General features: G+C 41.9%; 3 protein-coding genes across 14 annotated transcripts; all 3 read right to left on the bottom strand.

Moving 5' to 3' along the window:
• Positions 1 to 341: 341 nt before the first annotated feature.
• On the bottom strand, positions 342 to 16,290 carry RGN (regucalcin). 6 transcript variants are annotated; one of them, XM_061988515.1, is made up of 7 exons: positions 16,236 to 16,290; positions 13,123 to 13,287; positions 9,637 to 9,819; positions 8,681 to 8,896; positions 6,658 to 6,789; positions 1,467 to 1,666; positions 342 to 759 (listed from the first exon to the last, which is right to left on the bottom strand). In XM_061988515.1, the coding sequence occupies exons 2-7, from the start codon at positions 13,283 to 13,285 to the stop codon at positions 709 to 711; spliced, it is 945 nt and encodes a 314-aa protein (XP_061844499.1). In that variant the 5' UTR covers positions 13,286 to 13,287; positions 16,236 to 16,290; the 3' UTR covers positions 342 to 708. The 6 variants fall into 6 exon arrangements, with proteins under 6 accessions (XP_061844499.1, XP_061844496.1, XP_061844500.1 ...); XM_061988512.1 differs by lacking the exon at positions 16,236 to 16,290 and adding an exon at positions 13,964 to 14,085; XM_061988516.1 differs by lacking the exon at positions 16,236 to 16,290 and adding an exon at positions 13,964 to 14,085 and having other exon boundaries at positions 1,467 to 1,663.
• A 4,601-nt stretch (positions 16,291 to 20,891) lies between these two features.
• On the bottom strand, positions 20,892 to 90,097 carry JADE3 (jade family PHD finger 3). 6 transcript variants are annotated; one of them, XM_061998288.1, is made up of 12 exons: positions 89,745 to 89,771; positions 71,387 to 71,439; positions 54,148 to 54,207; positions 52,901 to 52,983; positions 42,078 to 42,235; positions 40,018 to 40,208; positions 37,814 to 38,025; positions 34,739 to 34,906; positions 29,162 to 29,278; positions 28,237 to 28,710; positions 25,822 to 25,939; positions 20,892 to 24,329 (listed from the first exon to the last, which is right to left on the bottom strand). In XM_061998288.1, exons 3-12 carry the CDS (start codon positions 54,194 to 54,196, stop codon positions 23,437 to 23,439), a joined length of 2,463 nt encoding a protein of 820 aa, XP_061854272.1. In that variant the 5' UTR covers positions 54,197 to 54,207; positions 71,387 to 71,439; positions 89,745 to 89,771; the 3' UTR covers positions 20,892 to 23,436. The 6 variants fall into 6 exon arrangements, with proteins under 6 accessions (XP_061854272.1, XP_061854280.1, XP_061854303.1 ...); XM_061998296.1 differs by lacking the exon at positions 89,745 to 89,771 and adding an exon at positions 89,230 to 89,246; XM_061998319.1 differs by lacking the exons at positions 71,387 to 71,439; positions 89,745 to 89,771 and adding an exon at positions 89,957 to 90,097.
• A 7,167-nt stretch (positions 90,098 to 97,264) lies between these two features.
• On the bottom strand, positions 97,265 to 115,014 carry RP2 (RP2 activator of ARL3 GTPase). Of its 2 annotated transcripts, XR_009818031.1 has the most exons (6): positions 114,832 to 115,014; positions 106,001 to 106,666; positions 104,305 to 104,419; positions 103,054 to 103,139; positions 99,159 to 99,859; positions 97,265 to 98,293 (listed from the first exon to the last, which is right to left on the bottom strand). XR_009818031.1 is itself a non-coding variant. In XM_061988510.1 (5 exons), exons 1-5 carry the CDS (start codon positions 114,940 to 114,942, stop codon positions 99,776 to 99,778), a joined length of 1,062 nt encoding a protein of 353 aa, XP_061844494.1. In that variant the 5' UTR covers positions 114,943 to 115,014; the 3' UTR covers positions 97,265 to 99,775. The 2 variants fall into 2 exon arrangements, 1 of the variants encoding a protein (XP_061844494.1); XM_061988510.1 differs by having other exon boundaries at positions 97,265 to 99,859.
• Positions 115,015 to 121,896: the final 6,882 nt, after the last annotated feature.

The following is a 121,896-nucleotide window of genomic DNA, read 5'->3' as shown; positions in this document are numbered from 1 at the left end:
GTGTCCTGTCATCACAGGTCTCCCCAGAACAGGCTGAGATCTGCTGAGATCTCCAGAGGATGGACATGGTTCTTGACCCCAAAAGTTGGGTTTATATCTAACAAAAGGAGCAGCATGAGGGAGATGATGATGATCGGCTCCAACCAAAGCCGAGGTCTCACAACTGTCATGTAAAGAGGAAGCTGCAGACACACAGTAAGAGGTATGAATGTTTCAAGTTGCTGAGAACATCTTGGGGCAAATAAATTTCCAATTAAGGCAGTAGTAAGACCACAAATGAATACTTTATCAAGAACTTCACTTCAAAACTATGTAAAAGAGACAGTACAAGTAGTTTAATCAATAAATCAACAGAGCATGTTGCAAATGAAGTGGGAGAATAAACAATAAAAAGAAATTATATTAAAACATTATTTAATCATAAAAGAAAGTTATAATACTCAGTAATTTATCAGGGTGAGAGTCATTTTAGCACAACAGGAAAAGCATCATCAGACATTTCAAGTAGGAGAGTTTAAAGGGGAGGTAGCTAAAAAAAATCAGTTTTAAAATATTCCATGTATCTCAGTAGTTCTTCATCCTTCCCTGATGAGACATTAACAATTGTGTTACAATTTAAAAGCAATAGATGCTGAACACCAGAACAAAGACTTTCTGACTGGTCTGGCCTAGGTCAGTCCTCTCCGAGCCATTCTGAAGAGCAGACGTTTAACCTGCAAATGGAAATGGTGGGACTCCTTTCACCCCCAGGCCTGTTATCTATTAAAACAGAGAGAGGAAAAAAACATGATGAGTGCAGTAATTCACAACTACCAGACACTTGCTTTAATTTAGAACAGGACCGTGTAGTCTAGCTTAACATCTTCTTATATTTTGTACACAGCAGCTCATCACAGCTGGGAACTTCCACCTATGCTTTTTCCCTACAGCTCAGCAACTGCAGGCCAGAGTCCATTCCCCAAAAGCCTCTTCTCATGTACTTCTAAGCCTTAATTCTTCAGTTCATAATGTAACCTTTGGTATAGGCACATATGGAAGAGCAGAGCTTTAAAACAAATCCTAAGGCGACAAATTTGCAAAGAGATAATTTAGCTCTAACTAACTAGAAAGTAAATAAAAGCAGATGCTTCTATCTGCCATTGATTAAGACACAGAATTGTTTACACATTCTTTCCACAAAAGAAAACTCAAACTGTGTTGGGAGGGGGAGAAGTAGAAAGAGTTGATGGCATAGAAAATGTGCAGTATCCTGTACAAATGTTAAACCCAGGAAGTATTTTCAAATCTCTACATACACTTCACTTCCTCATTCTGCAACAGCAATCAAAAATGGCTTAACAGGCACGACTGATGTTCTAACCTCCACCCTTTTTCCTGCTTCCCACCACACCAGCTGGTTTGCTGCCTGAATAATGCAGGAAGGCAAAAACAGCCCTTTAAATGGGACAAGAAAAAGTCTGATTTACCTTGAAAATGCTGCCGGCCTGTGGCTGCCGTGAAAGCCACTCTTTGTCCATCCCATCACTGGCAGAAGTCACATACATCTCCGAATAATCCTTTCCCCCAAAACAGCAGGAAGTTGTCTTGTCAACGGGAAGCTTGACAGTCTGGAGTCTTTTTCCTTGGGGAAAAAAAACCCCCACATATGCTGTTTCCTGTTTGTCTACTTAGGAGAAGAAATTAAGCCAAATTATTGCGAATAAGCAGCGTGGGGTTAGGTGCCCCACAAAGGCACCAGGGCAGCAGGGCAGGGGAGGCCCCATGCTGAGCTCCAGCATGCTTATGAGCACTGTGCCAGGCTGAAACTAGACTTCTGTAAACCATGGATGGTGGTGACGGTGCATTTTCTGACAAGTTTCAGTCTCAGCTATCACAAACAAATCCCACTCCCAATCCCAGCCTGTCCTCTAATTAAATGCTAATATCCCCAGCGCAGACGGCTGTACCTGAGCTCATCAGCTAGGCTGCCCATGCAGCCAATGGAAATGGGATATAATTCCTCCTAAAATAGGTCACAGGAATCACACCCTAGACCTCCTGACTCTTCTGCTTTCAACTACAAAGGAAGCCTGGAGCGAGCAGACCTTGTGCAGCTCTACTGAGGTATACCTCAATGCTACACCTCTACTGCCTGTAGTTATGGAAGATTAATTCCTAGAAGCTTTTCCTGAAATTTTCAAGAGCCTTTCAAATCAAGTTTGCATGAAACAGGGATCATGGGATGTGTTTGAAGTGTACAAGAAACAAGTGCTACCACAAGTAACGCATTTATGATATGACTAAATAGCTACCCTCCTAATGACAGCCGTAAACAGACAGATTGCCTCCAATCTGAACCAGAAGGCTGTCAAGACACCTTACACTACACTCCTAATTCTGGGCAGTTAGTGCTTATACCCATTATGCCTGTTTCTAGAAATCACAGACCCACAGAATGGTAGGGATTAGAAGAGACCTCTAGAGATCATCCAGTCCAACCCCCTGTAAAAGCAGGTTCACCTCAATTAGGTCGCACAGGAACGTGTCCAGGCTGGTTTTAAAAACCTCCAAGGAAGGAGACTCCACACCCTCCCTGGGCAGCCTGTGCCAGGGTTCCCTCACCCTCACAGGAAGGAAGTTTCTCCTCATGTTCAAGTGGAACTTTTTTGTATTCCAGCTTGTGCCTGTTAGCCCTTGTCCTGTTACTGGGCACTACAGAAAAAAGACTCACTCCAACCTCTTGACATCTGCCCTTTAGGTATTTATAAGCATTGGTAAGGTGTCCTCTCAGTCTTCCCTTCTCCAAGCTACACAGGCCTAGGTCTCACAGCCTTTCCTCTTAAGAGAGATGTTCCAGTTCCCTCATCATCTTGGTAGCCCTATAAAAAAATACGCTTAAAGCACACAAATCTCCTTACAAAACATGTCACTTCCCTGGCCCCTCAACTGCACCTGCCAAAGGGTTTGGTCCCCTGACAGTAACTAACTGCTCAGCGATGCGCTCAAACAGCAGGAGAGTAACTCTGATGTTGAGAACCCTACAAGGAGAAAGAAAAAGTGGAAAGTTTGTCCCACTGAACATCTATGAGAAGTTTTTGGTCAACTTTGGAGTGGGGCAACATTTCCCAGGAGGTGTTTACAAAAGCAAGGTCCAGTCTCTAAATCCTTTTGCCTCAGCCAACAAGCTGTGTCTCCATCCCCTGCACTGCAGCGCTGCAACAGACTGACAGAAAATAAGCACAGACCGAATGGTTTCAGCTGGACCACCACACAAAGCTGCTCATCAGCACAGGTAAAAGCGAGGCCACATTGTTATGACATTGTTGCAGTCCTCAAACAATTTTGGCCCACCTGGTTGGGTATGGTGCTCCCCAGAGACAGTTTGGGCTCTTTTTTTGGTGTGGGAAGATGGTCCAGCAGTGCAAAATAAGCCCTGACATGCCATGTGGTGCAGAACTAAACGATGCTACCCGATGCATTTTACTTGTTAGCAGAAATGTAACCAGTAGATGCAGAACACAGGACTGAGAGGGATGAGCAGAACTGTCTTTGCTCCACCAACAACTCTGACACAAGGGCTGGATACATTTAAACATTCTTTTAATCCCCAAATAAAACAGCAAGTGAGAGTACATGACCAAGTGAGAATACAAGAACCTCTTGTATGTAATAGCTTGGCAAGTTTGAGCACTCTGGGATTCCTGGTGCTGTATAGTAAGATTAGTTGGCACACATTTTGACCCAAAATGGCCAAAGTAAAAATCAAGTTCAAAGTGAAAAAAAACAAAATCAACACACGTGGAACAGTGTTTGGGTCATCAAAGATTATTTGCGCATCTGGTTAACAGGTTTTTGTCCTTAACAGGGTTTTTTTTTCCTTAACAGCTTTTTTTCCTTGACAAGAGCAGATTTTTCAAAACATCTACAGAACTCGGAGAGAAGAAGTCCTGACCGTTGCCTGGGAGTGACAAGCACCAATACAAGTCCCAAGACAATGCTCCTGCCAACTTGCTCTGGCAACACTTAGTGGTTATCCATTCAGCTGGCAGTGGAAGGACTACATGGCTAAATGAGTTACACGGCAGCCTATAAAATGCTCCGGAGGCCACCCTAGAAGTTGGCTGACACCAAGTCTGGGAGAAAATGAGTGGGAAGGGCATTCAAAGGGAAAAAATATGCACTGTTGGAGAAGCAAGAGCCCCAAAGACAAGAGGAGAGACCATGACTGCACTTGCAGAGCGGTCTCAGGAGGCAACAGCCTGGAGGACATTGTTTAAAAAGCTCTGAGATGAGCAGTGTCTTCCTGGAGATGCAAGCAAATCTGCACCTGGATGCTCCAAAACCTACCTAAAGTATTCATCTATGCTTCATATCTAGAAAAGAGAGAAACTTAGAAAACCTTTTAGACTGTATTATGATAAAGATTAATTCATTTAATTTAATATTAATATTAAATTTAATATTTAATTTCTAATTAAAAGACACAATTGCATAAAACTATCAGGTCACTAAGCAACTGGAAATTATGACAAGACTCAGAGAGGTTGGACTAGATGATCTCTAAAGGTCCCTTCCAACCCCTATGACTCTATGACTCGGCAATACATGAGTTAGACATCCCTTTCGAGCTCTTTGCAGACTCAGTGGGATCAGTCATCACAGCCTTTCCCTGTAGCACATCTGAATCTAAAGGCAGCAGCCATCAGGCTAAAAAAGCCTAGACCTGAAAAGCCGCTTCACCCTGAACCTCAAAACCTTCACTTAGAAAAGACGCCAAGGAAACAAGTTCCTTCACCCAATCCCTCTAAAAACAATGTCCAAGCTTCACCTTCAGTGAAACCTGAAAACCTCTCAAGGGCTTTAGATGAGCTCTTTATCAGTGGATGTATCTGCAACTGGCTGACAGACATTGAAGCCACACCTCACAGCTATTATGCATGAAAAGAGAGGTTTTCATGGAGTTCTCTTTAAACCTGTCTGGGTTATCTCCCTAAATAGCAACACCTCCAACAGAATTCATCACATTGCAGATCTTAGCTATTACTTTAAAATGATAATGCAGACAGAGCAGATAATCATGAGATAGTCACAAAGAAAGTTGGCTCCCTTTGACATGGACACTTAACCTGTGAAAGTTCTTGCTGCTGTTCACTGTGGGTGCTGGGAGTTTTACCTGGGTGAGGGGAGACAGAGTGGGTTCATGGAAGAGAAATCCACCGGCACTGAGACTGATGCCTCAAAATTACATCCAGAAAGACTCTGACCTGAGCATAGTTAGAGACTGGGAGTGCATTAGTAACATGTATTCTGCTGTCAAAATTCCTAGTCTCCCTATATAACTGCTTATGGACGCTATTCCCTTTAGCCTTGCCTTTAGAAAACACCTCCAAAAGGGAGAAGGAAAGGGAAAACAAGTGGAAAAAAAAAGGAAGCGGGTGAAGACCAGGGAGGAAAAGCACAAACAGGGAACCAGAGAGGAAAAATAGTGGAGTCCACAGCTCCAGGAAAGTACTCAAAGGGCTGGTGGAGGACACCAAGGAGTGCTCTGCCCACCGAAATGGGACCAGAAACAGGTCTCTGAGCTGCTGGGATCTCCCAGCTGGAGCTTCCTCCTCCTAAGGCCAGGGTGTAGACTCTGCAGGACAGAAGGAAGTCCCACAGGTCAGCAAGACCTTGTATGGGTACAAATCAAAAGGTGAGGGGAAAAGCACAGCCTGAACTTCAGGTAAGAGATTCCACTGGAGTCAGAAGAGAGGCTACAGCCTGACCCACCTGATACATGTGTGTTCCAGGATCTGCTGTGCACTGCAGAGGAGGCCCGGATCAAGGCATCCCTGAACTTCAGCCCCACAAAATCCCCAGACTTCTGTTAGAGCTGGACCTGGGTTCAAGAGACCCCTGAAGCAACAACCCAGTGCAGTTGCTCCTGTGCTGCATTACATAAACCTGTGCTGGCTCTGCCTGGGCTCTGTCAAAATCAGGGCCCCACTCACAATCCCTGGCCAAAATTGTGGTTCAGTCTCCCTAAAGTGCTTCACACATGTTTTTTCACCCAGACTAAATTGTACCCGGCACACCAGCAAAGCCCAGATGAGAGCAGTAACGATGGATGGGCTCAGACAATGGGCACACCCAAGACGTGGCTGTGGGAGTGATTAAATGCTGTGGGATTCGCTAAATATTTTGTATCATTTCAATTGCAAAACCTACAGCAGAAACAATTTTCAACAATAGAACAAATGTTGCTGGCATCAGTGTCACGTGGGACTTGTATTAACGTCAGCAGGCTGCCCAAATAAAGACATCATGCTGAAGAAACAAGACTAAAAAACATGGCTAAAGTCGTACTTGCCACCTCATGGCTTATTCCTTTTCTTCCACATCGTCTGTCAAAAAGGTAAACACTGTTCTTAAGTTTGGAGGATGCAATCTCAAAACAATTCACGAGTGTAATGGTCATCTCCTCAGCAACTTTACCCCTTCTAACGCAACAGAGGCTGGGAACAAAAGGAGACTTATTTACAAAGCTAACTTTTGAGAGCAGAGTGTATGTGTACACTGTTTCTGGGAGGGAGACAAAACCCACCTCTCATTCTTTACTTTTGTTCCTTCCTCTTTTTTTTAACTCCTCTCTTTCTTCAAACACAGAATCCCAGTCCACCCTTTGCAAGGACTTACCTGTCTGAGGGTCGAGACGAATCACTCTCCCACCATTGTAACAAGCTACCCAGAGTTTGCCTTCTGTATCAATGCACATCCCATCAGGAATGCTTTCCTCTTTTTCCATTTTGTATATACTCCTACGGCTGCCTGCAGGGTAGAAAAACCACAACAACATCTGATTGAGACAGCTGTTAAAATTTTTATCAGTCACATCCCAGCAGAGTTATTTGTACTATTATTCGCAGAAGCTGTGCTGAAGTCCTGAGTTTTTCTGGTATGAAAAGAAATAGATCATGTCTGCTGCCCTGCTCATTCCCTGAGAAACAGTTGTTTCTCAGCGTGAAAGCCTTTGGATCAGTTTCTATCTGTTAGAAAGTACAATCCTTTCTGCTGGTGTTCTTTTCTAGTGCACCACTCATGCTCCTTACTCATAACACCACATGAATGGCGAAACAAATTGATGTTATATATATGCAGAAAATTAGTTGCTTGTTTTAAAAGCAGTTTGGATCATTTGAAGCATGGGTCACTTCCAGTCAGAACACTGGAGACTTTTCAAAGAGATTGCTGGAACGTGCCAATAATCGCTGTTCCAACACAAAACTAACCTTCAGATATATAAACTGAGAGATTATACAAACACAGAGTCAGGAAAAACATTGACTTCAAAGGCACACTGTCAACCTTAAAAACAAACAACCCTATCTGAACTTTTATCCACTGTTATTAAAGAAAATTAAAACCAACTTTCCAAGATTGTTTATTTTACGCTCTGACAGCTTCAATGTTTCTCATATGTAGCAATAATTTTAATGAGTTTCCTCTGTGCTCCCGGGGATTGACAGATTGCCCACAAAAAGAGAGTGGGGTAGTAGGCGTGGGAGAGAGAGAGAGAGAAAGGGGGGGGGTTGGTGGGAAACACCCTATATCCTACAGAAAAATTCAATTGTAAGCCATGGCAGAGAGACACCAGGACAAGGTGTTCACCTAAAACAATTCACAGTTTTGAAATTAAGTACCACACGGACCAATGTCTTTTAAAGCAAAATACTGCGGTCCGTGTACTCAAAACCAAACTGTTAGTCCAAGCCACTGGAAATTTTCTTTTGCCCAAGCTTGTAAAAGCCCTTAAGGGGTTGTTGGTTTTGTTTTAAATAAACAGAGGAAGTTTTGAGTTACTGTTTCCCAGTCGCTGCTTACCTCTGTCTGCAGAATTTTCATCTAAAAGCTTAATATTTTAAAAACCAAAACAGGGTGAAGAGGTTTTGCACAAGACTACAAAGCTTTCTGTTAATTTGCGTCTGCTGTCGTAAGAAACACTCAGCCACCGTCCTCCAAGAAATGCTTAGCCCTTTTTCACACAGGAAGATCAGCGATGCGCTGTGTTTACTACTCAAACTACTCCATGCAACTTAAATACTTTAGAATATTACCAAAAGATCTCTGTCTAGTTTAAGCTAGGAGTCTAGACAGGCTCAGATATATGTTAATATGGTTTCTATTGTCTTCATAGAATCATAGAATGGTAGGGGTTGGAAGGGACCTTTAGAGATCATCTAGTCCAACCCCCCTGCAGAAGCAGGGTCACCTAGATCAGGTCACACAGGAATGGGTTCAGGCTGGTTTTGAAGACCTGCAGAGAAGGAGACTCCACACCCTCCCTGGGCAGCCTGTGCCAGGGTTCCCTCACCTGAACAGTAAAATAGTTTTTCTTTAAGTTTAAATGGAACTTTTTGTGTTCCAGCTTCATCCCATCAGAAAAAAAAGGGATGCCCCAACCTCCTGACACCCACCATTTAGATATTTGTAAATATTAATGAGACTTCTCCTTCAATCTCCTCTTTTCTAGACTAAACAGCCCCAGTTCCCACAGCCTTTCCTCGTAAGGAAGGTGCTCCATCCCCTCGACTTTGTCCTAAAAGAGGTTTCTGAAGAAGCACTCCCAAAGCTCTGACCATCGCTGCATAATAATCAGAATGGAAACAAACATCACCATCTTTAGGCACAAAGGAGTATTTCAGAATACAACAACTCATACCAATTTTTCCCGTTTGGATGTCATAATCGAAGGCATCCACTGAGTAGGACAAGCTATCAATGTAAAAGAAGGTTTTGTGATCCAGCGACCAGTCCAGCCCATTAGAAATGTCCACCTGATCAAAGTGCTTCACCACTGAGAGGTCAGAGTACAGTGTGTACAGAGAGCCCTGGTGTCTTTCCAGCACAGCAGGTCTAATTTCCTCTGCCATGGTACCTGTGCAGAGATAAAGAGGAAAAAAAGCAGATTCAGAGTTTAGTGTCTCTCTCTCAGGATTGGTGGCAGCTCCTTGCTATGATGATGACTACCAATGCAGATGAAAACAGTGTGGTTGCATCAGAAATTCATGGAAGAAACCGAGTTAAAAGCAAAAGAGAAAGGTAGATTTCAAAAGTGCATCCTTCCAGCAGAAGATGGCAAAATATACTCTTTGGGTTTTTTTGTTGAACTGTGGCACAAATGGTGTGCAGCATGATTTCTGCTAAACATTTTATTCAGTCACTCAAATATTAAGAAAGGTGTGCTCAGAATTTAACCCCCCACAAATCTTAACAACTTGTAGAGCAGCAAGACTGGACAAAAAATGTCCTCCTCCCTCAGAATGAGTCTTACTAAAAACCTAATCTTTGTGTCCCTTAAGCCCAGGGACCCAACTACAGGGCAGACACAGAGAATGGCATTGTAAAAAACAGGAGGACAAGATCACAGGGTGGCTGAAGCTGGGTGAGCCACCATGAGGTAGGGTCAGCCACCACAGGTTGCTCATGGCAGAGTTGCACCTTGCAGATATCCACTTCCCTGCCACTCTGGATAACCTGTTCCGCTCTTTGACATCCTCAGTAAAAGGGTTTTCTTACCTTTAAACAGAATTCACTGAATTTCAGTTTGTGCCCATTGCCCATCTTGTCACCCAAACCCATGGAAGCAGCAGAAAGGAGGAACTACCTGCAGCATACCTGCAAAATACCTCCCTGCAGGGTCCACTTTCCCATCGTTGAATCGGTTGTTAGATTTATCCTGGTCCACTTGAGTAATGGTAGTTACCAACTGCTCTTTCCATTTCAAAGCAGCAAACCTGGTTCCCAGGGTGATGACATAATCCCCAGACTTCCGGAGAGCCACAGAGCTCACTGGAGCATCTAGAAACAGGGTGAAAAAGAAAAGTGGTACATGCTGTGGAGAGACATTTCTTTTCTGCCCACTTTTAGACATGCAAGCAGTCACATCAAACAGACTCTACGAGACCACACGTAAGAGAAACAACCTACTTGTCTACCAACAAAACAAATGTTTAAATCACAGAATGGTAGGGGCTGGAAAGGACCTTTAGAGATCATCTAGTCCAACCCCAATGCTAAAAGCAAGTTGGCCTAGATCAGGTCATACAGGAACACGTTCAGGCTGGTTTTGAAAACCTCCAGAGAAGGTGACTCCACACCCTCCCTGGGCAGCCTGTGCCAGTGCTCCCTCACTCTCACAGGAATGAAGTTTTTCCTTAAGTGGAACTTTTTGTGTTCCAGCTTTTGTCCATTTTCCTGTGTCCTATCACTAGGTGCTAGAGAAAAGTGTTGCCCCATCTCCTTGACATGCACCTTTAAAACACTTGTAGGTTTATAAAACATTATAAAAAATACACAGAAGTAGTTTATTTCACACAAAGAGACCATACTTGATGTGTACAGAAAGTTGCTACTAAGAGAATCGCCAGTTTGGAACATAGAAACTCAATGACTTTATAGTATGACCATTGATCCCAGAAGTGATAATCATCACCAGCACCTGGTTCTGCTAAGGGCTTTAAAAAACAAACAAAAAACCCCTCTCAAACATAAAAAGGGGGATAGATACAGGCATGTAAGCTTTTTACAACAGGTTACTACACAGGTCCTTCCCCCTGCCAAGAAGGGTAAAAATCGATTGCCTCAGAGGTCTGGTGCAACCATTTATTTGGCACAGCTCCTGGGTAAATTAGCCTTACACTCAAGGAGACAGAGAGTATCTCTGCACTGGGACAGGTCACGCTGGACAGGAGAGACTCCTCCCTGCACCATACTCTGTTGTGCAGCTCAGACATCCCTCCAGCTGCACCAAGAACACACCATGGAGCGGTAGACTGCAAAACTGAAAGGTTAGTTTACGCTCATTTGCATCATCATGCTGTAAAACTTTGATGGCAGGTTGTTATACAGTTAAGCTAGTAAAAAAACACAGATAAAGGAGTGTGAAGATAACATTTCTGTAAAAGCCTCCAATCAGCCACAAGATAAATTATGGCAACTTTAAACAGGGCAATAAAAAGTCTGGGATATTTAATATGCATAGGATTAATCACCAAATTTCTGATTTAAAAATCAAGCATTTACCGTATTTATAGCTTTGCAAAGGCATAATTAGGTAATAGTGACACAAACACAACCACCACCAGCCACCACTGTTGCCAAGATGATCTGCTCCTTTCTGGCTGCCTGCTCTTGGCTCAGGGTGCCCCTTCCCTTTGCAGCCCCACTGTGCCAGAAACCCAAATGCCACTTGTCCCGAACAGCTGAGTTGCACACCTGAGTGCAAGCTCCGCTCGAGCAACTCCTTCGTCTAGAGACCTACAACTGCATCACTGAGGCTGCTGGTGGTCTGGGCTCACCTCTTCCCATGCAGAGCCCCCTCACCTGCCAAAGGAAGTTGTCCACAGGAGCCCCTGGGCCTTCTCTGTGACGCCAGGGGAAGCAGCTCCCAAGCATAGCAGCCTGTATAGCCCTGGCCTTGCCCTGGAGGTGTCAGCTCCCCGGGTGCCTCTACAATCACAAGACTGACCCTGTACATCCCAATAAAGCAACCCTCAGGAGAAAGGAGGGCATTAGGCAACCCAGAGGGACACAACCACCCTACTGTTCCCTGCACAAGTGAGCCCTTGCACCCAGCTTGCTCTGCAGCCACCCTGGAGGGCTTTGTCAAGCCGCACCCACAGGAACCAACTTATTTGCAACACCACAATAGACCATAAGGTCTCCCCCCTGGGGCACAGTTATGTGTGTCCTCCCTATGGAAAGGGCATTTGAAGCTGTTGCCAAGTGTGGGGCTGTTGTAATTCCCTGTAAGCTTCAGTAATGAGTAATTTCTCTCTGCTTCCACTTTGGACATCAACCTGCTATTTTGATCACTTGGCACTCTCCGAGTGTTTCGGTTTGGGTTTTCTTTTTGTGCTTTAATCATGGCACAGCTATTAATTGTTACCATTTTATTATTAAGGAGGAAAAAAAACGGAGTGAAAAAAGAGAAAAGATAAAACCAAACAACTACCTACTTCAGCTACTGTCCCTTCTATATCACCAGAGAGGCCACATGTAAAAGATTTAAACATAAAAAGAAACTATTTTACTGTGAGGGTGACGGAGCCCTGCCACAGGCTGCCCAGGGAGGGTGTGGAGTCTCCTCTGGAGGTCTTCAAAACCCACCTGGACATGTTCTTGTGTGACCTGATCTAGGTTGAACCTGCTTCTGCAGGGGGGTTGGACTAGATGATCACTAAAGGTCCCTTCCAACCCCTACTATTCTGTGATTCTATTATTATGCCTTTGAGAGTAGGTCCAAGTCAGAGGAGGAGGCAGGGAGAGGCATGCTCCCTCAGCTAAAGCAAGAGGCAAAACATTTGGGAAGCAACATTCCACAATTAATATCAGAGCTTTTCCCATCTTATAACTGGTAACTATAGTAATCTGAAGGGCAGACAAGCGTGGATCAATTTATTTAGGTATGTGAACAGCTTATAGGTGGGCAACAAGAGAAGTGATTTCCAGCAAGTGTTACCAAACATGAAAAAGTAAGAAATACAAGTACTTAAACCATTTAAGGAGGTGTCTTCAGACAGACAAGTGTTTATGTCATCGCATTCAGAGGTAAACCTGCAACTCTTTCTTTATGAATTGGCACATCCTTTCCTTTCTGGAATAAATACTTGGAACTATTGAGACTCTGGCTAGTGAGACTCGAACATTTAATAAACCTCATCATCTCCTTAAATCATTACGTTAATTTTTCTTCCAATAAATAAAGTGTTATGGGCATTACTCATTCAAATCAGTAACAAAACTCACCCAGACATCAACATCAAAGAGAGTCTTGGTAACCCTTATCTCTGGGACAAAGGAGCAGAAGATAATAGGTTGTGAACAATTTACAAGAAAGAGATAAAATGTACTCCAACAACATGAAATCATGAAAAAAAGCCTTCATGACTATGTCTGACCAATCACTATATTTGGTTTGCTGCATGCTGTTTCCTTTGGCCTAGCAAGGTCAGGTTTTAGGGAAAAGGTCTCCTTATATGAGAAAGGAGAGCCATCCAGCATCAGCTACAGGAGTCCTATCCATGTTCAGCAGGAATGCAGCACCAAGTCAGAACTTACAATTTTTACAGTCAGGAGAGGGTTTTTCAAGCCATTTCTTACCCACAGAGACAGTCTCCACTTGCTTGGTGACCGAGCTCCAGCGGCACACCTTTCTGCCTGTGATGTCCACGAAGAGGAGCGAGCTTTCCTTCTCATCCCAGACAGGCGACTCCCCGATCCTGTAGCCCTCCTTAACAACACACTCGATCTTAACGGATGACATACCTATGGGGAAAAACCGTTCCGTTCGTATGTACGTCTGTCAAGAGCAAGCGCGTAGCGACTCAAATCCCCGAGCCCGAGCGCTGCACGCCGGTGTGTGTGCCCGCGGCCGCCTCACAGACACATTTCCCATCTCCGGCAGTTTTACCTGTACAGAGCACAGAGCTGCGGGGCTTATTTGCGCTCCGTGATCACCAACGACTCTCACACATCCTAACACGTGTGTTTCACCCCATCCCTGTCCAAGCCCGCGGGGCTCGCGGCGCGGGGCCTGGAAGGCGCCTGGGGCCGGCCGGGCACCCGACGGCTCGCTGCGCGGCCCGGCTCGGCCCGCTGACACCAGGACAGCACATTAAAGGACCACAGAAACAAAACAAACCGCCAAGAAAGAAATACCAAAACAAATCCGGGTGTGGTAATAAAAGAAAGGGGAAAAAACCCCAAACCCAGAAGCGGGTGGGACGTGTGTGTGCGCCGGGCCGGGGCTCGCCGGAGGGCAGGAAGGTCGGCCCGCCAAGGGGCCCGCCCCTCGCCCGCTCAGGCGCCCCGCCCGCGCCAGCGGCACTGCTGCCGGCCCCGCGCCGCTACCATTTAAACGCGCACACACACCCCCCCTCATATACACACACATCTGAGAGAAAAGGGTAGTAACAATAAACGACGCTCCCGACCGCCTCACCTGTTAGCAGCGGCACAACCAAAGGTGCCGGCCGGCCGCCGCCACGGCCACTTTTATAGCGCGGAGGGTGAGGGGAGGCGGGCACGCTCTGCGGGGCCGAGGGGCCGGCGGCGGCCGGGCCGTGAGTGCCCTCGGCAGGGGCGGGCCTCAGGCCGTGCCCTGCCCTGCCGGGGCTGTCCTGCCCTCCCGGCCAAGGCCGGGCCGCCTGCCATCCTCTCTTTGTAGGGCTGAGGCCAGCACAGGGCGCACGCAAGAGCGGCTGCTCAGGATGGGGCGGCTTGGCTTCCCCCACCCCTAACCCTTCCCCCGAAGAGCTGCAGCTAGGCAGAGCAAGAAGATGTTTCTGTCGGTGGTGGCAGAGTTTATCGGGGCCCGAGTGGCTGATTTCTGAAAGGCCTGGGCTGTATGTGCCTTCTCCTGCCTGTGGTTCAGGCATCCACTGCAGCTTGGCCCCAGCTTGTAGCTGCAGGGGCTTTCCCTTCACAGCTCCCACAGCCTTGCCCCGATGATCCACAACTCCAGCATGCTCCCTCCCTTTTCGTTGCCCTAGCTGTAAAGCCTCAAAAACTTCCAAAGGTGAGACACAAATGGCTAACAAAAAAGTTCTCCTGTACAATTCTCTGTTGTACGTGCCTGTCTCCATGCTATAACCGCGGTGGCTCATATGTCTCAAAGCATAAAGCAAAGGGCACTTCGTAAATATCAGCTCATCTTCTCTACAGCCCCTGACAAGGGAGCCGGTCATCTCCCTTGGGATCTATGACTTAAAAGTTACTTTGGGCTCAATGCTCCATGTCTTGTATGTCTCCTCCTGGCAACTCAGGGCGCAGCAGGTAGGCAAAGGCTGGCTCGCCCCTGTGCCCCCATGAAACAGGATTAACTTGATTGCTCCAAAACCCACCCCATCCACCAGGCTCTTGTTTCCTGCTGGCAAGTGTAGCAGCCTCAAAGGGCAAGGCCATGTGCTGAACACCGGACTGATCACACAGCACACACTGGGGCCTTTTACCAAGCAGCCCTCTCACCACTGCTGTGAAGAGTTTATCTCCTGTCAGGCATTTTTATTGTGTTACCTTTATCTATACAGCAGGTACTCACACCCCAGGCTTTGGTCACGTTTTCTTTCAGTGGCGTATTTGTAAAGTTCATGGGCTACATGACTTTACCAACACGTGTTTCATGCAGGTTTCCTTCAATGGAAAACTAAGATGATATTAACTTACTGTCACCTTACCGGAGCAGATAAGCTTTTTCTTTTTTTAAGAGCATAGCATTACTTCAGCGCTTAGCACTGGATTTTCTCTTTCTGCCCCCACTGCTGTGTAGTACAACAAACATCAGGGTTTTGTCTCAGAGCTGAAGCAAGCCACATGCTAGTGACTGCCAACACAGAAAACAACCAGAAAAAAAGAGTGTCACATACATTTTACAACATGGAGAGAAGATCCAGAGGTTTTAAAAAACAAATGTATGCAAAAAAATCATTAAAGTATAGTGAAGCACAATTAGTTCTTACAAAGCTCAGCTGCATTTGTGCTGCCGTCCTGTTGCCCTTGCACACTACGAGGCCATTTGAGATATGTGGCCAATGCAACTACTTACTGAATTCAGCAGCAGGAGATCCACCATCTACCCACCTAGCCAGTCTCTGATTTAGGCATTTGCCAGCATGGTTTGGAGGCATCAAAAACAAGCTGTGCGTTGGCACAGCTCCTGTTGGTGTTTGGTTACAACACAGACCCTGGTCCTCTTCCAAAGTGCCAAACAATTTGAACGTGGATCTTTAGTTACACGGGTGGTCCTGCTTTGTCTTTTCTGCAGTGGCTAATCCAGGCTTGCTGAAAGGTAGCGCTGAGAAATTGGGGGGAAATGTGCCTTCACAGAGAGCATATGAGCCAAGGTCTTCTGCCAGTACAAGTTCACTACGGGAGAGAAGAGCACAGAAGAGATGGCTGACAAGTGGTGCTGCCATGGGAACTTCCTAGTGTTGCATTGCAGCCGGGATGCCTACTCTGTAGCCTCCAAATCTGAGCGATGGGAAGTACGCACAGCACTGTGTGGCTTTCAGAGGAGATGGCTGGTGGCTCAGCCTTTATTGCACACGGTTGGGCACATTGCAGACTTAGTCTGCCAGCTTTGCAGGGAGCAGTGGAATTTCAGATTATTATCACGACCATGAAGAACAGTTCCCTGAGCCTGACACAAGCCATTACCCTTCTCAGCAGTTCTGGAGAACAGCCTAGTGTGCCAGAGACCTGGAAAAATCTCTCACCTGTAAGGTCTGCAGGGAAGAACGGGTGCTGAACAATTTCAGGGCTTATAAGAATAAACTGTTTTTTGCTTGTGCTGCTTCCTGAACAGTCACAGTTGCTCTTTTCTGCTTTTATGAGCCTGATCCTGTCACTTCTTCATGTTTATCTTTTTTTCTTTCACCCTGAGTCTTCTTGGTTTACTTCTCTGTTAGCCCTCCTCCCTGCTTGGAGGTGGGAGGTCTGTAGGCCTTATCCACATCTGGTACAAAGTGAAAATGCCTTATGTCAGCCACCTCAGGGCACCGCACCAAGGGAAGCTGCTGGGCTTCCTCCACTGAGAAGCTGAGAAGTCTCATCTGTTTACTAGTCTGGATGATCACAGACAGGTATTTAAATACTCATGCGGTTTGAACATGTGCCAAAGCACACCATTTTGCTGCTTTGCAAACGTGTCCTTGAGAGAAAGTGGCACAAGGGTGTTCAGACAGCAGACTCATGCCCATTGATTAATTTACGCTCACGGTTGTCACAGTGTCAGAGAAGTTAATGCAGAATGGATTAAGGTTCTCAAACAGGGAATCTTTTCTAAAAAAGGGCTACACAAGTCACGTTGAAGCATTTAGCCTGAAAAGTCCAGTTTCTCTCACAGAACAAGCAACAGTACCCTCTACTTATTACAGTTTATTATGCAGACTTCTTTTAGCATCATTTCTTATGTAGTGGTCACAGCCTCACAAAAAAAAAGCATCTCACAGCTAAGAAGGTAGCACTATAAGCAGCCATATGCCTCCTGCCAGCGGAGCCAGCTTCTGAAGCGTTTCACAAACCACCCCTCACACTTGCATCTCCAACTTCTTTGCCCTGCAAGCACCTGCAACTGACATTTCCTGCCACCTTAAGCTGCCTCACAAAGTCCAGTCTGTGTCCTTCTAGTGCTCGGAGCAGCTGGGGAACAGGGCGCTTCAGAAAGGACAAATGTTCTTCAGTGGAGCCCAGCCAAGACGTTTTTCATTAATGCCTTACTCTTCTGCTTTTTAGGCCCCACGTGACCTGGATTTGCATTTTGCTCCCCTCAAGATGAAAAACACACTCAAAGAGCATTGATCCTTCCTATGGCAGCTGCAGAATTACAGCCACAACAGAGGCCGTGCAAGGGAGCCAGGACTTGAGGGAAGGGCATCATCTCTCATTCAAGTAGCTGATTGAGCAACAGTGCTCCACTGTTTGCAGCTTTCAGGCACACAAGCCCAAATCTGAAGCAAACTTCAAGATAACTGCTCAGAGCTTAATTGGGTGTGTTCAACCAGAGCATTTGAGAGAAGTCTGTATTTGCCATTTCTACGGGGTGCTTAGCATATCCACGTCACCTGGCTCATCCAGCCTTTTGCCTGTGCTTCCTTAAGCCTGGAGAGAAGGCTGGCATGTTGTAGAAGGAATAATCAGAAGGGAGAGGGCAAGGCAAATCCTCTACTCTGTTTTACAGGAGATAAAGGAACAATGGCTGAGCCATCAGTTTTAAGGAGGGGAAGTACTTTGGGGTCTGGCTCCATTCAACCAGATGCAAATAGAGCCTAAATGCAAGGGCAGGGGGCCCAAAGTACTCAGCACCATCCTTCTGAGATAAGAGAGATGTAACTACAAAGGAATGCAACCAGCCTCCATGGTTTCGGGTGAAGTAGGTGGGCTAGTTTTGTGACTTCCCCTCCCCTTCAGATATCTCATTCCCTCACTAGGGCCTACATTTCCAAAGGTAAACCAGAGCAATTCTCCCAAATGGGATGCAACACATTTTCTTTTTATAGGTACTAGTCCAGTGGAGTCCTTTTTGTTGCTGAGAGCACAGAAAATGAGTGGCGTATCACTCACTTGCTCACAGACTTCCGAATGACCAGGAGATTTCCTAAAGGCATCTTCCTTTATACCTTGCTGTTGTGCTTGGTTTTAAATTTTTCTTCAGGGCATTGGCCTGCCAATTTGGCCAGCAGAACATCTCTGGAGCTGTTGGGGAACTGTAAAAAATAGCCTTGCCCAGTGCTCTTCCCGGTGGTGGGGGCGGGTCAGGCAGCACCTGGGGAAAAACAACAGAAACCGGGGAAAAAAATGTCTTGAGGAGAGTGAAGCCAAAAGAAACCATAAAGGTGTCATTACAGAGCCTACCCAGCAATTTAAAACAAGGTCTCAGATAAGGCAGCCTAGGCCAGGCAGACACCCAGCTTCAGGGCTGCTGAGAAAGCAATGGGAAGGCAGGGAAAGTCTGCCCAGCCTGAAACAAAAGAAGTCTCAGAGAAAGGGCAGGGCAAGGTGGATCCAAGGAGGTTGTTCCAGCCAAAAGAAGCTTACCGGAGAAAGGGAAAGATTACCTGGAAGCTGTACTCTTGGAGGCAGGCAGGGAAACTAATGGGCAAGTATCCAGAGGCTGCTGCTTAGGAAACAATGTCGTCAGGCAAACTTATCTACGCTATCTGCGGAGGGGTTAACTTGAGGAACAGAAATAGGCAGGCACATCTGCTGCTTTCAGACAACTTACCCAACTGCTATGTAACTCTGTTTCAGAAAGCTGTGCTTGCAGTCACTTGAATGCACTTCTGTCACACAGCTCCAGAAGAGTCCAGCAGTTGACAGATGTGCTGACTTGGTTAGTACTGGAACCCAGGAGAGGTTGTCCAAGGATAGTCTCTGCAAGAGGTGTATGTTGCAGAATCGCACCCCAGGAGGGGCAAAAGCATGTTCAACTACAAAGCAGGTATAAAGGAAACTTCAGAAGCAGGAGTAGCAGGCCATTGCTCATGAAACCAGATCCCAAGAGCCTATGAGTCTTCGCTTCCTAAAGCGGTTGCATTGAGGCACTCCTATTGTTTTCCACCTCTGCCCTTCCCCAGTATTTTTCCCTGGCATGCCAAGCTCACAGGTTGTGTAAGCAGCTTCCTTTTGCTCATTAATTCACATCAAAAGCATGTTTTCCCAATAGACATGTCAATCCCTGCAGTGCTAAATCTTCACAAGTACTGCGATCATCAAAATTCACAATGATCAAAATGACTGGTTTGGCTGGATTACCTCTGCAGTTCACAGAGGCGGCCTTTGAACACCTGGTAACGTTCAGTCCCTCACAGGTATCAGACACACGTTGTGTGTCTGCAGTGCAGGCTATATATGCCTCGGTCTAGTCACTGGTGAGGTACCACATCAAAATCAAGTCAACGTTTCAGGCTTAGTTTTAACAGTTAAAACATCTGTTGTTCCTCTTTCTGTGGTTTTAGGATTCACGGTGCAAAGAAAATGGGCTACAAATGACATATGCAAGTTGTAGCTGAGAAACATTTCTCTTTGGACAAATGCATAAACAGGGAAATTAACAGTGCTGGGAATCACCATGGAGCCCCTATTAGTGCCTGTGAGAGCTTTGCCCCGCTAACCATCAACAAGTAACCACATATATGTATTTGTAACGACTCTACAAACCACAAGCATCTGTTTCCAAAATAATGGGGATACCAACTTCCTTCCTTGGCCCTTGTCTTTCCCACATCCCAGTCACATGCAGACTGTATTTTCAAAGGGAATGGGAGGCTATGGGTCAGAATGCCACCAAAACGAAGTCTGCTGCTGGACTCTGTTGTAAGAATGCCTTTAGGGAAGGAGGAAACCTGGTCCTGAAAACGGACTGACAATCCATCACTTACTGCTTCCTCCTAGAGCTGATTTTTCCTCTCTTCTGTATGCACCTTTAGTGCCTTTTTCCTTGTTGATTGTGGTTTTTTGTCCCTTCCTGTTTTCTTTTCATCCAAAGGACTTGTTGCTCCATTGCACCTCACCTCCAGCTCTGCTCTCGGCCCGCCTGAGGGATGAGCCACAAGCACATTGGCCACTCAGCTCACAGCTTGGCTCACCTCGCTCTGCTCCTGCCTGATCTACAAATCCCCATCCCTCTGAGCCAATCAGAGCAGGAGGGATGCTATTGGATCGGTTGTGTAGCTGCACACCTGCTCCTTTCTCTCCATCTTCATCCTCGGATCCAGTTGCTCTGGCTCAGGGAGCAGCTCCTCTCTGCCAGCAAGGTGTATCACAGCACCGGCCTGTGGGAGCAAGGGGAACTACAGCAACAGGTCACACAAACCCCACTTAAAAGATCAAGCAAGGCACTAGCTTGCACCCATGTGCCCTTCATGGCACTAGCCCTCTGTTAGTTATTCAACTGGGGCTGTGTGTGTGAGTGTATAAGAGGGATGAGACAGACGGTCTGAGCTCTCCCTTCTCTAACTTAATTTGCCCAACCAGGGCAGAACAGTCATATTACGGCACTAGCAAAGATATTAAAAGGTGAGGCCAGGGCAGCAAATGGTCCATTACATTTGCTCACCTAGGCAGAACAAAAAGCCAGGCTTGCAATATTTGCTATACACAGCAAATTAGCGCTCAGCAACTTTTTTTTTTGAGAGGCTCAAAGGGAAAGGTTTTTCATTAACGCTTCAACTCATTAAATTATCGCCAACTCCAGAGATATAATTTACTCCTGATGGACGCAGGACAATGCTGTTAAGACTGATGAGTTTAACAACCTGCCAGAGAAAGAGGATAAATGCCCTGAATAAATCACAACAAATGAAAATACTGTTAGCAGTTTCATAATTTAATGAAAAAGTACTTGTAAAAAGGGGACATCTGAAAAAGATCGAGTCCATCTTGGAAAATTGAATATATATATATATTTATATATATAAAACAAAATGCAAAAACACAAAAAAAAATATTGACAAATAAGGTTAAGAGGTAATACTTCAAACAGTTAGCCACCGAACACACAATAAAAACTAGCAAATGCACTTTGGGGACAATACTTGAGAACTACATAACCAAGGGCTCCTTCATATATCTATTAAAATCATGTAAAAATTAGCAAAACCATTTGCCCGGACTGGAAACAACTGAATTAATAACCCCAGAAGAGCAGAAAACACTGAGTTTTGCTGAAGCACCATTTTCCCTCCCTTCTGTCATAGGCTTCCGGCCACAAAATAACATGAACGCTTTCGCAGACCTCCCAAAGATCGGCGTTCCCGATACGAGCTTCATCAAATTTCATGACCAGCGAGAGAGGATCACTAATAAATATCGAAGGAGAACTAAGAGAATCAGAACAAATGAACAGATATTTGTTTTACTTAATTCTGAATTGACCCATGGCTTAGAACACAAAGCACTTCCCGTTAAAATAAAATATGTGGAAACCTAAAATGCTCTACTGCATATTTACACCAAAAGAAATCATTTGGAAGATACAGCTCTAGAAAGATCAATTACACAAATATACATAAAATCAAGATGTGGGGAAAAAATAAAAAAGAATAAAAATTAAGATGCATGAAGGAAACAGAGCAGAATTGCCAAGTATACTTTACTTTTGTTTTGCTTTTTTAATTCTTATTTCTCTACTGAAAAGTCCTCCAGCCCCTGACTTGCTAGTCCTATTGCAACTAGGGAGATTTCAACGTTTAAAACAGATGTGAAAACGTCGTTGCCATTTCCCAAGCTAAAAGCAATAAATTAAAAGTCTCTGAAGAAAACCGGGTGGTTGGTTGGATTCTGCATAGTCATCTTCACAGCGGGTGGGGAACACCTTTCGTTTCTAGACAAAAAATAAAGGAACCTTCAAGACGAAAGGCGCCGTCCGATGTGCCCTGGACAACCTACGGCCCATTTCAGCCAGTGCTGCAGGGATGGAGGGTGTTGCGTGTTTATGATAAAGGTACAGCATTTCAGAGAAGAACAGTTCAGTCACTTTTGTTGGTCAACACACCACCCACCATCATCTGACACACGAGAAGTTGGTTTGCATTTGAACAAAAATCCCCTGAAAAGAATCGCCTTCCCTTCTCGCTTCCTCAAGTACTGTCTGAAATTGAATCACTAATTAACTGCTAATTTTAAAGGGCATAAAAAAAATCGAAGTGTTAGTTTGGGAAACAGCAAGTGATCCAGAGGTTGAAAAGCAGCTTAATAAAATAATAAGTTTTCAGCAATTAAAAAATCCCCAAACTCTAGATGATGACTGGCTAAAATTTTACAGACCCAGATGCCAGAAGTAAGGCTGCTACGCCTGTATTCAGGCAACTAGGCTAGAAAATTTGTGCCCACATCAAAAGTTCAGAGAAAATTACTTCCAATTCAGCTTACTTTAAAAACACCAGGTACAAACACCTCTGGACATGAAATCTCAGTTTCAAGAGCAACCTGGCATCACTGGTGATTGCCTAAATTTAAGTGTCAAATAGCATTTTTCTTTGAAGTAGTACATCTACTTTTGTAAACACTATCCACAAAATTAGCCATCTGTACTTGTTAGCTGGGTAAAATATTTACAAGTGCATCCCACAACAAGCAACTATGTACAGAGATTAAAAAAACTGAAGTACTAGAAGTTGTATATTTACAAAATAAGCAAATTATTTTGAAAAGAAACACAACCTTCAGCAAGAGCAGGGAAGGGGGAAGAGGGGCGGGGGCGGCACATCTAGAGGTCAGTGAGTTTGGCAGCGCCAGCGACGCCTGCTTCCACCCTCTGCAAGGAGCCTGCAAACGCCACTGCAGTTCAAAGCCTCCTGCAGAAAAGGATGGTCACTTAGTAGTCATTTTGGGCCTGATCCAGCAGAGCACGCTGGCATGTGCTCGGAGACCTGAGCACAAAGGTTCCTGGGGGGGGAGGGTGGGAAACTATCAGGACTTTTCACATGCTTAACTCCCTAACTGCGCTGCTGGACCAAAGCCACGCTGCAGGTGCCCTAACAATGCAGTTTCAGTCTCCCTGCAGTCTCCCTTTGCAGCCTCTCACAACAGGTTAGAGATGAGCAAGGACTTCTTTAATACCTGCCCACCACTGTGAGACTGACAGAACATCAACGATTTTGCCTGGCAAGGGGGAAGCAGTTTCCTGAATTTAGGCAGAGATTAAACCGCTTCGTGCTCTCCCAGATGTCACCCTCTAACAATTTCCACACACCCATTTCCCTGTGACTTTGCAATAACCGAGTCAACCTCGCGAAGACTGCAAGCCAATTCACAGTTGAACAAATCTACTCTGGTTTCTCTCCCCTCCCCCCATCCCCTACTGCAAACTCTTCCTAACGTTAGGTCCTGGTCTATTTTCTGGAACCTTTTGATGCTGAGCTTTGCACTGGTACACTGGAACACATAAAGGCTGAGTTACCCCGTGGGGGCTTCTAATCACCTTTGTACTGAACTGTGAGAAATCACGTTCTTTTTGTTTCTATTGTGACAATCTCTTCCAAAGTCCTTACTGGGGCTTTCCCTCTCTGAGCTACTTCGTCTTAACCTCACTTGCTCTTTGTTTTCATCACTTTCTGCTTCAGAGTCACTCAGCTCTAAATCGGGACAGTACCCGTCATTGTCCTGGTAGGGAGCACCTTCAAGCGTCTGCTTGCTCCACAAGCGATCTTTTGGGGCAAGTCTTCTCGTTGGCTTTTCACAGCACCGGAGATCTTCCGTGGTCCTCACCAGACTATTGGTGGCCTCTTTAAAGGACCGGCTAAAATGTTCCATGGTGGATTTTCGGAAGCTGCTCTGGCCGGCCAAGTGAGCCGTGAGCACGGACTCTTGTTCGTAGGGCGTCTGGCTGGAGCTGTCCCTCTGGCTCACATCTCCAGCCCTGCCCATCAGGCCGTTGGACTTGGCCACCAGCCTCGAGTTCTCCTGCTGCGGCCGCCCGTTGCCAATGGAAGCTTGTCCGTGCAGAGCCGCCTGGAGCGCCAGGGGCTTCCCGGACGGCTGGCCCCGGTAAAACTCTGGCATCTGCACGGGGCCAGGCTCCTTGGCCTCGCTGCGAGCCTTGCCCATCCCCGCCAGCAACCCGTTACTTCTGCTGTCGTGTTGATACCTGGAGTAAGATTTTGCTTTGATTTCAAACGATTCCTTGGACACGGGCACGCTCCGCTTGCTGTAAACAGTGCTGTTGTTGTCGGGAGAAAGCGGTCTGTTGCCAGGCTTCAGCGAGTTATTTTTGCAATCTCCTAGTGCTGATTTGGGCATTTTTAACTTCAGGGTGATCCTGGGAGGTGGGTAGAACAGCGTGTTCTCTAGTGCACTTGTCAGGGTATGGCCTATACAGGAAACAAGAGATGAGGAGGGCAGAAGAGAAAAAGGCTTTTTTAAAAAGAAGGTAATCGCTTTGTTAGCTGTAACAAGTTTTATAGTCCATTAGAAGGTTATTCAACAGCAAGAAGGAATTTGCAAACAATTAGCATCAAATTATTTTAGGACATGAAAAAGAAGCTGGGGTAACAAAAACTGTTCCAAATGATCCACTGTTTTGGAATTAGGTAAGCATCTTAGCATCTCCATTAAAAACAACAATGTGCCCATTTTATAGGGCTTTAAGCCACTGAATTGAACCAGTTTTGAGATATGACTGAAGTAGTTCCAACAAAGCTATAAAAAAAGGTTCACATTCAGTTTTGGATGGAGAAAAAACAATGCTTCAAACCGAGTTTCAATTTGGACTTGGTTCAACTCTTTGTATTATAAAATTCTCTACACTTTAAGAAAGTCTTTTCACCCATACTTAGTATTAGTCTTTATGACATTATGTGCATACAGCACCACTGCAAAGTAGCTATCAAGCTATTCTAATAAGCATTAAAAAAAGCACTTGTATGTATTTGTAAAGACATAAAGTACATTTAGCAGACACTTCTAATAACAGGCATTTACACAAAAACCAAGTGCTTCAGAGTACTGCTGCTTCCACAGAATACTCCTTTGATCTAAAACCGTTTCAAAAACCCCCACTTCGTCAGTGCTAATGAAACTTATCCACATTTCAGAGGTAGAGAAAAAAAAGCACGACAACTTCACTCCAAATTGGTCATTAAAAACATAGTATGTATCTTCAAAGAACAGAGAGATCTTAATTTCACATTGAATAAATAGCTGCCTTCCCTATTAAAACCCACGTAATTGCACTGTAATGTACACTCTTCCTCTTCCCAAACGCTGTGTTCCTTATTTCAAAACAGCCTCTATAAAAACGAAGGGCAGAGAGGTTTTTGGTACATCAGCATTCCTTACCAGTTACTCTTCAGTACTGAAAAACAGAGTACTTAAATCCTTTTGGAAGGAAGAAGAGTAAGTGCAGATGGCAAGCTCTGAGATGCCTCTCTGTGCTGCTCATCAAGCATGCAAAGCAACACGAGAACAACAGCAATTCCTATCAGTCACTCGTCTCTTTTGCCTGAAGGAACCAACTACTGACAGCAAGTAAAAAGCCTTCTCGGCTGGAGAACCAGGCAGCAGCGCAGAGCTTGCTGTGGGGAACCAGGACCATAAAGCTGCAGCCTAGGGAAGCCAAAACCTGGAGATCACCACCAGCTATCTGGATGCCACAGTGATAGGCAAGTGATAGGCATATCCCAGAAACAGCCATCAAATAAAGAAATATATAAAGAAACACTACTTTTGTTGACTGTGTACTTGAAGAAGGTCTTTAAGTGCAGATGCACAGTGTTAACATCACCAAGCAGGAACATAAAGAGAACACGTTTCTTAGTTTGAACACAGACAGAATTTGTAAAGATTTTACGTTTCTATGATTACCTGCAGCAATTTCCTGATTAATGAGCTGGACTTGCAAATTGAAGACCTGTTCGTGTACTTTACTGTGAGACAACTTGAGTTTCTCTCTCCTGCTTACCATGTAGCAGAGATTCCTTACCTACAGAGGAACAACAGGAGAGTTAATAGGCAGTAAGAAAATAATTCCTGACATAGTTTAAATAGGTGTAACAACAAAAGAAACAAAACAACGTTATGCGCAAAATCCCTTGGCAAAGCTCTCGAGAGTATTGCTGAACATATGTAAATACCAATTAGAAAAAATATCCTGGAGGTTTTTTTGAACTGTCAGTTTAGTGAATGTCTTGAATATATTCTGTGAGACTGCAGAATATATTTTCATCTTTAAGAACAGTGAGCAAACACAACTTTCCAGTCAAAAGAAGTAAATTGCTAAGACGTGCTTGACTGTAAGCCTACTTCCACTATGTAAAATGCTGGGGATGTTACTGCAGGCAATACTAGATTCTCCCAGAGTTTCCCTCCGAAGTCCAAGAAAGCCAGCCTGTTTGGACCAAAATTAACATGCAGATTGCTTCTAAAAACTGGCTTCTTGTGTAGTGTACAAATACATTTTCTCTGACCTATTTGCTGGTTTATTTTCTAACTCTGTTGCTTTCATTCGTGAGGTTCAACAAGGCCAAGTGGAAGGTCCTGCACCTGCATCAGAGTAAACCTCACTATCAATACAGGCTGGTGCATGAGACCTGGGAGTCCTGATTGATAACAAACTAACCATGAGCCAGCAATGTGCCCTCGTGCCCAAGAAGGATCCTGGGATGCATCAAGAAGAGTGTGGCCAGCAGGTCAAGGGAGGTTCTTCTCCCTCTCTACTCTGCCCTGGTGAGGCCTCATCTGGAGTACTGTGTCCAGTTCTGGGCTCCTCAGCTCAAGAGGGACAGGGAAGTGCTGGAGAGAGTCCAGTGCAGGGCCACCAAGATGATCAGGGGACTGGAACATCTTTCATATGAGGAAAGGCTGCGGGAACTGGGGCTGTTTAGTCTGGAGGAGACTGAGGGGAGATCTGATTAACATTTATAAATATCTGAAGGGTGGGTGTCAGGAGGTTGGGACATTCCTTTTTTCTATAGTAGCTAGCAACAGGACAAGGGGTAATGGGATGAAGCTGGAACACAAAAAGTTCCACTTATATATAAGAAAACACTGTTTCACTGTTCAGGTGAGGGAGCCCTGGCACAGGCTGCCCAGAGGGATTGTAGAGTCTCCTTTCACTGATAAAAAGATAGCTTCCTTTTCCTCCTAAGTAAAGCCACAAGTAGACTCAGTGATTTCTTTTCAGACCACCCTCCAACCATAGCACCTTAGGCAGCTGCAACCAGATCAAGAGAGAGAGGAGTCATTCCTGCTGCCTGGGGCTACCTGACACCAGCTCAGTGGCATGAAAGAGAGGACAGTAAGAATCCTGAATCAGATGGCACTGGAAGGGGTCTGAGTGCAGGCCAGCATTCTTCCTCTGTGTGTGTGGAACAAAAAGTCATCATGGAAGTTAACCACCTAGGACTTCACCTACTTGCCTTCAAACCATGAGAGTAAGTAGCCCTGCTTAAATATACTTTTAGGATTCTCCAGAAGCTTCATGCACATTCACCAAAGAATACTTACCACTTCACCTATGAGAACTGATTTTTTCCCCAACTCAGAATTTTCCAATATTTACCATTCCATTATAACCATTACAAACCACCTTTTCTAATTACAATTCAGGACTCAAGACAATTCATTCCAAGACAAGAAGTGGAGGATAAGAATCTGATAAGCCTGCCCCATTCCTTTGCTGTTTGCACTTAACTTTTGATTAATAAGAGTATCATTTCTTGTTATTGAATCTGTATCACTAGCAACTACTAACACCTGGGTCAAATAAATGTACCTAACTTTAAAAATATTTACTCAATTGAAGTAGAAATCAAAGGAGACAGCTAGCAACTGTCTTCATAGCGCGTGGAAACGTGCACCTTAAAATACATAACGGAATAACCTCTGAACAAGTCAGGAGGCATTGCTTTCATGCTGGATCTCTCACTGGACTGAGAAGGGACAGCACCTGAAAGTGTCTGCAGCAGGCAGTCTATTAAAAGACTGGACTTGAAAGCACAGGGTAGGTGTGGAGTCTGCTTCTCTGGAGGTTTTCAAAACCCAGCTGGACACGTTCCTGTGCAACCTGATCTAGGTGAACCTGCTTCAGCAGGGGGGTTGGACTGGATGATCTCTAGAGGTCCCTTCCAACCCCTACCATTCTGTGATTATGTGAAGGCCTTTCTTTTTGTTTTTGTTTTTTTTTTAAATCATCTTTCTATGCTTTCCCCATTCCCATTTTAACTCAGGAACAAAGACCTTGCTCACCTGCAAATAAAACTTTACCAGTTAAATTCTTACCCTCTCTAGGTCCTGCCTCAAATGCATGAACATCCTCATGCGAGTATGAATGCTATCTTCTTTTGGCTGCACCAAGCCATTTTCTTCATCCTCCTTGGGAGGAAACAATGGTCTGTTAAAGTTACTTTTTCGCTTTAATTTCCAGTAATTGTAGATGAAATCTACAGCAAGTTTAGGAAGGCCCAGTTCTGCTGCAACATCCTCCACTTTAACCAGTGAGTAAAACTCCTCTTCCAGCTCTCGGAGTTTTTGGGCTCGCAAACTGGTTTTCTCGCTCTCTGTTTGCTTCTGGTCTGACACGCTCTTAGGGTGCTCATCAACATCAGGCAGTGAATTCTGTTTGTTCTTGCTGTGCTTTAGACAATACGACTTGAACTTGACCTCATCCCCGTCATCCAGAATAGTCTTCATCTCTAAGCTATGCTCAAAGGCACAGGTGACATGAAAGGCAGTGATGCAGCTTTTCACGGAGCACTACAGACAAAATAAACCAAAAAACCTCAATCACTAACAGTAGCAACAAAACAGAGGAAAAGGATAGAACTGTCTCCATTACATGAAAGCCCATCCCCACAAAAATACTTTCCCTGAGTGTTCTTAAAGATATCTCTTGATCTCTTCAAAACTGGTACCACCTGATCTGGTACTTTCTCGTTTGTGAACAGTGTTCAACAGAAGAACCTTTCTATCCATCTCTGACCCACATGGCAGCAATCCTTATTGCTCTCAGCCTTATTCAGAAGGCGGCAATTCAGACTAACTCCTAAATCTCTGCCCTAGTGAACTACTTTGTGAGCAAACAGCTATGAAGAAGTAGGCATCTACCCAACAGTCATCTACATTGGCATCTCTGAAGGTAGGAAAAACAGAAAGCAAAATCCCAAACTGCCCCTCTCACATAGACTCACCACAGAGTCACACGTACCTGAATGCAAGCACCAGTTTTCAGTTTGCACAAACTACAAACTAAAGCCCATCGACTAGGTGGAATGTGAGACACCTTTGTGATTGGCTCCATCCTTTCTGGGCAAGCAATACTAACCTGTAAACAAAGAAACAAACAAAAATCATGGGAAGCAATTATCAAGGCAATGAAAACAAGCTCTCCGTTAATATCAGAAGAAAAAACACGATCACACATTTATCCCACTGTGAGATCTCCATATGCTCGCACATCTCAGCAAGGGACCCTCAAAGATCCCACATGAAAACAATAGTGTAGAATACTGCTAGTTTAACCTGGTGAGTAAGTGTTGCAGTTCTTTCTAACGCTTGAGGCATCTACAGCACGCTTTGTTACGAACCCATTGAGAGACTGCAGTAAGTCATGCTTAAGTTTGTTTATTTTCCATTCTGTTTGTTTTGTTGGTTTTTGGTCAGGGGCTTTTGTTTGCTTGTTTGTTTGTTTTCCTATGCTGCTTTAACAGGTCTAGATTAAGTACCCCCAAAATACAAGCTACTGAGAACAAAACAGGAACACTTACTCATGCTTACCTGAAAACTTCCTTCTTTAAGACTCACAGATCTGCTACAACAGTTACTTCTGCCAGCTCACAATGGAGCAGAACCAGATCTATCAGTCAGCAGTCAGGGAAAGCCTCGCTTCTCACCTTGGCCTCTTTGCTGAGAGCTCCCAAGGCTAGAGGTGATTCTAATACACTTTCCCTAACTACACGTTGTATCAAGTATGATGAGAGAAAGAACACAACAAACTTGTCTTCCTGCAAAGCACAGTGTATTCTTTTGTGCCAGTTTTCACATATTAAGTCTGGATGATCCATTTGTCTCTGGTAGACCAGATTACAGATATTAATACTAAAAGAAAGAAAAACCCAAACAGATAAGCATGGGATACCTCTTCCTATTCTGTTATACTAATGTCCATATATCCATTGTGATTGAAATTTCTCAGCTGCCTGTTATCCATCCTGGAAAACAAGGACTGTCTTCCAGAATTTGGACACTAAAACAGCCATAAATTGTCTGCGTAGGTAACCCTGAGCCACTCCTAACAGGAGTGGATTAATCTTAAGATTTACCCAAGGGTAGAAACAAAAAACTGACCAGCTCTGAATGACTAACATGCAGAACTGGGCCAGTATGAGAATGGCACACGACAGAAGATTTCAGTGGGATAACTGCTCTGTCCCAAGTATGTCAGTCTCCAAAAGGGTGGATTCCGATGGTTATATAACACTTGTGTGCTTTGGAGGGCTACCTGCCTGAAGCAGAAATACAATGCTGATTCTATATAGAAAGATCTCAGAACTTTCTATGAACAATTCACCTCAAGAGAGCACATGCTCTGGGGCACTGTGAGGCCAGACGAAAGCTGATTCTTTAAGCAAGCAGTTAAGGCTGAGATTTGAACAGCATTTTTTTTTCCTAGAAAACTTTAAGAACATTATGCTACAGTAATTTTCATATATTAACTCCATAATGAGACTCTCCTAGGGAAATGCAGGTTATACGACTTAGTTTAACATGCAGTAATTAAACCGTTGACTTCAGAAGAGCCAGTAGACTAAACTGACTTTTCTAGCTTCCCTTCGGGAAGTGATCAGTCACCACTTGATGCACATACTCATTTTAAAACCTGCTTAACCCCCAGGGAGGAAAGGCTTTGCTTCAGCAGATCTCCTCTGGGAGATAGACTTATCCAAGAATAACAGGGCCAAGTTCATCAAGTCTGAGAGTCACAGTTGCTACACTCAAACTGAGTATTTCTGCTGCTCTCTTCCTCGTCATTGCATTGATCTAAGGATCATGTAAGTAGGTGGAAAAGACAGTTTTGCACAAGATGACTCGGTTCATCATTTTCACATTTTAAAAAGTTCATCAGCAGTTCATGAATTAGTGACATAAACTGACTCAGATGATATTTATATTTATTATAGTGCGTCACCCTCTGATCCCCCAACGGCAAGCCCTGTCTTTTGGAATATACTGAGGTCAACTTGCTGCATGGCATTTCCAGAAGTCTTGATTAGTAAGACAGTGAGATGCTTCACACAGGGTCCAGTTTTTATCAGACAGGAATGAGAATAGGCAGGCAATGTGTGATGCCCTCATCGTGCAGAGATGACAAACCATTTGATCTGCTGTGTCTTTCCTATAAATTGGTGGGACAGTGACAAACATCTCCTGGAAATGCTTGAATAGTTCCACAAAAAAGCGTATCTGACACTCTTAAACATCATCAATTTTAACTTTTTTGCTTCCAAAATTGAAGAGCTTTTCATCAACTCAACTTGACCTTGCTCAAAACAGAGCTGGTTACAAGTTGCACAGGTATTTCTGAAACAATACTGTACAAAGACTGTCTACAATTCTTGTTCCAGTTACCACTACACTACTAGGTAAGACTTCCTTTGGGAATTAAGGGATTGTATCAACTTGTCAGGTTGTCTATATTCCTTTCAAAAAGAAACCAGAACCTTCAGTGACTTTTTTTTTTTCTCTGGACACTGAGTAATAATACCAGCTTTCTAACATGCTTCCCAGCAGGAGTGAGCATTGACACAGACTTTCTCCCTGTTCCTCTATGCCCCTTTTAATGCTCTCCCTGCTCCTTCCCCAGAGGGGACTCATAAGGTCAGGAAACATTTGTGTTGGAAATATTGTCCATTCAGCTTGTAACACTTCCTGTTTATATTACTCCACTTTGTAAAAGCACAAAGAAGCACTTATAGAGTCAGGTGCAATTTATTTTTTCTGGCCTCATGCCGCTTGCATATTTCTGATATTCAAAGAGACGCGTCAAGGCAAAGTCTGTTTGAACCTTGCTGCTCACAAGGGATCTAGAGAGCAGAGAGGCCAGCCTTTTAATCCCAAGGCAGAAATGACCCATCTGCCATAATATGTATCCGTTTCTTACTCCTTCACCTTCTATCAGGCTACATTTTGACTGCTGTACTCTGCAGAACTTTTAAGAGTGGGAGAGACTGAAGATGATGGGCTGTTGAAACCTCTTCTCTGTCACTATTATGCACACTAGCTGCCATCCCAATCCCTGCCCAGCTATCCTCTGCTCCCCTGTTAACGTGCCACCAGCAGCTGCACAAGCACAGTGTGACCTGCCTCAGAGGCTGGGAAGGGCAGCCCAGTGTCTGGAGCACTGCCATTCACAACAGCAGCAAAGGACAGTTGATACCCTTCCAGTTGCAGCAAGCAAAAATAACTTTCTGGTGCAGCTAAGACCACATTGATTGAGGGAGGACATAACTGTAATGCTTATCTAAGGCAGAGAAAGACGTTGTGTTTCAAAACATTCAGTGTAAGTTTTCAGGTAACAGTGTTTCTTCCTTTTTAAAAAGAATTTCTTTTTAAAGAATGTCTTTTAAGGACACATAAAATAGACCACACATTTACACTAAAAGATAAAGGCAGAGTAATAAAAGGATATAAACCAACAATGCATATCTTTTGGGCAGTAAAAGCCTTCAAATATCCAAATCAGTCAGGCAAGGGTCAAGAAAGCCTTTTGACAGTATTAGCTCACAAGGAAGGAAGAAAAAACACTTTTTAAAGACAGCACTGAACGTGTTAATGAAGGAAAATACCAGATACAATTGCCTTTAACAGTACTAGCCTACATTTGGTGAGTCCCTCTTTCAATCTTTTATCACAAAGCACAGAGATGTTTACGGTCCATTCCCCTCTGCAATCTGCCTTGCTCCATTTTATTAAGGCCACGAGAGGAAATGGCAGTGATTTTATAATTCATCTGTCTCTTTGTAGAGAGTTCCAGTACGCTACTATCTTGGGGAAAAGAAAAACAGGTGCATGAGAACATATTTTATTCCCTGAAGTATCCATCCCCAGGTCTTCAAATTCTGGGTCTTTCTTGCCCTCTGCAGCACATAAGGTGACAGTGACTGTCCAGACAGAACTGACTTGCCATTTCAGGAGAGATTACCAAAGGTTTCCTCTGTCTTCTCCAGTGCCTCAATTGTCTTACCAGTGGCAACACAGGAGACTGAGAGAAAGAATGGATCCAAGAGGCATTTCCCACCCCTATTAGCAGGTATCCCCACTTTGCCATGCCATGCCGGACACACCTGGCATTGGTGCTGAGAGGAGGAGAGGCTCAAGGGCTGGAGAGGCCTGAAGCCACTGGATGGGCTGTGGGAGCAGCCAGATGCAAGCTCTCCCACCTGGGTGCTCCCCTGGCAGCTTCTCTCCCTCTGCTGGGAGGAGCACATGCTCCCTGGCCTGACATCACCTGCTTCCCAAACCTGCAAGTTCCCTTTCTGGCAAGTGCATCAAGGCAATTGTGTGAATAAAGGGCCTCTTAGGAAAACCAGTCTGCTCAGAGCCAGGAGAGCTTCCAGTCAAGACATTTCATGAGTCAGAAGTCAAGAGATTTTTTTAAAGTGCTAAAATATTTTTTTGTTTTTTCTCATCTCCTCCTTCCTTGAGGGTGGAAGAGATGCCAGGAACTGCAAGCAGGCCTGAAAGGAAAAGTGCAACTGCAGAGATAACCTCTGTGAAAAGCAGATGTACAGCTCAGACAGGCAGCTGGTTGCTACATTACAAAAAAATACCCAGAATCTTAACAACTTCCTCAAAGTTTTGCAAACACAAAGGCTGGCTGTGCTTGGGAGCAGAAGGTTCAGAAAACAAGGCATCCATCCCCCCACCGTCACAACTGTCAATAAATCTGGCTACCACCTCACGTTAAACCACCTAACAATAGATTTAGTGGAAGGTGTCCTTGCCAATGGCAAGGGCTTGGAACTAGATGACTTTTAAGGTCCCTTCCAACCTAAACCATTCTATGATTTTATCTTTCCAGAAAGAAAACAAATATTCCAAGTATAAAATTGAATACAGACTCCACCTGAACATGCATGAACATTCCAATTCACAGAATTATGCTGTGATGCTAAACTTTATTCAAAATGGAAGAAGGATAAAGCTTCATTATGAAACTCTCCATATATGTAGGCACAAATATATCAAAAAAGCCTTTACTTACAACACAGAAGATAAAAAAACCACATCATCCCCACGGTTCAGAAAAATGTTACTTAAAAACAACCTTAACTACAAATCTTACAATCCTTTCAATACAAATCCTGCAATGGAGGGAGTTCTTTAAAAAAAAACAAAGAAAAATGAAAAGAGTGTGGATGTATTAATACAGATTATGCACCAAACTGAGCACATAAATTCATCAGAAAACAAAAGAGACAAGGAAGCTGCAGTTGTACAGGGAACACTAGCTTACATCAGTAGTCTTTTTTCTAGCAGGTCGCTCAGATACCGTAACGACACCAAGAAGTGACTGCCGATTAAATGAAGGGGACAAAGTAATTCATTAATGGAATGTAAGCTGGACTCTCTCCCAGCCTTCACAGACTGTAGACTCCTCAGAATAAAGCCTGGTATTAAGCCAGGCAGATACATTAAATCATGAGAACGTTATAAAAGGCAGAGGAGGCAATGAGGAGGACAGAGAGGAGTCTATGATACAAAATAGAGAGAAATTAGGTTTTACCTCTGGAATCCACAGGGCGCAGCTCACATGTGCCCACTTGGTCCCTGTCCTGGTAGCTTTCATGGCACCTCCTCTTTTGGGACACAGGAGGCACTGAGGATGTATTCCCAGGACACAGGTGCGACACAGCCAGCTCCCTTCAGGGACTTTTAAGATTCCGTAGCACGCCTTGGAAGAAAACAGGTACCGAGATCACAGTGTGGAAATTCTTTCACAAACAAACATTATAATTCATATGGAGCAAAGCTTCCAAACAACAAAGGCACAGTTTGGCCTTTGCTTAATCCTTCTCTATTTTCTTTACCTTAAAGTCAAGCAACCAAAGAGATAAACAGCCTTTAAAGCAAAGCCTTGATGCTGGTTTGTTTTTAAAACATGAGCTGGTATTATTTGTTTATAATGTAAAACATACCCATTGTTACTGCACAACCTACCACTGGTGTCAAGAACTTTCATCTTTGCTTTTAGTGACTTTTAAACTTCTAAAGCAAAAGACATAAGACATTCCTGTAAATTAGCTTCTGCAACTAATACATATTAAAAAACACAATTGCCTACCATTAATTACTTTACACTCCAACATAATTCTATTTAGATGTGAAGGGATATGAGCTGTTTGACTGAAGACTGTTTTCTGCAACACAAAATCACCTTTGTGGTTACACTTCTGTGAATTGTTTGTTAAATATTTACATAATGTTGCAACAAAAATTAGGGTACATACTGGAATTATGAGGTGCTGGGTTTTACACCCATTTCCCAAGTACTGCACTTAATCCTTTGGAAAATCAGAAATTTCTGAAGTTTTGCAAATAAAAAATCAAAAAGTAGAAAAGAAGACAAAAAAAAAGTAGCCTGCTTTCCAATTCAAATACCCAGAAGTTCTGAATGGCTAACTAGACATGCACCTGGATATATCCTGCCGCACACACATACACACACGCATACTAAGCCGAGTCTATCTGAAAACGCTGTCTGCCACTGAGGTCTAATCCCACTCTGCTTCAAATGAAAGCTTTATCAAAAGGGTGGCTTTCAGAGGAAATCCCACCATTCTTAACACTATGTTTGGGAACATCAACATCGAAAGTCTCAACAAAACAGGATTGTTATCTGTAATCTGTCTTTCAGATTCAAATTTAGTACAAAGTTCCCACACTTGCTTTCCCAGCCTTCTGACTATAAGATCGCAGTATTTAATGTGAAACGGTATCATGAAAGATTGCACACTTAGGTCAGGCTTGGAGGGGCACTTTTCTTAATTAAATTCCACAAGACTGACTAACCTAAACATTATTTTGACATGACAACCGTTGCAAAAACCCAACAGGGGGAGCTGTAATCTAAATTTTACAAGAGATTTTGGTTTTTTTGTTAGATTCCCACCAGCATTCCCTCTATTACTAAAGCAGAAGTAGCATTACACCTAAGATCACATTTAAGGGGCTGGAAATAGAATGAAGCCATTTTCTAATTTAATCCAACTAAAAAGTGGAGGAGGCCTAGAGTACTAAATCAGTAATTTGACAATGTGTTTGAGCCAGCAGGAGAGGGCACCATGATAGAGGAAATTTCTCACACTTCTCCTCCTCCTCACCTCCAAACTGTGTGATGATCAACAGACCTGAGGCTACTTGGTGATCAGCTACAGAGCTGACACAGATTAAAAATCAAATGATTTTTTGTTCTTGTTGCAGACAAGCTCCCCGGTTTGTTTCAGGCAGATCTGGCATGGGGAAGGGTCAGGAGCAAGAAGGCAGCAGGCCATCAGCTCAAGCCCAGCTGTCAGCAGGCAACCACAAGCCTCCAACTGCAAATTCCTCATTACTTTTGAGCAGGCAGAAAGAGGGGCTGCAGCAGGCAGCCCAGCTGCCGGCTGTATTCCTGTCCCTGGCCGTGTTCCTGGCACTCAGGCTCACGTGGCTGCCTCACGCGGTGAATCACATCAGGAAAGTAGCAGAGCTGGAAGCCAGCCCACTGTGAGCAGGGAGGTGACAGGGACTTTGTCAGGCAGATATGCTTTCCAAGTCTTACTTGCAGTCAGTATAAAAATACATTTAAAAAAAAAATTAAAACCCAACTCTTCTTAGTCTCTTTTTAATTTAGAGCAAAACCCCCTTCCAGAACAGGATGCACAGAAACCACAGGATTCATATCCCTTTTTTGATCATAAAGACACTTCTGCCTGACTATGCTGAGCTCAGGGTAAAGCCTTGGCTACGTCTGAAATGCTATAAACACAAGCAACATTCAGACTGAGCACGGTTACTGCAGGTGCTTATGCCTTCTAAAAAACATTAGTCTGTTAAAATGCCTGCATGTGGTTTCAGATGGCTAAATTTGGACAGCCTGTGTCTGGCCAATTAACCAGTCACTGAAGGAGGAAAAAGACAGCTCTGAAACAAATAATCTTTATTTTTTCCAGATATAGGCAAGCCAGCATTTCCTACCCTCTTGATCTTCAAAAGCAGGTTTAGTAATGGGGAAAAACTGTTTATAGTCACTGAAGAAGTACTTTAAAGTCCCAAGAACACATTTGGTGTTCTATTAGACTGTCAATGTCCATATATTTACCATGTCAGGCCACTTCATCTACTTATCATAGAACTGTAGAATGGCAGGGGTTGGAAGGGACCTTTAGAGATCATCTAGTCCAACCTCCCTCTAGAAGCAGGTCACCTCATCAGGTCACACAGGAACATGTCCAGGCGGGTTTTGCAAGCCTTCAGAGAAGGAAACTCCACACCTTCCCTGGGCAGCCTGTGCCAGGGCTCCCTCACCCTCCCAGTAAAATCTTAATAATAGATAATTAATAGATTATTTAGCTATTAATAATCAACCAACTATACATCATCAATATATTAATGATGAATCTATTGCTTATTTATTATTACAATTAATAATTATTGTCTAATTAACCTATATAGAGCATAAAAATTCAACTTAGTATTGCATCACTGCATACCTAGAAAATCAAAAAGCCCTCCAATTAACATTTTATATCAGTTCAAATTCCACACTTGACAAGGTGAACTAAGACCACAGGACAGCATTAAAATTTCTGCAGGTGCTAACCTGATGGACACAGATATTACACTTGTCACAAAACACCATGTCATTCCCATCTTCACTGTCAGGGGACCTGCACACATCACAGATGACATCTTCATCATATTCAATACCCAAACCTTCTTCAGTCTCAATAGCGTGATTCATGTTTTCATGACAGTGCCGTTCTAGCACTTCAATTGTCTTTTCCATTGTGTTTTCATCCAGGGGCCCACATCCTGCAACAAAGAATAGGGAAAGGGAATTATAGGACAGTCTGGTGTCTCTGACCGAGTTCCAAGGGAGGAAAAAGGAAGGATAACTTCTAGCAACTAAAGCAGTAGACAGGGTCTTCTTTCCTGTCAAACATACTAAAAATGAAAAAAAGGAAACCTTTTTCACTCACTGGCTAATCGTAGCATTATCTTCTAAATACAACTAGAACTACTAACGGTGTAAAATTTTAAGTTATACACAAACCACAAGATCACACCTTGAAGGCAATGCTACAGCATAAAAGACGGTCGTTTCTGTAACTGCAAGCTGCTCCCGTACAACCCTCCCTCCACCTCCGTTACTCCAAAACACTAATGCCATTCAAAATCATACACAATGTTCTTCTGAAGACTAACACCGTAGGATAAAACTTATCAAGAACAGTTCAGATCTTGTAAAGATGAAAAACTGCTACTGCCCAGCACCATCCAGTACACTACTTGAGTGATTAGCATAACACTTATGAAAAGTGCTTTTGCTGTTGTTTCTAAAAATACAATTGGAGAGAAATATACTCTTGTCAATCCATACCAATCCATACTACCTGTTCACTTGAACGCTGCACATGCTATATATACACTTACCACTAATTAAACTTAGCATAAGGAGAACCACTTAAAAAGGATTTGCTATGAGACTGCACCTCAACTTGCAGCTTCAGGTCATGTGTTGTGTAAGAAATCCTACAACGTTCAAAGCTACAAGAAATCTCTACACTCCATCCTCTTAAAATACTCAAGTGAAAAATGAGGTTGCTGCCCATAGTTCACTATTTTATTCAGGCCTTCAAAGTCTGGTATATTCATGCAACAGCAATATCAGAGGCTAACATTTTAACTGCTGGACTATGCACAAGAATAGAGCTACTAATTTCGATTCTTTGTTGCAAACTAAGTATCCTTGTTGCGGATACAAAGTGCCTTCTGCTACGCAGTTGTTCTCTCTCTGCCATACCCAGATACTTTCTCACTCCCTGAATTAGAAGAATTTCAGAATAATTCATGGTAAATAAATTTTCCTTAAGTTTCAAGTGGGAAAGGACCTTCAGAGGGCTCCAGAGCAGTCCCTGGCTCCAAGTAGAGTCAACAGTGAATCCAGACAAGGTTGATGCTCAAGAGCTATGTCTAATCAGATCCCAGAATCACAGAATCTTAAGGGCTGGAAGGGACCTTGAGAGATCATCTATTTCAACCCTACTGCCAGAGCAAGACCACTTAGTTCACACAGGAACTCATCCAGGTGGGTTTTAAATGTCTCCAGAGAAGGAGACTCAATAACCCAACTGGGCAGCCTGTTCCAGTGCTTCATCATCCTCACAGTGAAGTTTTACCTTGTGTTTCTTTGGAACCTCTTATGTTCCAGCTTATACCCATTACCCCTTGTCCTATCATTGGACATCATTGAGAACATCCTGGTTCCATCCTCCTGACACATCCTCTCCTCCAAGCTGAAGAGCCCCAGCTTCTTCAGCCTTTCATCATAAGGGAGATGCTCCACTCCATCATCTTTGTGGCCCTGCCCTGAACTCTTTCCAGCAGCTCCCTATCTCGAAAATCTCCATGGATAGAGATTTTAATCCCTTTAAAAGCCCAGTATGCAAGCTCCTCAAAACTCTGAATTTGTAGCAATAATATGTTAAGTCTAAGAAATGGAAATATCTGCTTTTCCTACATAATTTTTTAACTTTTGAAGTCCTACAATGAATTCCACCTGATGTGGTCTTTTTCTCTTTTGCCTTAGTCTTCAGGAGTTGCACATGATTTTGGATGTGAAGAAGCTTTTAGGCACAACAGGTAAAACATAAAACATTAACAGATTGAGCAAGTCATGAAGCATTTCTACTTTCTTAGCATTTCCATTCAATTCTCAGTGATAAGACATTTCACACAGCATACTAAGCTCCAACAGCAGAAACTAACTGCTGCTCTTAAAATTAGGACCTGTTGTGAAATTACCCATTTCTGTGAGTTCTTCATTTAGCTCCTGAAGCCAGAAGATGTCCATGTCATCTAAGTCATAACGACACACAGATTCTGCCAGTTCCAAAATGTTGATGTAACCTGGTTCTGTGGGCTCTTGACTGGAACAGTGGATATATTTCCTGGGTCGCGTATACAGTACTTCTTTCACCTTTTCTGCTACAACCCTAGAGTGAAAGCAAAAAAAAAAAAAGACAGAAGCAGAGAGTTACAGCTTTTTAAGACTCACCCTTGAAAGACATGAAATATTTGCTGTAAGTGCAAAGAAACCTAGATTTTAAACTAGCTGGTAAGTAAGCGTAGTCAGTCTAGGGAGACAGGATTCTGTAAATGTCATTTCTTCACAGGAAATGTGCTAAGGTTTGCTACGTACACAGAATCCTTTTTAAAATGTAAGCCTGTACATATGATTTTCAATTTAACAAATGCTACTAGTGCGATGATGCAAGTGTTCTTGAAACCCACAGAAAGTACTATGTACAAAACTCCCTTCCATCTTTGTTGTGTACTCTTCTTAACTCATACAAGGAAATTTTGCCAATTGGTTCCTTGAAAATACCAGCTTTTTCATAAAAGCTTAATTTATTTTACCAAACAGCAGAGTAAATGAAATGCTTGCTCTTCACTTGGGATAAACAGTCTACCCTGTCTACCCTATCCATGTTAAAAACGTATTATTTTTGTTTTGCAAGAATCGTTCTGATGCCAAGAAAAAACATAAAGGGGAAAAAAACAACTCAAAATCATCCAGGAAGCAAGGGAGAAAAATACCGGTGGCTCTCAATCTTCCAACTATTTTAAGAGATAAAACTCAGCATTTGATTGGTAAACCAGCCTATAGGAATGGAAAGACTGACCGTAGCTAGATAAAGTCAATACTTCTCTGCATTCAGTGCAAGAGGCCCTGCATGTGAAAGGAAGACAGGGAGATACTGAATGGAACAGTGCCACATGCGAGCAGCTTTGCATGCTTTCTGGAGCTAACCCTCCACAGGACAAAGAGGAAAAAAAAGCTGTGGGAAACAAGGCAAAAGCAGTAAAGGAGAGGCAGGCAGCAGTAAAGCAGCATCTCACATAATTCTTAGTGGACAATGTGGGTTGTCAACGTTAGCACAATGTTCTTCTGCCATTCTTCCTGCCTCTTCACCTTGCTCTTTTTTTCGTCTTGTTTCCTTGTAAGCTTTTCTTTTTCTCTGTTCCAGCCAAATCTATAGCAATTTTTTCCTCTAATGTAATACTGCTGGTATGAGATGCAATATATTTATTTTTAATAACCCGGTACTGACAATAGCCCCAGTGTAAATTAAATTACGCTGGCATCAGTGCTTTCACCGGACAATTCATTTATCTTTGTCTCAAAGATCATGCTGGCAATAACATTTCTATGTTGAAACACATTCTGTTTCCATCAGGACAAGTTGCAGGACTACACTGCTGTGTTTTCTAGTCTAAACACACCCCGAGAGAACAAAAGGTTATTTTTCTGTCTCCTGAAACTGAGATTGCAAAACTTCTATAGCATTAAGCAGCTATTTCTGGCAAGAGAAGGCAGAAAGGGTTAAAGATTTGGCAACAACCACCACATGCAATTATATGAGCCAGTGATTCACTTCATCAGGTATCAGTAACTATTCTATCCCTACTGTTCTATATCTCCAGGCTTTATAAGGAAGCCTTCCAAGTAACACATAAAAGACTTGGGTTTATTTTCAAGTTATTAAACTTACTGTATTCAAGTGTAAAAACAGGTTTTAATCCATAGCACTGTGAGACTCGGGGGAAAAAAGACTTCTAAACTCTACAATGTAGATATTATTAACAGTGTACAGGCAGAACCAGATCTGGACTGAAGTCCCACAGAAATGTTTTCCAAATTGATACTTGAATGGTTTAAGAACATGGTTGAAGGCTGCTGCATTGGAGATTAAAGTATAACAACACAGAAAAGCTGATTGCATCTAGATAACCCATTTTTGAGACACTATCTTCCCTAAGTTGATGTTTTGTGTACATGATCTTTGGCTGATCGTCATTACCTGAGTGATGGCTGTGGAATAGTTTCTGGACTGGCTGGAACTTGAACTCCTTTCTCCCATTCTTGTTTCCACGTGTCCGCAAAGATGTAATATTCATCAGGGTTGACATGGTGAGAATCTGGTAGTTTCATGGCACTAATGAGATCCTTGCGGAACACCTGCAAGAAACATCAGGGAGATGAGTGGCTTGAGAACGAGTGTTGCACTAAAGGAAGATGTAGGTATTTTTCTTAATGTACACTGAAACAATGCATATGCCTCTATAATTGTTTTGTAAAGACTACCAACATATAAACAGCAAGTCAATTTGGAGTTACCCAGATTATGATCTCTGTATTAGGTGCAGTTTGACACGAAGTTTATGCTAAATCTGTTACCCAAAGGTCAATAAGAAAGAAGGCAGCTCTTACGGGCAACCAGGGAGAGCGGAAAAGAGGCCTACATTTGACTTAAAGACTCCTCACCGTGTCACTTTCCAACAGCTTATTTTACTTGCCAGTCTGTAGGCTTTACCCCAACTTAGATACAAGGTAGCATATCCTTTTCCTTCACTCAGTTTAGCTACTCCAACATGTCACATTCATCACGGGCTATGAACAGTTGCCATGGCAAAATTGATGTATAGGCACTTGTTCATTTATTAAAACCATTTGAAATTTTACTGGTTGGGATCTCTGGGATCAAAGATGAACAGCTGCCTTTGCTGAAACATGAGACTTGTGTTGCTCTGTGCCTGAACTCCAGTGGTGCAGGTCCAGACATACAATCCAGCCTCAACACTCTTCAGCAAACCTACACAATCCAACCTGCCATCAAGAAACAAAGTAAACCCAACAGTGACAAGCCTCTGGGCACAACATTCAGCTTTCGGATCAAGAGGATTAAGTTTGTACCAGGAGGCAAACAGAGGCAAACAGTCATCTCAAAGCTTACTTAATGTCAATATCTGTCCAACACAGGTATGTCCAATTTAAATAAAGAGCATATGCATCCTTTGTGAGGTGTTTTTTTTTCTCTACTGCTACACCACACCAGTTTAACACACAAAGATGCAAAACAGTGACTCTGGCTTAGTGTTTGGGAGACATCACAACTAATTAACTGCATTATCGTAACAAGAAATCAAACCCTCAAAGGGCAATAAAATGAAACGGAAAATATCCCTGCAATAAGCTGTGGCTTCTTACTAATTCAGTTTTACAGCCAGAAGAGTAATAAAATATTTCAGAGCCAAATATCTTTGTGTACCCTTTTCAATTTGACAGCACCAGACCGGTTATGCCTACTGCAAAAATTCTCAGCTGTTCTTGAAAATCATTGAGTAAATATTATTTTAAAAGGCTCTGTGATAAAAACAGGTATTGAAATAGGCTGCTGGTGACCTGGAACATTGGCGTTACTTCATTGTGTCCTACAGCCGCATTTCACGTGGGCTGTCGGGAAAGCAACCTGACCGAGGGAACTCATCAAGGCTCTTTTATTTGCTACTGATGTGTTATCTACTTCAGATCAGACTGTTCACTGTCATCTTCTGAAAAACTCCTCAGGTAACTAACAGACCTATATTAAAATCTGAATGACAAGAGTGAAAGCGTTAAGGCTGCAAGCATCCTTTTTTTTTCAAGTAGTATGTGTACACACCAAAAATAAGAAGTGAAGTGATTTAATCCTCTTTGAAGGCATTTTAATTTTCTGTGTTACAGGTACAGAATCAGGATTATGAGAAACGTGGCACAATTCCAAAGAACTCCAGAAGGTAAAAAAGAATCCAATGGATGCGAAGTGCAATGAGTGGTTTACTTATCAGAAAAGATATTGCTCAAAAATTATCGGAGGGAAGTGCTTTACAAACTACTTTTTAAGCCACTGACAGAACACAGAAGCAAAGTGCTCCATACCAAGCCCACTATTTTCTAAACACTAGATGAAAAATGGTTTTGAAAGCACCAGTATTCTAACTACATTGCTTATTAGCAAATTCATCTTCAGATCATTCATTATGTATGTGAACTGTATCATCTCTATTTTTGGAGCATGGATTTTGTTGTTGGGTTTTTGACTGTTGCACAGTACTGACCACACCATCAAAACATCATAACATTAAGTTATCTGCTTCAGATTTCCACTATCTATGATAGAGGTACCACCGAAAGATTTAACGAATATAAACATAGCTGTTGAAACCTTAAAGAACCCCAAAATTCAATCAAGACTTCCTAAGAATTGCTTATTCATACTTGTGATAACAGTGCAATTATTTCCCACATATGCCTGGAATTGTTACAAGCTCTAGCTATCATCCTTCTTTATTTCTTCTCCTGAGGCCAAGCAGGGTCTTCCAAGAGTTAAATATGCTCCGAGGACAATGTATAAGAACACTCACTCTCTGTTTAGAATCATAGAATGGTAGGGGTTGGAAGGGATCTTTAGAGATCATCTAGTCCACCCCCACTGCAGAAGCAGGTTCACCTAGATCAGGTTTGTTGTGGAAGCAAACTGAAACATCCAGGAGACACAAAGAGAATTTTCTGACAAAACAAGTAAATTTTACTTCATCAGTCAGCTTCAAGGCTATGAACTACACCACAAAGAGCAGCAGACACGCACCTTCAGGATTTAGACAGCCAGCTTTTCCTCATGGCTGTTTCTTTTGGGACACTTAAGTGGAAAACAATACAGCTCCTTTGCTAACTGAACCCATAAAGCAACAGCTAGCCCACGCCACAGCACATACTCTGCTCTTGACAAGGACCACTTTCACTTCCACAGTTAGTCCATGAATTACAGCAGCCATTTTTCAGTCACTCAAATGCAGTTCTATTTCTTACCATACAATTCAGACTTATTTTAATATCACCTGTAATATCATACATAGCAGACCTGAAAAAATGAGCATGCTGGGTCTAGGCTAATAAAGCATTTCTATCTGGACTGATCACCTCTGAAGAGCTGACTCAGCTGACGTTGCATACTAGAGAAGGAAGGGCCTTGCAGAGCTGAGCCACAACTGCCTGCAGCTAGCAGAGCCAGGTCCATGCACACAGAACTAGGAAACTCCCCACCGCTTTCAGTGCTGTAAGCACTGTAAACAACACGTCCATGTGAACAAGATGGCCAACGGCATCCTGGCTTGTATCAGAAAAGTGTGACCAGCAGGACCAGGGAAGGGATTGTTCCCCTGTACTCAGCACAGGTAAGGCCATATCTTGAGGGTTCTGTCCAGCTCTGGGCCCCTCACTACAAGAAGGACATTGAGGTGCTGGAGCATGTCCAGAGACAGACAACGAAGCTGGTGGAGAGTCTAGAGAACAGGTCTAACGAGGAGGAGCTGAGGGAGCTGTGGATGTTTAGTCTGGAGAAGAAGAGGCTGAGCAGACACGATCACTCCTTACAACTACCTGAAAGGGAGTTGTAGTGTGGTGGGAGTTGGTCTCTTCTCCTCAGTAACAAATGACAGGACAAGAAGAAATGGCCTCCAGTTGAGCCAGGGGAGGTTTAGATCAGGGATTAAGAAGAATGTTCTCACCGAGAGGGTTGTTAGGCACATAACAGGCTGCCCAGGGAGGTGGTAGAGTCATTATCCCTGGAGATATTGAAAAGATGTGTAGATGAGGTGCTGAGGGACATGGCTCAGTGGTGGGCTTGGCAGTGTTAGATTAGTGGTTGGACCTGGTGATCTTGAAGGTCTTTTCCAACCAAATGATTTTATGTAACCATTTGCAGAGCTTACTGCGAAGTGGTGGGCTTTTCAAAAAAGTATTTTTAGCAGTTGAAAGCATGAAAGACGACTTTTAGCCCAGCTTACCATGCAAGATTGCTTGGTCTGAACTTGCTATTTCATTTTGTTGCCAGGAGTTTCAGCTTGGAATGGTACAGCAGTAAGTGAACAATCTCAGTGAAAAACATCTTTGCTTGTCATAATAATAATAACCACCATCCCCTTAAGCATTTTGTTGAGAAACTCTAATAATTATTACATGCTTTAGAGCTGGAGTTTAAATCTAGAAGACAAAAATCTTGTTCTGTGGTATCGGCTTTTTGCTCTGCAGTAATCATCTGCCTGGATTTGCTGAGGCAACGAGAACTTCCTAGTCACCTCTGCAGAGAGACACTGCAGTCTCTATAGCCTTTAATGGGTATATTTTACAAAAACTCTCAAGAAATAAGGATGCTTTGCTCCCCCACGGCACTAACGCCAAGCAACAATACCATGGAGCTGTGGAAGAAAAGATACGGTTCGTCTGTTTTATTTGTTTTTCAGACTTCTGAGCCCTATTTGGAAATCATGTCAGAAAGCACACTTTCAAGGAAAATTAACTTCTTGGAATCCCTTTACAAATGTTTCACCAGGAGCTGTCTATGACTTTAACCTGAACTCCTTCTGGAAGCACTACATGAGAATTCAATATATAATCTTCCTCACAGGACCTTCCTGTGCTTAGTCTGTGAATAAATCAAGCCTGTGGAACAAACTCTATTTTGTGTGAAGTATCCTTATCCACTAAAGGTATCAGGGAGGATAAAAGTAATGCTATAGAGAATTACAGTACAATATTACCATCAAAGATAGAGAGTGGGTCTTGACAACACAACAGCCTTCCAACAAACCCCATCTTTGCTGAACAACTCAAACATCAGATCTGTACAGACTGTCAGGCACCATTTGTTCCTGACTATTGTAAACATAAAACCTCAGTTATAAAACCCAAACATAACAAAAGAAAAAAAAGCAAATCTATTTTCCAATACTCCTCTGCGAGCTACTACTGAAACTGATGCCATTGCTCATTTCACCTTGTCTTGCCTAAATGCATGTGTGAGGGAAAACAAATGGATTGTGTCATGTCTTAAAAATGGAAAGAAAACTGGTATTTCTTGAGTTACTTTGAGGTACTCTGACCACCTGCTTACAAAGCCCCAACAAAATCCCAACAAGGGCTAAGCCACTTGTCACAGGCATCTAGGCCAGAACTGGAAACCACATAGAATCTTAGAATGTTAGGAGTTAGAAGGGACCTTTAGAGATCATCTAGTCCAACTCCCCCCCCCCCCGCCCCCGCAGAAGCAGGTTCACATCTCAAAGGTTTACCTAAATTATGGGTTAACTGCTCTGTTGTTACAATTAGAAGTGGTATTTCTGACAGATTACATCTCACTGCTTCAATCCTAAAGCTTCCCCAAGTCCCTGAGCAAGTCAGCAACATGCGTTTCCATTCCTCCTGCTCACTGCTTCAGCAGTCAGACGATCCATTGCTCCAGAAACACAAAGCCATGGTTTTTAAAAGGCATAAGGGAACAACTATGTCCTCCTGTCCTGTCCCCCTGTAAGAGTACACTCTCAAAAATGTTTTATGGAAGACAGTATGGTACAAGGGTCAATATCCCCTCTAATCAGAGAAAAATGAAGCAGCTAGTATTTTCCTGGACTTTCGGTCTCCTTCACAATCCATCTCCAAGGCCAAATTTGAAATTTCTGGGGCTAAACACTCAAACTACAATGGGCACTTTCACCAGGTTTGAGGTCAAAATCATCTCTTCATTCATCTCTGAAAGGATCTAGTAACTCTTTGATGCCCGTAAGCATTAAAGCTTACTCTACTCTCATAGCTCTCAACTAGAACATCCTCAGTAAAATTTAAACACAGTTAAAGCAGCAGTTTACACCCAAATTCAACTTGTAAATATTAAAACGAAAGCCAAATAATAATATGACCTATTACCAGCATAATACAGCCACATAGTACCTGAGCATAGTTTAATCTTTTTATAGATGTTTCACAGTATGTGCAAAAGACTGCTCTTTATGGAGGACGAAGCTCTAAGGACAAAATCTGGTGGTGAAAGGTAGAATTTTTCTTGTTAACACCTTGCAATCTGGGCAATAAGTTTCTGAACTAAGGCATCTTATTATAAAGAATTCTAGAGACTGAAGACAGGGTGGGTTTTTTTATTTAGGTGGGGTTTTTTTGCTAGTAAATAAAAGGCAACATAATTTTAAAATGGAAATGAAGCTACAGTTCGAGGTATGTATACTGACTGGACTGAAAAAGATGTTCAAAAACGGGAGATGGGCAGGAATAAGCGTAGCAATAAATTTGCAGCTCTCAAACATCCACACAATTTAGACATGTACTGTAGTAAATCCTAATGTTCAAACTCCTGCTCCCTAGAAATATTTTTATGGATTATCCATGACTCAAGTAAATGAAATACAGTACTTGTCTTTTAAGTAGCCATGAATCTTCCTAGCCTCTTTTACAAGCATGTACCGGAAAAGTCAGGAAATCAGATACTAAATCAACTCTACCCAACATCATATCTCTGACAGTATTGCATGAGCCAGAAGAACGTGCCCAAACACATCAAGTTTCCTTCTGGTTGCTAATCAGACACAAGCTTTGAATTTGAGAATTAATCGTAACAATCAATTTTTGAAATTGTATTAATTTATACAGATACTTAGAAAAATCTATATACGTTAGCAATTGTTCAATTCTCTTTTTTAATCTTGTTTAAATCCCAGTCTCAACAACTTCCTGTAGCAGATGAGCTTCACCATCTAATTACATGATGCATAGAAAGGATATCCTTTTAATTGCTACAGATTTCCTAACTTTTCCTTTCATTTCTTCCCATCCTCTCCCTCCCCCCCAGTTCTTCCCCAGTTTTTCCATCACAAGGACAGGCAGGACTGACCATTCACACTTTACAGTTACACCTGGTTGTTCACTTCTAAAGGTAAAATAGCTCAGCCTTTTCACAAGCAAGCTTTTCCATGGCCTTATGCATCCAAATCACCTCCTGTTGAAGAGTTCAAATAGCCTGAGATGGTATCTCAGAGCAAAAACAACATAAAAAAAATAACCACTGAGGTTGTATTTTTAAATCAACTAACTCAAGCCAGCTAAAAAGCAGTTCATTGAAACACACCTTCACCAGAGGTCTTGAGAAGCCTGTACAGATGTCCAAGTTAATTCAGAATTTTCAAAGGTATAAGCACGTACAGAAAGCCTGTTCTATTACACACGGTACACTCAAAGCAGTATGATTTAACCATGTTGCCCGTTCATTCAAATCCAACCACTTTCAAACTGCAAAATGAATCCATTTTCTGCTAAGAGTCTAGTCTTACAGGGTGCTCCTTGGGATCATGACCTATGATTTATGTGGCAGTTAAATGCCACTGCAAAGAAAGTTTCACATACTCAAGTAATGAAAGCAGACCATTTACTTGTAGAACACAAGCTACATTTCACATGATAACACAGCTGTTGCTATTAGCAAGGAGGGATTAAAGCCTGCTATTGCTATGAGATTGAAAATTCTCTTTACAAAGATAGGTAAAATACTGCCATCTTATATTGAAAAGGTTAAAAAAAGCAGTACAATACTAACTCAATTCCTTTACAGATTCAAAAGGGAGAGTAGACTTAATATATATAGATAGAGATACATATAAGCTTGAGTGCCAAAGATCTCTTGGGCTCTTTTCTGATCCCACTAGCCCAAGGTCAGTCATTCAGCTAACAGGTTTTCTCTGCAAAAATGATTCCAACAACTCTGCAATCATTTTCTGCTGCAGCTTGCATAGAGACAGGAAACTGCACAGCACAGGCTTCACGCTGAGCCAGACATCCAAATGCCTCCTACCCTGCTACTCCCACACAGCCTACTGCTTAGGCCTGCAAGCTCCTACTGTCTATGTTTAAATCCATAAGGGTCAATAACATGAATGGCATGTGGCCAACATCATCATAAAGGTCTGACAAACTGTTATGATTTGCACTACTGGTGTGCCTGTAACCTTAACACAATTTATTTCTTCAAAGTAAATGTTGATGTTAATTAGGTAGCAGAATTTTTAAGTCATCACTTCAGTAGCTTGTGATAAGACTGTAATCTAGAAGGGGAGCACCAAGAAAGTTTTGCTTTTGAAATGATGTAAAGAAACACCACGGTCTGAAGCAGCACTGTTACAGGCTTGCCTTGTTCTTACCTTCTTCTCCAAGGATGAGAATAGGGTAAAGTCTGACCCAGTAACATCCCTCCTGCATTGATGTAAACCCCTGGGCTAAGTCAGGCTCTGGGAACTGGCTTTGGTATTTGCATTCTAACAGTACTCTCCTTTGCCCCACAGCAACACTGGGTGATCCCCCCCTCCACTGAGGCCATCCCTGCACACGCTTTGATTCTGAAGCACCTGGGAGGTAATTCAAGGCAGAGCAGTCCTCAACCACAGCCGCTCATCATTATTTAACGGACAACCACAGAGGACTGCGGCACATACAAATAAGCCCTGTGAAGCAAATTGACAGACAACACTAACTTGCTTGTTGGTGTCAGTACCAAACCCCAGCTTTTATTTGGAGAGAGAACCCAGGTACTTGGATTAGGCTGGAAATAGTTGAGGAAGTGGAAAAAAAAAGACTAAAGTATTCCCATGCAATTTAATTGAGAAAGCGAGGTTTAATGACATGAAAGAAAAAATACTGTATGAAGACCATGAGCAAAAATATTCCTAAACAGCGATTTATAGCTTTGACCTTTTAGATTTTCTGCATCACTAACTCAAGAAACAGCCTGCTGCCTGGCAAGCAGAGGTTAATAAAAGGGGACTAATGCCAACTTGTTAAAGAGAGCCCTTGATAAAGGGAAGCTGTCAGTCTGAAATTTAAAATTCCTAATAGATACTAGACAACTATTACTACAAATATATTGTAGATTTTTGAAAGGTGTGTGGTGGAGGTGTCTTTTCAGTCGTTACTTTGCACCCATGTCAGCTTCAGTGCTCTGCTGACAACAGCATTTTATGTGATACAGTCTCTAGTGTATGCTTTTCAAGAGGTTGGAAGGAATGCTTGCTTCCAGCTGAAGGAAAAGAAAAATTGGAAGGACAGCCAAGAGTTTTACATACAAGTGTTAGATATTATTGTCGCCCTCTTTTCCTTTCCCAGAGGATTTTTCAACTTTTTTTTTTCAGGTTTCTTTTAAATATTGTACTTGGGACACTCCTCCAGAAGGACATAATGAAAGATATCAAAAAGATGACAGTATTAGTAGAATGATATTATGAAATACACTATTTCCAATTCCAAGTTGATACTCCAGATTTTGTTCTTCAAAGTTTTGTATTTTCAAGCATTAAAGGGCTCAAGATGTTGTCTTGGAACAGGTAGAAAGCAGCAGAGAAGATGTCAAGAGGAGGAACTGAAAGTGCTGTTCATTTTAATTCCTAGAAGTTATATAAACAGAACACTTGCATGCTATATACATGACCACAACTTCATAATTATTGTTTATACTATACAAAGGCACATAAAAGCAGCATGGAGCAAAGGCAAAGAAAACACTAACAGGATAATCCCTAAGAGGAAGGGATACAAGAAGAAAGCTGGATGGTTTGGCAGAAAGAAGGGACCAGTAAGGGACCAGCACTGAGGTACATTTGAAACGAGTCTGTCAGTGTATCCATTTCAGTTCCCATTTGCACAGCTTGGCTAGTAACAAAGCTACTGCCTAGGCAATTATGAGCAACAATTACAAGACCTCAGTAGCCACGAATTGTTTTAAGACTAAAATTCTTACAGAACCATAATCCTCAGACCAACATTTTAAAGGTCAAAACGTACAGTAGACTTCTCTTAACCTTCTTGGTGGCTGTAAACAAAACATTATGTATCCAGTTCTAGCCAATTTTGCCTTTACTGAAACATCTGTGCAAGATTCTCTTTTAGAAATGAATCGGTGAGTTTTCTTTAATTTGTGACAAAAATTGAACTTCCAAAGAAAGCTGACATATTCTGTAACATTTACCTCATTCCTCACAAACCAAACTCGTGTAGTGAGCAGCATTTAGAGAAGCAGAATGAAGTATGTTTACTGAAGAGCTTTTGCTGTAGGAGCACAGTCTACATAGTTTATGCAACCTTTCCCAGTAGTATCTAGGCGAGTAAAAAGCTGTTGGTACAGTACATAGAATTACTTCTGGGCCGTAACTCTCAGCTTTAAATTCTAGAGAAGCAAAGCTGGTGTCATCAGTCTCTTTTTTTCAGTAACCTCAGGCATCAACAGTCACACTAGTGTGTTGAAGGACTCATTTGGAGAGAATGTGATGGCAAGTAAGGTTAATTAGCTACAAGAAACATTTCTCCCATTTGCAGTTATTATATGATTTCAGCCCTTACAAACACGAGCACCAAAGCCGGGAAAGGCAGCCAATAAATCCTACCCAAAAAGGACTACCAGTAACGGCTGATAGGATGGATTTGAGTATTGCATTGTGTATAAATGCTCATTTATTGAATGAGTGAACAGAGATCCTGCAGCAGTGGGGACAGGTGTAGATGTCCTAACAGGTGGAGATGGCAAAAGAAAAAAGGTTTTATTTAAGGTAAAAAGCCAAGAGTGAGAAAGTGGCAAAAGTAGAATACGAACTGTTCATACATACCCTGCCCCCTTAAGCGTCCCACCTAAAGCAGAAAAAGTATCCTACCCGTATACCCACACACAAACTGCATCTTTCTGTGGCATGATCTCAAATCATAGGACCACCCATGCATTTTCAGTTTCAAAATGAGACATAATTTCAGGGGGAAAAAAGAACTAGACGTTACTGCCTGTAAATGTCATAAGTCATTTGGGACATCCAACAGCAGAGTTCCCATAATACTCACACAGTGGGGAAAACGCAGTTTCACGGAGGATTTGACAGGTGACAAAAGGACTTACTGTCACTAGTTCAAAGCTCATGATTTCAAAGCTTAGAAACACGAAAACTACATGTTAAAACATATCAGCAACGAATTTTTAACCCTGAGTCTTACCTCAGCAGGTTTCTTCTGTTCATTTGCTGGTGTTTTTGACTTGCTCCTGTATTTAGAACAGGAAGAAAAGGAAGTGGAAGGACCTGTTAAAAAAAGGGGAAAAAAGGAAAAAAAAAAAGAGGACTGTTACTGCTCATTTCAATTCATTTAATTTTTCAGTAAAACACAAGGCACTCCAATCTCTTGAGTTATCATAATTTTTTGACAAGACGTGGGCAAAAAACTTCGGCAGCCTGTAGGCTTGATTACAGCTCCTCCTGTTCCACTCGTTCTTTGGAAAACCACAGCACATTGAGTTTATGGGTACATTCTGCTCTTCCCAATACAAGCATGTGCAAACAGAAACAAGCAGGCAGACCACTTTCCTTCGTTTCCTTTCTAACAAAGTGGAAGGAGGAGTAAAACCAAGGACAGAGTTTGCAAGTGCTCAAAAAAACCCAAACAAACAAAAAAAGCAACGATACTGAAGTGTATGATGAGAGATGCAAAAAAATCATAGTGTGATCTCCAGACATTTCTGGGCAAAATGTTATTTCAGTACAGGATACACTGATGACTCAGGATGAATATGACAATGAACCATCGTTAGGTATAGACTTACTATATAGGCACAGGTTTATAAGAAACAAACAAGATGCTGCCATACAAGTTGTTTGGGGTTTTTTTCCAGATAAAATGGGAAGGTGCAACCTCAGGCAGATGTGTGTCAATGAATACCTAAAACATGAAACTTCACTAAATTGTGAAACAGATCGAAGTAGAACAGATCAAGAACCAGTACAAGATAATGTAACAGTCAATACATGGGTTGTAACTCAATCTTACAGATAACTCTAATGTATCAACGCTCAAATAGTTTTCCATCCCCAATAATTTTGAAGTTGAGGCTCTGCACAACAAGAGACAACAGGACTCCTTCTTAAAAAATAATTACAAAATAGAATCCTGGACAGTAAAATTCCTCTTGAATTGCAGGTTTCTTTTTCTTAGTTCTGAAAGGGAAAGACATACAAGTTTCTCTTCAAATTCTAAGTAGACTCAAAACTCCCTCCAGGTTTACAGGATCCTTTGCCTCATTTTCCCCCTATGACACGATTCGGAACACCAAAGACCACAGAACACAAAAAGAAATCAAGCATGAAACATTTTTTTTTTTATTATAAGGGGTGAAATGGTTTGCCCTCAAACCACAGAAGGAAGCCACAAGGGGGTGATAGACCAAAGAAAAACTTGTAGGTTTTACTTACTCTCATTGTCTGAACTGTCACTGGTGCTTAGATGCCTGTGGCGTTTCATCCTGACGCATCCTAAAGAGAAAAAAAAAGTTGATGGCAACCATTCTACCAGAAAATCACCGGCTGCTGGCTGACGCCAAGCTCTTCACACTTAAAGGCAAAGCTCCTCTGAAGAGCTTCCAGGCACAGATATAATCCCACTACATCTTACTCCTGCAAGCAACTATCAAACCACAGCATTATTTGTGAAACTGAGCCCCCTCAAAACCAGCATGCCTCTACTGGGCAGAGCTTGCTTGAAATTTTGCAGAAAGGAGTGCAACCCGCCAGCTGATTCCCGGCAGGGCGTGAGTGGCGCTCCGCTCTCTCCGAGGAGACTCAATGTCCCATCTGTTCAGCCAGAGGAAGAGTTGCCATGGTGGCAGTCGCTAGCTGAGGGACGGGTGGAGGCCAGGAAATAAGGCGGATGCACAGCAAGGCAAGGATTTAGAAATAGAACTCACCTTAAAAAAAATTAAGGGGAGGGGGAAACACGACACCACAGTGTGAGCAAAAAATCCAAAAGCATCCACACAAAATAAAAAGTAGATTTTAAATAAGGACAATCACAGAAAATGGTGACTGATGTCATTTAATTTAAATCATTTGATCACCGCTTAGCTCATGAGAAATGTGGTTTGAAGAAGTTTGAGAAGTAATCAAGGGTAACGCTGACAAATACTTCTGTGTCACTGCACCACTTCCATTAAAAAATCCAGGTATTGAGCTTTCTGAAATTGATTTGTGAACATGCAATGCATACAGAACCAAGAAAATTTTTGCACTGCTACTCAAGAAAGATCAAAATAGTAATCAGCTCTATACTCTAAACAACTGTCAACGGAAATCCATACACATTCTTAGAAGGCCTGCCATTCTATAATACTCTACATTGCATTTGTTACATAAGAACTAATAACAGCTTACAAACAACCGCAGTCAATTAAAGTAATCCCTATCTTTTTATTGGATAGAGGAAATTATTAAAGAAGTAAAAAATGGTTGTGTAAGAATAAATGGCAGTTCTATCTTCTTTCTTTTTCCTTTTTTTTTTTTTAAGTAAAAGATAGGCACAAGTAGGTTACAGATAGCTGACCCCGAAATGGCTGCAAGCACTAGAAATGCCAGCCTGGCCACACCTGAAAGCAGCTTCATTTCGTAAACAAAACCACACACCGTTAAAAAAAGCAACACAGGTGAATAGCCCACTTGGTAAACCCTTTATGTTAGCTACTATACAAGTCTTGAGATTATCCAAAGACCATGGGATAAACAAGATTTCCAGAGAAGAGAAGCCTGTCAAAACGCTTTGAAGAGACTGCAATTGAACTGTTTGAAGCACAAGTAGTTTAACTTAGTGGAAAGTTTTATCAGCCTTTATGTTTAAAAGAGTGAGTTTACTGAATCTAAATGCAGTGATCACTCGAAGTTTAAAACAATCCTTCTGACCTATCTGATATAAAAAGACACTGCCCAAGCTCCTGGAGGTTGACAAAGGAAGCGAAGTGTGCAGTTTTCAAGCAGATATATACAAAATTCCCAAGTCAGGTATTTCACCTGGAGAGAGGACAGACGGACGCAGTGGGCAACAGGACGGGATATCAGAAGGTGTAATTTGTATCACTTTAAGCAAGCTATAAACTCCCATTTCATACCAATTGATTTCACTTCTCATAGCTCAAGCAACTGAGGGAAGGCAAGGCAGCCACATCATATACAAAGACCAGTGTCCAACAGAAGAGTGACATCAAAACCAAAACATTCGAAACACTGCAGGACTTGGCTTCCAGCTAGCAATGGAAGGTGGCCTGTGCAGGTACCGCTCAAATGAAGAAACTTCCATGAATCCCTTAGGCAAAAGCATTTGATGGGTAGAAGGCACTTGGGCCAAAAGGGCTTGTCTTTGTGCAAGTTTTGGGGGCACCAGACTTGAAGTTAAGTGAGGGGTAGTGAGGGGAGGATCAGAAGACTAATTTAATCTTGCCAACTCACATAGTTTAAAGGAATGGACCTTAATCAAGAGCAAACAAAATGGTACTGCAAAGCCATGCTGTACTCCAGCTAGCAAACTCTGCCTTTTGGAGCACACACCACCCCTAAAAACGAATAGGTTCTTCCTGTGGCAACACTTTCTATGCTTGCAGCCTTCAGCTCCAAACAGCCCTGGCTTACAGACCCCCAAGTTACAAGACTTGGGAGACAATGAAAAGATGCATCTAGGTGGGCAGAGGAGTATTCCTGGTTTCAATTTCTTAGGAAGAAACACAAGTTCTTGCTGCTTGCTTTGTTTTTATGTTCAAGTGAATTTTCAAGCAGTTGTTAAAAGGTGCTGAAAGCTTATGGCAGGCGATTCTCATCTCTTATACTCAATATAAACACGCAGCAATAAAACCTTTTGACTCTGTACTAAAGACAGCTATCTGCAGAGTACAACACGAACATTCAATTAAAGGAGGGTCAAACACAAGGTTGAGAGAGACAACTGCAGGAGGGAACACCCAGGAAGCCTGGATTTCTGCCTGGACAACTGGGAACCCAGAGAGGAGATGGCTGCTTCAAAGATAGCTTACACAGAAATGGCAAGTGTATCAAAAACTTCAGAACAGAAAGCATGTCTCTGCCAGCAACTCCATAAGACAAAAAAATAAACAGACTAAAACTGAAAAGAAAATATTAGAAAGTTGTATTTGAAAAGTGGATTTGTAGCAGCTCAGGCAAGAGATTTACACCTCCACCAAAGCAGAGAGAAACAGGAAAAGAAATCCCTCGGGCTAAGCCCCGAATAGTAATAACACTGGATTCCTGCCCAAAGTTTTGCAGGAGTATTAACCACAACAACAGCAAACAAGAGCCCGCTGAGTTACAACAAATCACAGGCGTCCTGTGTTCAGTAACACGGGTTATTAGTAAGCAACATGCTACAAGTCCTCCATATGACACAGGAGCACTCAGCATCATTCAACAGGATCAATCTCTACAGGGGGCTTCATTTTCATTTTTCATAACACACTCCCTTGCGTACAATGGGACTGTCACACAGCTTCCAGCTTGCACACGCACGAGGACTCATCAGGAAAGTTAACCAACAGTGTTTCTGTTCTCTAGTTATTACAGAGGGATCATAGAATCATAGAATGGTAGGGGTTGGAAGGGATCTTTAGAGATCATCTAGTCCAACTCCCCTGCAGAAGCAGGTTCACCTAGATCAGGTCGCATAGGAACACGTCCAGGAGGGTCTTGAAGACCTCCAAGGAAGGAGACTCCACAACTCTTCTGGGCAGCCTGTGCCAGGGCTCCCTCACCTCTACAGGGAAATAGGTTTTTCTTATGTTTAAATGGAACTTTTTGTGTTCCAGCTTCATCCCATTACTCCTTGTCCCGTTGCTAGCTACTATAGAAAAAAGGGATGTCCCAACCTCCTGACACCCACCATTCAGATATTTATAAATGTTAATAACATCCCCCCTCAGTCTCCTCTTCTCCAGACTAAACAGCCCCAGTTCCCACAGCCTTTCCTCATATGAAAGATGTTCCATTCCCCTGATCATCTTGCTGGCCCTGGACTGGACTCTCTCCAGCACTTCCCTGTCCCTCTTGAGCTGAGGAGCCCAGAACTGGACACAGGATTCCAGATGAGGCCTCACCAGGGCAGAGTAGAGGGAAAGAAGAACCTCCCTTGACCTGCTGGCCACACTTTTCTTGATGCATCCCAGGATGCCATTGGCCTTCTTGGCCACAAGGGCACATTGCTGGCTCATATTTAGCTTATTATCAATCAATCATTTGGAATCCCAAATGATCCAAATCCCAAATGGGTACTTTGGGATCCCAAAGTAACACCTATTTTGTGGGAAAACTGCTGTCTCACTTGCCCTTGCAGAACACACAGAATTGGAATTGGTTCAGAAAGATGGGAGATGCAAAGTCAGATGTCACAACACAAAAGTGATGTCAACCTTTCCCAGATTCAGTCTAATTCCCCCAAGGCAGGCCAGCACTCTTCCGTTTATACCTCAACTTCAGACATGATTATTAGCTGGGTGACATGGTCCAGAGAAAGGCTGCAAGCAACCCTGTACCTCAGTTCCTGCTTCTTCCATCACATTTATGTTTTATTAATTGCAAACCATGGTGAAGAAGCTCAAGTAAAATAAAAATATACACATACACCTCTAAAAGGGCTAAATGTGGAAAGATATGGGAGGGGTAGGGGAAGGAGTGTTGCTTGTGTATTTTTCATCATCCTGCTCTGTTTCTGCTTTTCTGTCTGTTCTGTATCTAGTTAGTAGTAGATTAAACTGTTTTCTTCCCCTAAGTCAAGTAGTGGAATCTGTTTTGCCCAGAACTGTAACTGGCAGTGAGCCCTCCCTGTTCTTGTCTTGATCCAGAAGGCTCTTGGTGATCTTTCCTCCTCCCATCTTGCTGGGGCCTCTGACACCTTATAGAAGGGGGATGGGGGGGGAATATGGGGCTGACTGAGCAGCTGCATGGTGCTTTGTTGCCAGTTGGGCTTAAACCACAACACACCCCTGAAAGAGCTAAATGTAATAAAAAATAGCAATCCATGCATTTAAGAAACACACACCAACCAAGCAGAACCAAAAATCCCACAGAAATGGGTCCAATCACACATATCCCAGATTTGTCCCTTTTTTACCTCTGAAAAGTATGGTGACAAGAAGCCTAGAATAAAAGAGCACAACTGATATTTTTTCAATGTGCTTATTAAGACTTAGTGAAAAGGTGAGAAATTTATGAGGTTGCCACTGCCTTTTTCCTACCTTAGAGTTTCAGTTACAATGAATGGCACGTGGCAAAAATCAAGTAAATAGTACTGATTTTACACACAAAATGAAAAACTCGGTAAATTTTATAAAATATATGCTTTTTTCCACAGAATAGTTCAAAAAGAAACTTGGAGAACAGTCTCAAATAGATGCTACTTATAAAGCGAAAAAAGATAAGAAAAGATGTGCCATCACTATGAGCATGTTGGAAATACTGTATGGCAAGGAGCTAAAACCATCAGCCTCCTTCCACTTCCATTTTCTTCATCCAGGCATTTTGCAAGTTTTTGTCTGAATTTGGAGAACTTAGTTTTAGCAGTTTGAAAGTTTAAACTTTCTAGCAGTTCCAATGTACAAGTGAAGAAAAACAAGAAGCATAAAGCAACTCAACACTGAGATGATTTGGCAAAGTGAAAGAGACAAGTGGCTCCACTCCCTGCAAAAGCCCCAAGAAAACCTTTATTTTCTAGTCACTGAATAGTGATTCTCATTACCTTATAAGTAGGAGGGTTTTGGCTGTGAACTCAAAATATGCTCAAGCCTTATGGTTAAACACAGATTACCTTAAAAAATATCATTAAAAATAAGAACATAACATGTCTTGATCTAAAGCTTTTTTTTTTTTTCCAAGGATCTTTGAAATTAAAATTAAAATACAGGAGTGACATTAAGGAGTCACCATGTCACAAGCAAAATCACACAACTCTCCAAGCAATTATTGTGATGGAACATTTTCCGGCATAGTTTTTAATATCAATTATCAGAGCAATTCCCAAACTTGAACCATATAGCATCCCTATCACATCTCTGACTTGTCACGCCACAGCTGTGTGCACAGCCTCGATCTGTTCACAAGAGCTTACGACAAGAACAACAACTTCAAAAACAAAGAGAAATCTGCTTTATTCCCTGCTGTTACCTAAGCATCTGAATGCAGGTCAAGATGCCCTGAACTCTTCAGGTGGTTCAATAAAAAAATAACCCCAGGAAACGTACTCCTCGGCCATAGACATCAACATGAGGCTGCCAGCATCTCTTTGGCTGCCCAAACACTGTTGCCCATATTGGGAATTTTGCCCTGGAGCCAAAACTATTGCTGGATCCAGCACATCACTGTGCTTTCAAGGAAAGCCAGGAACAAGCCACCCTGCACTCACCTTGCTGAAATTAACCATAGATCCCAAGCTAAGAGTAATCAACCTATCAGCCAGCATGTGCAAGAATCTGACTAAAAATATATTTCCAAAAAGCTAAAGGAGATGTTTAGTAATGAATGATTTCTAAATGATGTTTGTGCCTTTTTGCTTACTCAAAAGTATCTGCACTGGTGAGGTAAACAAGTAACCATGATTCTCTCCCTTCCCTGAGGAAAATCAGTGTTATGCTGACTTAAGGTACTTCCTATTTCTGAAAAGCTAGTTACCATGTATTACCCCAAAAAAAGCAGCATATGTAAATAGCCGACAGTTAACAACATTTCAGAGCCTTATTCAAAGCAAAAACCCATTTTGAATACCTGCAGAATCAACAGTAACAAATATTTTTCACTTTTTAGTTGGTGTCAGAGTAACCAACTAAATTTACCAAAAAAAACCCTGTTATGTTTTTCGTCTTTATTGTGACACATCCTTCAGCATAGTTCATCAGTAACAGTGAGCAGAAAGAAGGATGAAGTGTCTCAGAGCCTGAATTCTAACAGCATATTAGGCAAGACAGTGACAACCATACAAAACGAGTCCTTAAATCCAGCCAAAATTTCTGAACAAAACAGTTATCTCCAAGGAGCAGCACCTCTTCCTGGCTTCAGTTTGTTGTAGAGAAAGGTTAAATATAACCAGTACTGAGTAGTGTATGGATAAGACCTATACAGAAGGAAAAAGCAAGCAAGAAAGTCAAGTAACTCTAACATAAATATATCCTAGACCTGTAAGATTTTATTTCTTTACCTTTTAAAATAGATTTAACAAAAACAGAATTGGTCCCAGCGCTAAGGAAACTTCGAAGTGAGACAAAAAATAACCTTTCTTTATCTTATTAAAAACAGTATCTACGTATGAAAACCAAATGACAAGGTACATGCAAATCTCAAATTAAAATTTCTTACTTACATTTTTACAATACAGCTTGTCTAAAAAAAAAGAAAAAAAAAGCAGAGGCAGTAGGTAGAAATTTCCAAGTCTCCAAAATGTGGTTTATGTAACTGTTAAATTTAGATTAGGAAGCAAATTATCTTGAAAGGTCTCCAGGAAATGTAGTACAGTAAAACCATTTAAATAGGTCAAATTTCATAGTCAACTGCCAGGGAAATTACGAAATATGAGTAGCGTTAATACAACCTTTCAAATAACTAGAGGAAGAGAGATCACTTGTGTTTGGGTTTTTTATTATTATTTTTTAATATCCTATCCAATCTCACAAAAAGGCTATATAAACTGGAAAAAATACCCACTCTGAACTTGGTTTAGCAGTATTTGCTGCACTAAAAAGGTCTGAAAGGTTAAACAAGTCATAGAAAAGGAAACTGAGAAAAAGAAAAAAATTATCGTTTCTTTACTTCACTCTCATCAGAAAATTTGAAAAACACTGGTAATATACACCTGCTTCACTTAAGAACCCCATAAAAGAGTGACCACATCTATCCTATCCTCTCCTCTTCCCAAAAATAAAATCATCTTGAATTATTCTCTGAAGACTGTATTGAATCTACCATGAAATAAAACTTTTCTTTGGTACCATTTCATGCTAAGTCTTGGTTAACATAATAAACTGTAATTCAACAAAGGAGGAATGCACGAGTTTTTAGATGCAGCACTATCAGCGACAGACGATTCCTTTGTTATTAGATAAATAACCTTAGTACGCAAAGAGCTACATGTTACAGAAGTCTGGCTAATAACCTCGGTCTGTATTGAAGTGCAATAGTAACTACATATAGTCTCAAGCTCTGTTTTCCTGCTGTCTGTTTATATAAGGCAATTTGGCAGCCAACAAGGAGTTTAAAAATGAGAGAAAAAAAAAAAGAGAGTCCAAAATATCATATTTCAGTATGACTTATCCCCTTAAATAGTTAAATTCTGGACTGGAGTCAGCTGATAGGTCATAAAACTATGATGAAGAAACACCAAATATAATCTTCCCCCTGCCCGCATTCATTTGTGGATTATGGGCCAAAAGGGAACCCTGACATGATTTCATATGCCCTTCTACGACGATGATTCATCATTTAGTCTAGTGCAAAGCACTTAATGCCCATCATTTTGCTTTGTGAGTATAAAAAGAGGGTAAGTGATGCTACTTCACATTTATAACATGCTTTGACAGTACAATAAAACACAGCATACCCCAAGTACAACTGCCTTTCCTACCTTGAAATCAGAAACACAGCTTTTAATTTCCGGCGCGGCATCCATGCATCGACACACTGTGATGGTAGGGGGGATAGATTTCCACCAGAGGCCTTCTGCTAAATCACCTCACACCAAGCAGCTTGTTAAAAATCAGAAATCCTTCTCAGAAGAGCAAGCCACAAGCAATACACGCAGCACTACCATTACCTCAACAGCAACTCTCTAAGAAGCTAGAAAGAAATTATAACACGCTCTCTTCCCTGTGCTTCCTCAACACTCAGCAGCAAATCGAGCAGCTTTATTTTTGTCTTTGAAGCAAGCTGCCTGTGTTGGCCAGTACACAGAGCAGCCAGGTGGACCAGGCTAACAGAGAAGTATTTCTGCCCATTAAACACTGCAGCTTTAGTATTAGCATCCTAAAGACGATTGTGATCTGTGCAGAATCCATTTTTAAAAAATAAACATCAGACTGTCATTAATTCAATGCGTATGTGGTTCTGCTCCTCTTCGTTTCAGTCCTCAATTACTTTCTGCTCCTGAACACAATGCTGTTTTTACATCAGCTGTTTAATAAGAAAACTACTGTTTTCCTAAAACAGCCATAGAGAATTGGACACACAAAAATTTCTTCCTTCAAAATACCATATTGAGTTAAAGCCTGCTTTTTAAAATAAAAGAAAAAAGGATTAAAAAAGCACTTATTTCCATCAAAACCAGGTCAACACTGCCTGTCAGGGCCACGTTCACACACCTCAGGTGTGTCTACCTGGCTATGGTCCAGTAAACACTCCTCACAGCATCACTCCAAGCCACGGGAAATGCTAAAATGAGAAATGGCACTGAGGGGGCATTAAATTCCACTAGTGCTCCCCTCCTGCCTGCACCAGATAGGCCCACCTCAGGGTTGGAGGGAGAGACAAACCCCACCAAGCACAATGACACAAGGAACAAGTTTCCAGCAGGAAAGTCATAGCAACTCTGAACACACAGGTAGTCAGTAGACTGCCACCAGCTTGGCTGCCTCACAGCAGATAAGTGCCAGAGGCTGAGGCAGGGCAGGCGGGCCCACAGGGCAGGAGGCAGAGCTACATTGCCAGAGGGAAGCCATCACAGCTCTTGCTTCCTCAGCCCAGCATTGTCACAAACAACCCACCTCTTGTCAGGCTGTTGGAAACTCCAGAGCAGCTAATTGATCCCTGAAGGAAGAAACCCTACAAGAGGCTAAGGCCTTATCTATAAGGCCCTCCAACTATGCACATGCACCAAGCCTTGCAGAAAAGCGCTACACTCAGGGAGCTTGTCTGCTCTGAAGAGCCCTCAAGCAGGGGAGATGCAGTTACTGATCATGCATTGTTTGTTTGAGAGGGCTCCCTCAGAAGAAAACTTGTACCTAACTTTAACACCAAGGCATCTAATATCCAAGGGGCAAGAGAAAAAAAAGAAAGACCCACAAGCCCATGTATATTTGCTCAACAAAGACAAAGCTAAGGACAACATCCACTTTGATGAAAGACTGATGTGGAAGTATTGCTGCTAAAAATGGAGCATTACCAGGTCACGGTACTCAGTGCTAAGTCAGGTAAACTGGGAGCTGGCTGTCCAGGAGCTCCCTCCAGGGCCTCCAGCACTCAAAGACAGCCACGTGCACTTTATCTGCAGGGAGACTGCAGTCACACCAAGAGCTGGTGAGAAACAGGAGCAGCATGCACACCAATATGACTGAGCAGAAAAACCTCAGAGTGTTTATCTGGGCTTTCTATTTTAAGAAACGGCATGATTCACATTACCTTGGCTCTAAGTATTTTGCAGTCTTTACCGTATCTACCCTCACAATAAGCTCACGTTAAGCAAAACACTGAAAGCCCTGACATTTCAGAGCTGCAGCGCAGAGCAGTCATACATCATGCAGGGAGCCTCTGGCAAAGCAAGCAGCTGCATCCAGGTCTCTCAAGCACATATTCCCCAACCTCGCCACTCATTGCCCTTCCTGCTGACACACACATGGAGCTGTACAGAAGAAAGATCCCTGTTATGCACTAAGTCATTAAGTACTGTCCTGTTGCTGTATAGTGATAAAACCGCACCACAGTAAGTAGTGGGGAGTGGGGGTAACGACTGTGTAAGGAAAACAACCCCACCAAACAACACAGAAGCATCACTACTTAATTGTAAATTAGGCAATAATAATCAGTACTACACAAGTTCAATAGAAGCTGCCACTTTCCCCTATTAGCCTGGTGCTGCTAGCAGTTGCCCACTTTTATCTGCTTCTCTGCGCTCCAGCAGTACTAATTCATGCTTTCATAACAAAACACAGGTAAGGAATTACTATCACAGTGAGGAACACAGGCAGGAAATACAAACATATACAGTATTTGGGATTAAGAAAACCAATTTCTCTATTAATAGCATATGCAAAAGCTCTCATATCCTGCAACACAGTTACTTAAAATAATCAGTTAATTTTTTTGTACTTCCTAATAAATAAATTAAAATAGGTTTCTCTGTTCATTTTGTTTTTCCTGAATCTCAGATAATAAAAGAATCAAAACCAGCAGCCTGCAATAAATATTTTCTCTGTTTTGATTCATTCATTTCTTCCTTATAACTCCTTGAAAAGGCTATGTACTTTGCTGCAAAGTTTATCATTAACATACCTGAAGGACTGCAAAAGGCAGAGATCATTGAATTGCATCTTTATATTCTATTCAAAGGATAAGATGAAGCAGTAACACAAATATTTTCCTATAGGAAACATTAGGTTAATAGTTTCTTTCCTCATCTGCAAGAAACGGTTTTCATTTAAAAGCTCAAAATAAACAATCTATTTGGATGCTAAAGTTCTGCTTGAGTAAAGAAAAGGCACCAATGGGATCATTGGGTAGGAACAATTAAAGGGAACATAACTGCCACAGACAGAAATCAAAATAATATTTGGAATATTCCGAATAATTGGGTGAATATTGACATCCTACTATATTTTCTAGTATTTCACACGTGACACATTTATGTGTGGTTGAGCTATCATTTTAGTTCTCCATGTCAAAATACCAACAAATTTTACTAGACTATTTGTCAAAACAATTTGGTTTTAATTTAAAAAACAATTTTAAAAGACAACAAAAATTGTCTTACTAATGAATTTAAAGTCATTTTAATGGCCAGTCAATACTTTAATGGTATGTACTTCAATCTATAATACACAACCCACCAAAGACGCAAAGGTCTTTTAGTCACATTTAAAATAGATTTATAAGAACATAAATATTATTCCAAGTTTCTTTAAATCTCAAAATGGAGGTGGGAGAAGATATCATGAAAGAGATACTGTGATTTGTTGATGTTTGTCCCTCTTTATGTACAGAGCATAGGCAAAAAGAAAAAAAAAAAAACTAAACTTTTTTTTGGTTACAACACAAGTTGCAGAAACAAAAGAAATACTAAACTCGCCCACTGAGGCTGATGTTGCTCTGGACAGTGGAACCAAGGACAATCATACTTGCTCATTTCCAAAATGACACAACTTGTTTGAGAAAGCAGTCAAGAGATGCATCCTGAAGACCACACAAGGCTAAGTTTCTCATCAAACAGCCAAGCTGAAGCCAAAGTACTTCTATATTTTTCAAAGCAGGGGACACACTGATCAGGACTGACCATTCACACTACACTGAATTCCTCCCCATTGATTAAATAAGCAAGATTAAAATGAGTAAGATTCAACCACCTCCCATTTACTGTTTCTCCTGGAAAGTATGTCCTACCCAAGCTTTTTTGGCTTTTTTTGGCATAGGAAATGAGGTGGCAACCCACAGGGTGGATCGCAAACAGCACCGGTACTTTAACAGGTGGAGTCAGAAAGTACAGGAAAATACTATCCTTTCCATCCTACAAGGATAATGAACTATCACAGCTGACCTTCCAAAGCTGCAGGGGTGTGAGATAATGAATCTGACTCCAAAGCAGGTCTCTTCATCCACTCTCCACTCCTGTACTGGGAAGAATGGAAATGCCTACAAGCCATGGAAGTAGGGAGGTGTTTCACCACATCTTTATTCATAGGTAAGAGTCCACAACATGCTGTAGCTGCTGCACCTCAATCCCATGTTAAGAGCAGCAATAAAATCTCTGCTGAGAAACGAGAGAAAAGGAGAGGTTACAACTAAAAATACAGCTATAATATTGAACAAAACAAACAAGAAGACCTCTGAAGCAGAGTCATTCTTAAGACTTCATGATGCAATGCAAAACCTGCACAGTCAATGTTTTGTACATGCAACTCCAACTGGTCAGTGAGTGAGGCTTTTATAAACTTGTAAAGAAGTCTCCTTCTCTGCAGGCTCTTACTCTGTGCAGCTGCAGCTCTATTGGTTATTCAGGGCTCTGCAATTGAGAGAAGGCATGGCTAAACCTGTGCTTGGGTTGTGGCAGAATAAAGCCACCTGAGACTCCTCTTCCATCATCCACCTCCCCAGCTCTGCAACTGCCAAAGTAACTGTGCTCACACTGAAGCTATGACCTGGGAGCAGCCCAGGCACAGTCCATTTGCTCCCTCGGACATCGCCACCAGGGAGGCTGCTTGCTGCTGCCTACCCCAATGCCATCCGAGGCTCACAGTTAACATATGCACAGCCACGCCACCACGCCTGCAGGACACTTCTGAAAGGTCTTAAGATGATGAAAACACACCCATTAATTGAATGCCTTGAAAAATGGGGTCCTTGGGCATTCCCAAATCACTTCAACAGAAACCACTGTAGGAGGAGAACAGCATGGAGAGCTGTGCATTGATAAAAGAGAGGAATCCTCTGGCAAGGCCAAAGAGCAGTGGAAACAAGCACTGATACAAACCTGTGTGGTTTCACTTGCTACACCCACTGAGTCACACAGAGAAAGCTTCACAGATGAGCAACACTGTAAGATCACTCATTTGGGCTAAGAGCAAGGGAGTATCTTCTGACTTTCCCTGGCACCACTGGAGAACAAAATATTTGCAGAACATGAACCTCCAGCTACAGCTATAAGGGAAGCGTGCCATGGCTTTAGGGTAAGAGACTAAACAGACTGATACTACCCAGCTGAGAAAAGAAGATGCAAAATAAGAGAGATCTGCTGGTTAAGTAGTAAAAGAAGCAAACAGGATGAAGAGACTGCTCACTGCTGCTTCTCAAGGCCCAGAGAACTAGGGATACACAAAGTTAAAGAGCAAACTTCAAAGAAAAGTCATGATTTAAAAAAAAAAAAAAAAAAAAAAAGAGAAACTCAGTGCTATGGGATGTTGCAGAAGTTGATAAAGTAAACAGATGGAAAACAATTAGGGAAATGAAGGACAAGGGCTATTAAACACAATATGTCATGTCAATCTGCTGTAAATCCCAAAGTCAAAACTTCACAAGAAACAAGACTCTATATGAGCTTTATAATGCATTCTTTCCCTAAGTGGCCACTGCTGACCATTACCAGAGACAGTAGTTGGCCTAATTCAGTAAGGGAGCTCATCTGAAACCAGACTTAGTCGTAACAATTAACCTCTGTGTGATGGATTTTATTTTTTCAGTATATCAGTTCCCAACCTGACCTCTGTGGACGACAGATCAGATAGACAGTCTATAGGGCCATGGTAAATACTGAAATCAGTATGTTTATCAGGCAAGATTCTTATTCTAATGAGCACAACCACTAGAGATTCTGCCAGTTGACATGCTGTTGCCCTGAAGAGTTTGTTAATTGCTGTTCACCGTAGAGAGCTATGATTAAGTAAAAGATTAGATCATTCCTAGTGTGTTAAGAGTTGTTTCTTTTTATTCAAAAAAAACCCCCAACTTAAATAAACATGCTGTGCAAATACAGCCTACACACACCCTAGAGCATTATCCATTCAGAATTTTCTTTTGGAGAACTCAAAAGGGTGAAAGGAGAAACAAAAAATATCCCAAACAACGTGAAACAGATGCATGTATTGCACATGTTTTCCAAAAAGTAGATTTGTGGCTGGTGTGCAATAAGCCAATTTACACATAGAGCGGAGATATTGCTTTATTTCATGTCCACACAGAGAAGGGTGCTAGGGGGTAACTCCAGAAAGCCAACACACCCAACAGTACCTCCACTGCTGTATTTACACAGAACCTTAGCTAATACTTTTGTTATTCTATTCAGCAAGTCCTTTGCCTAGTGTGTGAGTAGGCTTCTGGCGCCTTGCAGGGCACGGGGTTGGTTCCACCCTGATTTATCAGTCTCTGGGCCTTCTTCAAGAATACAGTTCTTATCAAGGCATGCATGATTTACAAAAAGTAACTAGGCTCATGTCATAAAGCTGATAATGTTCATTCTATCTTAAGCAGCATCGCTGTAGTTTAGACATAAACCAACACACCGTTTTGTTTGGTGGTCTTTTCCACCTGTGGGAGCAATTTTTAAGGTAGTTCAGTTAATGATATATAGACCTTAATTCTGTCTGCCAAGTTGGCCTGTTAACTACAAAGCATTGAAACATCTGGACATAGTACAGACTACTTTGGATCTATCTACTGTGATCTTTTTATCCAATAAAATGGGCACACACATGCACACACACACAAAATCTACCACGGCACCTAACAACTCAGTGCCAAGGCAACAGCAGTCTCTGCCTTACCTTACTGTCTCTATCGGCACAGGTATGCCTTCTACACATTAAATGACTTACTCTTAAAATCACCACTAGGTATTATTACATTCACTGGTGAAACCTCCTTGAGTCTCGTATACTTATTAAGGAAGTGTTTTAAAAAAACCTAAATGCTTTGAAATCTGTTAACTCTGCCTTTTTTCCCCTTTTCAACATGTGCCACACAAAGCAGCAGAAATGCACCTATTTATATCTATTCCCAGCTCCTGTAACTCATGTCTACATCTAACACAAATATTGCAAACAAATGTCTTACTCCATTTCTAGGTATTTCAGTCAAGCTTGCATAAAGCTAAGAGAAGAAACTGCAAGGACAATGGTTAGATCAACTTTAAGCTAAGGAACTAAAAAAAAAAAAAAAAATCACACACAAAATCAGTAATTTGGAAAAAAAACCCCAACTAAAATCAAAACCACAAACCCCTAAAAACCCCCAAACAAAAAACCCCCAAAAAACTCAGAAAAAAACCCAAAACCCCACCACAAAGCCAAACAGACTGAGATCTACTCAAGACGCAAAACCTTTAAAAGCATCCAAAATCAGCAAGTGTAATAGCTTGATGGTTAACACTTTTACAGAGCAGGAGTAATTTGAATAATAGCTTTCCTGAAGCTGACTGGTAAGACATTCTTGTGATGTGTTAGTAAGCCAACAGACATATAACACAGAAAAATACACAGAAGTTTATGCCTATTGATTTTTTTTTTAATTTTTCCTCCAAAGCTTCTACCTTGTAGAGGTTCAATCCTGTAATAACTGGACTTTCGGTTCCACGTCTGGACTTTAAGGATCCACTATGCTTCCATTTCTTTCCATTTTGCCAAATCTAGATAACTAGCACAATGCCCTCATGTGAATTCTTCCAGGTTTATTATCTCAAACCTTTCCAAGATACACATCTGAAGTTATTCTGTCCCTCTCCACACTCATAGGGAAATCACTCAAAACCTGAAGCCAACATTTTGTTGCTGCTTGCTTGAGTTTCTGTAAGCTAAACTCTTAAAAGCCCACTTAAACTACCTGGAAAAAAAGCAACGGTGCTTAATTTTCCATTTGGAAAACCCAAACATGACAGTGATCCGCCTCACCTGAGCCACAATTTTACTAGTCAGATCTGTCTGAGGCCATATTTTCCAAGTGCAACAGCAGAGTATGCTGCACAGTAGCCCTGCTAACAGTAAGGAATGGAGTGGGAGGAGACAGCAATGCTGGTTTTGTGTAGAAAAGAATTGCTAAGCCCTGACCCCTCCAAGAGAAAGGGATGGTACAAGAGTAGTCAAGGCCAAACCTCTATTTGCAGAAAATCAATGGGTTATGCACAATAGCAACTGCACTCAGATGTTCAGAGACCAGCTGGAGTCTGTAGATCTGGTCTCCAAATTCACAGTACCTCACACTGAAAACTGGAAAAAACACTTCTCTCCCTCCTCTTTTGTTTTTTGGGGGTTTTTTTTAGAATTTAAACAGTCAAAGCAAAAGCAAGCTTTGAACTACAAGTCTTGAAATTGAGATGACTGCATCCCTTCTCTTTGCCACTCCTTATGATCTTTGGTAGCCAGCCAAATGGCTCAGCTAAACTTCACTTTCCACATCAGTCCAAAAGTTGAATAAGTACTAAAACTTACCATCAGGAGAGGGCTTTCTAATCACATTAGAGACATGCAACAGAGACCTGCTACCTCGGTTCACTGGACAGCTTGAACGAGGCTTCGTAATGAGGTACAGGTGTTGGCACTAATTAGGAATACCCAGCTCACTGCTGACATCAGCCCCTCAAAGCAATGACTGCACTTTAATCCTTTAAGCCACATAAAAGCAAAGCAAAGAGCAGGCAGGCCCAAAAAAAACCCCTCTGAAAACGTCTTTGCAGAGGACTGAAATATTTTTGCTTACTTAACAAAAAAAACAAGAAGGGTCAGAAAACTGCAGGAAGTTTACTGTGAAGTATCAGAGTATGTAAAAGAATCTAAACCTTGTGCACAACCCGGAGTTTTAAATTTTAGGAAGGATATCATCACATATAGCATATATTAATCACAACTATGAAAATTTATATGCAGAAAAGAAGCATAGGATAAAAAGGGGCAGAAGTAGCATGTGTAACTATTGTAGAGAGATAAAGTTATGCTGTCTATGCCTACCAGTCTTACAAGCACTAGAGGCTACAGCAAGATAGATTTTAACTGAAATCACTACAAGAAGTTCTACAGGCTGGAATCTCATTGTTAATGGTTTCTTTTACAACTGCCTCTCCTATAAAAGACTTTATGTTTCTTTAAAATCCACAAAGTTTTCATTTAAAACGTTGATATTTGGATATTGAAGGTATATAGGTTCAATTTACACATTGTAAACACCAACACACACATTTTCTTTTTTTTTTTTAAATATCAGTTCCTCCTTCACTTACATGCCAGGTCATGAGGTAGATGTTTTCACTTCAGCTGATGACATCACAAGCTCCTAAAAAAATGAAAGGAGTGCTATTTAAGTAGTAGGAGTGGCATCAGGCATTTCATATTTGAACTGCAATTTAATTTTTGGCAAGTAAGTGAAGGGTGTATTGTATTTTAATTGCAATTTTCCTAAGAAAATGATACCTTCATAATATAAACCCTTAAATTCAACAATTCTCTCTTAATATATGGAAAAATTACATTCATCAGCTGTATGCACACAAACTGCATTACAAATACACAAAGTACTAAAATTAAGAGCAAATTCATAATAATAATCTCAAAGTAAACTTTGTCATCCTCTAAACATGAATGTGAACCAACTTCAGCAATACCAACAAAACAGAATTTTAATTAGTATATTCTCTTTTGGGATTACAAATCAAACTGTTCTATGTTGAGGTAGCTGCATGACTATTCATCTGACTTAAGGGGCTGATTTCTCCAAATACACCGACGCTGTCTTCCTTCTAAAGCGTCTTCTGTGAAACAAGCATGCTTATAAATTCACAGAAGGGCAAATCAAAAGTAAGTACACGGAAAGCTCCATGTGGCTCCTGCCTTAATTCTTCAAGACATTCCTTTAGACTTCTCCTTGACAATCCCGGACAGCTCAGCTTCCCTGGCAAGGATTCTGCCTACTCACGCGTTTTTAATCTAGTCCCAAGCCTTAAGCAATATCAAGTATGGGAAAAGAAAGAATTTTTCTCTCTACCAACTGCCCACATTCCTCCTCTGCAGGATCATGCCCATGTATGTTTTGTCATAATGTAATGGACATGGCAAAAGCATTAAAGTCATTACACCCAACAGATCAGTTGCAGCACTCACCAGGGATGTCAGCAGTTAGACTAGGGTCTGTCCTGGCAGGCAACCCACTCCATGCCTTAGAATAAAAAGCTAACAAAAACAGGATTGCTCCGAGCTGAGCAACAAAGCATTAGAGAACAGAAATTCAAGTAAAAATCCAGGAACAGATAACTGCATGCCCTGCCAGAAGAAACGGAAAAAAAAGGGGGAGAAGGGGGACAGCAATGTCTAAGTGAAATAAGGCAGTTTCTGGCCAAAGTGTCAGCACCATGCTGTAACATTTCTGCTTCTCCAACCATCTGCAGTACAAGAAAAGGATACCACCACCCATCCATTGAGGAGTGGCACAAATCCTATTACTTAAGAACTATTGTTACTCAACTTAGGCTGTGGCATCAAAGGAAAAATCTTTCCTTACAGTCAAGAGGGGGTAAGAATAGGAACACACAATATATTATAGCTCCTGTAGGTTGGCCTCATAAAATTTTCAAGTTTCAGCTATGTTAATATTATTTGACTTAAAGTTTTGTCTTTTTTTTTTAGTTGGGTTTTTCTTTTTCTGGTCTGGGATTATTGTTTTTTTTAAAGTCTTCCCAGTTTCCTCTTCCCATCTCCTTGACAGTCTCTGGCTATATCCCACACTCAGCAATTAATTTCGAGCAACAAGAGAAGATCTGTAGATCAAAGCAGTACCAGATTCAAGGCTGCTGAAACATGAATCACACTACGTGGGTTGGGTTTTTAACTTGAGATAAGCAGATACACTCCGCCGCCACCACACCACACACACAGCCTGAAGCCATCTACAGGGCCCTGAGTAGCAAAGTACACTTGGCAGAGCGTAGACACCGGGAGCCTCCAGCCTCTCTCCAAAGGGACCCAGCTCGTGTACAGCAGAAATATGGCAGTGCCGACTCGACACATAGAGAGTGGGAGTTGCTTCAAAAGCCCACTGCTGCTCTGCTGCGAAACCCCGGTATTAATGCTGCCTCTACCCCACGGCTAAGAAACACCAAGAGCCTCATCCACAAAATGCACTGGAGGAGGGAGAGCAAGGGAAGTGAGAAAGTGAAAAAAAAAAGAATAAATGCCTGGATCAATTTTTCAAACATAACTTAGAACAAACTTTCCTTATGAGATGTTTTATTATGGGGTAATTCTTTAGTGTCCCAGTTGAACCCCTTTAATGTAAGTTTCCCAGAGAAACGCAAGCAAGGCCCTGCTTGTGGCAGCTCAAATGGCATCATTAAAATGCAGCACAGCCTACAACTTTTAAGTGTGAACAAAACTTCAGCTTTTGCCTCCCAGCTGAACCACAAAACTAATATATTTTTGAACTGTTCATTAAAAACACATTTGTTTGCTCAGTTAAATGCCAAGATGAACTCTGAAATACCAAAAGGTTCAACTAAAAATCTTTCGTTTTTCTAACACTTATACTACACGGTCAAAATCTTCAGTCTCCTCGACTTCTTTTGCAACAATCTACAGACACAGAAAACAGCATGAATGATATACCTGACCCCACAAAACACCAATCCCCTATTTTTTCTTTTTTTGGGGGGAGTGGTGGTGATACATTTTTTTGGATAGTCATTCTTAACATATTGATTCAAAAAAAATTAAACTAATTAACCTCAAATTAATAAGCAGAGGGCTCTTGGCTAGTAGGTAAAAAACCCATAAGAGCGCTCCTCAGCCTGGAAGAGTGCCAATCCCCCAATCTCCCCATCAGTAGTAAGCTCAGGAGCAGGGTAACATGAACACAGAGAAGATGCTCACCCTCCTCTCTGCACCCACTGCCAACTGACTGGGCATTTCTGCTCCCTGGGAGCATTTCAAAAAGCCACAGAGCAGCAACATAAACTGCGGGGCAGAGGAACAGAAAAGCAAAAAAAAAAAAAAAAAAGGAACTAAAGGAAAATGTAGACACAGAAAACAACACTTAGAAATGCACAGTAGCTGCCTGGAAACTAAGCGTCACCAAGGGAAAAAGCATCAGGAAGATTTATTTCTTAAAATACAACTTTTAACAGCAGAAAGCCACTTGGAACAAAGACCTATTTTTGCAGTTATCACTACTGTTATACTATCATTCCCTCTGTAATTTACCATACTACTTACCAACAGCCAGGCTTCCAAACAAGCACTGGCTGAAAACAGTGCTTTGTGCTTCTCTCCTTAACCGTCCCACACACTGCACTCCCATTATCAAAAAATGAGATGGGCACAAAAAAAATCTGCCAGGGATCTGGTAAAGGGCATGAAGATAGGAGCGACAGTTCAGGCTGTTCATAACAAAGGTTCTGCAGCCTCTCCAGGTGACTTCCCCTCTGTGTGACCCTTACTGACAGAAAACTTCCCCCCGTGCTTGAAGCACACATCTCCCTCAATGCAGCACAAGCCCTTCATTCAGGTCTCAAGCTGCACTGGACCCTACAGAGATCATCTCTTTCTTCTTTAGACGTTCAAACTTTATGTTGGAATACTATGCCTAACTCTTTTGTTAGTATGTCCTAGTCTTTGGTCCAGACTAAATAAAGCCCATTTTTTCACCCTTTGCTCACAGGTCACCTTTACTACATTTCTGATTTTTCTAGTTGGTGCTCTCCACCACCCTTGTTAGGGCTGGTGCATAAAACCACTATGAGGTTGTGATGCCCAAATCTGGGAGAAGTCTTCCAGCTGAACCCCTTCCTACACAGAAAGTTTCTTGTTACAGAAAAGCATCCTTCACTGTCATGTGAGTCGCAGATATTAATTTAATGTACAAACTCACACCCTAGCCATCCATGAGTAGTTCTTGCTGCAGGGCCCATGACTTACAGCCAGCCGGTGTGCAGTCAGACTCTCCTGGCCCAGAGCTGCCTTTTGGTACTCAGCCCCACCCAACCCCTCCTTCCAGACTTCTCCTCCAATCTGTCAAAATAACTACAAGTTCAAAGCATCTTCTCAAATAGATATGCAGCTCCACCCCATTTCAAGCAACTTTTTAATGAGCAGAGCCCTGATTCTTTCATGTCGTGGTTCAAGCCAAGCTGGCAACAAAGCCTCACAAAGCCTCTCACTCACTCCCCCTCCCCACACACCCCAATAGGATAAGCAGGGGAATTGAAAAAGAAAATCAAAACTCACGGGTTAAGGTAAGAACAAGTAAAATAATTGATCTGAAATATAATAACATTAATAAGAATGAAAAAAATAATAGTAGTAATTAAGAGAAAATAAAATGACATGTGATGCAATTGCTCATGTCCAATGCCCAGACAGTGATCTGACTCCTCTGGCCAACTCCTCCCAGCTTCTATACTGGGCACTGCGTGACATGGAATAGCCCTTTGGCTAGTTTGGGTCAGCTGTTCTGGCCATGGTCCCTCCCAGCTTCTTGTGTACACATCAACCTTCCCCGGCTCCTGCCCACTAGTTGTCAGGGCAGGGTGAGAAGGAGTCACAGCCTTGATGCTGTGCAAGCACTGCACAGCAATAACCAAAACATTCCTGTGTTATCAACACTCTCTGCAGTGTAAACCCGAAATACAGCCCTGTAGCAGCTACTAAGAAGAAAATTAACTCTATCCCAACCAAAACCAAGACACTTCCCCCACATCATTAATGCCAAATATTAATTAACACTGGACTTCAGAGAGACCACTTAGATCTCACCAATTTCATCTGCCTTGTTTGAAACTAATTAGTAATTATCTTCCCAGTCCTCTAAGCAGCTACAAACATTCCTGTGAGCGTTTCACCTAACCCACACCTCCTCAGCTTGCTTCTGGTAACATGCATTGTCTAATAACTTGCATCATCTACTGTGCAATTCCCACCTCAGAAATTACTTCCAAGACTGAATTAGAAAGCTGTGACACTTCACAATAAATAATCTCACAGATATAACCAGTGCTTATGTGGGAAGTGTATTAGAAAATAACTTTACTATTTACAGTTTTTACATCTAATGCATGTAGCCAGCTCCCCATGGACTACCAATAACATTACACAGACCTCTTACAAAAGGCATATCCAGATTTTAATACTACCAAGCCAGCATGAGAAACAAAGTCAGTAGTTTTCAAGATTATAAATAAACTATAGTATGAAGGAGAAAGGTAATGATACTCTTATATTTCTGGAAACAATCATAATAGGAACAAGGATTCAAATACCAAACCAGCATTCATTGTATTTAACTGAAGATACGCTTCCAGGCAATACTTATTCTATGGGGACTAGGAGCAGAAAAGAAAAAGTCACTAAGCTTTAAAAAAAGTCTTCTAAAATCCTTACTAAGTATTCACAACAAATGGCTGGATTTTTACTTGTAACAAATTGTGATCTGATTATGCTTCTTCACAAGCTTTTAATAGTGCTAACTACTGCCAGTATTGCAGCAGTATTCTTGCTTTTACCTCTTTCCCATGTTGGCTTAGCCAGAAAAGTATTTCAGTAGAAATTCACAAACCCTTTGTAAGAATCTGAAGACAATTCATCTCGCCTTAAGGCAGGTCAGTAACACAGAAAGCATCTAGCAAAGCCTGCAACTCTCTAGCACCTTCACTTCCTTCCACCATCACAAAAATATTTCACTGCACCTTTACACAGCAACAAGCCTATTCTTAATAATAGCCAGTGACTTAATAATTCCCAGCAACCAATTAAAATTTGCTGGGAAAACAATTTCTCACAGCAGCTTACCCCATTTTCAGACAAACAATACAGCAGGATGTCTAGAAGGAGAGGTTTCACGGGGTAACTAACAAGTAACATCAAGCCATTTTATGAAAAGCTCTGAAGTCCTGGGCCCCTAGGCACTCGGATGGTGACCCAATGCAGTAGTTATTCACCGCATGTGTAGCGCCAGCCATTCTGCAAAACACTCAAAACTTCTTCTTCCTTGCCTGAAATTACTTGTTACACAACATAATTAACACATACATGTAAAAAAAGAAAGAAAAAGTAAAAAAAAAGAGTCAGGGGCTAAAACAACTGCCCTTACAGGGAAATGCTATTGAGACTGACACACAAGACTTAACACGTAACCTAAGTTGTGCACAAAGTCATTTATATTCTTTTTACGCCGGTAGGATATGAACATTAGTGAAACAAAAAGGCATGGGTCTGTAAGAGATCAGATGTAATGGGATAAATTTAAGACCAAAAAAAAGTAGTTTAGGCTTAGCACTAAGAAAATGTCCTGACAGTCAGAGCTGCCAGTCCATGTCCCTGGGGGAAGGATGGGAGGCTGCAGCTCTTGACGTTTATACAAAGATTGGACAAGAGTCCTGGTAGCTGTGCTGCCAAGACAATCTGCTCCAGCTCAGCATTTCTCAAACCAGCCCCAGGGCAAGCCAACAACAAATGAAACCCGAGTATAAAGAGGACTGCACCAAGTAGTTGGTTCTGCCCGTCTGTGCTGAGGATTGCACCTAGCCACACTGACACGCTGCTGCAGAGCAGCAAGTCCTATGCCTCAGCTACTCCACCACACACACACATACTTCTGAATGATAGCAAGAGCAAAGCAATCCCAACTAGCTATTCCACCCTTACGTCTCTCCTCCCTACATGAGAGACTGAAAGACACAGTATACCAAGGGATGGTACGGTGTACAGCTGCATGCAGTTACTGCACATCATCTCAAATACACGCTCCTCTTTTTCAGAATGAAACATTAAGATGTATTACTTCAGCCTATTGCAGGATACATCTTTCCGAAGAGTGGATGTTTCCTGCAGCAGGTTGCATTGCAATGCAGAGGAGCATAGCGGAAAGAGACCACAAATGCATACAGCAGAAGCCTACAAGGGAAGAGCTAAACTAGGATTAAAAGTATCAGGAACTGGCAGGATGCTTCCTGAATCCACAAAGCCTGGAATGGGATATAGGCAGAAGTAACACAAGTATTTTGGAGCTACTTACTACCAGGAGCTGGAGAACGGGGCTGTGAGCCACAAGCCAGCAAAATCAGGCTATTTATAAGGATTTGAAACCTAAAAAATAAATCCAGTTCTTGAGGAAAGGGAACATTACACCTCTTGCCATTAGCCACAGCCACATGTTGGCCTGTTGGATTTTAACTGTCTGTCAGTTCACCTCAGTCAACTTGCACATGTTGTCCTCAACAGATGTGCTTGTATGCATTTCATAAAGCTGACAGCGCTACTATTTCATGGTATGTTCTGCAGGGAGGTTCAAGTGAACATTCCAGAAGCAGTAACCTAGATGACCTAGAAGCATCTCTTCCCATAGCTCATTTCCATTATTTAATGCAACTATATTTATGCACAGTTATGAATATCTTTAGTGGAGATCTTAAAATAAAAAATAAAACCATTCACCAAGTGTGAGAACTTCTGAAGTACTGTAACAGATGTTACGTTTCTGATGGCATAGCCATGCCATTCTCATACACTCTGTAGCAAGTCCCATGACCCCACCACACACACGAGAGTCACAAATGCTAAAAGCAGTATCACTGTTTCTTGCTGGATCCTCCACACACCGACAATATAGAAGATGAAGGGACAGATTTAGAGTTTAGACTGAGGAAATAGCAAACTGCGTACTTCAAGACCTTCAAATTAGATCTCTGGCTCTAGAATAAGAAGAAATAACAAACCCCATAAGGCTTTTAACTCCTCACACAGCAAATGAAAAGGTCTTTACAGTGGGACTCAAATGGTCCAGCATGTTCAGGACAGCCAGCTCACCCAGCAAAGAGGGAATGATGCCAGAAATCTCTCTCCTCTCACAGACTCAACTGCTGATTTGCAGCCCTGTAAACTGATATCTTCGTGAATCAGATCTATGCTTGGATCTTTCTTCCTCCTCTCCTCACCTCACACGCACTCTTCAGGCACGCAATTCAGCTTCGCTTAAGGCCTTAGTGGTTGCCAGGCCTGCAAATGCTGTCCCCCTTTCTCCATCTCACCCTTGCAAGCCCTCCTCTCCATCCACCAAGATTCAGCCGAAAGCCCAGCTACCAGACTCCAGCCTTTTCCCCTCAACACTTTTCTCTTGCAGGACTCTGCTGCTGCCCACCTGAAGAAAACAAGCACTGATGGCCACCACCACCATCCCATTGCAAGATTGGTCTGTGCAAGCTCCTCCTACCTACGTCACACCATTTAGCTTCAAGTGCTTACTCACAGGATGGCCACCAATTGCCGGGTAATGTCAAGGGAAGCTCATGCCTCAAACCACCACCAGCTTTTACAAAACATATGAGCCTCTTTCCCTACCATGTGGAATGCAACTGGAAAAAAAAAATCCCACACAATCAAGAAAACCACCAAACCCTACCCACAACTGACTGACATCAGTTAGTTGAAAAAAAGAGAAAGAATAATTTGTGTCTGGATTAGAGGAGGAAAGCTCTCTCACAGTCGTATGACAGTAGTTAAGAAAAGACCATGTCTCCTTTTCTGGACACACAAAGTTGTAATGCTCACCAGTGTACAATACAGGGGTTCACACAGCCTACAGAACACACACTTTTAAGTCTCTTCGACTGCTCCAGCTATGAGGAATCTGAGTATTTGAAGTAGTGCAGATATACTGAATATTCCTAGCCTTGAAGGCGGTCTCGGCAGCCACAGAAAAAAAAAAATCACCCTCATGAACAGTTCACCCCATATCAAAGCATTTAGTCAGTGTTTAGTTAAATGACAGTCAGTTTCCAGAAGCAAGAGAAAAGAAGAAAAGTGTTAAGTTCACTGTGCTCATCACAAGGCTTTTAAAAGTACTCTTCACATCCTTCATCAAACTCAGGACACCACCATTTGTGAGATTTCATAACTAAAGGCCCCGTATTCTTCCTTGGTCAGACATCTGATCAACACATCAGCAGTCAGCCACCTTCCTCTGCAAAGAAACTCTGTAAAAAAAATAAAGCACCCAAACTTTGCACTTAAGACAGCAAAACAGAAGGCTCGGAGCAAAATCAATGAAGCGGCAGGCAAGAAAACACAGCTAACAAGACTTCATCAACTTCATCCTTTGTGGCTGCAAATTCCACAGCAGCAACCAAAAATGACTTCTTCCTTGAAGATGATCTTAAACGTTCAGAAAGAATTGGGGTTTTTTACTGCTATGAAAGAGAAACCTGTCTCAACTAACTAATCCTTTTCCGATGTCATTCCCACTCAGTCAGACAAAACACATGATAAGCTCTAATAAACAAGGAGGGAAATTTTGGCCTCAGTGGAGTCAACAGGAATTAAAATCAGTGCCAAAACAAAGCCAGAAATTAGCAAAGCATTTATCTGATGAATTTGTGAGCAGAACTCACAACAAAATTCCCTTCTCAACATTTCCTGACATGAATATGTTGTGCAAGGGCAGGGAGTTGCAAGATCAAGCTGTAATGCAGAAGAACTGTTCCTTTAAAGCACACACTGGCAGAAGACCTTACTATCAAAAGCAAAAACACGACCTTTAATAAAATTGTCTATAAATATACAGACCTTTATGATTTCTTGTAGTTTATTAAATTAAGACTTCCACTATATAAAGCTGTTGCCCCTGTGGAGGCAAAACTTTTGACGTTGTTTATAAAGCAGTTAACCCAGACATACAGAGCATGTTGGTACGGATGGGCTTCCACCAGTTCTGAGTAGGACAGCAGGTAACAATGGGCCTCAAAACACACTGGTATTTCTGCACTTTGGGCACACAAAGGGCACCTAGGTCTCCTGTGCTTGCTAAACTCCATCAATGACCCAAAGCAGAGGGGGGAAAAAAAGAAAAAAACGAGAGACGGCTTGATTTAATAGGTTTGCTCCCCAAAAGTTTTACATCACTTCTGCTTACCTGAAGCACAAAAATTTCTGTAATCCTGTCAGCCCTGGAAAGCTCAACGGAGAAAGTAAACACAGGAGCTGAGCATTTTTGCCTTTTAGAACTGCCACCATGCAGTGAAACCTACAATTCTGATTGATTAAAGCTCTCATGAAGAAGCAGAGGTACTACAGAGACTCTAATGTGGCATTAAAACCTCTAAAGATAGATCTAAAGATGCTCTATTATGGCCAAAGAAGTCTGGTACGGGCGCAAAGCAGGCTTAGCTTCTATAGTCCTCATGCAAGCGCTGACACTTCACACCATTTCTTTTGTATATGTATATGGCCAGTCTGGTCACTGTAACATAGTTACACTAGTGAAATAAACACCTTCAAATTGTTGGAAAAGCAAGCTTCTTTGATAGAACATGTTAAACAAATTCCCTCATATTATTTCATGGAGGAATGAAATAAAGAAAGAAGAAAAAAAATAATAGGGCAGCAAATGGTTACAGAAGGATTTGAGAACAAGTGCATTCCTGGTCACTTCCACGTGTTTTGAAAGTTACTCTACTAAACCAATACTTTGCCACTGTCTCATTTCTCCAGTAACTCCTCTTGATACACAAAAGTATTGTAAAACATCAGTATTTACGCACACTTATTATTTGTACAAAACACACATCAGGAACAGTATTTACTTCAAGTCAAACACAGATGCAACCTGCTTAAACAAATACAATGCTCATCATATCAACACAAGCATTTACTGAAAAAAAGGAGTATTAAATCATGAATGCTTTATTTTCTATGAATATTAAAAAAAAACCTGTTTTTTTCAGTGGATGATGCTTTTATACATAATTTATATGTAAATCCACACAAATGCACCAGTCACAAAAGAAAAACCCCACCACCTCACATAAAAACATGCATGAGTGAAAAGCCTCTCTGTATCAGACCTAGCAAACCCATACAGATCTTACTTTAAAAAAACAGAAATCTCAAATGGTCTGCCAAAATATTTTCAGGCTGATTGCAAATAATCTGGAAGTCCATACTGTCTGGAGTCTGGGACAAGAGACAAATTTAATTTGACCTAGCTGATTTATAGGGTCCTGAGAAGACTTTGAGGCATTCACTAGAAACACTGTTTTCTCCAATAACAAGGCAAAAATTGGGAAGTCAAGGCAAAGAGATGAGGGGACAGCCAACGAAAGACTACAAAGGCATCAAAGACATGGCTGGGAGAGATAAGTAGGAACCATAAATCACGTTCAAGTTGCCCTGTGCATTTGAAGCTTTTTTTCCCCCTTTTTAATTTACTTTAGACCTTTTTTCCCAACTTTTAACCCATTCATACCTCAGAAGAGGAGTGCTTGAAATGTGGAAGACAAGCATACAGACGTGAACATGCAGAAAACAAATCTATTGCCATAGTCTTAAAAGGAGAATGAAGCGGCACCTGCAAAAGCTATTAGACTTCGGCAACCTAAATTAATGCATATCCCTGTTTGCTGTTTGATATGGAGGCTTCTGAAAAACTAGAGCAAGTACACAGAAGATGCCAAACAAAGGATCTAAAACAGCACTTAAGCCAGAATAATCCACGTAATGACAGTCACGGGGTTCTGACTGATACTGAGCTGATTGTCAGCTGTGCAAGCTTTCTAATAATTCACATCCCACCTTCTGAAGTTTTATGGCATAGGAGAAGAAAAACGAAAACACGACATGTCATATCTAGCAAACAACCATACTTATTCAGCTTCAGAGGAAAGACAGAATCACTAAGGACTGACACATAAAGTAATGTTAAACCTCGTCCTCTTTCATTGAGCTCAGGCCAGAGTCTTCTTATTTAACAGCTACTGTTGTTCCACAGCTATTCCACCTCTACATAGGTATAGATATAGATCAAGTCAGATCTCCATGAAAATTGCAAATGAATACAAGGATGTAAACTGCAAGTCACTGGCAAAATCTCATTCAATCACCACTACAAGTAAACTCTTTCATACGCTACCTGTATAAAAATGTATTTTGATCAAAAATACACTTACTACCAACTTTAATGTACCTAGACATTTGAAGAATACCAGAATGAACAAAAACTTTTTAAATTGTCATAAAACATGACTGGGAAACTATAGTACAACAACTTAAAAAATACAAAACCCCCAAAAAACACAACAAACCCACCTAAATTGATGCATGCTACCTGCCAAGAAGCACATTAAACCACCTCGCATTATATCCATTCATATAAAAATGTGGAATTATTTAATCCCAGTGTTTTCACCTTTGTATTTTCTCTTCTGGCTGCAAAGAAGCGCTAACCAAAGAAAGAAAAGTGCAGAAAATTGATTCCTGTAACATGGACAAAATACTTTTCAAAAATTATTTCCATGGAAGAATCAATACCATTAAGCAGGAGTGAACTTTACTTCCTATGTAGGCCAACAGCTACCACAGTATTGTTGCTCATAAACAAGCACCTTGTATTAAGATCAACCTTTTAGTTCCTCCCTCACTCTCAGCACATTCTGTTACAGAGTTGCAAGTTCAAATTTGACAGGCAAAATGCTTCACTCCTTAACATTGCTTATTTCATGCTATGCTGGAAATTATGTTAAGGTAAGGAAGACTGCAACTTCATCACCAGGTTTAAGTATCCGTCTTTCAGTTGCTTAAATGACAATTTGATTTTTGTAAAAGAGCACAACTGCTCTATGAATTTGAAGAGTTGCTATAACTGCCCCCCAAACAAGGTTAAGGCTGACAACCTGTAACCTTTCCCTTGTCAGACCACTAGTCAGTAGTGGTCAGGAAAAAAGAAAAACCAAGCACCAGAAAACACTACTTTCTGTACTTGAAATAGAGTTTTCTTCTCCTTACTATCAGACAACTTTTAACAAGGTTTACATTGCACTGTGGATTAATCACCCATTATCACTATTTCAGTTACCTGCCAGTAAAGAACCTATTTGCATGAAAGCAGGAACAAGAGTATGAGTTTGTTACTCCTTTTCCCTCGCAAGTACTAATAAAAATGGGAGAGATATTACTGCTACCTTTCTTTCTGCTGAGGCTCCTCCTCACCAGGTAACTGCTGAGCCTACTATTTTTGTGTGTGTCTCCAAAACTCGCTTGCAAACTGTCTGTTTTAGCTTCACCAGGATTTTAGGTTTGGTGGGGTTTTTTTCTTCTATTAAAGGCAAAACCTGGATGGGACATGGCACTACTTCAAATGATGAGTCCTCTACAGCCACTTTTATGTCAAAGGCTGCAAATGAACACTAGAAGAATATTAAAGAAATACAAGCAGTTAAAAGCAGAACAATAAGGAGAATTAAAAACCACAAGCAATCCCATTAGAGACATTCTTTTCCCTCCCTTGACAGGATACACATTTCTCCTATATATTTTTGTAGCTGATGGTTCAAGATTTTTTTTCAGTGAAGCAACAGAAAGAAGATATTGACATTTTATTCTGCTATACTTGATATATAGGGAAGATGTAAATATTTTTGCATGAAACATAATAATTCTCTCAACGTCTCCATGCTCATCAAAGCAAGCATTACTTAAGAACTGTTTGATATGGTAAACCAAAAATCACATTTTTATAGTGGCATGAATGAAAAGTTCAGAGTTTGTGATTGTCAAGTGTTGGTGAGTACCTGTGTTATTAACCTAGCAGTGTATCAACCCAACAACCAAACCACATCAATCTAACAACCAAAATATCTTTAGCAAGAAGATTTTGTCTAACGTTTCTAGTAGATCCATCATTTATCTGCATATTTCAAGAGTTTCACTCATCCGGTATTACATGATAAACTATATCCCACAATTAAAAGCTATTTAGCACACCGGCATGTCCCTATGAAGAAGTCTTCCTCCCACTACACGATCATCTAACCAACAGCATATTCCAAAACAAGAACTACCTATAAACTTAAAACACAGCTTGGAAAACACTTGGTGTTAAGTGTCGCACAGAATTAACTCTGTGCAATAAATGTCCCATGTCAGTTGTTGCACTGTGTGTGGCTTCCTCAGAGAGGCACCACTCTTTCCTTTGAAGGATCCCAGGCTTCCATCCCAGTGTCTACTCACCCATCGCACAACACTAATCCCTGGAAGCTGTTGGACGTGCTACACACCAAATCACTCAGACGTGATGCTGCTCTCTAGGACACAAGCAGGACTCTGAGACTTTCACTAGCACAGAGCTTTTAACACAGTCAGGAGCTCTTAGCAGAGATGACAGACCCTCGGATATCATTCAAGCAAGCATTTTTAGAGCAAGGCAGGGGGAATAAGAAGAGAAAGGCGGGAGGGGGAAATCCTGGATAGTAGATTAGTGAAATAACACCCAACTCCCTCAAGACCGTCTGACAAGCATATTCATTTCAGCAACCAGTCAGGCATGTGTATAAACCTGCTTTTTAACATCTCCCTGCAGCTCTAATTAAAACGCAAGGAGGCATTAACGACGCGATAGGTTATGTTCAGCATTCAATTCAATAAGCAAGAAACACAGCTCTGTAATCTAATGCTGTAACAGGTGTACTATAAAGAAGGAAAGCACTCCGAAGTTTTCAAACGAAGTTTAACAAGCTAAGGCAAGCATCCCAGTACTTAATCCAGGAGAAAGTTATAACAAATAGCATCAGCAGTCACGAGCTCATCCTCCCACCTTCGACTGCTCCTCTGAACAGGGCAATTAACGAGTGCCAGAGGAGACTCCACAGCCATGCTTTCGGCTCAGGGTCTCTTCCACTTCTTTAAATCCAAGTAAAGCTTCTATTATAGCTCTACAAATGCAGGAGCTTTCGTTAGGCCCAAGATCACAAGTCTCACACTGTTCTAATACCAAATTCTTGGGCTCCCACACACTGAAATAAGATCTTTAATACTGGAAAAGTTCAGATGCCATCTAGAGAAGGGTGACTTGGAAGGAAATGAATATGAAAGAGCTAAGAGCCCAGGGAAACAGGGAGGTGGTTAGTAATTACACAGGAATCTCTCCATGGAAGTCAACACCCAGGCTGTCACATTATACTTCTAAAACTTCTTTGCCAGATACCATCTTGTAGATGAAATAAGTTAAAGTATCAATAAAAACAGTATCTATGAACACGCTTTATAGAGGTTCTGAACATCAGATGTGCAGCTGTAGCTAGAAGAGAGTATATAAAAAAGTAATTTTAAAGTGACAGAGTAATTGATCATTTAACACGAATAAATATAAATCACCTTTCCTCTTTTTATTTTAAACAGTGGCATTAAGTTAAAATCAGCTGTGTGTTAAAATGCTAAATTTCAAATCATTATCTCACTTTTCAGAGGTGTCATCAAGCCCTACAGATCTCCAGCATCTTCCACTCCCACCTGACCCAGCCTACTTCCAGTACAAAACCTGCCAGAGTCCTGACATAACATTTTATACATCAGCTCTTCAAGATGCAAATAGCATCTGTTGGCTTCCATTACATAAATATCCCCTGATAAGAGCTATTATTAACTTGTTAGTTTCCATTTTAAGTAAAGTATGACAAAATTGCATTTATGTCTCCAATTACATGAAGCCTCAAGTGTTACAATCGCTTCAAACCTTCAGGAAAGAGAAACACCACACAATTTCAGAGGAAGGTTTCTCCTCTCCAGAAATTCAAAAGCCCCCGAATCCCCTTAGCTGTTTTTCCTCACGCCAAAATTGTGGGAGTAGGGAGAGATTAAGCTGTCACGATCAAACAGCAAGTTTTGTCTAAGTCCGTTTCTGTCTGTAATGCAAGAAGTCACCACCCAAAAAGCAACACTACCACTGATCTAGATAAAACAGTAAGTTTTCAGTTATAAAATGCATGGAGAATAATATACCCATGCTTAAGAAAATATTAACTTTTAAATTTCTGTTGAATAAAACATTCTTTGTTACTAAATTACATTGTATTTTCTGAAGAGTGGGCATGACACTGCACTATCAAACTTATTCAAGTAGCATTCCCCAAAAGCATCCATTAACTTCCAAAGGCAACTTCTGATGGTTAACAGGGCTGGGACAAAGGCTGGACTAACTAGATGACCTTAAAGGTCTCTTCCAGCTGAAACAATTCTATGATTCTATGGACTATAGAAGAGAGACATATCACAGAAACAGAGGTTTATATAACATGGATCATAAAAGACGTTCTACGAACTGGATATACGTTCCTACTCTGAAAACAGTCTACTCACAAATGTAGACAGCATGCTGTCTTCCCTACCCTCTGGAGCATAACGGTCAGATAATAATTTCAAAGATGGAAATAACCCACTCAAATAGACCACAGGGAACATCACAGGGGCATCAATTTCAAACTCAAACTCAAGGTAGTTTTTACAGGGTTTAACTTCATTTCTCACCAGCACGTCTAACAAATCGAGCCATTCTGACCACAGCCTTGGATACCTACTGTGAAGCCAGCCAAGAGTTCAGGTCACCAGTCAAGACATCCCACAGGCCAGCTGCAGCAAACCCCTTGGGATAAGCGCTCTACAGCACTCGGCATGTGGTAGCTACTACAGTGACCATGTGCACGTGTACCTGCCTATGTAAAGCTGTACAGGTAAAAATAATACCTGTCTGTAGCCAAGCAGACTTTGTAAAAAAAAAAAAATCTCATCCATAAGTGAACCAGTGAACTACCAAGCTCTACATGTATTTCAACAACCAAAACAAGAAGCCCACAATCATCCCTGGCATCCCAATAAATCCTAGATGCAAGCTTCCTCATTTTCTGCCACTGTGAGGAAGTCCACAGAACTGAAGAGAAGGAAAAAGCTGGGTTTACTCTAACACTACACTAAGATTCTCTAGCCCAAACTTCTACATTTGGATTTCCACTATTTTAACGAGATCCCAAATGAATATGCACACTTGCCAATAAACGACACTGCCTTAAGTCCCTGCATCTGTTCTCTAGCAAAACTTTGCTGGTATCTGCTACATGTACACAACATACAAAAAAACTCAACAAATAAAATCCACAGTTGCACTGACCGACACAACTCAAGGGATTGTTTCCTGCTGCAGGAAAGAGAGAGACGCCGGCCTGTTCTGTTAAAGAAATCTAGGAAAAGAAAACATCAAATAAGGACAGGTAATAGAAACAGCTCTAATTATTTTGATGACTTTCACTGCATCCAAAGCCCAAGTTTTGCAGAAGGCAGCTTTCTTTTGCTCCTCTTCAGCACTAAACACAAAGGGCATGTCACGTCTAGTCTGAAAAGAGGTCAGAAGTTCAGTCACAAAAAAAAAAAAAAAAGACAGCTCAAACTTTGTGTCCTAAAAACTTTTAATTTGAAAAGGTTCTTCCTTAACTAAAGCGACTTCAAAGCGCAGGTGAAAGTTTTTCTGACCTCCTGGCTAGGGAACTCTGCCAGACTTGAGCAGTCGCATTTACAGATCAGCTCTTAACCATCACAAATATATGGCCTCACTTTGTAGAAATTAGCAGGTGTGCTCGAGATGCTCTATGAAACGGCCCACAAAGAGCAGTGACATGACATAAAAAGTTGGCTGCCAAGAGAAATTTCACATGCACCAAGACAAAAAACGGTTCTCTTAATCTTTCAGTTTCAGTGCAAAGGTTCTTATAGGCTAACAAAGATGCTCAATAGCTTTCAAGTTTCTAGTGTATTTTAATCATAAGACTTCTAATCACAACTTGATGCCACCTCCAGCATCCTCTTCTCCTGAACGTGAAAAAAGATACAGCTTTCAAGTACAGCGCCAATTTACTGAGATTTTAATTAAAGTAATAGCTACTTATCAAAAGAATTTGTGAAAAAGAACTGAACAATTCAAATAATTATAAATACTGTTCATAAAAGAATCGCACCGTGAAAAAAACCAAACATAAAAGCAACATTTATTCTTCCCATTAAGATGTATTTTAAGGTGCCCTATACCAAATTCTCCTGCTAATCACCACAGAATCACTTGCAAGTGCTATTTTTGCAACACTCCCTACCGCTAATCACACCAGTGGTCGTACGTCTGTAAAACGAAGCCATACCTTTGCAAAAAGATAAGCAACAAACACCGTGGGAGGGAGGAAGGTTTGGTGTGAAGGACGGAAGCCGGGACCTCCCCGGTCCCCTGCCCTCGGGCACTGGGGCGCTAACCGCTCCCTCTACTCACCATAAAACTTACCTCGGCGGCCGGGCCGGATCGGACCGGGCCGGCGGGAGGGCTGCCCTAGCGCTTCATTGTCAAACTCAGTTCTAGCAAGTTCCTCGACATACTAGCGGAGCAGACAAGCGCCCGACTGTCTGCCTGCCTGCCCGGCTGCCTGTGCGCCCGCCCTCCTGCCCGGCCGCCACGCCCAGCCGCGCTCCGCAAGGGCCCCACCGGCTCGGGAATCGCCGGGTCACCGCCTCTCCGGGCTGCGGCGAACAAAAGGGTGCTTCGCCCGGGGCCGCTGCCGCCGCCCAGCCCCTGTCGCCCTCCGCGGGTGCAGTCGGGCGAGCGCGGGGGCGGAGCGGCCGCCCGACTTCGGCGGGGCGGCGCGAACCGCCGCAACTTTTCCCTCCGGACGCGGCCGGGGCCGCAGTGCCCACGCCGGACGAACGGCCCGTCGCGGTGCCGGGGAACGCTGCCCGCTCGGCACGGTCTGGCTGCACCCCCGGCCCGGCTCCGTGCCCCACCGTCCCCAGCCTCCCACCTACCCGCAGGACCCGCCGCCTCCCTCTGCTCGCCGCTGCTTCCTCCTCCCTCCTCCTGCCCGGCCTTGGCGCCAAACGCCGCCGCCGCCTCCCGCCCGCCGCAGGCCCGGCGCCTCCCCCGCGCACAGGCCCGGCGCGGCGGCCCCGGCGGCCCGGCGCCCGCCCCCCGCCCCGCCTCCATGCGGGCAGCCCGGCGGGGCTGGCGCGCCGCTCACCTCCCGCCGCCGGCGCGGCGCGGCACGGCCCGGCCCGGCGCGCCACCGCCTCCTCCTGCCCTGCTCGCCGGCGTGGGCGGCTGCGGCCGTCAGGGCTGGCGCTCCTGCCGCGGCGGCTGCTGCTCCTGCTGCGGCTGCTGGTGCCGTCCCGCGCCGGCGCGCATCGCCCCCGCCCGCCCGGGCCCGCGGCCGGCGGCGGCTCCCGCCCTGCGTGCCGGCTGCTCGGCGCGCCCGCAGCCAGGCCCCTGCCCCGCGCCCGCCCCGCTCCTCCTCCGGCGGCGGCCGCACAAGAGCCCTATTGTATTATTGACACTGCTGGGCTCCAGGCCCCGCCTCTTCCCCTTCCCTTCCCTCCCTGCCCGCGCCGTGCAGTGCCGGGCCTTCCTTCCAGATGCGCCGGAGGAGCCGGCTCCCGCCTCGGCGAGTGGCGAGATGGGGCCCGAGGGGCAGAGGCCAAGAAAGGAAGGCCATAGGCCCCGGCCTCTCGGGCAGACGGCAGACCGAGGAGAGCGGACCGCGCCTGGAACCGGCAGAAAGGCGGGAGGGGGCTCCCACCACTCTCAGGCGCTATTTCTCCCTTTAAGGTGCCCAGCGCCGATGGCAGCATCTGGCCCTCAGCCCAAAACCATCGACTATCAAGATCCAGTTTTGGGCTGGCAGGGCAGAGAGGCCACTTGCTTCACCACGTCCCACCTGCCTTCTAGCAGCTTTTGAGGGCACTGTGTGCCCATTCCCACCTGCTCCAGCGAGAACATTTTAAGCAAGTGGCACAACTTGTCAAAAGATGAGCACAAAGTCTACCTTTGGGCAGCTTTTAGCCAGCTATGGATGTTAATTGTTTGTGCAAGAGTTCCCCATCAAAACAACATTTGATGGAAAGCACAATAGGCAGCATCTGTTAGAATAAAGGAAACAACGGCAAAAATTCAAACCTCCTCCATTATTACCCCCACACATTTCCCATACTGCTATTACCAGGTATCACTTCCATCAAACACACTGCAAACCCCTTTTGTTTTCCTTACCAGAAGGACTGCTGCAAAGAGATTTATCTGGAAAACACTCTTCAGCTGCTGCAGCCCTGTTCTCCACGTGCAGTAGCTGAGGCATGGAAAGGCTACGGAAACTTGACAGAGAAGGAAATTGAACCTGAGGTCTCAAATCTGGGATGCTGTCCTTCTCTTTAGAGCAGGCACAGAGAAGAAACAACACTAACATAATGACAAGTGCAAAGGAAAAAGAATGAAGAGACGAGCAGCAAGCAGGGCAGGGATAACTTGGCATGCCTGGGCTGCACTTCTGCAGTGTTTCCAGAAAGCAGCTAAAAGATGAAGGGAAACAGATCCTAAGAAAGAAGGCAGTGGCTCGGTCCACTAGAAGGCTGTTCTATCTAGTTCAACAGCCTCCCACCTGCTCTACTAAGTCACAGTCCCCCCACATCAACTTCCTTCTGGCCCAAGTGGACATACACAGTAAGACACTTCTCTCAAGTACTCTGCAAGCCTCAAACTACTTTTTGCTCAGATTTCCTAAGCAGGATGTGGCATGTCTGTTTAGTAACCCTCAACAGATCACTTCTCCAAGTACTTGTCCAAAGTCAACTTTTGCTGAATCCATGTAGGCTTCTAACTGTAAATCACTGCCAGCGAGGACTTCCAGGGATCTACAACCTGCTGCAGAAGGAAAAAAAAAACCAACCAACCAACCAATACTTACTCTCTTCTGAATAGCTGGTTAATATTCCTGTGTATAATACAAAGTATAGCTTTCTATCAATGCAGCTAGACCACAACTAAACAGCGATGCTGACATGTATGACTTCCTTCACGCACCACCAATCACCTCATTTGCCTTCTGTTCATTAATATACACTTGCCAAGAAAACACTCTGAGCAGCTTCAGAAAACCACAGCATCAAGTCAAACACCAAGAACACTCTCCCCACCACAGCCACTCGTGGAATCCTCTGTATCAAACTGGGTGGTCTAGACAACAAGGCAGGCAAGACTGATTTTTAGACAAGAGACTTACGAGTGCTAAAACCAAGTCTATGCACTATAGAAAAATACCCGTTTTCTCGTCATAAAGAAATTTGAAGTCCGATAGAGTTAAAACTAAACAGAAATCTTTTTCAAGTACCAATGTCTTCATTTGGATTTCAAAACTGTTTCTATTTTTTTGTGCATCCATGAAACCTGCTTAGTAAAGTATCTGTCATCCTAATGGCCAATGAAGAATGAATATTCCCATCAATGAAGGAAACATTCCCACGAGAAGTTTCCTGCCCGATTACTTCATATTTGAATTACTTCATCAGGAGCAGATGCAGCACAACCAAGAAAGGTGTTACACAGCTATCTTATTTTCCCATGCCTGGAATCACACCACACACACACCTCCCCTGCATTGTCTGTCACATGTCAGGAGAAGACAACATCCAAACTTCTAGTTCTACAGTAAATCCATAGCTGTACATGATGGGCTCAGGGTCAAAAGATAGCCAAGCAGTTGCAGAAAGCCTGTGGGGCTACTAATTTCAATACATGCTTTTATGTGTAAATAATCTCTTTGTTATCTCATCCCCTGTAACTTCTAGCACACTGTTTGCTATTTGATAAGAATTTACACAGAATTGTGTTTACATTCGCTATGCATTTCTATAGGAACGCCAAGCAAGATGAATAAATAGGAAGCAGATTGTTCTTTTAAAAGACATATGCAACACAGTTTCCACATTTTCCCAAGAAAGGATGAACTACAGATGCTCTTATGCACCTAGAGAATATGAGGAATTTACAAAGCCAGATGTTAACATGTTGATAAAATAGAGCTCAAACATGAAGTCTTCCCAAGGGAAGAATGCTCTGGAAACACGAAGTGAGAGCTACAGTCAGGATAAAATTAAGTATACATGTATACCACACTCAAGTTGAACCAAGTCATTATTCAGCCGTACAAGGGCTGCCCATAGTATGTTAGGGTATTATGGAAATCACACTGAAGTAATGTTTAACATCTGAGAAGTAGGGTCGCACAGAGTTTAACGTGGACTGGAGCCACAAAAGCACCTCTAATTGAAATACCTGAAGTATTTCTGTGAATTTCAACAGGACAGTATTTTTTTTCTACAAAATCTGCTATCTCTGATCTGTTGTCAGAGAAGTCAAAGACAACAAACACACCATCGTGTCACAAAGGAGTAGTAGGGAAAACAAGAGCTGGAAAGGCCTGTGAGGTTAATTCATAACCCCTTACCTCCACACTTTTGCAGTATTCCCAGTCTGCACATAGAAGCCTCCATGGGTGGCAACTCTAGTCGACTCTGATAAAAGAAATACAGAGACACCAAAGTGTGGTGTAACACCTTCTTTTGAAATGTGTAGCTACTACATAAAACTCACTTCACTGGTGAATCAGATACCAGCGATGAAACCTTGATACTACATCCTCAAACCCAGAGCAAGCATTGGCAGCTACTGGTGAGAGACAGAAAAGCTTAGTTCCCTTATTCTTTCACAAGGAGTAAAATGATTTAATACAACAAAGCACAAACACCAACTTGCAAACAAGAGAGGGCAAATTATTGCTGTGGAGTGACTTACTTTCTACTGTGGAAAAAGAAATGCAAAGCAGAACCTCATCTGAGGATGGCTAGCTGCCTTTAAACCCTCCTGTGACTAAAACTGTTTCTGATACTCAACTTCAGAAACAGAAGCAAGGAGCACTCAGAGCTTGAAAAGATTGTCTCTGCCTCTAACACCAATCCAATCCTTTAACACCTGTTGGGGCAGCTATCAAAAGATGCCCTCAGGTCATAGCACAGCCCTTCCATTTAATCTCCAGAACCCTTAAAAAAAAAAAAAAAAAAAATAAGCCCCTGAAATGTTTTTTTTATGGAGGGATTTCAGGAATGGGGAGGAAGGTCTCTCCTCATAAAAAAGATGGGCACATTCAGTCAAAAAAAACCCTAAACTTCCGCAATCATGAAGCATTTACTTTCTTTAGAGCAAAAGGTGTCAGCTTCACTTCCCAGGAACTGACAAGTTCAAAGTTTTGTGCTTTAGAGAGATCTTCAATTTATCTTTCTCCTTCTAAGACAGTAACTGAATGGAGAGGACTGCCAGCAGCTTTCAAAAACCTGTCAGTATTGCGGCTCTGTACCTTAAACACGTGCAAGTAAGTACCTAACAAAAAAAAAAAAAGAATCAAAGACTACACCTTTTACTTGTATTAATGAGGAAACAAATCGTATCACTTACCTGAAAGAGCTGTAAAGTCAGCTGCCTCTGTGGTGCTGTACATGCCCTTTGGGGGAAATCTCCCCTGCAGCAATTAGGATCCATGTGAGTAGAGGGAAGTAAGGCTGCTGCTTCCTTCAGTGCTCAGAAATCACAAGTCAATGATGACTCCACCCTTCCCCACCTCCCCACCCCCCAATTTAGTTTCATTTTTTTAAAATTTATGAGACAAAATGTAATGGCTCTAACAGGAAAAAAACCTTTTCACATTTTCTTCACTATGACAAGGACAAAACGTACCTAAAAATGAAAGTGGACATTCTTATGTGACTCTGTGAACTGGGACTTCATCACCACAATACTCGTGATAAAATGAAGTTGTAAAAGCAGACAGATACATGCTACTGCCATCCAGACAAGAGTCCTTTGAGCTTCTAGTATTGCAGAGGTGTTTAGCCTTCCATTTAGCCACATCATTTGGGTAGAATCTGTAACAGCACATTGCTTTTAGCCTTTGCAGTTTGGGAATGTCAAATAAACACTCATTGAAACACTTTTCAAGCCTCCTAACCTCACTGTAATTTCCTATCTATTAACCTTACCTGATGCTTTTAAGGACAAACTTTCTATAGGGGTTTTAACAGAAGGATGGGAAGGAAATCCACACATACTTGGAAGATCTCATAGCACTGATAGCACTGGCAGCTTTAGAGCCCTGTGCAACTCGAAAGAGGATGACTTGTACTTGACCAATGCTGGTTGCATTGCTTAACACATTTTGGGAAGGTACTTGGATACTTTAGCCATGAAACTGTACATAGCTGGGTATTATCACTTGATGCATAAAAAGAAAAAATTATGAGCAGTTGCACATTTTTCATCGTGTACTCAGAAAACTACAGGGCTTTTTCAAAAGCTTCTCTCACTTCCCCTTCTTTTTCTTCTCTCTTGCTCAGAATGTGATGACTATATGTGCATCAGGAAGACTGCCTGACCACAAACATTACCAGCAACAGTCTTATGGCAACAAGACGTTCTGAAGAGCTGAAAGCCATAAAAAGCATTTTTCTATCAAACTGGACACCAAGATATTGATGTCTGGCCTATTAACACACCAGGACTCCCAACTAGCTGATGAAGCCTCCTGTACATCCTGCTTTTACCAGGTGAAGTTTTCCCATACACAGATGGTTGTGTTGAGAGAAAGAGCTCAGACCAGACAGCTTTTAAGAAAAACTTCCAGGCTAGCAGTACAGCAAGTTATCATTTTACAGAAATTGTTCTCAGCAAATTGCTGTAGCTCACACCATGAGCTCTGCAGTGTCCAAGGAATGGGGTGGACCACCACAAAGCTGCCTTTCAAAATAGCACTGCAACAAGAATGCAATACTACTGCACACAGCTTCATAAAGTACTACAGCCTATTTCCACCATCCCACTGAAATCTATGTGTGCTAGAGACAATGCTTACAATCAGTACTTATTCACAACATTTTAGTATTATTGTTGGACTAGAATTTAGATATTTTAGATCAGGTTTCAACATGCCTTCGAAGACTTGTTCCTACAGATCTCTAAAGACCTCTGTCACCCTTGTAGATTCAGAAGGCTTACTCATTAACTCAAAAAAAAAAAAGAAACCTGGTACAAAGGTCCAAAGGAGTCAACACGCAACTTGATAATAAAAATCTTAGAGTTTAGGAACTACTCAGGCAGGCAACCTGGAATGCTACTAGGTCTTAAAAGATGAATGTCACAGCAGCTTTTATTAAATCTTTAGGAGAAAAGCCTGAGGAATAAACGCTTTCTAGAAGATATTATCAGCAATGCTAATTTTAAAATGCACAGGAAGCTGAATGCTGTTTGAATAAAGCCTAGAGACTTAAAAGCCAGCATCTAAGAGAAGAAAGTAATCAGCTTCAGAGTTCTCGCACACACTTCAGTCGGTAAAACTCATTTTTGCCCACTACTCAGAATGACTGAAGGACATATTTTGTAATTTAAAAAAACTCAGGCTCCTTTTTGGAACTGAAAAAAAACCCCAAATTAGCTCAGTTATATATGTGCAGCCTGGTATGTGGACCATTTGTGAACTCTTGCATTTTATCCATGACTGTTAGGTATACAACAAAAGTGAGTGACTGCCTAGCAATTGGGGCACAGATACAAAGCTTCTGTCTGTTTAGTATCCCTTGATTGGTAAAAACTGTGAAAATATTTAAGAGTGGCTTTGCTATGACTTAGCTACTACGTAAAAAAAAAAGGCAACTCAGATACAAGTGGGGTACAAGCTTTTAAAAAAGTGTAAAACTGTACAATAATAAGTGTAAACCAAAAGCTTCAGTTCTTTCAAGTCTCACAACTCAATTCAGTATATTCAAAAGGAAAGTGTACTGATTCAATACTTCACGTCCTTAGCAAAAATTCATGCTTCATGAAAGTTACTCTAGGCCATTTCTAGTTGGAAGATTACCACTTCTGACCAGTTTAAAGTCGAGTTTGGAGATTTAATATATGTTTACCTGTTTTCAGGAGTTTTAAACCTTTTTTTTTTTCGGATACTGAATGGGATATACAAAGGAACTGGTTTTTGAGCTGAACAGTTCTACTACTATAACCACCACAACCTGTTTTTGCTGTGAGCAGGTTACGAGCATGGATCCAGTAGTCAGGGAAGTAAGCACAGTTAAAAATCAAAATAAAAGAGACACAACCACATACATACACAGATCAGGAGAAGTGCTTTAACAGTTTCCATCCAAAAATATCTGTACTTGTACCTCTACACTTAGATAATATGAATACCTTCTTCCTTTATTTTAATAGAAAAAAAAATGCAGTGTAAAATTAACCATACCCTCAGAGACTTTAGGAAAAAATCCCTGCTGTGAAAAGTCACCTTCTTTGAGGAGGATGGATTACTGCAGAGTTCATGAGTGTTTTCAATTAGCCGCATCCATTTGATGCCCCTGTTTAAACAACAGAATTCATTTTCTATTCTTTATATAATATACTTATGTTTTACATCATTTTAAAAAGTCTTCCAGAATCCAGAGTTTAGATTTCCAATGTTTATTATGAATCACATTCACAGTGCAATACAAATGACATAAAAAGCTTACACGGCAAACGTACAGACTACACGAAGCATGTACCATTCTGTAACACATACAATTCCTGACGCTTAGGCTATAAGTGTTCGCACTAACACTTCTCAGCAAGAAATTGAAGTCAAAAGAGAACAGATTGAGAAACTCCTTCATTATTTTGGTTTTTTTAATTAAAAGCTGTTCTATTGGTAAGCAGGCTATGAATGTGAAAAAGAAGCCAGGAACGCTCTTCCTAGCACATATAAATTTTTTTCCACTGTTTCCATCTTAGATTAATTTTCAATTAATCATCCTGTCCTCCAGAAAAAGGAGTCACGAAAAACCCAATTTAGCACTTGATTTCCAGAGCAGGTTGAGATACAAAAATAAATTATAAACATACATATAATCATGTATTAGCGTACAAGTTTGAAAATATGTGTAAAAGTTTAGAGACCAAGATGGTCCAATAAATGCACTGCTTAGATAAATTACACAATGACAGTTCTGAAGTACATTACACAATTTTAATGTACTGTCCATACCAGAAAGACACATTTACTGTACGTGTCTAGAATAATTACTGCAAATGTTCATTGACGAGTTGAACTAGTACATTGGAGACCAATAAAAGATACTTAGCTGTTTTCACAGCCTCTCCCTCACACGTGTGAAAAATAAAATCCAGGCTGGCTAAGTGCAAATAAGGGGTAATTTTCTACTACCAGTCAGAATCTGATGGCAGTTTGGTTTTATTTCACTTTATTGAATAAAAACATTACACAAAAGTGACATTTTTCTTACCTTCAGTACACAGATGGTTTGGTGACTTCAGGAGATATTCTCATTTAATCTATGAATAACAAAAGGTGCTAAGGATATATTCTTGATATATAGATTAAACTAAGGGCAAACATTTGCCTAATAGCAACAAAATGGCATCTCAGAACACCTCTTGGGCATGACAGAATTATGCATTTCAGGAAAACAGGTTCTTTTGTGTACTAATTCTAAAAAAAAAAAAAAAAAAAAAAAATCAGAAAGAGATGTGGTTTTAGCCACCTACTTTTGGAGCTCCAGAGCTGTGAAACTGATGAGTTGAGACTCATTTTCAGTTAACATGCACAAGATCTTCCCTTTTGACAGACGACCATAATAAGCAAATTATTGCATTAGCACCTCAACACAGCCTCAGTCCATGAAATGGATTGTAAAGGCTACATAAACTGGCAAGCCACAATTTTAATTAAGAAATCTGAGGTTGTGCATCTGCACTCACAATCTGTTCAAGTATTACAGAGGGCTTGTAAACCTGGACATAAGCTTTAAGTCCATGTAGAAAAATTAGAAAGGATGTAATGTAATATGCAAAAAGAAATAAAGCTTGTATTTCATATACATATAGATTTGCACTCTAATATGCATTATATAGCAATAAGCATCCTTCCTGATCATTATTCAAATGCATCTCCCAAAACACTAGTAGCACTTCTTCAGTCAGTTTTTAGAATTAACCCAAAATAAACCCTACAGGAGTATGTAGTACTGTACAGTCAAATTTGCAGTACTACTACTGGATGTAAAAGCCTTTTCTTGGGGTCTAGCAAGGAAGAGCTTTTTTTTAATGCCATTAGAGACTATCTCTGTCTCCTGATTGCCCTATGTCCCTTCTAGCAAACACCAATGGTGATAGAGGCTTGTTGTTCCAAGTCTAAGGGAACCTCGTGTATATCCCATATATGACGTGGAAATATCAGAGGCAGTTGTATTGCCAGAGACTCTGAATGAACCTTAGAGCATCTTCAGCAGAGTATTCCTGCTCAGAATTCACCTCAATCAGAATTCAGCAGAGGAGCCTGGCAAGTGCTCACTTACCAGAATGCTGGAATGACTCTCAGCAGAAATGCTGCTGCAAACTACTTTTTTCAAAGAAGATGCTGAAGCAGAATAAGCCAGAATAAGTCATGCACTGCTTCTGAAAGCATGCTATAAGGAGAATTCATTTCAGACTAGATTTTCAAGAAAAAGTTGATGACTACAGCTTCTTCTTTGGCCTCCAATGAAGACAAATTTGCACCTGTGAAAATTTTAAACACCAAGTTTGACATAAATGCACTTTCTAAACAATGCATCGGAGTTAAAGATAACAATCAATACTGCATCAAATTTGGATGAGCATTTCACTTTTCAAATATGTAGATGTTGACAAGAAATATTCAAGTGTCTTGAAATAGTTAAACTGTAAATAGTTAGTAGTAAACATCCATTGTTTCTGGAGTTTATATCCGAGCTTCAAACACAACGCACATGGGGAGCTATACCATCCTCTTCCATTCAGGTAACATGGTATTGAAGCCACCAATAGCCTTATGAAAGGGATAGATGACAAATACAAAACTAAATGTCGGAACTCAAGATACTACTGCAACATTCAAACTAAGTGACTTCAAAGTGCCAAGACAAACCATCCACGAACACCTTCATGTTAAACTTCACATTCCCATCTGCATGTCAGCAAAGTTGTAGAAATTGTCTACGTCTTGAGACGCTGATGCCTTGCTCTCTGATACAAAAACCTGTTTGATAAAACAAGGAAATAGTTATGCATGAGTTATGAAGAAGGTCAAGTAGTTTTTTTGCTCATTCAGAGCCAGTAATGGTTATTTTTATCTTTGCATTTCGTGAGAGGCAGAACGCTATTGGTTTTGACTCTGTGAGAAAATAGTCCTAGAAGTCTTGATGCACCCTTTGTTACCATCACCTGTTCCTAGCAGATGTGTTAGCTGCAGTAAACCCTAGCCTTCCACTGATGGGAATTAAAAGTTTTGGGCTTGATTATTCAAGGGTCACCACTTCAGCTAGTGTCCATTTAGATGTATTTTCTTAGAGAAGTCATACTCTGTCCAAAAGGAGTGTACACATAAAAAAGCCTTAGACTACCATTAAGGTTACCTTTAAGATAAAGGCAGAGTTTGTGATAAAGACACCTTTAAAAACTTAGTTGCTTCTTCAGCAAATGGTTTTTAAAAAAACAAACCAAAACAAACACCCCATACTTCATTTACATTTGCATTTTGCAAAACCAATCAAAGCATGTGAAGTTCCAAGCTCTAAGACAATCATCCTTGAAAGCTTTCAACAAATCAACTACAAATCCTTTAAGCAATGCCCACATAGTTCACTGTAACAGTGTTGTGGCTATTCCTCAGTGTCAATATGCAAGTGACAGCCTCAATCAAAAACTTAAACTGAGTTCTCAGTATCTTATGCTTTCTGTACATCAAGAAGTAATCACTGTCTCAGCACACCTGTGTTGGCAAAGGCAGCTGAGCTATTCTGAAGCGCACTAGCACCATAGGAATAAATTTTTCCAGATGACTATGCTCCTGCAGTAACCACTTTTCTGCATCAGCTCAGAATACCACATGAATGTAAATTATGACAGCTGCATGAACTGGTTTACTTAAACTGTGTTTTAAGATTAATATCCTGTTGTCCAGTAAATTTCTGATATATAAAAAAAAAATCATCACTAAGTACTCCTCTAGACTGTGGCTTGGATGCATGGTAGACTTCTGTTTGAAGGGACTTGAGAAGACCTACTTGTTATCTGGCACTTGTTTGGTGTGACAGCAATTGGTACCATGGTCACAACAGTTGAACATCTTCTTCAGCAACTTTCCCTACCAGGATACTCCAATTTACATTTTACAGAGTATTCTATGAATAAAAGATGAGATGGAGGAATAGCACTAGAAAGCATGCCAAAAATGTACAGGCGGTCACTCTTTAAAGTATGTCAGAGGTAAAGATTGCAGACATACCTAGTCCACACAAATGGGTAGACTGCTTAAGTGCTTAGTGTAGTGATCTCCTGGGAATGTGTTTTTTTTCTACCAAACATCTCAATCAGGTCTGGTGGCACTGAAGAATTCTTCTACCCTTATCAGAATATCTAGAGGAGTTTATCAGACCTCAGCAACAAACACCTGGTGAAATTAAGGTCATTAAAGGGTGATTTTAGCAATTTTTAACCGTGGATTTCAAATGCAAATATGGCCACCTCCTTAAAAGCAGATTAATCTCCTGCAAAGTCTTACAGGATACATGTCTTCCTAAGAATGTTTCTTAATCAAGGATACGTATAATTCTGAGTACTATAACAACTCCCAAATATTATAAGAGCAGCCAACAGTGAGGTGAAACCAATTTATAGAGCATTCCTGAACCTTCTGGTAGTAAGAAGTCTGAAGTTTGTAACTCCTTAAGTAGCTCCTAAATTACGTCCCAAGAAAGAAACTCATTTTCTAAAAATGTATACTCATGATATTAAATTATCTAGAGATCCAGACACAAACAGAGTGTTTCTCATAAGTTCTGGAGTTATATTTTATCTAAATAGATACACTTCTCAGGAAGCCCAAAGTTCTGTTATTGAATTCTTAATTCTGCACTGAATTAAGAAGTGAGGTAGGTTTTACTACGAAACCAAGCTACTTTAAATCCAGAGGCAGTAATTTTACATTTGGAGCTGAACCCTAAGACCTCCAAGAACAATGCTTACTTCACAGCATGAAGTCCACAGTGTGAGATGTCTCTGGATGCATCTCAGATCTGGGCATTCATAGCGTTATAACAGACACCAGCTATTTTAGTGAGGAAAATCTAAGATTTTATCTGTTGTAATAATTCGTATCACTTCAGTCTTTGACTAGAGAAAAAAGATCTAGAAGAACCACCAAACTACCTACTCAGAATCAGCTTTGTCCTGTATGAGAAAAAATTAAATACACCAACCTTACTAAAAAAAGTAGCCATTGTAAGCTCCTGCTTAAAGAGGCCAGTTTCCTGGTAACATTTTAAGTGATGATTTTTGGGTCACAAGAAGTATCAGTAACATCTAAACACTGCTCAGATTGCAGTTCTGGTATTCTCCAGACTTAGTCAAATTAAGGCTGGCTACACATCAGATTTTGCTGGTGCAATAGCAAACATCAGCTGTATTTGAGATGACTTATTAAAACCATATTCTAGAAACTGGGCAGTCTATATCCAAGTAGGTTCTTGGAAAGGAAGTGAAAGAGAGCAAGGAGTTGTATGGACAGTATGTCTGAAAGACATTCTATCCTTCTCTGAATGGCTGCTTGAAAGCAAAGTGTCTGTCACTTTCTCATTATCAGGAGTGTTCTAATGGTTTCCAGAAACTTTCTCAAAGCTGTTGTCATTCACAGAAATGGGGACAGCAAGCAAAGAGGAGATGTGCTATAAAGAAGCTACAGTAAAATGAGCTGACAAAAAAAAAAAAGAAAACAAGAACATAAAAATGCCTTTGAAGAAAAGCATTCTGCAACATCCTACACAGCAAAAGTAAACTCTGCAAAAAGTCAAATTCCTATCATATTACCTTTGTCAAGGTTTAATAGGCTAGGACATCACAAAGTAGACTTTAGTGTAAGACCTGGAACAGAGCTTTTCCAATTATATTTATATAACTTGTTTTTACTATTATGAGAGCTAACAGATTTAAGTGGAAATCTTCGTTTCTTCAATGGATATGAAGTTTTAGTACTCTCTTTCCTAGAGTCATTTTTCTTGTCTCCAATAAGCAATTTAAGTTTAGAGTACCAAAAAAAAACCAAAAAAGGATGTTAAGATTTTACTTCTCAGAAACCTAAAAAGATTGTGCAGTATGCCAACATTATAGCTTGACCATCAAGTACCCTAGACCTTCTGTAACATTTTCTACCAATAAAGCCATACACTAGCTTACCTTGGTCTCACTAAAAACATCATTTATAGTGCTTCGACATCCTTCCACAGCCCCATCTCCATTGAACTCCAAAGCAACCACTGGACCTAGAAGACAGTTTTATGTAGCACAATTATGACTTTTAGACTTGGCACTGAAACAGTGGATTTCTCAACGCATAGACAATTGTCAAGTTTGCAAGAAGCATTTTATGGTTTTTGCTCGAGCAGCTACAATGCAGGATAAAGAATTAAATACACTTAACCAGAGCTTCAAAGTACAGTGTTATCCGAGAAGAAAATATCTGCAATTCCATGCTCGTTTTTGCAGAGACTCTGGCAAGATTCCAGTTTTGCTTCTTGAAAGGCAGCAATGGCATGAAAACGCTAAGGAGCGCAGGGCACCATGGAAGTGAGTCAGACTATACTGCTCAAATAGTGAGCCATTTCACAGACATCTGGAGTAGGACTGAGTCATTCAGGCATTCTGCCTCAGTCCCAAGATAGCAAACAGCCTGATTTTTAGACTAGTTCTCACCCACTATTCGCAGATCCCCTTTCTCTGGTTTCATTCTGAACGCGTTACTTTTTCCCACATGGGTGCAAAATAGCCCTTAAACTAGACTGTCATCTGATAAGTACAATAACTTTTGTCCTATTCTTGCAATGAGCATCATAGACCTCTTATGTTACTGTGAAAAAACCTGCATGTTGCTACTAAATTTGGGAGCGTGTATTGAGCTTTAGCATGTAACAGATGGCAAGATGTCAGTTACTTCTGCAGGAAGAGACAAAACCAATTACAGTCAGATCAATAAAAAGGCTTTTGAAATACTCTGACAGTACACCAGTTATAAACAGGAATTTAACACTTGCCTGCTTTATACATATCTATACTGATTTGCTTAAATATGTATACAGAAACACTGAACATCTAGTGGGTTGAGCAGCAATGGCAGTAAGTTAGAAATAGTCTAAAAGCATGAGCTTCTTTTGATTTCCCAAGACTTGCATGTGCTGCTGCTCCTGAACTATGCAGCTGGACCACTGGGGGGGGCAGAGATACAAAATACATGTGGAACAGTTCATTTCTAATGCCTTCAAGAGTTTGGGCTTGATTTAAGGCCTCATTGAGGTTTCCAAAACTCATCTCATCTGGCTTTACATTGTGCTCTTGAAATACAAATTTATCCCTCATTCCTTCTCCTCCAGAACTCTTTAGTGACAGCTAGATTTCTCTATCAAGAAGCAAACAAAAACAACACAAACTCACCTTTTTCAAGCAGTGGAATGAATTCCGACGCACACTGCTGGAAAACTCTGTGAGCATCCTCTGTCTTCATTGAGAGTTCTTTAGTCTGTACCAGTTGAAAGCCTTTAACAGTCATCTGTTTACAGACAAAGAATTCATGTTAAAAATGCTTCTTCTTAAGGCAGACAGGTCAGGTCAAGTATCCAGGTTACACTGGAATAAATCCATTTTCCCCATACACATCAAGCAAAGAGATGAATTTTGCACTTTTTGAAGATCATTTGCTTATTTTACATTTCTGTTTATTTTCATTCCATTCATTCTTATTTTCTCATCTTCCCTGCTGCACCTAGAGGAGTAAATGTGAATGTTTTTGTTTTATATTATGGCCTGGTGTTGTGCTTTTCTCCCCACAATCCCTCACAAGCTGAAACTAATGGGAGTTAAAAGCATTCAGCATCTGGAGTCAAGCAGTTACCTCTCATTAGTTTGCAATAGTTCAGTCAGGCATTAGCTCAAAGCTCTCGTCTATCCACTGCTGAAGTTTTCAATTTCGGAAAAACAGTTACGAACTTGCGAACACATGCAGCTTCTTACTTCAAATCTATTACAAAGCTAAAAGCATGGGGAGAAGGAGCAACTGTATTCATACTTCCAAAGCATCCATTAACTTACAGAGCAGTAAGATTTCCACAGAATCTCACTAATTAAACCTTTAGTGTCTTCTTAACTCTAATTTCTAAAGATCTACTAACACAGGAGAACACATCTATTACCCTACGGCTATTCCTTCTTCAGAAAATAATAACCCATGAGCATCATTATCTCCCTTCACTCAAGTGGCTGTTTATAATTCAGTTCCATGAAAAAAAAACCCAAAACAACTGGGTGGTGGGGATGAGGGCATGGAAACACCCTACAGCTTTCTTCCCTTTCAGTTAAAAACCCAAGGAAAAGAGCTCCATTGGTTATTTTGTTGATCATACAATACTGGGATCAGCAGCTTTTGCAGATACCTCTCAGAAGCTGTAGCTCATGGTTACTGGCTCTGGTCTGTCATTCCTGGCACTCCAGGGTGCCAGCCACTCCCATATTTTAGCCCCAGGAAAGCTCAAACTTGCCAAGCTTCGGAGCCTCTGTCTCACAGGAAAAAAAAAGGAAGGCAGCACCAGCTATGTAAGTAATCAAAGACAGCTGACCAGCCACGATAAACACTCACTGCCTCTTCCAGAAAAAAATTCCGACACTGGGTGGCAGAGGGGATACAATTTAACACGTTACCTTTTTTTTTTTTAAAGTTTATATTAGTACTGGAAAAACTTACAGGACAGACTGTTTTGTTAGCTGTGACTTTTGGGGCAATAAGCTAACAATTGGCTAGATCCCTTTCACAAGCACTGCCAATCGGTTACGTTAGATTTGGCCAAGTTCATCAAATCAACTACACTTTTTTGAATATAGCTTCAGTGTGCATGATGGAAAAATACTCAGGAATTATTAGAGGATAGATGTGCCAGCCACAGGCTGTCAGATGGAAAAAACCTCATCAGATGAGCTCCAGCCTCTTATCTTGCTTTAAGGTTTTAAACAGTGCAGTTGATCAGCATGGTTGGGTTAAGCAAAATCTCTGTGCTCTGCTTCAGGGAGCACCAGAGGCTGTTCAGAGGAAAGTTCAATTAGAAATTTAAAAAGCTGAAAGCAGACAATGGTTGCTTACCTCATCAATTAACTTCCTAGCATTTGCAGTTGTGTAGTCACCAGCAAAAAACACAGCCAAACACGATTCATCACTGCATTTCTGTCTCCGCCCCCGAGTTACTGGTATTATGCTCTTTGTAGCATCAGTAGAAATTCTGACAGCTTTGAACTCCTCAGAGCTGGGCAGAGGAACATAATCTTGGACGACAGCATTCTCAGGCAAAAGGCTCCAATTATTTTCTCCTGACACAGGGGTAAAGTCATGGACATTGCTCCATGTGTTATTGAAGATACTCAATCCAGCATCTTTGAATTGTAAAGCAAGCTCAGGATAATAGTACTGGAAACATCCAAATTTCATACCTGTGGAGGACTCAATAATGGGCTGGGTGGCACAGCACAAGAACACCTCCAGCTTTCTGCAGTCCCTAGTGCGAAATTGTTGGCAGGCCACCACACATTTGCAGTCTTTGCAGTCACGGAAAAACACACTGCCTTTTACGGGTCCTAAAAAGATTTGGCAGTTCACACAGTCATCAATAGTGATTGTAGCAGAGTGGTCAAATATGTAGATACCACAGTTCTCACAGTCCTGAATGACAAATTGTTGCCCTGCCACTTTTCCAGGCAGTCGACCAACAGTTTCATCTTTAAGGCCGGAAAAAGTGTAATCTTTGGGGTCAACCTGAAGGAGAAAGAAAAAAAAAATGTGAAAGTCTTCACATACAGAGAATATTATAATGCTGAATGTCAATTGACTTTCATTAATTGAGGTAACAGTGAATTGTACAGGATAATCTGCCAGTAAATTCTTAGAAAAGTAATGAAAGATCAAAAGCAGCTCTTTTAGCTGAACTACTGGAATGCACAGTATTGAGGTACAAAACAAAATTGAAACTAGACTTCTGACATGCTCCAGGAAAAAATAAACAAATTCAGTTTATCCTCTGACAAAGAGGGCTTCTCTTTGGACTCTCAACTATTTCAACAAGGTTGACGGTCCTGAGTATTATTGTAATAACTGTAGCAAATAAATTGGTTAACATACTTAAAGGTTCATAAAGCTACAGATACACACTACTTCCTTTTCAAGTAGCTTTCTTAGTCACATGTTACCACAGCTCAATGTGTTGCAAGGAAATCTTGCTGCTTTCAAGCACTATCTCCTTTATCATGTTTGTAGCCTACAAAGAGCTCACTTATCTGTGCCACAGCATTATCTTGTGCTAAAAATTACATTCTTTTGTGCTAACAACAGCTACATGATTATTTTAGGTACAATCAACAAGTAAAGGCAAAACTGGCACTAGTGATGCAGGTTGCAGCTCACTCTTCTTCCACACACCAGCATACCCCTACTAGGGAGGGACACTTGACAGAGGTTGTGGCTTTCCATGGAACTCTCTGTTTGAGAGCTACAATGCAAGAGACATACAGCACCCAGAACGGTATGTAATATATGTGATGGCATGATTAATACAGTCCATGCTGTCGTAACACTGAAGGAATCTGAGCCATTCATTTCTAGATATACATTAAGCCTCAAGACAGCTACAATTCCCAGATTAAATTCTACTCTGCCCTCTTGTGCAAGCTTATTAAAATAGCACTTGAAAGTATATAAGTACTTGAACTAGTCTAATACAAAACTACTTCACAAACCTGCTGTTTGATTATCAGCCCTAGGGCCCTAAGGTTTGCTGCACTGTAATCAGTGTTAACGCATTACAACAGTTTATGTATAGCCCAATTTGTAAATCCTCCTCCCTAGCATTATAAACAGTCACATGAGATTTCAAGACCAGAAAAAGGCATAAACCAGGATAGGCTAGTGGCAGATATTCACACAACCAGCTCAGCCTAGGTAGTTTTTGTCCAGAACAGCTGACCAAAGTCAAAAGTCTCTACTGACCCTTATATTGTTTCTCAAGGGGTACAATTTATCTGACCTCCAGGCAGGAAAGGAAGTTGTCAGCTGATGAAATCTTCCAAATAAAATGCAAGTTGGCTCCCTAGAAAAGTCCCTTCAACCTTATTTAATACGACTAGCACACATCCAGGAAAGTTGGTTGGAAGAGTTACAAATAAATTTGGGAGGCTCAAATGCTAAGGGATACAGCATGGAGACTCAGCTGCATAGTACAATTACAACTCGAACCCTCTAAGGTCTTAAGTTTCACATAACGTTACATATTTGATCTATACACAAGCTATTTATACTGATATTCCCTCATATTTGTGAATATAAGCATCAAAATTACTTTTAGATACATTCTTCCCAGATATGTCCTACAGCATTTATATGTATATGTGTGTATACATATGCCTCCCCCCCATCCCTCCCACCCCTGTTGGGTGTTTCTTGATAATTTTTTTAATAACCTTTAGAGACATGCCTACTGCCTTAAAAACAGGGTATAGAGGAACAGTTACTTCTCATAAGAAGGAGAAGTTCAAAGTTTCTGTAACTTGTAGCTTTTTTTGAAAGTCGATGCCTAAGTACATCCTTCTAAATTGCTCTGCTCTAAAAAGCCTCTGAGGCAGCACTAGCTTGTCCTATATGGCCACCTCTACAGAGGCGTGTGAAACTTCAACTTCACCTTGCAATTCTATTTAGGAGGTCTAGGTTCAAAACACTGGTTAGCTAACCCACTGCTTATAGATAGTTTCAAATTAGAGTGCTCAAGGAGTAGTAGTTGAGTTTAATGATTGAAAAAGTCAGCTTATTACCCAATTTTCAGGAGCTCAATTTTATTTCCCAGATGTGAATCAAGAGCTCTGGCCTGACACAACTCTTCCTTCTCAGTTTATTCGCCATGCTAGGGAGTTTGCCAATTTCCTTTAATTTTGCTTTGCTGTTTTTCTTGTAAAGTTCAAGAGTACTTATTGACTAACTGCCATATAGACTGGAGGGACTGAATGAAATAGATTTAACGTGTTCTTGCCCTGCCAGCTTATTGCCAGAGCAGGTAACCCAAGAGACAGTAGCAGATCGGAATGTTTCACTTCCCGTGGCTAAAAGAAACACACCAGAGGAAGGAGTGTGAAGGCAGAACTATAATTTTGAGGATGCATTCAAAGCTGTTAATATGCTCATCATGGAGTTTCATGCTCACCATCTCTGAAGTCTGCAGTTATGAGCTAATATTATAACCACTGCATCCACCTCCTACCCCTGATGGTCAGCACTAACTGCTTCTTGAACTCTCTCTCAGCACCATAGCAAAAAAAGCAGACTAGGAAAACTGAAAGTAATAAGAGAAGGTAACATCTGCAGCCTCCTAACAACCATAACTGGGCTCAGGTAGATTTCTTCCCATTGTTCTGGTGCAACTTGTGCTGTATTGACTTAAGCAGGTCAGAAAAAAACTTCAGTAATTCACCAATTCTTTGCACTTTGATAAAGCCTCAAAGAACTGTCCAAAACTACCCTTTTCACCCAGTCAGATAGTTTATTCTCCATTCCTTAATACATTTTAAAAGTATCTTTTTTTTCTTTCCAGGCTAGTCTAAATCCAAATGATTACAGTATTTATAAAGGCAACTTTTAATGCTTTCAGATGAATTGAGAGAGTTTTTGGAGTAGATAAGAGTCATGCATTAACAGATACAAGCACAGCTCAAGAGTTTAAACCTTCCAACTGCAGCACTGCATGTAGGTTCAGGAATTACTCCATAACCAGATATGATGACAAAACAAGTAATCCCTGATTACACAATATTCTTACCACTCAACCAAGGTACACGTCTCAACTTTGGTTATCAGCACTGACATCGCTGATGTCTGTGCTGCGGGACAATTTGAAAGGAGCAGGGATTTTGAAGGACAAAGAAAGGAAAGAATTGAAGACAGGCAAAAGTTTGTCATGGTTGCTTTGAATTCTAGTAAGTTCTGCTGCAACAAGTGCAAGGTGTATTAAGCAGCTTTCCTTCCTGCAGACACTTGTCTTGCAAGAAGGTCAGAAGCCAGACGTGAAGGCTGCAGATGACGCACATCTGTTCAGTCACTATTATCCAGTTTTACTGGCACCAACACTAGACAGCTCCCATTTGGAAGAAGACTTAGAAGTACTAGAGTCTCAGAGTTTTTAGTGGTAACTGTGCCTATAATCATCAAGGATTCCAACAGCTTCTGGAACTCTTTCTGGTAATGAGTTCATGTCTTAAGACTTTTTCACTGAGTCCATCAGGAAAAGAGTTCTAGTCAGCAATGATATGCCACCACAAATATGAGAAGGTACTGCTGTTCTTAATGGATTACAGTTCTCCCTTAGTTACCTGGGTCTAGCCCACTTGGCAAATAATAATTTGTAAAGTCTTTCTAAATCACTTATCCTAAGTCTTATATTTTAAACATCATTCTCAAAAAAATCATTCATCTCTATAAATCACAACAGATGGTGGTTCAGCTACAGACTTATATATACAGTTGATGACATGTAAGAGTTGGCTGCTGACCCACTGACATCAAAAGCTTCAGCTATAAGGTAGGCACACAGACTTAAGAAGCTTTCTGTGCTATTTTTGTCAGTAGGGGAATTAACAGAAAGGAATTAAGCAAGAAAAGTGCATTCCCAGGCGTAGTCACTTCTGCATATTCATACTTGCATGGGTTTAGTGCCCTGAAGTACTACTGAGTTGCAACATCCTCTCTATGGAGATTGTTTATTGAAGTTACTCACCTCTGGCAGATCTCTAGATTCTTAGGCAACAAGGAAAAGTGGAAAATGGGTACAGGTTCCAGTCATTAGCATACAGTTTTTCATCTGTTCTTCTATTCTTTGTAGTCTGCACCCCTCTGCCAGAGTATCCATAATAGAGAAGTATGAGAAAGGCCATTTTAAACTGAGCAGCAAACAATTGCCAAACACTGCAGATAGAAGAGGAAGAGGGAAGGAAGCTACTACACTCCTATATCTGATTCAGCTGGAAATATTGTTTAATGCAAACCTGCTGTGTCTCAGTTGATAGCCTACGTTGAGAAATACAGCAATAGTTATTCTGGTGCATCAGGAAGTGTGAAAGAGAGATGCACTGGATTTGAGGACAAGATATTTTGGGTTTTAGTTAGGGAAAAAAAAAAGTTAACTTAATTATATTCCAAAATAGAATATAAAGTGAATACCTAAATGACATCTAGATAGTTCAAGATGCCCACCAGCTCAGACAGTTCTAGCAGAATCCTCAAATGTTAAGTAACTCACAAAAGACTATGAGTTCTGTAGAAATTTAAGGAAAAAATCTGTGAAGGAAAGTTGTCTAAGTTTTAATTGCACTGCAATTATAATCTAATCCTACTTCTTTGGACATGATACAACAACAGAAACAAAGATGCAGATTTTTATGTTTCTTCTGCAGAGAAGGTCACGGTATGTGGGTATATGGGTCACCACGAGACAAAACCCCAGTTTCTGTCTACATGTACTGTCTACATTCAGTTACTGCTGTAGCTATTACTCTAGTCATGCATGTAAACAATGTTAGTCACACACAGCTTAGTAAGGTAGGAAGCAAAAAGGGAGACCTGGAGCAGACATACAATCTTCCATTCCATGTGGAAACATAGCTGAAAAAGGCTGAGAAGGGCTTAGCACCACCAAGATCCTCTCCCATACATGGCCAAAAGGGGACTCTCATGACAGCCCAGTGATACCAACACATAACAAGTCCCCACGATGCAATGCTGTAGCAACAGACTCTGTAATAAACTGTGCTCTACTTACTCTCCCAGATTAAGAATCCCAGAGCAGTAAGAAACTGAATCCTTTCCCCTTCTGTTTTAAGGGATAAGCCAATCCTTTGATTCTTCTACTGTACCATAAATAATCTTCACATCTCCAAACCCAAGTGTCAGTAAGCATTTAAGAGATCCCGGCAGACCCATGATGTAGTCTAAATTTGGTTAACTTTTGTATACCTTAAAACCAAACTTCTGTCCTCACTTTAACAAGGTCATGTAGAAATCTGGAAAGGCTCCTCAAATTCATATACTTCCATCAATTTCAATTCAACTATTGGCATCTTATAATATTTTAGTTTTTGTGTTTTCTACCACACAATCCCTTTTCAGAACTATTATACAGAAGTTACTTGATCACTAGGATATAGGACATTGTCATATTGTTCTTTGGCTAGGTCTATGCTAGCAGACAGTACCAATACTAATAATCTTTTACCACCAGAACATAGTTAAAATAGATTACGTAAGCAATGCTGTCCTTCAGAAGTGGAAGAAGCAGTTTCAATAGAGGAAGTCCTCAGGTTCTGAGCTTCTAACAGCACAGCTGAAAACTAGCAGTCACCTTACATCCCTAATCAAACATACATGCACACGACTATACCTACGTTTCTCTCCCTACAGCATGAGTGTCAGCATGGCATTAGTTTACAGAAAGACAGCTAGAGTGTCTGAGCAGCAGAACGTACCCAACTGTAAGACTGTATCAAGGACAGCTTACAAGAACTGCAGGCAATTGCCAAACCTGCTTGCAGAACTGCACAATGTAACCAGGACTGAATCATCCAGTAGGAGTCTAAGCTTCCAAACAGCCTCCCTTACCCAACTGAAACAGTGTCAATCATTATTAAAAGTAACAGGAAACGAACATCTGAAAACCACTAGCACACATTTTGATGGAGCTGAGGTTTTCAGGGTTCAGAATAGAACATATTTCACTTGATGAACAAAGAGAAGTCTTGATGCCATCAGTTTTCCAACTGAACTCGATCTAACTTTGTGTACAAACAAACTGTGAAAGGAACAAGTTTATATGAGGCATAAGCATTAAAAAAAACCAGACAACTAGATAATGTATCAGAGACAACATTTAAAGCTACTATATTAACATCACTTAATACAAATTGGGATCAACAAGTTTAGTGCACTAGGGTAAAGGAATACTGAGCACTAGGACCAGATGTCTCAGTACCACATTCACCCCAAAGCATAAAAGTCCAATGAAAGACTGGGCTGCAAAGTGCAAGAGAAATGAGCTTAAACATGAAATAACCATTCTTGAGCTGTACAGTACAAAATTAAGCTGCTCATTTGATGGGTTCCACAATTCCATAGCACTTCCCAAACTGGCTGATTCTTCTGGTTTTTAAGAGTCTTCTGCAGAAAAGGAGGAAGTTGTACAAGAAATACATTGCACATTTTCCCCTCTGCTCCACTGAGATAGACTGTTGGTGCTGCAATAGCCTTGTCTGTTAGCTTGAACCTACTTCCAGCATGTTAACAGCCATCTCCTTAGCAACAAGACTGACAATTCTTTGAATTGAGTGTTTTTATGTCCCGACTTTCTTCCTTTTTTTGTTTTAGGAGCTAGCCCCTATAAGCAGACTGAGTTAAAAGTCTAATGTCAGTTGTGGCTCAGTTGATGATTTTCCTCTAAAAACTAAATAATGTGATTTCAAATACTCAGTAATTAATTTCTGCACAGAGCTAAGATTTGTTCTGCAACTCCAAAATATGGTTGTGGTACAGCCTTCACCCCATGAGAATAGTCTCCATGAAAATAACAAGCTGCCATCCTAATCTTCTTTCTGCAGCACTGCACTGTGAATGTCCACTAGCAAGTCAAAGCAACAAACCCAACTATCATTATCCTCAAGGAATTGATTCCTCTGGGCCACAAGCACACTTTCTAGCTCATCTCTATCTAAGCTTGTCTTAATCTACTTGGAAGACCTAAAGGACACCCTAGAGCATGTAGCCAAGCTCAAAAAATGAACAAGCTAAGCATTCAAATAAATTCAAAAGATTTCTTTTCTATATTTGTAAAATATGGCCTAAAGGTTTGGGGATTTAGTTTGTTTAAACCACATCAATTAAGTTTATGGCCTGCTCCTTCCCCCACTCAAAGGCAGCTGGAGAGAAGATCTAGCAGGGTTATGATGTCATGGCATATTTAGGAAGTGAAACTTTAAATGAGGGTGGAGAGAAATATGTTTAATCCAGCACTTGAACGCTTTGCTGCCTGAGATTTCATGATTGCCTTCAACGGTCCAGAAAAAGCACTGGGAAGGAATTGTCTTCATCTGTCACTTCAGGGACTGGAAGGCTAGTTCTAGTTCTTTTAGCTTTAAAAAACAAAACAAAAAAGCCAAGGCTCTCAAAAAGCAAAACCTAAACAAAACAAACAAACAAATCCATCAAGACAAACAGCCAAGCGGGAAGAATAAATATTACTGACAATCAGGACCCAGGAGACACGTTTTATGGCTCCACTGAAACACCAGGCACAGACAGCTCTCCTGCGACCCGCTAATGGCCATTGCGCCGGTTTGCTCCGGTGAAACACGCACGCACGCACCCACGGGACTCCAAGCTCGATGAGAAGTCCCGAAGGCAGATGGACACAAATCCGCCGCCCACGGTACCGTCGCAGCCCCAGCGGAGGGCCGCCGCCCGCCCGCCCGCCCGAACGCGAGCTGCCCGCAGTGTGCTATCCCATCGCAGGGCACCGGCAGGCATCGCCGGCCACAGCCCGACCGGGGACCGACGCTCGCCCGGGCGGCGGCTACAGGTGCCAGTGAGCCGTCCCCTCCGCTTGAACAATTTGAGACTGCCTGCTAGAATCCTTTGGCAACACCCGAACCGTAACAGCGGGACCGGCAGAGGCGAGCACCCTGCCGCGGGGCTCCCCCCTACACACCCCCATTCCCACGGCGAGCGGCCGCCGCCTGGCGCAGGGGCCCTCGCCACAGCTACAGCCCCGCAAACCGCGGGTGGCTGAGGAGAGCGAGGCGCTGCCTGCCAAGAGGGCCGATACCCAGCCCCAGCTCCAGCCTCAGCCCGCCCCGGGAGCGACTGCCCGCGACCGGGGGGAGCAACGGTCGGGACGCTACCTTAGCTCGTTGGTCCCAGCTGTACTGCGGCGCCTTCTCCTCGCCGTCCGCCGCCTGCTGCTGCTGGTCACCCTGGGCCGGCTTCCTGCGGCGGGAGAAGAGGCAGCCCATGGCGCCGACACCACCGCCGCCGCCGCCCGGCCGGCCTGAGGGGAGAGGCTGGGCTGGGAGCGCGCGCCAGCGCAGCACCGTGCTGCCCCGCCCGTTTCCGGTTTCCCCCCGTTACCCGTAGCGACCGCGGTACTCCCTCTCCCCCCTCCCCTCGCCTCCCGTTCGTCCCGCCCCAGCCGGCGTCGGGCGGCCGCGGCAGGCGGGGCTATATCTGACGGCGGGAGAGGCCTGGCTGAAGGCGGGAGAGGGTTGAAGGCGCCGCGGGGAAGTGAGAACATGTGTTCTTTCAGGTGCTTATCCCGGTGAGGGCGTCCCCACATCCGTCCCTCAGGAGCGGGCCCCGGGCTGCGTCACCGCCGGCTCGGAGGACGCGGTAACTGCCCCTGAACCAGCCACCCTAACGGGGTGAAAGGGCTGCCGGGAGGCCACGTCCCGCCTGAAGCTCTTTGTGTACGAGTTCAGCTGTAGAAGTGGGAAACAAACTGTCAGGTGCGGCGTGTAAGTACAAACCGCTCCCGAGAGGACTACACCTGAAGACCCAGCTTCCTTGGCTTCTTGCAAGTGTTTTGGAGCACCAGGAGCAAGAGAGCCCAGTGTCCTACTGTGTTTGGCCTGCCTTTGCAAATAGTCAGGCTTTCTGTGTGGGTTGTTGTTTGGGTTTCCTTTTTCCTCCCCAGATTAAAAAAATATATAAAATCACAGTTTTTTCTCAGACTAGCCAACCATTCAAAGACATTTTCCTCAAGATTTTGCAGAATTGATTCCTGGGGATAGAGGAGAAAGACTACAGAATTGTCTCTGAGGGTTCGTTACTCAGCAGTGGGTTGACCTAAGTACCTAAAGGATGAATGTCAGGAGGATATGGTGACACTTTTTTCTATAGTTTCTAGTGAAAGGATAAGGGGTAATGGACATAAGATGGAACACAAAAAGTTCCCCTTAAACAAGGAAAAACTTAACTGCAAGGGTGAGGGAGCCCTGGCACAGGTTGCCCAAGAAGGGTGTGGAGTCTTTTTCTCAAGAGATTTCCAAACCCACCTGGACATGTTCCTGAGTGACCTGATTGAGGTGAACCTGCTTTATCGGGGGAGTTGGACTGGATTATCTCTAGAGGTCCCTTCCAACACCTACTGTTCTGTGATCTTGTGTTTCTGTGACCTTTCCAGCTGACAGCTATTCCATCACTGTCCCTCCTCAACAGGATGGGGAGGAAAGCTGGAAAAGCCAGTGGGTGGAGACAAAAACAGGGAGATCACATAACCATCTACTGTCACAGGCTAAACACACTCAATTTGGGAAAAAATAATTTCTATTTTTGCCAATTAAAAATAGAACTAAACAGTGAGAAACAAAGACAACATCTTCCTCCCCTCCCACCCCACTTTCCCTGCATCAACTTCCCTCCTCCATTTCCAACTCCTCTACTTCCCTATCACCCCACACAAGCAGTGCAGAGGAGTTGGGGTGGCAGTCAGTCCATAACATCTCCTTCCTCATACTTTGTTCCAATGTGTGTCCTTCTGTGGGCTGCAGTCCTTCAAGAACTACATGGACTCTCAATGGGCCACAATTCCTTCAGAAAATACGCACTTGTTCCATGGCCTCTGTGGGCTGCAGGGAAATCCTTACTCCTATACCTGCTGCATCTTCATCCCCTCCTTCATCTCTGATCTTGGTGTTCACACTGCTGTTTCTCATTTTTTCTCATCGCTTTTCTCTCTCATGCTGCTACATAGCAGATTTGCCTTCCCTTAAACATTTTCCAAGAAGTGTCACCGGTAATGCTGAGGAGCTCAGCTGTGTCCTGAGGTGGGTCTGTTGGAGCTGTCTGGAAGTGTCTATGTCTGGCACAGGCAGTCATTAAGTCTCTTCTCACAGAGGCCACCTCTGCAGCTCCTAGCTGCCAGCACCTGGCCACCTACATCTAATATATACCCACTTACAAAACTTTAGAGCTCCTTTACATGTAATAAGGAATGACATTCCTACTGTGAGAGCAGATGAGGTGGAAGAGAGAAGAAGCCCCAGAAAAGCAGCAGTGTTCTGCCAGTTAAACAGGCTAGAGGCTTGCCCAGCTTAGATCCCCAAGGACAGCAGAAAGGAGGAAGCAAGAACAATTGGCCAAAAATGGTTGCTAAGGAAGGGGGTGATTGACACCCTTTTTGACATCAGCTGTAGTGTGAAACTTTATGCCTAGGCAGTTGTGAGGCCTGGTCTGAGCTTTTAATGTTACAGTTCAACAGCTCAGATGGTGCTACTAACAACAACACAAAGTTTGGTTTTACATTTCAGCTACAACGGAGATTTACTCTATGAGCCACTTGTCTGGGCTTCTTGGGCACTGGCCGGCTGCAACCTGATCTTTCACAAAGTCCTCTATGTACCAGCTCTTTCCACAGTGTGTCCAGCTAGGCAAGTTGACGACAGTCTGCAACTGCAGGGAGTCTGTTACACCCTCATCTCTTCTAGCTTGCTCTTGCAAAGCCTAACAGTCCTCCCAGACTGCTGAGTGATTTATACAGATTAGCAAAGTTATCCAGTCTTTTGACAACCAAGCTCCTCTTTCTGTACATCCACTAAAAAAACAAAGCAAGCCCCCAAAAGCAACACTTTTTTGATAGAAGGAATAAAAATGACATTTTATACATGTTTGTTAAAAGCTCAAATGCCATTTCATTAATCTGTGCAAAACCTAAAACTACATTAGCAGAACTTTGTTACCTCACAGTTGTGGATTATCTGTCATAATGGAGGACTTTTATGTATGTGTAAAGAGACTTCTTCCGCTACTGAGATGCAGATGGATTGACAAGGGAAATATTTCATCACTGATGTCAGTAATGCTTCATAAAGTTGTTTCAGTGCAAGAGAAGAAAGTACCTTTCAGATTTCTAATGAGAAGAAGCAAGGCAAATGCAAGTTTCTGAGTTTGGGATTTTTCCATGCTGTCATAATCAGTATACTTGTCTTGCAAAGTATCAGTCCCCGTAAAAATACAGGATTTTTATATGGCTACAGCTGATCAGCACAGGATGTAGGTTTTATCTCTCTGTCACAACACAACCTCTTAAGCTCTAGGGTGTTTCCTGATACCAAAGCACCAGAATATCTATTCCAGATAAAATTAATATGATTTGTTATTTATGAGCACATGACTTCCTAAGAAATTGCTAATGCCCAGTTAAGTTCATCATTCTCTATTCATATGCCACCCAGACTTAACCATCTTGACTTCGGAGGTTTGACACAGTCATAGCCTGAAGTGTAGTAATGAAAGATTGCGGTAATGTTATAGTCATCACCAACCATCATTATACTGACTTTAATTTCAACATACTGCTGTAATTAGTGATTTCCCTCATGGAGATGTTGTGAAATATATCTAATTACTATCTAATACAGAGCTTTGTGATCTCCAGACAGTAGTTTCTAGGTAACTGCAAAATAAAGCATTTTCATTATAAAGGTTATATTCTAGAGGGTTTGGTGAAAGAGACTCACCATATCCATACCTTCTGGGCACATGTGGCAGTGATTCTGTTCCAGCAAACGAAAGTCCCCCTCAGGCAGATGGGCAAAGCATGTACATGGGTTGTCTCTCTGTATAGGCTGGCTTTTATGTTCACATAGCTTTGTAGTCCCTACTTACCCACAAGTAAGAGTATATTAGCTCCCTTTCCTCCTTCTCTTGTTTGACATTCTTGTGCATCACTCCAAAGGCATACAGAAGGTGCCCAGGTCTTGAACAGCTAGCGTAAGGAAGGAAGCAAGAGCTCACTATCTGTACTTCTAACACTGAACAGAGTCAGGTTCACTCTGTGCTGTTGGAAGTTTGCCAAAATGCACAAAGCCAAACTTTCACAGTCTTGTTCTTAATGAGATTCTTTTAATTGTGTTTGTATGTCTCTCCTAAAGCTCTTGAAATCATATCTTTGTGCCAAAATCTGAAGGATATCTTGTTTAAAGCAGGTTTTTAATCCCATGAGTTATAGAGAAGACTTTGAAAATATCACCTCTAAGACAGGAAAATCAAGAAGATAAATCAAAATAATTTAAATACTATTATTTTCTGAAAGTTTCTTTCATGTTTTCTAGCAGGAAAAGTTATAAATCCTGTACTTGAGATCCTGCCAACTTACCTAGAATAAAGGTATAAAGCTTTGAAAAGAGATTCACCTATATTCACATGACATTGTGAATTACAGGTGAGGCAAATTACAACTGTCAGTGGCAATTCCTTAAATAGTATTTAACAGAAGGGAAGGGAAGGATACTTTATTACTGGGTTTGCTCTCTGAGGCTATGTTCTGATACACATTTAAGACATAACTGTTACAGAAAGCATCCCGTGTTTATTTAAAGCATCCCTTAGCTGCTTATTTAAATCACCAACCACCTATGCAGTGGGACAGCACAAATGTTTGTACAGACATGTGGTAAACTCTGTTGGAGGACTGTTGAATGTGAAAATCAACCATTTCCGTTAGACATCTGGATCTGAGTCTCACACAGACCCTTTTTTTTTTTTTTTTCAGAAGCAGATGACAAACACACTGAATAGTATTTTCACAAAGCAGTCATCACATACTCGAGAGCACATTGGCCTTTCATTGATTTCTCTACTTCCAGACACTCCTGCCAGATTGAACACCAACAGAAGCTAGTCTGGAACTTGAGATTAGGTGAATCAAACATTATGGCTAATTTTGTGATGAAATGTACTAGAATCTACTCTGCATTGCTACTGGTGATTTTGGACTCATGTCCTGTTTTTCAAGCAATATGATGGCTTTCCAGCATCTCCTTGCACATAGAACTTAGCCCCCATCATCAGTAACTTTGCTGAACCACATTACTGCTAGTCAACAAGAGAATGCATGTTTTTTTGTAGCTATCCCCAGCATGAAGTCTGTTAACTGTGATAGCTTTAATTCTGGGGTTATTTAAATGGGAAGGATGTATGGGTGTGCCTGTGTCCCAGGTTACTGTGAAGTTACATGCTATGACAAGGAAAAGTACAAGCATCAAAAATGATTAGTTCACATTTGCTAACCTGTTTGTTCAGAAATGATCTTCCACATATTCCCAATGTAAATTACCTTCCCTGTAAGAAATTGCATGATGTTCACGCATCTTTTTCTGTCATTGGTGTTTGGGACAAAAATTAGCAGGGTTCTGTGCAATGCATGAGATGCAGACTATTTTAAAATGTTCTTAAAAGGTACTACATGGAAATACAAGTCATTTAAGAAGTTCTTTACTGAAGATCTAAACATTCAATAATTATGAAAGTCGTAAATGGCATATTGTTGGCTAAATGAATGAAAGAATCATTTGAAAGTAGATCATAATATGCTTTATCATAAGATAGTTGAAGTATAGTTGAAGTATATTTCTTAATCTTAGAACAATGGGCAGCATAATATATGATACGTTAATTCTGAACTTTGCCATAAACCACCTCTGTCACAGAAATTCCATAGCTGAGAAGGTCACAATCTGCTTAAGGGCTGCTATATGTAGTGAGTGCACCTACTCAAACAGAGCACAATTAAGGTTTTGGCTATAAAGAGTATTCTTGTTTAGTAATTACAGGTTCATAGATCTTATGTAAGAGTCTAAGATTCCAGATCCATTTCTGTGATATAAAGAGAGCTGCCATAACCAAGGTATGGCCCAGCACTCAGTTTGGCAGAAAATCTTGTGTTCCATCTGAGCCTCTATCTGAGGCAGACTCTTCAATGTTAAATGAAAATGCAATGTAATATAATGACATTAAAGTTTATGGAGTGTATCTTTTGCAGTTTATAATAGGGCAACAATTCAGATAAGCTACAGTGCTGATTCAGCATGGCATGTATCCATGTGCTAAAATCTACAGGTTTCAATGGGATTTAAGCAAGAGCAAAGAGTTAGGCACATAATTAAAATTAAAATGAGCTTTAACAGCTTGCTGCATCATAACCCAGCAGGCCTTACTTTCTTCCCTAAGCTTATACAACTTGTTTTGTTCTAAAGAGGGACCTCAGTTCCCTTTGTACCCTGGTTAAACCTGACAAGGTTATTGGCTAATTTCAGTTGCCAGTTATGTCTCTTTATCTTTTATCCAAGTCTCCAGAACCTGACATTGCGATACTCAAATGTTCCAGAGGTGGGCTCTGAGAAAGCTTCTCTCTCCCACAGTCTTAATGTGCAAAAGGAAAGCCAAGAATGCACCAAATAAGGGTTGCTTCCTCTTAATACCTTGCCATTTTTAGGGCCCAGATAACTTTTTGGCTGTCAAAGTACAGAGGTTCTGATGGATTGTTTTTTTTTTTTTTCCTTGTTTAGAGTCTGACACAGTATCATCCCTTTTTCACTGGTGGTTTGAGCTGTTGATGTGTCACGGGATAGGGATTGCTGAGGCCTGGAATAGATGCAGTTCTCCTGATTCTGGTGCAGCAGACTGTCAAAGACAGGTAGATGGAGGTACCAATGTGTTCATACACATACCTCATTCGGTATTGCACAATTCATCAGAATTTTTCTGTTGAAGTAATACTTTATATTGTTGCACAGTCCATTGATGATCTTTAAATTTCAAGCTCTTAACATTAATTTTTTTGGGGTAGCTTTATCTATGGTACCAACCTGCCACGCACATTTTCGTTGTGAGTGAGAGCAGTGGCTGTCTGATGCTCCCAGCGAGACTGGCAAAGTGAGGAAAGTGGGATCTCCAGCAGAAATGCAGGAGACATTATTTTTCTGATCCTTGGTGGAATCCTGGCAAAGTACACTCCAGGGCTGCAGTAGTGCTGGACTCTGTCTACATTACCTTTAGGGAATTACACAGGAATGTGTAACCCTAAACAATCCCTGCACAGGTCAAGATTTTTATCAAACTTCATCACCATCCTAATGAGCCAGTGGATCAGATGTAGACTACACATTTAAATATTCAATGTCAACTGTAAA

Source organism: Colius striatus, chromosome 1, assembly GCF_028858725.1.
Source record: "Colius striatus isolate bColStr4 chromosome 1, bColStr4.1.hap1, whole genome shotgun sequence".
NCBI lineage: Eukaryota > Metazoa > Chordata > Aves > Coliiformes > Coliidae > Colius > Colius striatus.
Note: the sequence above shows the minus strand (reverse complement) of the source record. Positions and strands in the feature narration are given on the sequence as shown.

What these genes read in the sequence shown, in the direction of transcription:
- RGN (XM_061988515.1), bottom strand. Translation starts at nt 13,285, where the DNA reads ATGTCATCCGTTAAGATCGAGTGTGTTGTTAAGGAGGGCTACAGGATC. An exon ending in AGTGGAGACTGTCTCTGTGG is followed by an intron (nt 9,820 to 13,122) that starts GTAAGAAATGGC and finishes CCCTGTTTCTAG; the next exon opens with ATGCTCCAGTGAGCTCTGTG. An exon ending in TGCAGGGAGGTATTTTGCAG is followed by an intron (nt 8,897 to 9,636) that starts GTATGCTGCAGG and finishes ATCTCTGCACAG; the next exon opens with GTACCATGGCAGAGGAAATT.
- RP2 (XM_061988510.1), bottom strand. Translation starts at nt 114,942, where the DNA reads ATGGGCTGCCTCTTCTCCCGCCGCAGGAAGCCGGCCCAGGGTGACCAG. An exon ending in CATTCCACTGCTTGAAAAAG is followed by an intron (nt 103,140 to 104,304) that starts GTGAGTTTGTGT and finishes ACTGTCTTCTAG; the next exon opens with GTCCAGTGGTTGCTTTGGAG. An exon ending in ATGTTTTTAGTGAGACCAAG is followed by an intron (nt 99,860 to 103,053) that starts GTAAGCTAGTGT and finishes TTTATCAAACAG; the next exon opens with GTTTTTGTATCAGAGAGCAA.
- JADE3 (XM_061998279.1), bottom strand. Translation starts at nt 66,281, where the DNA reads ATGAAGAGACCTGCTTTGGAGTCAGATTCATTATCTCACACCCCTGCA. An exon ending in CACCCCTGCAGCTTTGGAAG is followed by an intron (nt 54,208 to 66,223) that starts GTCAGCTGTGAT and finishes TTTTCTCTTTAG; the next exon opens with GATGCGTCAGGATGAAACGC. An exon ending in GTAATATCTGTGTCCATCAG is followed by an intron (nt 34,907 to 37,813) that starts GTTAGCACCTGC and finishes TTTTCTTCCAAG; the next exon opens with GCGTGCTACGGAATCTTAAA.